The following is a 144179-nucleotide window of genomic DNA, read 5'->3' as shown; positions in this document are numbered from 1 at the left end:
TCATGCTCAGATTTCATCACATAGCGGTTCACCATACGTGCATGCTACATGAATAACTAACTTCAACACAAGTATTTCTAGATCCACCACACCTTACTAGCATGACTTCAAAATTACCATAACCACAACTCAAAACTAATTGAGATGAATCAAACTTCTCTAACTATTCAATGCAGATGAAGGTGGAAGTTTTCGTATCCCTTTGGATAACTACCCCTTTTGAGACTAATTTCAAAGCATAGATCAACTACCAAGCCATGCACCGCTGTGCTCTAAAAGATATAAGTGAAGCACACAGAGCAAAAGTATCTAGCTCAAAAGATATAAGTGAAGCACATGTGAGCTGAATTGTCTACCAAAAGATATAAGTGAAGCTCGACAAAATCACGATGAGTGCTTGTATCTCTCTCTAGGTGTGCAGCAAGGATGATTGTGACACAAAAAAAAAGACTCCTACGATACAAGACGCTCCAATAAAAAACACCTAACATGTGGTGAATTAAAATATAGCCCCAAGTAACGTTACCGATGGATTGAAGACAAGAGAGGGGATGCCTTCCCGGGGCATCCCAAGCTTAGGCTTTTACGTCATCAATGAATCTCTTGGGGTGCCTTGGGCATCCCCAAGCTTGAGATCTTGCCACTCTTTATCTCTTTGTCCATAAGAACTTCACCCCAAACTTGAAAACTTCACAACACGAAACTTAAACAAAAACTCGTGATAACATTAGTACAAGAAAGCAAACCACCACTTCCTTAGGTACTGTAGCAACCTTAAATTCTACTTGTGCTGATGTTGGGTTACTGTACTTTCAATCTTCCATGGCTAATACCCCCCGATACTATCCATAGTTTCATCAAAATAAGCAACCAACACAACGAAAACAGAATCTGTTAACAGCAGACCAGTCTGTAGCAATTTGTATATTTCGTATACCTTTGTTACTTCAACAATTCTGAAAAATTTCGGAAGTCTGAAGAATTTGCGTAGCAATCAGCAGCAAAAGGAGTCAACTAAAAATCTCTTACAAAACAAAAATGAAAATTCTTTTCGTGAGCAGAAAGTTTCTGTCTTTTCCAGCATGACCAAATGATCATCCCCAAGACTAATCATAACGGTTTTGCTTGGCACAAACACAAAAAGAAAACACAAAAAACACAGTCATAAAAGAATTATGAAAGTGTGGAAAACACAAAACAGAAAGAAAAATGATAGATTCGTTGGGTTGCCTCCTCACAAGCGCTTTTGTTTAACGCCCTTAGCTAGGCAAAAAGTGATGGAATCACGTATAGTCATCTTAGTTGCTCAAACCATAGGTAGCCCTCATCATAGATTCATAAGGCAATCTTATTTTCTTTCTAGGAAAGTGCTCCATGCCCTTCTTTAAAGGAAATTGAAATCTAATATTCCCTTCTTCATATCGATGATAGCACCAATAGTCCTTAGGAAAGGTCTACCAAGAATAATGGGACATGAAGGATTGCAATCTATGTCAGGTACAATGAAATCCACGGGTACATAGTTCTTATTTGCAACAATAAGAACATCATCGATCCTCCCCGTGGGTTTCTTGACAGTAGAATCCGCAAGATGCAAATTAAGAAAACACTCTTCAATCTCATGAAAACCAAGAATATCACATAAAGACTTTGGAATCGCGGAAACCCTAGCACCCAAATCACACAAAGCATTGCACTCATAGTTTTCGATCTTGATTTTGATAGTAGGTTCCCACTCATCATGAAGTTTTCTAGGTATAGAGACTTCTAGTTCGAGCTTCTCTTCAAGAGATTTCATCATAGCATCTACGATACGTGCGGTAAAGGCTTTGCTTTGGCAATAAGCATGTGGAGAGTTTGCAATGGATTGCACCAAAGAAATGCATTCAAACAAGGAGCAATTATCATAATTGAATTCCTTGAAATCCAAAGTGGGAGTTTCATTGCTACCCAAAATTTTGACTTCTTCTACTCCACTCTCCACACCTTTATCATCAAGATAGGTGGACTCCGAACCATTGGGGCGTTTTTCAACCAAAGTGGATTCATATCCAGCCCCTCCATAAATAGGTTTGACATGCGAAAACAAAGGTTCAAGAGGAGACACACCAAGCACTTTAAGATCTTCGTGATTTGCATCACTAGAGCGCACCCTTTTAAACCATTCATGTCTAGCGCGAATTTGGGCGGTTCTTTCTTTGCTCTCATTCATGGAGATACACATAGCTTTCAAAGTTTCATCCAAGTTGTCCTTGGGAGGAGCGCATCTAACTTTCAAAGCATCAATATCACAAGACATCCTATCAACGCTCTGAGCCAAATCGTCTATTTTGAGTAGTTTTTCCTCTATGGACGCATTGAAAATCTTTTGAGAGTTGATGAACTCTTTGATATTACTCTCTAGATCAGAGGGTAATTTGTTGTGATTTCCATAAGTGTTGTTGTAGGAATTTCCATAATTGTTAGAGGACTTACTAGAAAAAGGCCTAGGAACATAGTTTCCTCTAAAAGCATTGTTGTTGCCAAAATTGTTCCTACCAACAAAATTTACGTCCAAAATAGCGTTGCTACTCTCGATGAACGAAGATAGTGGCATGTCATTAGGATCTACGGCAGCGTTTCTACTAGCAACCAAATTCATCAACTCGTCCATCTTAGCAATAAGCGAGTTAATCTCTTCTATAGCGTGCACCTTTTTGCTAGCAGGCGACCTTTCAGTGTGCCACTGAGAGTAGTTGGTCATGATATTGTCTAGGAGTTTTGTAGCGTCTCCTAACGTGATATCCATGAATGTTCCACCTGAGGCGGAGTCCAAGATATTGCGAGAAGCGAAATTCAAGCCAGCGTAAAAGATTTCTATAATCATCCACAAACTCAAGCCATGAGCGGGACAATTTCTAATCATAAGCTTCATCCTCTCCCAAGATTGTGCAACGTGTTCATGATCAAGTTGCTTGAAATTCATGATATCGTTACGTAAGGAGATGATCTTAGACGGCGGAAAATACTTGGATATGTAAGCATCTTTGCACTTATCCCAAGAATTGATACTATTTTTAGGCAAAGAAGAAAACCAAGTTTTTGCGCGATCTCGCAACGAGACAGGAAAAAGTTTCAACTTAATCACGTCATTATCCACATCTCTTTTCTTTTGCATATCACAAAGCTCAATGAAGGTATTGAGATGGGATGCGGTATCTTCACTAGGAAGGCCAGAGAATTTATCTTTCATAACAAGATTCAGCAAAGCTGCGTTGATTTCATACGATTCCGCACTAGTGGCGGGAGCAATCGGAGTACTAATAAAATCATTATTATTAGTGCTTGAGAAGTCGCAAAGTTTGGTGTTTTCAGCCATGATGACTTCAACAAACAAACAAGCACACAAAGAAGCGAGAAAACCGGCAAAGGGAAACGACAAAGGCAAAAGAAAACGACAAATGTGAAGTGGGGGAGAGGAAAATGAGAGGCAACTGGCAACAAAAGTAAATGCAAGAGAAGAGTTTGTGAGACCTACTTGGATAGATCTTGAATTATCCTCCCTGACAACGGCGCGAGAAATACTTCTGATGTCAGTTGTGCTTCCCTTGCAACAGCGCCAAGAATAGTCGTGTCGACGGCACCAGGAATCCTTCAGCTGTGGCTACGCCTTAAGGGACTTCCTAGGAAAGTATGCAAAGGATTTCCCCTGTGGCCTTGGAGCCTTGCGTTGGTGTTCCCTCGAAGCGGAAAGGGTGATGTAGCACAGCGGTGGTAAGTATTTCCCTCAGTTTGAGAACCAAGGTATCAATCCGGTGGAGGAGTATCACAAGATCCTGCACAAACACAAAAACTTGCTCCCAACGCTATGAAGGGGTTGTAAATCCCTTATAGATTGTTTGCCAAGTGAGAACTGAAAGCAACAAAGTAACAAAGCAAAGTAAAAGCGAAGGTGTAAACGATGGATGTGAATAGACCCGGGGGCCGTAGTGTTTACTAGTGGCTTCTCTCATGAAAGCAAGTAGACGGTGGGTGAACAAATTACTGTCGAGCAATTGATAGAACCGCGCAAAGTCGTTACGATATCTATGCAATGATTATATCTATAGGCATCACGTCCAAAACAAGTAGACCGATACTTTCTGCATCTACTACTATTACTCCACACGTCGACCGCTATCCAGCATGCATCTAGTGTATTAAGTCCATAAGAACAGAGTAACGCCTTAAGCAAGATGACATGATGTAGAGGGATAATCTCAAACCAATGATAAAAACCCCATCTTTTTACCCTTGATGGCAACTACTTGATGTGTGCCTTGCTTCCCCTACTGTCACTAGGAAAGGTCACCACATGGTAGAACCGAAAACCAAGCACTTCTCCCATTGCAAGAATCACAGATCTAGTTGGCCAAACAAAACCCAAGACTCGGGGAGACTTACAAGGATATCAAATCATGCATATAGGAAATCAGCAAAGACTCAAATATATATCATAGATAATCTGATCACAAATCCACAATTCATCGGATCTCGACAAACACACCGCCAAAGAAGATTACATCGAATCGATCTCCATGAAGATCATGGAGAACTTTGTATTGAAGATCCAAGAGAGAGAAGAAGCCATCTAGCTACTAACTACGGACCCGTAGGTCTGAAGTGAACTACTCACGAGTCATTAGAGGGGCGATGATGATGATGAAGAAGCCCTCCAACTCCAAAGTCCCCTCCGGCAGGGTGCCGGGAAGGGTCTCCAGATGAGATCTCGCGGAAACGGAAGCTTGCGGTGGAGGAAAAGTATTTTCGAGGCTCCCCTGATTTTTTGCTGAATATTTGGGAATATATAGGCCAAGGATCTAGGTCAGGGGGCGGCCAGGGAGGCCACAAGCCCCCACTCCGCCGCCTCGATGATGAAGAAGCCCTCCAACTCCAAAGCCCCCTCCGGCAGGGTGCCGGGAAGGGTCTCCAGATGAGATCTCGCGGAAACGGAAGCTTGCGACGGAGGAAAAGTATTTTCGAGGCTCCCCTGATTTTTTGCTGAATATTTGGGAATATATAGGCCAAGGATCTAGGTCAGAGGGCGGCCAGGGAGGCCACAAGCCCTGACACCGCCGCCTCCCCCTGGTGGCGGAGTGGGGGCTTGTGGGCTCCCTGGGGCCCACCTGGCTTGGCCCAAAGGCCCCCTCATGTTCTTCCGTTCGGGAAAAAATCATTTCAGGGTTTTTATTCCGTTTGGACTCCATTCCAAAATCAGATCTGAAAAGAGTCAAAAACACAGAAAAACAGGAACTGGCACTTGGCACTAAATTACTAAGTTAGTCCCAAAAAAGATATAAAAGGTACATAAAACGTCCAAAGAAGACAAGATAACAACGTGAAACCATCAAAAATTATAGATACGTTTGAGACGTATCAGTGACCTTTCAGTGTGCCACTGAGAATAGTTTGTCATGGTATTGTCTAGGAGTTTTGTGGCTTCTCCTAATGTGATTTCCATGAAAATTCCACCGGCGGTGAAGTCCAAGATATTTCTAGAAGCAAAATTCAAACCAGCGTAGAAGATTTGTATAATCATCCAAAGACTCAAGCCATGAGCGGGACAATTTCTAATCATCAATTTCATTCTCTCCCAAGATTATACAACATGTTCATGATCAAGTTGCTTAAAATTCATGATATCATTACGAAGAGAGATAATCTTAGCCAGCGGAAAATACTTGGATATATAAGCATATTTGCACTTGTTCCAAGAATCAATACTATTTTTGGGCAAAGATGAAAACCAAGTTTTTGCTCGATTTCGCAATGAGAACGGAAATAGCTTCAATTTAATCACATCATTATCCACATCTTTCTTATTTTGCATATCGCAAAGCTCAATGAAGGTATTAAGACGGGATGCGACATCTTCACTAGGAAGGCTGGAGAATTGCTCTTTCATAACAAGATTCAGCAAAGCAGCATTGATTTCATACGATTCCGCACTAGTGGCGGGAGCAATCGGAGTACAAATAAAATCATTATTATTAGTATTCGAGAAGTCACAAAGTTTGGCATTTTCAGTCATGGTGACTTCAACAAGCAGACAAGCACACAAGCGAACAGAAAGCAAGCGAAAGAAAAGAGCGAACGAAGAAGGCAAATATTTTTGTAATTTTTTGTTTTCCAGAAGTGGGGGAGAGGAAAACGAGAGGCAAAAAAAAGTAAATGAAGCAGATGAGTTTGCCACACTTACTTGGATAAGCTTCACTTGATGCTCCCCAGCAACGGCGCCAGAAATTCTTCTTGCTACCTCTTGAGCTTGAGTTGGTTTTTCCCTTGAAGAGGAAAGGGTGATGCAGCACAGTAGCAGTAAGTATTTCCCTCAGTTTTGAGAACCAAGGTATCAATCTAGTAGGAGTATCAAGATGAAGCACCGATGTACCTGTGCAAAAACAGCAAACTTGCACCCAACGCTACAAAGGGGTTGTCAATCCCTTCACGATTGATTGCAAGGTGAGATCTGAAGGCGGAAAGGGCAACAAAGTAAAAGTGTAGGGCTGAAAATATGATGTGAAGTAGACCCGGGGGCCATAGTGTTCACTAGAGGCTTCTCTCAAAATAGCAAATATTACGGTGGGTGAACAAATTACTGTCGAGCAATGGATGGAACCGTGCAAAGTCATGACGATATCTAAGGCAATGATCATACATATAGGCATCACGTCTGAGACAACTAGACCGATACTTTCTGCATCTACTAGTATTACTCCACACATCGACCGCTATCCAGCATGCATCTAGTGTATTGAGTTCATGACAAATAGAGTAACGCCTTAAGGAAGATGACATGATGTAGAGGGATAAACTCATGCAATAGATATAAACCCCATATTTTTACCCTTGATGGAAACCACACGATGCGTGCCTCGCTACCCCTTCTGTCACTAGGTGAGGTCACCACGCGATATGAACGCAAAACCAAGCACTTCTCCCATTGCAAGAATCATAGATCAAGTTGGCCAAACAAAACCCACAACTCAAAGAGAATTACAAGGATATGAAATCATGCATATAAGAGACCAGAAGAAACTCAAATAATATTCATTGATAATCTGATCATAAATCCACAATTCATCGGATCTCAACAAACACACCGCAAAAGAACATTACATCGGATAGATCTCCATGAAGATCATGGAGAACTTTGTATTGAAGATCCAAGAGAGAGAAGAATCCATCTAGCTACTAGCTATGGACCCAAAGGTCTATGGTGAACTACTCACGCATCATCGGAGAGGCAATGGTGTTGATGAAGTAGCCCTCCGTATCCGAATCCCCCCTCCGGCAGGGCACCAGAACATGCCCCAGATGGGATCTTGCGGAGACAGAAGCTTGCGGCGGCGGAAGAGTATTTTCGTGGATCTCTCCCGTGGTTTTGGATTTTTTGGGGATTTATAGGCGGAAGAAGTAGGGCAGAGGAGCCACAGGGGGCCCACAATCCTTCTAGGCACGCCCCGTGGCGGCGCCTAGGGGCTTGTGTCCTCCCCTGGTGCCCTCTGGCTTGGTTCTCAAGCTCCCTACGTATCTTCTATTCCGGAAAAAATATATCTTTTCGGAGGTTTTATTCCGTTTGGACTCCGTTTAATATTCTCCTCTGAAATGGGTCAAAAACACGGAAAAAGCAGGAACTGGCACTTGGCACTGAGTTAATAAGTTAGTCCCAAAAAATATATAAAAGGCATACAAAACATCCAAAGTTTGACAAGATAATAGCATGGAACCATCAAAATTATAGATACGTTGGAGACGTATCAAATTCCACCAACGTGATTTCCTCCTTGACAAGCACTACAAAGTATATCTTTATCAAAAATAACATCTCTAATACCAAGAGTATTATCACCTTTGATAAGCTTGTCAAGGTTACGCATACCTACATGTCCTAACCTTCTATGACATATCCAACCTTTAGAAGATTTTGCAATAAGACATGTATGGGGTTTGGATTTTTTTAGTGAAATCGAAAATGTATAGATCACCCTTGCGATAGCCAGTAAAGACCATGTTATAGTTATCACGGCTAAACACTTGGCACTCAACTTCCGTAAATAGCACATTGAAACCAAAATCAGCTAATCTAAAAATGGAAAGAAGATTGTAGCCAAGGGATTCAACAAGCATGACATTTTTAATGGAACTATCATGAGATATGGTCACCTTACCAAGACCAAGTACCTTACCCTAGGACTTGTCTCCAAAGGTCACATACCTTCGAGGTCCACGGTTTGGTGTAATCTCATGGAACATGTTTTTATCTCCGGTCATGTGATCGGTTCATCCACTATCAAGTATCCACTCTTTTCCTCCGGCCATGTAGTCTCTAAGGTTCGCCATAAGACTTCGGTTCCTCATGGCCTTCTCATACTCGATATCAAACTGCTCATCTTCATCGTAGTACCCATGCTCTACATTGTCATCGTCGGACGAAATATCCTCGTCATCCGAAATAAGAATTTCATAAGAATTTTGACTATGAAAATGTTCATGTTTATGCGTGCGAATGGCTTCAACAATGACATTGTTAATTGTAATGACATCTAGTTTTGCACGCATGAGGTCACAAAGCTCAAATAGGCATTTATAAAATTAGGATCAGCTAGCTTCATTTTGTGAAAGGCAATGCATTTATGGAGAATGATCTCAAGATTTTTTAGTGAATAGCCGGGATATATCTTCTCTATGTTTTTCCACATAGTGTGAACACACTCAAAATTCTGCAATTGATTAAGCACATTTATTGGCAGTCCTCTAATGATTAGATTTACAGTTTTAAGATTACCAAACATATCAAGTTCTTCATCATGAGAAAGATGTAAAGGATAAATGGGAGGCTCATAGGGATATTCAACAAACTTGCACAAATGTAATTCATAAAATATATCAAGTATTTCATCTTTCCAGTGTCTAAAATATTCCCCATCGATAATAGGGACTCTACAACTAATATTCCCCAAACTAGGCACATCCATCTACCTCCAATGGTGATTAAACCAAGGTTATGGAGACCTTGCTTTGATACCAATTGTCGGATCGATGGAAGAGGTGTCAAGATGGGGTGAGTAGACTACTTGCACAAATTAAAATCCTAGCCTTTTCCCATTTTAGTGGTTAGTAATTTTTTATTTTTCTAAGAAGTCTAGTGCACCCTACACCTGCTAGTCAACAAATATGGCAGCAGAAAGTAAAGACTTTGCACATGTAGTAATGAGTAGAGTTTAGGATGATCAAATGCAAAGAAGTTGACACAACGATTTTTGGTATTGTTTCGATAGGTGGCACTATCATACGTCCATGTTAGTGGAGACTTCAACCCATGGAAGTTAACGGCAGCGAGAGTCCATGGAGGGCTCCACCCATAAGGGGTCCATGAAGGAACGACCTTGTCTATTCCACCACGGCTTTCGTCCACACAGGACTAGCCTCACTCACGATAGATCTTCACGAAGTAGGCTATCTCCTTGTCCGTACAAAGTTCTTGGTTCAACTCCACAACACGAAGTAGGAGGATCCCAAGCAACACCAAACCAGCTAGGAGGCACCACCCTCGAAAAGGAAATAGATGCGGTAGAACGATGAACTCCTTGCTCTTGTGCTCCTAAAGATAGTCTCCTCAACACTCAATCACTCTCTCACAGATTTGGCATCGGTAAGAGAGATTGATTTTGTGGAAAGCAATTTGGGGAGGCTAGAAATCAAGGTTTAAATGGTTGGAATGGAATCTCTTGATCTCAACACATGAGTAGGTGGATCTCTCCCAGAAAAATGGATCTGGCAAGTGTAAGTTTGTTGTGAGTGCTTCCTCTACGAATGAGAGGTAGGTGGAGTTGTATATATAGGCATCCCCAAAACTCCAACCATTACAACATTATTACCAAAATCGGAAACACTGAAATGAATCTTGGTGGTACCGAGTTGCACTAAATGTTGCAACTTTTGTATTATCGGTGAGACCGATATAGCAATCTTGGTGGTATCGATACGATGACCTAGACCAGTTTCCAAATCTCGGTGAGAGCAATTTCAAACTTGGAAGTTATGATTCCTGAAATCTTCTCAACAGAAAGTTGGTCACTGAATTTTGGTGGCACCGATGTGAAATTTGGTGGTACTGAGATGGTAGGGTTTGGTATAGGATATGTCAAGTGTAAAATTGGTAGGGACGAATGGTAATAGTTGGTGACACTGATTTTGCAAGTTTATCTTTGGACATAGATATTTTCTCGGAGAATGGCTGAGTATTTCTAGTGGCTCCCTCTAAGCACTTGAGCAAACAATTCATCGCAATACCTCACCCCCTTTTAATAGTATTGTCTTTCCTATGGACTCGAAGTGATTTCTCATAAATGTAAAATGAAGAGTCTTCTTGCTTGAAGTTTGATCCAATCCTATTCCTTTCCTTGCATGAAGGGGCTTATCCTCACAATCATATATCCAAGGCTCTATGTGGACTATACCTGAAATATACTAGGTAAAAGTGTTAGTTCAAGAGACAAAGTATGTTCTCATGAATTATGAAAACCACCAAGGCAGCATATGAGCTTTCACACCACTTTGGAGAGCACTATTGTCATTCTCATGAATTATCTATAGTTAATGTTGTGTCCATCAAGATTGGATCTCTCCTACCATGAATTACAATGTTTAGTCGCTGCTTGAACTTTGGAGGTATTGTGTATTTATGTTTAAAGTCTCAGAAAGGGATAGGGAGATACCATTATCATCATATTATATCATGATCATTTTGACAAATATTGGCATTTGAAATATTTTATTACTGCTCGCTAGTTGATTATGCCATTGATATGAGTGAATACAATTTCTAATAGTTATCGTTTGCATGGTTAGGCACGATCTTTGCTGAAAACCTGGGTATGATTTAAGCATATATATGGACACAAGAACAAAAAAGATCATAACTTTTTTTCTTCACTTTATTTTTGTCAACTGCATTGCTTAAGGAAAAGCAATGGGTTAAGCTTGGGGGAGTTGATACGTCCATGTCGATGTATTTTCCGAGAAGTGACCAACTAACCCAGACTGAATGAAACTAACCCAGACTGACTCATTTTTCAACAGAACTACCATGTTCTTGTTTTAGTGCAGAAATATAAGTTCTCATAATTGGACAAAACTTTTTGGAGAATTATTCTGGAATAAAATAAAAATACTGGAACCAAGACCCATTGGAGGGGGGAAGATGCCCACTACGCACGAGGGCACGCCACCCCCTTTGGCGCGCCCTGCTGGGTAGTGGGGCTCACAACTCTCAGTTGACCCTAATCTAGATACTTTAAATTCCTATTTTCTGAGAAGAAAAATAGGAGAGGAAGTTTCATCATGTTTTATGATATGGAGCCGGTGCCCCCTCCTGTTCTTCATTAGGAGGCGAGATCTGGTGTATGTTCTGGGCTCCAGAGAGGGGGATTCGCCGTCATCGTCATCACCAACCATCCTCCATCACCAATTTCATTATGCTCACCGCCCGGAGTGAGTAATCTCTTCGTGGGCTTGTTGGATGGTGATGTGTTGGATGAGATTCATCATTTATTCGAGTTAGTTTTCTTCGGGCTTGATCCCTATTACCACTATGTTTTGAGATTGATGTTGCTATGACTTTGCTATGCTTAATGCTTGTCACTAGAGCCCGAGTGGCATGATTTAAGATCTGAACCTTTTATGTTTTCAGTAATATATTTGTTTTCTAGATCCTACTATGCAAGTTATATGCACCTATTATGTGTTATGATCCGCATACCCCAAGGTGACAATAATTGGGATTCTTTCCGATGATGACCGTAGTTTGAGGAGTTCATGTATTCACTATGTGTTAATGCTTTGTTTTAGTTCTCTATTAAAAGGAGGCCTTAATATCCCTTAGTTTCCTTGTGGAACCTACTGCCATGGGAATATACGACAAAAGATGTCATTCAAGTTCTTTTCCATCAACACATATGATTATATATGGAATACATGCCTACATTATATTGACGAATTGGAGCTAGTGCTGTGTCGCCGTAGGTTATGACTGTTACATGATGACTATTATCCAACGTCATCACCGATCCAATGCCTACGATATTTTCACATATTTACCTTTGCTAAGTAACTACTGCTGCTTCTACTGTTACAATTGCTGCAAAATTGTTATTGTTACCGTTACTATTACTATTGCTACCATTACTATTGCTATCAAACCATCATACTACTATGCTATTGATCACTGTGCTGCAGATATTTAGTCTCTAGGTGTGGTTTAATTGACAACTCAAATGCTAATAATTACAAATATTCTCTGACTCCCCTTGTGTTGAATCAATAAATTTGGGTTGAATACTCTACCCTTGAAAACTGTTGCGATCCCCTATACTTGTGGGTTATCAGATACCTGTGGTGAAGTTGGGGTGTTCTGTTGATTCACTTGATATATGTTTTGGTACTCAACTTGAGTATTCCCGTGGTGGAAATTGGGTAATCTATGCATATGGGTTTATACACGTTCTTGTCCTACATTCTTCGGTAGAAATCTTAGGGTACTCTTTGAAGTTCTTTGTGTTGGATTGAATATGATGAATCTGAAATTGTTTGATGCATGTCGAACAATTAACCCACGGATACTTGAAGCGACATTGGAGTATCTAGGTGACATTAGGGTTGATTGATAAGTATCATAGGTGTTATTCTAGTAAGAAATCTTGGGTTGTTTGTGACACTTATATGAATAGTTCAATGGATTGATCGGAAATGATAACTTTGAGGTGGTTTGCTGCCTTCAACAATTTCATCTTATGTGCTCCACTACTTATAAACTTCGGAGTGATTCTTTGTCGCACATTGAGGGATGATCATATGATTCTATTATGTTAGCATTGTTGAGAGATTGGACTAGTGAAAGTATGAACCCTAGGCCTTCTTTCCAACCATTTATATAATGTTTTGCTCATTGTTTACTCCTTGTTTCCTTGCTGTTTTTTTACTTATTCACATTACAAAAATCTATTCTAGCCATACTACACTTCATCCTTGTATTTGCTTGTATTGGGTGTGTTGGGGACACAAGAGATTTCTAGTATTTGCTTGCAGGGTTGTTTGAGAGAGACCATCTTCATCCTACACCTCCGAAGGACTGATAAACCTTAGATAATCCACTTGAGGGAAATTTGCTACTATCCTTCATGTTGGAAATATGCCCTAGAGGCAATAATAAAATAGTTATTATTATAATTCTTGTTTCAAGATAATCATTTATTATCCATGCTATAATTGTATTGAATGGAAACACAAATGCATGTGTGGATATATAGACAAAACAGTGTCCCTAGTGAGTCTCTAGTTGACTAGCCTGTTGGTCAAGGATGGTTAAGGTTTCCTGGACATACACAAGTGTTGTCACTTGATAACGAGATCGCATCATTTAGAGAATGATGTGATGGACAAGACCCAAACTATAAACGTAGCATGTGATCGTGTCATTTTGTTGCTATTATTTTCTGCATGTCAAGTATTCATTCCTATGACCATGAGATCATGTAACTCACTGACACTGGAGGAATGCCTTGTGTGTATCAAATGTCATAACGTTATTGGGTGACTATAAAGGTGCTCTACAGGCACCTCCAAAGGTGTCGGTTGAGTTAGCATGGATCACGACTGGGATTTGTCACTCTGTGTGACGGAGAGGTATCTCGGGGCCCACTCGATCATACAACATCACAAACAATCCTTGCAAGAAATGTGACTAAAGAGTTAGTCACGGGATCTTGTATTACGGAACAAGTAAAGAGACTTGTTGGTAACGAGATTGAAATAGGTATGGAGATACAGACGATCGAATCTCGGGCAAGCAACATACTGAAGGACAAAGGGAATGATATACGGGATTGTGTGAATCCTTGACATAGAGGTTCAACCAATATGATCATCGTAGAATATTTAGGATCCAAAATGGACGTCCAGGTCCCGTTATTGGATATTGTCCACAGAGTGTCTCGGTCATGTCTACATAGTTCACGAACCCGCAAGGTCTGCACACTTAAGGTTCGGTGACGTTTTCGGTATAGTTGAATTATTGATGTTGGTAATCAATTGTTGTTCGAGGTCCTGGATGAGATCCCGGAAGTCACGTGTGTATCCGGAATGGTTCGGAAACAAAGATTGATATATAGGGTTGTTGCATTTGGCTTCGGGAAAGATTTCGGGCATTACCAGTAAAGTACCGCGGGAGTGATGAACGGGTTTTGGGGTTTTACCGGGAGGGGCCACCCACCCGGGAGAGAACCTAATAAGCCCATGGGTGGCGCACCAGGCCTTAGTGGGCTGGTGAGGCCAGCCCAATTGGGCTATTTCGGCTAGAGAAACAATAAAGGAAAAAGAAAGGAAAAAAAGAGAGGAGGTGGGCAAGAAGGAAAGGACTCTTCCTCCAAACGAATTGGAGGAGGAAACCTCCCTCCTTGGCTCGGCCGACCCCTCCTACTTGGAGTAGGAGGCAAGGCAGCCACCCCTTGGTTCCTCCTATATATAGTGGAGGTTTGAGAGGGTTTTTGCACCTCAAACCTTTGTGCAAACCTTTGTCCCTCCACTACATCATGATATATCGTAGCTAGATCAGTACGGCACGGCGAATCCTTGTCGGAGTAGCTCCACCATCATCACCTCCACGCCGTCGTGCTACCGGAGAATTCAGCTACCTCTTCGTCTCTCTTGCTAGATCAAGAAGGCGGAGGTCGTCATCGAGCTGTACGTGTGCTGAACGCGGAGGTGCCGTCCATTCGGTGCTAGATCAGGACGGATCATGGGCCGGCGACAATTTGGATCGCGAATACGTTCCACTACATCAACCGTGTTTCTTAACGCTTCCCGCTTAGCAATATACAAGGGTATGTAGATCCGATCTCCCTCTCATAGATGATCATCACCATGATAGGTCTTCGTGTGCGTAGGAATTTTTTTGTTTCCCTTGCAACGTTCTCCAACACTTCAAAACTCTAATCTTGGAGGCCCAACAACGTCTACAAGAATAAAGTTGCATAGTAGACATGAAGCTCTTTTCTTGCGCCGTTGTCGGGGTAGTGAGTGCTTGAAGATATATCTTTAGATCTTGCAATTAATTCTTTTAGTTTCTTGTTTTTCACTAGTTTGGTTTTGTAAAAGAAAATGACATAAAATGGAATTTAGGTTGCTCAATTGATTTGCCTTTTTAATCTCTTTTGTTCAAATGATGGTTTAGAAAATTGTGCTAAATTGTTAGAGGAAGAAATGATAAAAAAATGCTCAATGTGAAAACCTTGAATTACTAGGGTGATTGCAATATTGTTAGTATGAATTGTGTGAACACCCATGATATTAATCACATGCAAAGCCACTAGCTTGGGGATGCTATGTTTGATAAAGATGATATTTTTAGGCCCCCATGTTTTGATGAGCAAATTTAGTATGATAATAGCATGCCTCCGATTTACTATGATTATAATGATGAAAGTGGGTTTTAAAGAGTGTCAAATCTAGGTACTAATAATCCCGCCATTTTGGTGGGTGTACAATCTTATTGGAATTATGAGGAAATTGGATTTTGAGAGGTCGTGACTTTATTTAGTGATGCTTCCACTATTTTGGAAGAGGTTCCAATTGATTATGACAACAAAGTTGCTATCTATGATAATTGTGGTGATGACATGTATGCTACGAAGAGTAATAATAACCATCAAACGTGTGGTCATGATTTTAATATTCAACTGGAGTATGCCAATCAAGTATCACATGATAATTATTTTGTTGAGTTTGCTCCCACCACTGTTACGAATGATAAGAAGTTTGCTTGTGTGGGTAGTAATGAAAATTCTATGTTGATGTATCATGAAAGGAATATTTTATGTCATAGTTATATTTCTGAATTACTTCATGATGCTACTGAAAATTAGTATCACGGAGGAACATATGCTTGTAGGTATTGCAATGATATCAAGTTTCCTCTCTATGTGTTGAAAATTTTGAAGTTATGCTTCTTTTGCCTTCCTATGCAATTTGATTATTGCTACACTAAATTGTTTGCTTGGAAAATCCGTATGCATAGGAAGTGGTTTGGACTTAAGTGTGATTTTCATGTGATTCATGATGCTATCTTGCATAGTTCAAATACTATTCTTATGTGAGCATCATTGAAATCATCATGCGTAGCTAGAAGGAATTAAAGAAAAATGGTTCTTAGGAGACATACCAACACTTTAATTTCCGTTTTTGTGTGTTCACATAATTATAGCAATCATTTTTATGTCTTTTATTTCAATAAGGTGCCAAGTAAAGCCTTTGGGATAGTGTGGATACTTGTTTATTTGATTATGTGCAAAAACTAAAACTCTTATGTCGAGTGCGGAATTTCTATGATTTTACTGGAGCGCCAAATAATTCCAATTTTTTTACATAGTTTGGCTATACAAATTCTCTGTGTTGTCCTAATGTTTCAGAATTTTTAGAGATAGTCAAGTGTGGTTTAAGTTTAGTTCTTTACAGACTGTTCTGTTTTTGACAGATTCTATTTTGCACGCATAATTTGCTTGTTTTAACATTTAGATAGCTTATATTTAGTGATATAAATTAAGGTAATGATAGAATACAGTATTTATTATGTGAGACCAATTATGAATCTTTTCTTGATAGTACCTAAGTAAATGATCTATCTTTATTACACTAATCCATCACACGAAGTTCCGTTACGTTTATGTGATTGAAGTTTTCAAGTTTTGGGTGAGATACCGGTATGAGGATAATAAGGACCAACAATAACCAAATATTGGGGATTGCCAAGGCACCCCAAGTTAATATCCTAGGAATACTCAAGCGTCTAAGCTTGGGGATGCCTTTGGGATGCCCTCGAAGGCATCCCCTCTTTCGTCTCTCACACTATCGATATATCTTACTTAGAGCTATATTTTTATTCGTCACATTATTTGTCCGTTCCTTGGTGTGTCATTTTATTTTTTTAGAATTTTTTTTACTTTTATTTATAATCATGTTTGCCAATAAAAAGTTCCAATAATGCCATGAGGATGCTTGAATTGCTTGTTTGATGTATGTTGTTCAAAAACAGAAACTTTTGTTGTAGTGTTTGAATTTATTTAATTTACTGGATGTGGAAAGTTTTTGAAAATTTGAAAATGTAATATAATATAAATTCTTTATCATCTCCTAAATTTGTATAATTTTTAGAGATAAAAAACTACAATTTTTAAATAGATTTCTAGAGACTATTATGTTTGGACACATTGCTGTCATAATTTTGTTATCTACTTATCCTAGAGTTTTCATGGCTTATATTGATGGATATAAATTGTGGAAATGATTGTATATAGTACCTAATGTTTTATATTTACTATGCAAATTGACTTGGAGTACATGAATTGTTGTTTTTTTCTTATGTGTACTAACCGATCTTACGAGTTCCTTTCAAGTTTTGTGTTGATGATGTTTTTGAGATTTAGATGAAACCGGGATATGAAAGAATTGAACAAGATACGAAAGCTCAATATATAGGATGCGCAAGGAACCCCAAGTGACAATAAATCTCAAACATCTAATATTGGAGATGCTACGCATCCCACCTCACTTTGTCAAGAAATATCGGTTAACCTATGTTGAGACAAAAATATTATTTGTCCACATGATATGTGCTATTATTGAAGTGTATTTTTGTTTATTTTGTTGTCTGAATAAAATTCTCAGATATAAAATTCTTTATTAAGAGAGAGAGTCCTCACATAGCTTCTTTTGTTCAACTACTCATTGCTCTTCACTTATATCTTTTTAGAGTAGTTTGATGTTTACTCTTGTGCTTCACTTATATCCTACCAGTAAATTATGAATGAATTGAATATCATGAATATGAAATCATCAATGTGGTATATTCTAGATAGTAGTATTCCATTTGGTTTAGAAAGTAAAATCTATTGAAGTTTGACAATCACGATATTTGTCATACGAGCAACTCATGAATGATTAGTATAAGAAAGAGAACTTTCACTTACAAATATATGACCACACGTTTTATGATTGTGAATACCCATTAATTATTTTCAACCTAGATCAAATTGTTGAATTTGGACCAGGAAGACAACATAATGGTTATGTTTGGGTATATTTGCATAGAATTTATATTGTATTGGACCCTCCAACATGTGATGCTTGTTTAGAACCTTTTGCTAGCCAAAAGTTCGTACTAAGTAGAGATACTACATGTGCATACAAACATTTGAGACAAGTTTCTTCCATGAGAGTCGACCATACCTACCTATATATGGTATTTCACTGCCATTCCAAGTAAATTTGCATGTGCCATGTAACGCCCAAGATGCGATCCTATTCTTATTTAGGCACGAGGGCCTCGACAGGGATAGAAGCGCATCTCGTCATTTCGCAAGAATGGATATCGTTACAAGTACATGTACTGAAGAGAAGCGTATATGGAATTGGCTTACACTCGCCATGAGCTACATCCAAGTCACATCTGTACAATAAATCAATATCAAGAAGAAGAGCAGGGTCCGACTACGGACGAAAACAAACGAGAAAAGAAAACGACGTCAATCCTTGCTATTCGAGGCTGCCGGCCTGGAACCAATCCTAGATCAATGATGAAGAAGAAGAGGAAACTCCAAATGAACAATCATCGCGCTCACATCTTAATCACCTTACCTGTACCTGCAACTGGTGTTGTAGTAATCTGTGAGCCACGGGGGACTCAGCAATCTCATTTACAAAGGTATCAAGACTAGCAAAGCTTAATGGCTGAGGTATGGTTAAGTGGTGAGGCTGCAGCAAGCGACTAAGCAATATCTGAGGTGGCTAACTTACGAGTATAGGAATAAAGAGTGGGATGATCTACGCATAGCGGACGTGAAGTACTAATGATCAAATGAATGATCCTGAACACCTACTTACGTCAAACATAACCCCACCGTGTCCTCGATCGAAGAAGGAGCTCACGAAAGAGACAATCACGGTTACGCACTCAGTTGGCAAGTTTTTAATTAAGCTTACTTCAAGTTATCTAGAACCAGGGTTAAACAAAGTTTCCATGTTTCCACATAACCACGACCATGGCTTTCCGAAAAGATTTAACCCTGCTGGGGTCCTCCAACTAGTCCATCACAAATTACCACAAGCCGCATAGAAATCCTCGATCACGAAACTCGCGATCTCATCGGACTCCTTAGTGGAAAACCTCAACTCTGAGATTACCCAAAGTTTCACGAGAATCCCGATGCACAAGATATTCGTCAAAGGTAAAACTAATCCAGCAAGGCCGCCCGACATGTCGACGATCCCGATAGGAGCCTCGTATCTCGTTCTCAGGACACGACGGATAAGCGAAGCGTACGGTGGCCTGATAGACATCTCCCGAGTTTCCCCGGGTTGGCCCCGCACGATGCTCTAGTTTGGACCAACGCTCATGAGGAGCACTGGCTCGTGGGTCCCTATGCATTTTTATTAGGTTATTAGGCAATGTAGAACCAAAGTTGGGCCTTGCCAGACCATTTTTTATCTAAGACGAATTATCTAGGGACCCCCATAACAACCCCGATCGCTTTAGGAGCGCTCAATTATGGAATATAACACCGGTAACCGAAACTAAGGGGGCAAAGGTGGAACAAAACACCAGGCTAGAAAGGCCGAGCCTTCCACCTTTTGCCAAGTATATAGGTGCATTAAATTAAATAACATTTAATAGGGTGATATAGAAAGGAACCCATGTCATCACATGGAAGCACATGGTTAAGCAAGCGGTAACAGAGCCAATCAGTGGTTTGCTAGGTTGTGAACAGGTTGAATGTTTTCATGGCAATGTTGAGAGGCTGATATTTAACAGGTGGTAGGCAGAGAGAAATAACAATAGAAACGGTAAACCTAGCATGGCAATGGTAGTAATGGTATCTAGGGAAATAGTCATCTTGCCATAGATCCTTCTTCAAAGAAGAACGACTCCGTGAAGCATGTGAAGCGATGTAGTCGAACGGGTCCTCACTTTCCGACACACTTGCGGAACTCTATCGAGATGAAGCAAACCAGAAACAAGCATCAACACAGATATTCACCATGCCACATGCACGACATGTTGCACAACCCAATATGATGCATGATCATCTTAAATATGCAAGGCATGGCATGGCAATACACATCACGCAAACGCTACACATTAAGTGAAGCTCGATATGCAACGAATTGCACATCGACGAAACTCCATGTTTAATTATTTAATTCGCTCCTGTTTAGGTACACATCAATATTAATTGTGGTTAAACATGGCAATAGGTGAAGAGTGAGTAAACTAACTATCTAGGCATTTTAAATATGGTCGGAAATGACATATAGCATCTCCGAGATGACCCCACACGTTAATTTATAATTCTGTCCAGGTCTGAACTAACACTTTTAAATGTTTGTTAAATAGGAAAAAAATAGGTTCACGTGATTCTACGCGTCGTTCCAATAAAGTTACACGTAGAGAACATCTCGAACGGGGCTACGGTTCAAAAGATATGAGCATCGCAAGATATGATGGCATGAATGCAATATTTATGCAACCACAATCACGAGCATTTCAGAACATACACCCAGCAAACAAATATGAAACTACACGATATTCTAAGCAAGTTTCATATATGACACGATCAAAACGGAGCAACGGTTCAACAACTACAAGCTAAACAAGAAATATTCATAATCTGCCAAAATCAGCCACATAGCATTTTCTACACCCTCGAACAACAAGCTACACAAATCCAAAATTCTCAAATAAGGCATGACACAGTAGAGGGCATGATGCACTAAAACATACTACTAATAACATCTAGCATGGAAGCATGAATCAGTAGAAAAAGAACTCACAAAATGGCATCTCACACACAGTTTCAGACTTAGTGAAAATATGAGTTTTGACAGTGCAGTTTTCGATCTGAAGGCATATTAACAGCAGTAAAACTATATTCTACAGGACACCAAATGGCATGAAAAATCACGGCATTCTAGAGAATCTTAAAGACTACAACTAAATCCATTGCATCAACCTCAAAAGAGCTATAGATCACCAGATAAACTCATGGCAAGACAACAACAAAATATAACAGATTTCAGACTTAGAAATATTTCAGCATATACAAATCAGCACTATTTTCTAGCATGCTGAGAGCAAGCAAACAACACCTCAAGATGGATTTCTATAGCAACCTAAATTACCAGAGGTTAGCATACATGTCCAAGGGCATATCTTATGTTGACAAGTCAATCATATCATGCACGGAATAAATCCCACAAAATAAACAAAAGGGCAACACAGCCAAATATCACGCGCACTAACTTGCTCAAAAGCTAAAACTAAATGCACGGTTAAATTCTATGCATTTTTCTACCCCTAAACGATATATAATATGAGGGGTTGCAACATAAAAATATCGCCACACGTATATGCGAGAATATGTCCTGAACACGATATAACAAACTAGCGATGGTAACTACATGCAAAAATGCAAACAAGTACTCTAAAATACATGGAAAAAGGTCCCTAATAACATGAGTATTTAAGCTATGGGATTTGAGTAATCCGGACACGCACGAAAAATAATACGGGATAATTCCCTATTAGTACAACACGCAAAACTAGGCATACGGCAGTTCAAACCACTCCAAACATGCATGCAAGTTGTAAAATATTAATCTACGCGGAAAACTAATCAAGTTTCATATTTAAATCATCTCGATTCGATACACGGTTTGAAATCTACAAGCGTTTTAATATCTAGCATTTTCCTCAAAATATAAATTTGCTGAAAATCCTAAATACTAAACGGGCCTCATCTGATAGCGCAAATAACTAATTGACGCTCGTGGCGTGGGATAGGGCGCTGGGGAGCTCACCTTGGTGGGCCGGCCCAGGTCGGTGGAGAGGCAGGCCAGAGCGAGGGGAGGATGTTTGGGCCTCGGCACTGCTGGGCCGGGGCGCGCGTGGGCCTGGGGTGACGAGGCCGGCTGGGCCACACCGGGCGCTGGGCAGCAGCCCGCCTGGCGAGCGAGCGAGCGTTGCGCCTTGTCATTCTCCTCCTTCGGCGAGCACGCGACCAGAGGAGGGAGGCGGCGGCGCAGGCAAGCCCTTCGAGGCGAGGATGCGGGGAGGTGGCGGTTCCGACCAGATCCGGCGACAGGAGGGCGCTGGGATCCGGAGGTCGAAATAGGGGCGGCGGCCATGGCGGCACACACGAGCTGCGACAGCGGGAACTGACGAAGAGCGGGGCCGTTCGGCCCTGGTTGGCAGCGGTTGCACCAGCTTGCTCCGGCGACCGGGGTCCGACGCGTGACGGCGGATCTGACGGGAAGGCCGAGGAGTGGCGGTTGCGCTCCAGTGGTCGGCCGATGAGGTCCCATAGGAGGCGAGGCTGCTGGATCGGGGCTCCTCCCGATCTGGCAGCAAGGGGGCGCTGCTGCTCGGGCCTAGATGGGTTTCGGCGGGCTACATGCGGGCTCGGGTTGTCCCTTGCGGCTGGCAGGGGAGGAGGAGAGAGAGGCAGGTGGGAGTGGCGGCTAGGGTTAGGTAGGCATGGATATCGAGGTGGAGAGGGGATGAGATAGAAATGGAAGGGGAGAGTTGTTTAAATAGGGAAGGGGGCTAGGTTAAGCAGTTTTTCGCCCCGGTTTCAACTGCGCAATCAGAATCGAACAGTCTCGCACGCGGGGACGGGTTAAGTGGCCGTATAGAGTAGGCTAGGCGGAGATGAGAGAGAAAACGGGCACCCGGCAAAGCGATTTAAAACACCGAAACACGTCCGACAAATAACCGAACACGGTGCCGCTACGGTCTATCGTTTGGGTTCGAGACGGACTCCGATTGCGACAAAATTTGGCAGGCGGTATACCTACAACTAAATAAGACCGCACGCCAAGTTTCAACCCAATTAGAGGAAGTTTTACACACAATTTTAAAAACAAGGTTTAAACAATGTCGCGGGCGCGTGCAAGTGTGGTTGGGCTTAGAAGGGGCAACGATGAGAACGGAGAGAGCCGACAACTAATACCGGATGCAAGTTTCAAAAACTAGCGCCAACGGGATGCCGACGCAATGCAGATGATGCGCATGATGCGATGATGCATGCAGCAAACAAATAATCACACGACAACCACGGAATAAAAGGGGAATCTTCTGGAGCGTCGGTCTCGGGCTGTCACAACTCTCCTACACTACAAGAGGATCTCGACCCGAGATCCAAGAATGGAAGGGTGAAGAGGATGAGAAAGCAAGAGGTAAAACTTAGTTGCTTCTTTGACAAACGATTGAAAGCAATGGATCTTTGAAGGTTGCAAAGAGATGAAGAATGACATGAGGAACTAGGAAGAATTCAATCAAAATTTCGGCAGCACTTCGGTAGGAAAAGGGGTACAAAAATTCGATAAGATAGGAGAACTGGACACGATTCACAACAAACAACTAAATTGAACAAGGGAACAATATGATCTTGAAAAGACAAAAGATAGATTGAAGAGAGCAACATCACAAGGCCTCCGTTAAAAAGAATAGAAACTAGTTCTTGGCAAGAAAAGAACGAAGAAGAAATGATAACTACTACCAAAAGAATCTTGAAGAACACCTTGAGAATGAAGAGATCTTGAGTCGCCTAACAGAAAACTGAACAAGGCACGAGAGTAAAAGAGAGACAAACGAAGAGACACAATCGTGAAGAATTGAGGATGAAAGCTGAAAGCTGAGAACAAAGAGTCTTCTGAAATGATGGCCTTCGGAGGATCAAGAATGAAAACAACTTCGAAGTGCACCAGATAGCAAGAAAGGGATTCTCATGATTGGTAACAATTAAGATGATGGCACAAAGCTGAAATGATGAATCTTCAAGAGAATGGATCTAAATTTGACAGAAACACTCCTTTAGTCTTCCAAGCTGAAAATGATGAGGAGAACACCACCAAGAATACTGAGACACTCCGGAATAAGAACAAGGAATAGTTGAGCCAATGACAAAAATAAATTTGAAGCGATTTTGAAACAGGAATATAACTGATTAAAATCATTCTTATGTCATATTTGAAAAGAATAAGAGAACTACGAAAAGATTAGAAGAGCCAGGAAAGATCCTGGGAAAAGCATGTGGGTTATGGGCCCACTCAAAGAAACCACCGTTGAAAGGTTGCTTAGAAAGAGAGATATTGCACCGATATAAAAGAAAACTTGATGAGGTTGAGCACCTCGAAATAATTAAGGAATTGAAAACAAGAGACTTCTCAGATAACTTCAACGCTCCGGATAGTACAGAGATGGAATAAACAAGAGAGGCTTGAATAAGAATTTCCAACATGGGAAAGAACTGAAAGATGAAAAAGATATGGTGACACGGATAACTGAATTGAATTCACTGGAAAAGAGAACACGAATGAAAAATGATGAACTCAGAACTCCTGCGAATCTTCACCAAGAATCACCGGATAGGACACGGAAGAAAAGAGAGCGTAAGCAACAATGAAAAGAAAACTCTTGGATGAAATCCAATAACTGAATAAAAGAGAGGGAGGGCGGGAAAAAACAAAGATAACTTGGGACAGATGAGACAACTCCGAAAAGAAAAGAGAGAATGATCTTGCAAAATTTGAGAGGATTGAATTCACTGAAGCGAAACACACCGGTTGGAAAGAATTGACAAGACAGCTTCGGTTGAAAGAATTGATAAGATAATCGATTGAGCAAAAGGCTTATGTACTCCCATAAAACACGAGAACACCTCTTGGAAGGATATGAATTCACCACATGACATCGAAGCAACTCGAATTACCATATTCCAACAAAAACAAAGGTTGCGGCTTACGAAACAAGCCAGAATAAATTCATGAGAGAGATTCTGTCCGATATTTTCGTGGATAGGATCGCAAGGGCTCGATCCTTACAGTAGCCATCCTGTGCAAGGTAGTGCCCAAGACGTAGCAAGCTACAAGGACTCTTGAAGACACAACAAGAACCACTGTAAGTCGACCGTGAACAAACGAATCCACTACATGTCGAACCCCAACCTAACATCATGCATCTGTTGGAAGATTGTCCTATAAGTAACTACTTGAATTCCCACCTAAGAACTCCCGAAATTTCTGGTCATGCAATCTGGTCCACGGATACAAGGAGTAATATATCACTCAACTCCTATGGTAACCCATCCAGTGTATCACATCTGTTACGTCTCCAACGTATCTATAATTTTTCATGGTTCCATGCTATTATCTTGTCAACTTTGGATGTTTTAAATGCATGAATATGCTATTTTATATCTTTTTTGGTACTAACCTATTAACTCAGTGCCAAGTGCCAGTTTCTGTTTTTCTATGTTTTTGGCCCATTTTCAGACGGAGTCCAAATGGAATGAAACTTTACGATGATTTTTTTTGGACCAAAAGAGACCCCCGAAGCTTTGGGAGAAGGCCAGATGGGCCACGAGGGAGTCACAAGCCCTCACGCCCCCCCCCCCCGGTGGTGGCGCACAGGCTTTTGACCTCCTCGTGGGCCCAACTGATGCAATTCCACCGCCATAAATTCCTATAAATTCAGAAACGCCCAAAAAGAAACCTAGATCGGGAGTTTCGCCGCCGCAAGCCTCTGTAGCCACCAAAAACCAATTTGGAGCCTGTTCTGGCACCCTGCCGGAGGGGGAATCCATCTCCGGTGGCCATCTTCATGATCCTGGCAATCTCCATGACCAGGAGGGAGTAGTCCTCCCTCGGGACTGAGGGTATGTACCAGTAGCTATGTGTTTGATCTCTCTCTCTCGTGTTCTTAAGATGTCTTGATCTCGATGTACCATGCCTTTGCTACTATAGTTGGATCTTATGATGTTCTTCCCCCTCTCCCTCTTGTAATGAATTGAGTTTCCCCTTTGGAGTTATCTTATTGGATTGAGTCTTTGAGAACACTTGATGTATGTCTTGCACGTGTCTATCTGCTGTGATCAACTTGCAGGTTTGTGACAATTGGGAACCTATGCATATGGGTTGGCACACGTGAATTCATGTGAGTACTTGATGTATGTTTTGGTGATCAACTTGCGGGTTCGTGACATTGGGAACCTATGCACATGGGTTGACACACGTTTTGACTCTCTGGTAGAAACTTTGGGGCACTCTTTGAAGTTCTATGTGTTGGTTGAATAGATGATTCTGAGATTATGTGATGCATATCGTATAATCATGCCCATCGATACTTGAGGTGACAATGGAGTATCTAGGTGACATTAGGATCTTGGTTGATATGTATCTTAAGGTGTTATTCTAGTACAAACTCTATGATTGATCGATCAGAAAGAATAACTTTGTGGTGGTTTCGTACCCGACAATAATCTCTTCGTTTGTTCCCCGCTATTAGTGACTTTGGAGTGACTCTTTGTTGCATGTTGAGTGCTAGTTAGATGATCCAATTATGTTCTCATTGTTGAGAGAACTTCGCTAGTGAAAGTATGAACCGTAGGCCTTGTTTCCACGCTTTGCAATACCGTTCGTGCTCACTTTTACCATTTCTTACCTTGCTGTTTTTGTAATTTCAGATTACAAAAACCTATATCTACCATCCATATTGCACTTGTATTACCTTCTCTTCGCCGAACTAGTGCACCTATACAACTTACGATTGTATTGGGTGTGTTTTGGACACAAGAGACTCTTTATTATTTGGTTGCAGGGTTGCTTGAGAGAGACCATCTTCATCCTACGCCTCCCGCGGATTGATAAACCTTAGGTCACCCACTTTATGGAAAATTTCTACTGTCCTACAAACCTCTACACTTGGAGGCCCAACAACGTATCCAAGGAGAAGCTTGCGCAGTAGACATCAAGCTCTTTTCTGGCGCCGTTGCCGGGGAGGCTAGGTAAGCGGCACTAACATCCCGTCAACGAAGCTCTTTTCTAGCGCCGCTGTCGGGGAGGTTAGCGCTTGAAGGTATATCTTTAGATCTTGCAATTGAATCTTTTTGTTTCTTGTTCTTCGCTAGAAAACTACAAAAAATGCAATTGAGGATGCCTCATATACTCCATCTTTTCAATGTCTTCCGTGAGCATGATGGGAAGGAAAATTGTGCTCAAGTGCTGAAAGAAGAATTACATAGAATGTTGGGCATAGAATATGTGAATGATGAGCATGATTGTAATGTTCTTAGTAAGAATTCTTTGAATACCCATGATGCTAATGATATGCAAATCCACAAGCTTGGGGATGCTATATTTGATAAAGATGATCTTTTTAGTTCTTCCACTTTGAATGATCAAAATCATTTTGATGAAAGCATGCCCCTATCTATGATGATTATTGTGAGGATACTTATGCTTTAAAGAAGAGGGATGATAAAACTTGTCATACTCTTGAGAACCCTTTTGCTAAACCTTGCTTTTTCATTGTGGACAAAATTTGTAGTGCTCAAGTCTTTTACGATACTCCTACTACTATTCTTGAGAATAGATTTCCTTATGTGGAGAGTAGTAAAATTTCTATGCTTATAAATCATGAAAAGAATGCTTTAGGTGCTGGTTATATTGTTGAATTCATTCATGATGCTACTGAAAATTACTATGAGAGAGGATCATATGCTTCTACTTATTGCAATAGTATTAAGCTTCCTCTCCATATGTTGAAATTCTTGAAGCTATGCTTGTTTTTCCTTCCTATGCAAGTTGATTCTTGCTCCAATAAATTGATTGATCACAAAATACCTATGCATAGGAAGTGGGTTAGACTTAAATGTGCTAGCCATTTGCTCCATGATGCTCTCGTTGTGTTTCAATATTTACCTTTTATGTGAGCATCATTGAAATCAATGCCTAGCTAAGTGCGTTAAACGATAGTGCTTGTTGGGAGGCAACCCAATGAATAAATTTTTCTTTGCTTTTTGCTTCCTGTTTTGTTTTCTCCACACCATCATAATTCTTTTATGATTTTGACTTTTGTGTTTCTTTTTGTGTTTGTGCCAAGCAAATACGTTATGATTAGTCTTCGTGATGATTGTTTGATCATGCTGGAAAAAGACAGAAACTTTATGCTCACGAAAAGAATTTTCATTTTTATTCTGTAAGCGTTTTTGAGTTGATTCTTTCCTGCTGATTTCTATGCAATTTCTTCAGACTGTCGTAATTTTTCGGATTTTTTGAACTACCAGAAGTATACAGATTGCTACACACTGGTCTGTTGTTAACAGATTCTGTTTTTGTTGAGTTGTTTGCTTATTTTGATGAAACTATGGATAGTATCGGAGGGTATTAGCCATGGAAGATTGAAAATACAGTAACCCAACATCAGCATAAGTAGAATTTAAGTTTGCTACAGTACCTAAGGAAGTGGTGATTTGCTTTCTTATACTAATGTTATCACGAGTTTCTGTTTAAGTTTCGTGGTGTGAAGTTTTCAAGTTTTGGGTGAAGTTCTTATGGACAAAGAGATAAAGAGTGGCAAGAGCTCAAGCTTGGGGATGCCCAAGGCACCCCAAGTTGATTCAAGGATGCTGAGAAAGCCTAAGCTTGGGGATGCCTCGGGAAGGCATCCCCTATCTCATCTTCAATCCATCGGTAACGTTACTTGGGGCTATACTTTTATTCACCACATGTTATGTGTTTTGCTTGGAGTGTCTTGTATCGTAGGAGTCTTTTATTTTTTTTGTTGTGTCACAATCATCCTTGCTGCACACCTAGAGAGAGATACATGCACTCACCGTGATTTTGTCGAGCTTCACTTATATCCTTTGGTAGACAATTCAGCGCACATGTGCTTCACTTATATATTTTGAGCTAGATACTTTTGCTCTATGTGCTTCACTTATATGTTTTAGAGCATAGCGCTGCGTGGCTTGGTAATTGATCTATGCTTTGAAAGTAGTCTCAAAAGGGGTAGTTATCCAAAGGGATATGAAAACTTCCACCTTCATGTGCATTGAATAGTTAGATAAGTTTGATTCATCTCAACTAGTTTTCAGTTGTGGTTGTGGTAATATTGAAGTTATGCTAGTAAGGTGTTGTGGATCTAGAAATACTTGTGTTGAAGTTAGTGATTCCCGTAGCATGCATGTATGGTGAACCGCTATGTGATGATGTCTAAGCATGATTAGTCTTTTGATTATCATCCTTTGCGTGGCGGTCGGGATCGCGTGATGGTTTATACCTACCAACCCTTCCCCTAGGAGTATGCGTTGAATGCTTTGTTTTGATTACTAATAAAACTTTTGCAACAAGTATATGAGTTCTTCATGACTAATGTTGAGTCCATGGTTTATATGCACTTTCACCTTCCACCATCACTATCTTCTTAGTGCCGTGCAACTTTCGCCGATGCACAAAACCCACCATTAGCCTCCCTCAAAACAGCCACCATACCTACCTACTATGTCTTTTTCAAAGTCATTCCGAGATATATTGCCATGCAACTACCACCATGACATGTGCCACCACGTCTACATTGCCATTGCATGATCTTAAGATAGCTAGCATGATGTTTCCATTAATGTCTATGCCATGCTAGATCATTGTCACGGTACACTACCGAAGGCATTTCAGATAGAGTCATCGTTGCTCTAAGTTTTGAGTTGAAAGTGTGATGATCATTATTTATGGAGCATTGTCCCATGTGAGGAAATAAAAGAGGCCAAAGATGCCCACGAAAAAAAAAGAGGCCAAAGAGCCCACCAAAAAAAATATGAGAGAAAAACAGAGAAGGGACAATGCTACCATCTTTCCACACTTGTGCATATTAAGCACCATGATCTTCATGATTGAGAGTCTCTAGTTTTGTCACCACCATATAGCTAGTGGGAAATTTTCATTATATAACTTGGCTTGTATATTCCAATGATAGGCTTCCTCAAAATTGCCTTAGGTCTTCGTGAGCAAGCAAGTTGGATGCACACCCACTAGTTTTCTTTAAGAGCTTTCACATACTCTTAGCTCTAGTGCATCATTTGTATGGCAATCCCTACTCATTCACATTGATATCTATTGATGAGCATCTCCATAGCTTGATATGCCTAGTTAATGTGACCATCTTCTCCTTTTTTTGTCTTGAAACCTCCACCACACTCCACACCACTTATAGTGCTAAAACCATGGCTCATGCTCATGTATTGCGTGAGAGTTGAAAAAGTTTGAGAAAGTAAAAGTGTGAAACAATTACTTGGACAATACCGGGGTTGTGCATAATTTAAATTCGTTGTGCAATGATGATAGAGCATAGCCAGACTATATGCTTTTGTAGGGATAACTTTCTTTTGGCCTTGTTATTTTGAAAATTCATGATTACCTTGCTAGTTTGCTTGAATTATTATTGTTTCCACGTCAATAGCAAACTATTGTTTTGAATCTAACAGATCTGAACATTCATGTCACGTGAGAGAAGTTACAAAGGACAACTTTGGTAGGTAGCATGCAACATCAAAAATTCATTCTTTATCACTTCCCTACTCGAGGACAAGGAGGAGTTAATCTTGGGGATGCTTGATACGTCTCCAACGTATCTATAATTTTTGATGGTTCCATGCTATTATCTTGTGAACTTTGGATGTTTTATATGCATGAATATGTTATTTTATATCTTTTTTGGGACTAACCTATTAACTCAGTGCCAAGTGTCAGTTTCTGTTTTTTCCGTGTTTTTGGCCCATTTTCAGACGGAGTCCAAATGGAATGAAATTTTACGATGATTTTTTTCGACCAAAAGAGACCCCCGAATCTTTGGGAGAAGGCCAGATGGGCCATGAGGGAGTCACAAGCACTCACGCCGCCACCACCTCCCCCCCGATGGTGGCGCGTAGGCTTGTGACCTCCTGGTGGGCCCAACTGACGCAATTCCACCGCCATAAATTCCTATAAATTCAGAAACCCCCAAAAAGAAACCTAGATCGGGAGTTCCGCCGCCGCAAGCCTCTGTAGCCACAAAAAACCAATTTGGAGCCTGTTCTAGCACCCTGCCGGAGGGGGAATCCATCTCTGGTGGCCATCTTCATCATCCCGGCGATCTCCATGACGAGGAGGGAGTAGTTCTCCCTCGGGGCTTAGGGTATGTACCAGTAGCTATGTGTTTGATCTCTCTCTCTCTCTCTCTCTCGTGTTCTTGAGATGTCTTGATCTCGATGTACCCTGGTTTTGCTACTATAGTTGGATCTTATGATGTTCTTCCCCCTCTCCTCTTGTAATGAATTGAGTTTCCCCTTTGGAGTTATCTTATCGGATTGAGTCTTTGAGAACACTTGATGTATGTCTTACACGTGTCTATCTGTTGTGATTAACTTGCACGTTTATGACAATTGGGAACCTATGCATATGGGTGGGCACACGTGGATTCATGTGAGTACTTGATGTATGTTTTGGTGATCAACTTGCGGGTTTGTGACATTGGGAACCTATGCACAGGGGTTGGCACACGTTTTGACTCTCTGGTAGAAACTTTGGGGCACTCTTTGAAGTTCTATGTGTTGGTTGAATAGATGATTCTGAGATTATCTGATGCATATCGTATAATCATGCCCACGGATACTTGAGGTGACAATGGAGTATCTAGGTGACATTAGGGTCTTGGTTGATATGTATCTTAAGGTGTTATTCTAGTACGAACTCTATGATAGATCGATCAGAAAGAATAACTTTGTGGAGGTTTCGTACCCGACAATAATCTCTTCGTTTGTTCCCCGCTATTAGTGAGTCTGGAGTGACTCTTTATTGCATGTTGAGGGCTAGTTATATGATCCAATTATGTTATCATTGTTGAGAGAACTTCGCTAGTGAAAGTATGAACCCTAGGCTTTGTTTCCACGCTTTGCAATACTGTTCGTGCTCACTTTTACCATTTGTTACCTTGCTGTTTTTGTAATTTCAGATTACAAAAACCTATATCTACCATCCATATTGCATTGTATCACCTTCTCTTCGCCGAACTAGTGCACCTATAAAACTTACCATTGTATTGGGTGTGTTGGGGACACAAGAGACTCTTTGTTATTTGGTTGCAGGGTTGCTTGAGAGAGACCATCTTCATCCTACGGCTCCCGCGGATTGATAAACCTTAGGTCACCCACTTGAGGGAAAATTGCTACTGTCCTACAAACCTCTGCACTTGGAGGCCCAACAACGTCTACAAGGAGAAGGTTGCGTAGTAGACATCAACAACCGTCAACACATAACCAGAATCTCGGAACTCATCTACCTCAGACACTCGTAATTACAATGATACAAAGTATGGCGATACATCCAGAACTCTCTGCACCAGTACTCGGGAAGCTGGACTCCTCTCGCCACTACTAGTATTGAAGAAATTTTGAAAATCCTTCGTCCTGAGATACTAAGAAATCTGAAGGATATCAATGTGCTCAAGAATTCCCTGTAGCTCAACACCCCGAAAGAAATCAAGTCAGACAGGTGGCACCAAGACAGAACTCCGTCACATCGGCATCATATAGATTCCAAAAATATCCGCATGATCCTAAAATTTTTTTGAGTGAGAAGAGGAGTAGAATTAAAATTCCTAAGTCGTGAACCTCACTAGAGCATAGACGAGGAGAAAAAGAATCCTACTCTCCAATATATAAGTAAACTCAAAGTAGTTTTACTAGACTCGACTCGGCCAAATTCGATCAATCAAGGGGGCTCCTAGGTCGGTACTGCTCTGATACCAACTTGTAACGCCCAAGATGCGATCCTATTATTATTTAGGCACGAGGGCCTCGACAAGGATAGAAGTGCATCTCGTCGTTTCGCAAGAATGGATAACGTTACAAGTACATGTACTGAAGAGAAGAGTATATGGAATTGGCTTACACTCGCCACGAGCTACATCAGAGTCACATCAGTAGCATACATAAATATCATGAAGAAGAGGAGGGTTCGACTACGGACAAAAACAAACGAGAAAAGAAAACGACGTCCATCCTTGCTATCCCAGGTTGCCGGCCTGGAACCCATCCTAGACCGATGAAGAAAAAGAAGAAGAAACTACAAATGAACAATCATCGCACTCACGTCTTAATCACCTTACCTGTACCTGCAACTGGTGTTGTAGTAATCTGTGAGCCACGGGGGACTCAGCAATCTCATTTACAAAGGTATCAAGACTAGCAAAGCTTAATGGCTGAGGTATGGTTAAGTGGTGAGGCTGCAGCAAGCGACTAAGCAATATCTGAGGTGGCTAACTTACGAGTACAGGAATAAAGAGTGGGATGATCTACGCATAGCGGACGTGAAGTACTAATGATCAAATGAATGATCCTGAACACCTACTTACGTCAAACATAACCCCACCGTGTCCTCGATCGAAGAAGGAGCTCACGAAAGAGACAATCACGGTTACGCACTCAGTTGACAAGTTTTTAATTAAGCTTACTTCAAGTTATCTAGAACCAGCGTTAAACAAAGTTTCCACGTTGAAACATAATCGCGGGCACGGCTTTCTGAAAATAATTAACCCTGCTGGGGTGCTCCAACTAGTCCATCACAAATTACCACAAGCCGCATAGAAATCCTCTATCACGAAATTCGCGATCTCATTGGACTCCTTAGTGGAAAACCTCAACTCTGATATTACCCAAAGTTTCACCGGAATCCCGATGCACAAGACATTCGTCAAGTTAAAACTAATCCAACAAGGCCGCCCGACATGTCGACGATCCCGATAGGAGTCGCGTATCTCATTCTCAGGACACGACGGATAAGAGAAGCGTACGTTGGCCTAATAGATATCTCCCGAGTTGCCCCGGGTTGGCCCCACACGATGGTCTAGTTTGGACCAACGCTCGTGAGGAGCACTGGCTCGGGGGTTTATTAATTACTCCGCGAGTGCCGGCGGGTCCCCATGCATTTTTATTAGGTTATTAGGCAATGTAGAACCAAAGTTGGGCCTTGCCAGACCAGTTTTAATCTAAGACGAATTACCAAGGGGGTCCCCATAACAACCCCGATCGTGTTAGGAGCACTCAATTATGGAATATAATACCAGTAACCGAAACTAAGGGGGCAAAGGTGGAACAAAACACCAGGCTACAAAGGTCGAGCCTTCCACCTTTTGCCAAGTATATAGGTGCATTAAATTAAATAAAATTTAATAGGGTGATATAGAAAGGAACCCATGTCATCACATGGAAGCACTGTACCTGCAACTAGCAACACTAACACATGGTTAAGCAAGTGGTAACATATCCAATCAGTGGTTTGCTAGGTTCTCAACAGGTTGAAGGTTTTCATGGCAATGTTGAGAGGTTGATATTTAAAGGTGGTAGGCAGCAAGACATAACGATAGAAACGGTAAAACTGGAATGGAAATGATAGTAATGGTATCTGGGGAAATGGTCATCTTGCCTGAGACCCCGCTTGAAATAAGAACGACTCCGTGAAGCAGACGAAGCGATGTAGTTGTACGTGTCCTCACTTCCCGACACGCTCGTGGAACTCTATCGAGACGAAGCAAACGGAAACAAGCATCAACACAGATATTCACCACGGCACATGCACGACATGTTGCACACCCCAATATGATGCATGATCAGTTTAAATATGCAAGGCATGACATGGCAATACACATCATGCAAACGCTACACATTAAGTGAAGCTCGATATGCAACGAGTTGCATATCGACGAAACTCCACGTTTAACTATTTAGTTCGCTCCCGTTTAGGTACACGGTAATATTAATTGTGGTTAAACATGGCAATAGGTGAAGTGTGATTAACCTAACTATCTAGGCATTTTAAATGAGGTCGGAAACGACATATAGCATCTCCGAGATGACCCCACACGTTACTTTATAATTCTGTCCAGATCTAAACTAACACCTTTAAATGTTTGTTAAATAGAAAAACAAATAGGTTCACGTGATTCTACGCATCATGCCAAGAAAGTTACACATGGAGAACATCTCCAATGGTATGAATGCAATATATGATGCCAAAAGATACGAGCATCGCAAGATATGATGGCATGAATGCAATATGTGTGCAACGAGAGTCACGAGCATTTCAAAACATACACCCAACAAGATAATATGAAACTAAACAAGATTCTAAGCAAGTTTAATATAGGACACGATCAAAACGGAGCAACGGTTCAACAACTACAAGCTAAACAAGAAATAGCCATAATCTGCCAAAATCAGCCACATAGCATTTTCTACACCCTCGAACAACAAGCTACACAAATCCAAAATGCTCAAACAGGGCATGAGACAGTAGAGGGAAAGATGCACTACAACATACTACAAATAACATCTAGCATGGAAGCATGGATCACTAGGAAAAGAACTCACAAAATGGCATATCGCACACAATTTCAGACTTAGTGAAAATATCAGTTTTGACAGTGCATTTTCGATCTGAAGGCATATTAACAGCGGCAAAACTATATTCTACAGCACACCAAATGCCTTGAAAATACATACCATACTAGGTAATCTTAAATTGTACAACTAACTCCATTTCATCAACCTCAAAAGAGCTAAAGATCACGAGATAAAATCATGGCAAGACAGCAACAAAATATAACAGATTTCAGTCTTAGAAATATTTCAGCATCTCCAAATCAGCACTATTTTCTAGCATGTTGAGATCAAGCAAACAACACCTAAACATGGATTTCTATTGCAAACAAAATTACCAGAGGTTAGCATACATATCCAAGGGCATATCTCATGTTGACAAGTCAATCATATCATGCACAGAATAAATCCCACAAAATAAACAAAAGGGCAACACGGCCAAATATCACGCGCACTAACTTGCTCAAAAGCTAAAACTGAATGCACAGTTAAATTCTATGGATTTTTATACCCCTAAAACTTATATAATATGAGGCGTTGCAAAATAAAAATATCGCCACACGTATATGCGAGAATATGTCCTGAACACGATACAACAAACTAGCGATGGTACCTACATGCAAAAATGCAAACTGAATAGGAGATTTGTAGAATTTCATCACTGAGGAAATTCCTTTTGAGGAAATTCCTCACTGATGACTAACTTACAGCGGAAACAGTAAAGGATCAGAAGTGCAAAGCTTCGGAACAACAGTTTTTCAGAGTGAGGAATGTGAAAACAGATTGCACTGTGAGCAGGCACGTAGAATACATATGAGGATTAACTGACGTGAAGAATTTGGGGTTGAGGAAATTCAGAGAAAGTCTTCAGCAAATTCTTCAAACAGTAGCAGTGAAAGTCATCAACACATAATTCGAGGAAAGTAAGGAGTTGAGGAATAAGAACCCGTTTCTCAGTGAAGACAGTCGTTGACGACCCAGTTCCAACTGCTGTGATAGTCGTACATCTGGTTCGTAGCGGCTTGGTATTGAAACCAAAGGACACACAGTCCCGGGACACACGGTCCCTACCGTGTTCTCCTTGGGATAAGAACACACAGTCCTCGCCCAACACTCGTGGTAAGTCTTCAGGGCAGACTTCCAAACCCTCACAAACTTGGTCACCCGGCGATCCACAATTGACTGCTGGAAAGCTCTAGACCATGACGCCTAACCGTCTAGAGGATGCACATTCCTCAAAGGTAAAAGGCTTCATTCCCACACAGGAACAACTTCTTCACTGATGCTCAATCACTAGGTTTGGTTTGTGGTTTCGGTGTATGGGGTATTTCCTCAGTGATGAATTACTCTCAAAGACTCAAAGAATTGGGTTGCTCTTATGACAAGTGCCAGTTTCTAACGGAGCAGCCAACGAGCTAATGGTTGTAGGGGGTGGCTATTTACAGCCTGGGAGCATCCCGACATGATTTGACACTAATGCCCTTAAATAATATGACCGTTGGAGTGGACAAGACCAATGACTTGGCGTGGCTATTGAAACGGTCAGAACCCTCAACTGTGAGAGTCCTCATGTCACTCGTATTCCTCACTTGAGGATTTTGGTCGGATTAGGCTTGGGTTGAGCATCATGAGGAAATTCATTCCAAAGTGTAACTTCGACCCCCTATAACAGTACGGTGTTCCTATTACTCAAATGCGAAGAAAATAAAACAGAAAGAGTAAATCTTCATGCTTCAAAGTCTTCAAAATGATTTTCTTCAGGACACACCGAATTCCTCGATTTCAGTATCTTCATGAGGAATATCAATTTCATCGCAGATTCCTCGCGATTCATTTCTTCAGCTTCAGACCAATTTCTTCAACCGAAGATATTTATTTTAGGGGTCGATATTCTTCAAATATCTCAAACTCCTCAATGACTTATAGATCTTGTGTACACTCATACACACATTAGATACTTAACCTATAAGTCTTCAAACCACCAAAATCACTAAGGGGCACAAGATGCACTTACAATCTCCCCCTTTTTGGTGGTTGATGACAATTAGGTGAAGTCTTCAACAGGGATCAAAAATATGAAGTGTAAATACTCATTTGAGGAATTTGAAATCAAGATTCAGAGAGACTCCCCCTGAAGATGTGCATATCATGAGGATTTTGCTTTTCACAGCAAATGCACATTGATGATTTATATCATGGAGATTTCCCCCTCAGTCTTGTAAATCATGCTTACATGTAACATATCATATGAAGAAAATGAAAATGCATGATGACAAATGGTATCTGACGAATTCCAGCATGCGTGCATTAAAACTTGAGGAATAAGCATGCGAAGAAAAACGTTCAAAAGCGTAAGAGTACCATCGGGCTTAAGTTACAACTCATTACATAAAAACTTCAGAAGCGCCAAGAGTTTGTAACTTAAATATAGTTCATAAGCCCCAAAAATATCTCGTTTGAAGACTAACTCTCAAGTTTCTCCCCCTTTGTCATCAAGTGACAAAAAAGGGACAAACTGAGGACTAACGCCCGTGAAGACTTCACTTCTTGGCGGTTGAGGAAGAGCCGTGACGCTTCTTGGGAGTAGTCTTCTTCCTTGGACCGGTAGCAGTGTCGAGCTGTTCTTCATCAGTTTCAGCAGTGCGAAATGAAGAAAAGGAGCTGTCTTCAAGATCTGGAACTGGAATTGGCCTGAACTTCTTCTTGGGAGGCCACGACCAGTCAAAGTCTCGCTCAAAGTCCATTTCTTCAAGCTTAGTCTGAGTCTTGAGATGTGCAAGCGTAGCCCAGGTGCGATCAAAAACCTCATGCAGATAGTGATGGTTGAGCTTCACAGAGTTCTGTGTTTCAGTGAGGGTTTTCACAATGGCGCCAAACTGGCATTTGACCCACTTGTGATTGCGATCCATCTTCTGGTGAAGACTGAGGAGGAGCTCTCTTGTATTCATCACTCAAGGAGGAATAGGGCTTGCCGGGCGAGTCTCAGTATCATCCCATAAAGAATAAGCTTCTGGCTCTCTGAATTGGCCATCAAGGGGCCTACTGCCTTCTTCAATCACTGATTTTCCTTTTCCTTCAATGTGCTCGAAAGTCTTCTTCTTGACCCGGATAGGAGGCATATAACCAACATGGTTTTGGCACTCAGCGAGAAAGTTGATGCATGTCCTTGTCCTGATGAATCTCATGATCCATGGGGCATATATCTTGTGATCAAAAGGACACATAGCATTGTCGGCCAATGTTCTCAAGAAGAAGTCATGGATGTTGATAGAAATACCGTGAATGATGTTGAATATGATATTCTTCATGAGGCCTACGACATCTTCTTCATCATCATGGCCTTTGATCAGCGCGAGCACACTACAGAGGATTCTGTAGACAGACCTGGGTGTATACTTGAGCTCGTGGATGAGGAATGTTTTTCTCGGTGATTTTCCTTCAGCCAAAGGCTTCATGAGGACTTCCATCATCCCATTGGGCAGCTCACGCTCACCATAAAGCTTCACAGCCTCCTCTGAGGGACTTGGTACAGGCAGTTCACGGAGGAGCTCAGTAGCAGGAGCCTTGTAGTGAGTGTTTTGTGTCATCCAGTCAAACACCACAGTGTTAATGTCTTCAGGGTTTCCACAGATGTGAAGAGTGGCATAGAACTGAAGAATGAGCTCGTTGTTCGAGTCAGAGATGTCGGAGCACATTGGCAATAAACCAACATCATGGAGTACATTGAGGACTGGCTCTAGGCACGGTATAGCTTCAAGTTCAACGTGAGGAATATGCCTGTGCTGGAATATCTTGTTTCTTCCACACGGCACAGAGGCATAGTAATTCATCTTTGTCTTTGTCCAAAACTTCAGATGCCTCATTTGAGGCTTGTCATAGGGGTTCTCTCCAATCAAGTACATGAATTTTTCAATGAAATTCTCCTTTTGAAACTTTGGATGCTTGGAGAATGGCTGACGCTGAACTGGCTGAAGATTTTGCTGAGGAACAGGAGGGGAGACAACAATTGTAGTCTTGTGGTTGAGCATGACGAATGCGTTGTCTTGGTCAGGTGCATTTTCCTCAGGGTGAGGAATTTCAGCAGCTGGGACTTGAGGCTGAGGAGATGGCTCTGGCTGGGCGTCAGGCTGAGGGGCTTGCTCTGGCTGTGCATCAGGCTGAGGAATAGTTTCATCTTGCTCAGGTGGAGGAGTTGGGTCAGCCTGTTCCTCATCTTGAAGATTTTTCTCAATGCTTTGAATTTCATCAGCTTGAGGATTTTCAGTTTGTTCTTCCTCAGCTGGCTTAGTGGCAGAGGCAGTTTCTTCAGCTAGTGCAGCTGATCCTTGAGCAGTGTCTTTCTGAGGAATGAAGGGCTGAGGACTGTCGTCAATACAAATTTCTTCATCGGTGTGTTCCTCAGCGGAAGCATCCTTCATTTCCTCATCTTCCCCTTTCGCTTGATCATCAAGGATGACCATTTCATAAGAAGGAGCGACATTTAGGGGCACAGGGTCTAGAGGGGCAGTTTCTTCAAGCGCTTTGAGGCGCTTGGCCTATGTTTCTTCTTCTGCTGAGGAGGCCTTTCTGTTTTTGGCTTCCTTCTCACCAGCCCTGGTCTTCTTCACGTCTGATGCAGACGGAGTCATCTTCTTCACCTTTGAAGCTTTTGGTGAAGGGGTTCTCTCGATAGATTCTTCAGCTGATTTTGAGGAACCAGCTGGAACAGAGTCATCAGCTCGCTTTGATGAAGCAGCTAGGTCAGGGGCAGTCTCATCAGCTGTAGCAGATTCATCAGCTGGAGCTTCCATGATGATTTCTTCAATAGCCCGTACATCTACACGGCTTTCTTGGTGTATTTCCTCAGCTTGAGGAGTTTCCTCAGCATGAGGAGATTCATCTTCTCGCTCCTCAATCAAGGGCTGGAAAGTTGGTGCTGGAGGTGCAGCCCTCTTGTTGTAGTCGTCAACAACTTTAGTGGCCAGATTGATGAAATTGCTCTTGAGACTCTTACGATCTGACAGCTTGGAGTACTTGTCAGTCAAATTCTTCAGCTCTGCCTGTGTTGACACCAGTGCATCAGGCGTCAAGCTGAGGAGGTTCTGCTTGAGGAATTTCTCCTTTTTAAGCTTTGCAACCTTGGCCTGCTTGGCCTGCTGTTCTTTCCACTTGGCTTCATTGATGAAAGTGGCCACCATGTGGCTGATGCCAGGGGGAAGTTTCAAATCATCAAGCGGAGTGTTTGGGTCCTCATACCAGATGTTGGTGTAGTCTAGGAGGACCTTGGGGTCCACAGCCAGAGGAATGGTGCTACCTGATGCCTGAGCTACTCTCTCCTGCTTGTTTCTGATTATGGCTTGCAGGGTTTGATCATCATACTCATCACTGCCCTCTGATGCAGATGGGACAGTGACGATTTTGCTGGGGCTCGGCAGAGTTTCTCTTTCAACAGACACCTGAGTCTTCACTGGAGGTGGTGAGGACTTTGTCTCTGAGCTGGTTGCAGCCAGGAGTGAGGAGCTGGAGGTGGCGGTCATTGGCTTCATGACTGGCTTCGGTACTGGTGTTTCTTGAGGCTTTGGTGGTTTTGCTGAGGGTTTTGGAGCTGAAGGTTTTGTAACTTATGCCTGAGCAGACTTCTCTTGAGGCTTTGGAGCCCTTGACTTTGATGGCACAGACTGCGGTTGAGGAATTGCTGAACCAGAGGTCTCAGCGGCAGAGGAAGTAGCTGCAGCTGAGGCAGCAGCTGAGGATTCATTGAATTTCCTCACTGCAGCATGTGCCTGCTTCTTGAGCTTAGCCAGATGTTTTTCCTTCTCATATGGATAGTCATCAAGGGTCTTGAGGCTTGAGGGATGTGCTGCTTGATGAGCCTCAAGTGGGGCCCGTTTTCCAGGGGGCTTCAGAGCGAATTTCTTCGCATACTTGGGAGTTACAAACTTGTATTCTTTCCATTCCTTCGCCCATTGGCGTTCTATCTTCTGCAGTCGGATCTTTCTCTTGGCCATTGTCTCATTCTCATCAGGTGTGCAATAGTCCAAGTAAATATCCTCAGGGATATCCGCAGCTGTGTTTTGCTCAAGTTTCTTTCGTCCCTTCTGTTTTCTGTCATCCTCCTTTTTCTTCAGCTGAGGATTTAGCTGATGAGATTGAACTCTTGAGGATTCTGATGAGACTTGAAGATTTTCTTCAAGAAATGTTGTGAATGAGTTAATGTGATGAGAACCGAGAGATTCATCAGCTGACATGTGTGTACCTGTGAACAGAGTATAGTTGCGAGGAATTTGGAGAGGTCATATGCGTTCTCAGATTTGAAGAAAAGGAAAAAGTTTGACAGTTGAGGAATTTAACCAGTGGTTGAGGAATTTTCCTAAGCATGCTGTTCTTGGGTTCCAGAGTTGTACAGATCCAAAAATTCGCACAATTGAGGAATCTCGTGAAAATCTTAGATGCTTAGTATCGTTCATCAATGATGTGGTGATAGACAGTGTTTGAGGAATCAAGTGATGATCGATTCTTGAGGAAAAACAGATTTCACATAGAAGATGGAAAATTGTAGATCTAACTTCCGGTAAAAATGGGATTTTATTTACCCTTGAAGGAGCACACGAAGAACACAGAAAAGTTGTGTAGAGAGGCTCTTCGGTCGCGTGTCCAATGCGCCCTAACCCGGCGACAAAGGACGTCTACTGCGGCGGCGGACGAAGATGGTCCGACTCCGGCATGATTCCGGCGACGGAGAAGTCGAGGGAGTGAAGCTCTTCCTCACCGGTGACGAAACTTCCAGCGGTGGCGCTAGGGTTCTTTGCTTTTTGCTGTAGCAAGAGAGCGATGGGGCGAAGAAGAGTTTCCCGAGGGGGATAGGGACATATTTATAGCCATACAGTTACTGTTGGCGCAAAGATTTCGGACCAAACAGCCCCTGCCTCTACGTCTCCGCAGGACACGTGTAGTTCCCGAGCAAGGCGGTGGAGATAGTGGAGATCGTGGTTATCCGAACGTGGGAAGTGGGTTTCAGTTACTGTGCATTAAAAAACAATTTTTGAATATTTGAGGATTCTCGTTACAAAATCATCAGCTGACAAGGACACAGTGAGGATTTTGAACAAAGTTTCAAGTAGAACGCATATGAAGAATTGAATAGACTGGGTGAGTATAGCATAGAGGGAAAGTAGGGTTTGATCACATTCACTTAGCAGAAATATCAACTTGAAGAAATAGTTGTAAGTGAATGCTGTTGAGGACTTGAAATCACAGTCTATCTAGTCAAATGAAAGTCATCAAGTGTTTTTGAACATTTTGTGATAAATCGTCACAATGAAGAACAACTGTTTTGAAGAAAAACACATTTTGAGGAAATGGAACATTTGAAGAAAATCAACTTGAAGAATTTCACATTGGGCGGTGGCATGACCCACCATATAAGAATGTTGATTACAGACACCACGTACAATTGTCGTAGGGCCCTGAGAATCAATTTCTTCGTTGATTTCTTCCCAATCAGAGTGACATTCTTCATCAGTTGAAAATCGATTCATCATGTGTTGCACATATAAGTCATCAATTTTGCATAAGTGTTAGGATGTGTGCATGTTTTTACAAAACATTTGAAGATTCTAAGATATTTAGCTCACACTGCAACTTGCAAAACCTTTTCTCATCCAAGGGCTTAGTGAAGATATCTGCCAGTTGATCATCAGTCTTCACATGGTCGATGAGGATATTGCCCTTGAGGACATGGTCCCGAAGAAAATGATGACGAATATGGATGTGCTTGGTCTTCGAGTGTTGTACTGGGTTGTATGCAATCTTGATTGCACTCTCATTGTCGGAGTAGAGAGGCACATTCTTCATGTTTATGCCGTAGTCCTTGAGGGTTTGCTTCATCCATAGTAATTGAGCACAGCATGAACCTGCAGTAATGTACTCAGCTTCGGCAGTGGAGAGTGATACGCAGTTCTGCTTCTTTGAGGACCAGCAAACTAGTGATCTTTCAAGGAAATGGCATGTGCCAGAAGTTGACTTGCGATCCACACGGTCACCAGCATATTCTGAATCAGAATACCCTACCAGATGAAGATTTGAGCCCTTGGGATACCATAATCCTAGTGTTGGTGTGTGAGCTAAATATCGAAGAATATGCCTCACAGCCTTATGGTGTGATTCCTTCGGTTTTGCTTGAAAACGTGCGCACATGCAAACACTAAGCATTATATCTAACCTAGATGCACATAGATACAATAAAGAGCCAATCATAGAACGATATACCTGCTGATCGAAATCTTCACCATTTTCATCAGTGCCGAGGTGGCCGTTGGTAGGCATTGGAGTCTTGGCACCTTTGCATTGATGCATGTCTAATTTCCTCAGAACATCCTTGAGGTATTTCTCCTGTGATATGAAGATTACATTGCTTTGTTGACGAATTTGAAGACCTAAAAAGAATTTCAGCTCCCCCATCATGGACATCTGATATTCTTCACTGATCATGTAAGCAAATTCATCACTGTATCGTTTGTCAGTACAACCACATATGATATCGTCGACATATATTTGACACACGAATAGCTCATTATCATAGGATTTAGTGAAAAGAGTTTGATCGAGTGAACCAGGTTTGAAGCCTTTCTTCATGAGTAATTCCTTCAATGCATCATACCATGCCCGAGGGGCTTGCTTGAGACCATAGAGAGCCTTTTTGAGTCTGAAGACTTTGTCTGGATTCTTTGGATCCTCAAAACCTGGGGGCTGAGCAACATATACTTCTTCCTCAAACTTACCATTGAGGAATGCACTTTTCACATCCATTTTATATAAGATGATGTTATGATGATTAGCATAAGCAAGTAGTATTCGAATAGCTTCAAGTCTAGCAACAGGTGCAAAAGTTTCATCGAAATCTATTCCTTCAAACTGGGTGTAGCCTTGGGCTACAAGTCGTGCCTTGTTCCTCACCACTTGACCGTCCTCATCTTGCTTGTTTCGGAAAATCCACTTGGTGCCGATGATGTTGTGCTTGCGAGGATCTGGTCGTTTGACGAGCTCCCATACGTCATTCAACTTGAATTGAAGAAGTTCGTCTTGCATAGCTTGGATCCACTCCGGTTCCAGAAAAGCCTCAGCAACTTTTGAGGGTTCTGTGATGGATACAAAGGAAAAATGCGCACAAAAGTTAACTAAGTGTGAAGCTTTTGAGTGAGTGAGAGGACCTGACGCGTTGATGTCGTTGAGAATTTTGTCAAGTTCTACTTCATTTGCAATCCTCGGCTGAGCTGGTTGAGGATTTCATGTGGGGACCCCGACTTATGAGTCGAGATCGCCGTGCTCAGTGATCCCAGAGATCAATGCTCACCGAACACAGATACCGAATAAAAGAGTCTTACATCCATACATATCGTTTGATACAATAAACGACCACTTCGGTCGAGTCTTACATATATAGGGCCTTAAAGGCCTACACTTGAAACTGAACCAATAGCGGAATTATTGGTTGAAAGCGTGAACCCATGCCATCAGCCTTAACCTACAGGCATTCTGACTGGGAAGCGGCCTAGCTCGCAAGAACGTCACCGAGTTAATCTTCACCATATCATGTTCTTTCATACCTGGTCAATGAAATAACCAGTGGCAAGCCAATGAGTACTTTGAATGTACTCGCACACAACCCACGATATGAACATTGAAAGTGAAGGGGTAACACTATCATGCATCATTAGTGTAACTCAGCTGGGTGGAAGGGTCATGAATATGCATCAGGTTAAAGAATTACTTTTGAAGAACATGTTACAGATATCAACATATGAGCTAAGGGTTGAACCATCCGGGTTCACCCTATATGCCAAGTCATCGGACTTGTCATAACCTCAATGTATCAGCTGAGGGCTAAACCATCCGGGTTTACCCTATATGCCAAGTCATCGGACTTGTCATAACCTCAACGTATCAGCTGAGGGTTAAACCATCCGGGTTCACCCTATATGCCAAGTCACCGAACTTGGTCATATTATTATGCTTATAACAACACCTTTTTAACACCACACACACACTCACACTTGGTTTATGCGGAAATATCAGGACGTAGTTTAAGCAGTATTACCCAACTGTCCTTGACGTGGACACGGCTATTCGAATAGTTTACACTCTACAGAGGTAGTACGCTGGACGCACGAGATCCGGGAAACTTCCATGTCATCCACGACTCGCGGTATATCGCGTATACCCGAGGTAAGTACCCGATCATCATCTTTCCCCTAACGATACTAGACAAAGAGGTCCAGTCGATTGGTACCCAGCCCACATGTTGTACGTCTTACGAGCACCGACTGTGGACAGTATCAACCATGCAGGGACCAACGGTGTGCCTGGAACTCATAATAATGGCATAGTCGTCCTACCTGGCACGACCCCATCACGAGAGTGACGACAATCACTCCCGCAACTAGTAATGTGGCTCTTTGCTAGCACCGACCAGAGTAATCAACAAAGCCCCGTCCCATAAAGGGGTATCGTGGTCGTACTGGTAAGGTCGGGATGGTCGACACATCATAAATCTAATCCCCTTTCTGAAACCATACTGACACAAATCACCGGTGCATCACTTCACCAAAAGTGACCACCAACTCATCATCACCCTCGGGCATTAGTGGCACCCGACGGGGTTTTCATAAACTCTTATTTAACTCATCATTATGCTCATGATAATATGCTCTATCATTACTTGTCAACATGGTATTAGCATGACCCCCAAGGGGTAGGGTCAAGCTCAATGCAATGGTCCTATAACTCTACTAGTCAGCATGACAATAGCATGATCCTCATAGATGGTAGGGTCAAGCTCATCATGCTTGTGCTCCGAGGAGCCATATGTATAATATCACCGTCGTGCAAGTTCTTCGAAGAAGCCTTCGACACCATCACATCAATGATGAACCGGCACTGTGATCTCATGCAACGGAAAAGTACTTGCTATTCTAGCATGCATCAATGTATGTGCTCAAGTCATGGTCAAAGGGCTACTTGCCTTGCTCACGTAAGTTCTCGGGGTCTTCGAGGTCTTCCGCTCCAACTCCGAATACTTCGTCTACCGTCAACTATCATCGGAAACAACTATAGTAAGCCATATAGAAAGCAGAATAAAAGTGTTCTATAAATAGAAGTTTTATTTTTCTTGGACCTTTCTAGTCATAAAAAAATACCTGAAGCTTCTCACAGGAGATTTGAATCATCAAGGATTTTTGAATAGGTGAAAGGAGCAATAGGTGGCCATTGAATAAGCCAACAGAAATCATTCTGTTAAAAATGAGTGGAGGCACCCATTTAACAGAGAATGATTTTAGAAATATTTAGGAAGTGGTTTCACTGGTTTTGGAGATGGTATGAATATTCTAGAGATTTTACAATGAGGAATAAATAGCAATAGGAGCTATTTATTTATTGCAACTGAAGTAAGTCACACAAAAATGTTTACCAGGGTTCTAAAAATAGAGAAGGATTTTAGAAGGCTCTCGGAGTTTGAATCACTCCATTTGGAGTTGATTTGAATCTGCTAGGAATTTTGAAAGGTGGGATATTTTATATCCAGATTGGGATTTTAAATAAAACACCACACAAAGTTGGGAGGGAAAATGTGCAAAGCACTTATTTGGATAGGCCTCATTTTTAGGATCTTGCCGAAATTTGAATCAATGAAATTGGAGTTAGTATGAATTTATGGTGGAATTTGTAAGTTTAGCCAAATCTGAAAAAGGGAAAAGGACTCAGTTGCGGGGTTATCTTACGCCCACGGCGTCAGATAGGCCCTCGGGCTGGCCCAGCAGCTCGGCCGCAAGCGACGGACACGCCGAAAGCGCATAGCCTTAAATACGCTTTCGGAAGGGGGAGGTGAACCATGCTGAGTGTGCCTCCACTTATTCCGCGCGGGCCTGGCCTTGGCTCGCTGACAGGGGGTCCCGCCTGCCAGGTCTTCTCCTTCCTCCTGCTCGCACGCAGGGGAGCAGGGGGGTAGACCGGCCGCGGGAGGAGCTCCCCCAGGTGGCTCTGGCCACCCCCCGGCCGTGCGCCGGCCACCGGCGTGCTCGAGGGAGTTAGCCGCCCCCGTTCCCCTACCTAGCGTCTGCAGGGGAGAGCCGCAAGGTTGCCGAAGATGCGGCTACAGGGAGATAGCCGGCCTGCACTGGTGCCGGTACCAGGGGCGAAGGGAGGGAGATGGAGGAGCTGGGGAGGAGGCCCGGCGACGAGTTGGTCCTCCGTAGGGGGGCCAGGGCGAGGGGAGACCCCTCGCTAGCCGTGCTCGAGCGGCGGCCTCCGGTGGCTTCGACCATGGCTGCCGATGTGGGGACCCCGACTAGCAAGTCGAGTTCGCTGTGCCCAGTGACCCCAAGGATCAATGTTCACTAAACACAGATACTGAATAATAGAGTCTTACATCCAAGTACCGAAATTATTACATCAAACGACCAGAAGGTCGGGTTCAAGAGCGAGGCCTAAAGCCAATTAAACAGATACATCGGGTAGCGGAAACTCGTAAGGGCTAAGCGGTGCCCATGCCATCAAGCCTACACCGACAGGCATTCTGACTTGGAAGCGTCCTAGATCGCAGGTTCGTCTCCGAAGGCGTACTCGTCGCCAAACTCCGGTCCTTCCATGTCTGGTCAATAATATAACCAGTGGCAAGCCAATGAGTACTTTGAATGTACTCGCAAACAGCCCATGATATGAACATTGATAGTGAAGAATAACAGTAACATGTATCTTTGGTGGAATGCAATTTGGTGGAATGATCAGGTATATGCAACAAGTTAAAGAACTACTCTTGAAGAACAGGTTACAGATATCGACATATCTGACAAGGGTTGAACACACCGGGTTCACCCTATATGACAAGTCACCGAACTTGGTCATATCAATTCCTCAAGTAACTCTGGTTATTAACACCATTCACCGAACTCACACACACACACTTGGTTTATGCGGAAACGCTGGACGTAGTTTAAGCAGCACCACCCAACTGTCCTTGACCGTGGACACGGCTATTCGAATAGTTTGACACTCTGCAGAGGTAGTACGCTGAACCCACGAGAAATGGGAAACTTCCGTGTCATCCACGACTCGCGGTATATCACGTATACCCAAGGTAAGTGCCTGATCATCATCTTTCCCCTGACGATACTAGAAAAAGAGGTCCACTCGGTTGGTACCCAGCCCACATGTTGTACGTCTTAGGAGCACCGACTCTGGACAGTATCAACCATGCGGGGACCAACGGTGTGCCTGGAACTCATAATAATGGCATAGTCGTCCTACCTGGCACGACCCCATCACGAGAGTGACATCGATCACTCCCGCCACTAGTAATGTGGCTCTTTGCTAGTACCGACCAAAGTAATCAACAAAGCCCCATCCCATAAAGAGGTAACATGGTCGTACAGGTAAGGTTGGGACGGTCGAGACATCATAAATCTAATCCCATTTCCAAAACCACACACGCAAAATACCCGGTGCACCACTTCTCCAAAAGTGGCCACCAACTCATCATCACCCTCGGGCATTAGTGGCACCCGACGGGGTTTTCATAAACTCTTTATTTTATGACATCAACATGCTCATGATAATATGCTCTATCTTTACTTGTCAACATGGTATTAACATGACCCTCAAGGGGTAGGGTCAAGCTCAATGCAATGATCTAACTTTAGTAACCCGCATGATAGTACCGTGACCCTCAGAGATGGTAAGATCAAGCTCATCGTGCTCATGCTCCGAGGAGCCATGTGAATAACATCATCAACATGCAAGGGCTTTGAAGAAGCCTCCGGTGCCATCACCACAATGATGAACCGGCATCGTGATCACATGCAACGGGAAAATACCAACTATACTAGCATGCAACAATGTTTATGATCAAGTCATGGTCAAAGGGCTGCTTGCCTTGGTCAGCTAGGTATCCGGGGTCTTCGAGGTCTTCCGCTCCGAATCCTCCGTCACTCGGTAACTCTACCGTCGAGAAAGGAATAAATAAATAATAGCTCACACCAAAACAGATAACAAGGTGCTTTTAAAAATGTTGCAAAGCTTGAATAAATTCAGTTTATTGTTTTGGAAAATGTTTCCTATGGTTTTTATTAGCTAAGCATATTTATTTAAAAGCAAACAGGAGCAAACAAATGCTTTTAATATCGTTTTATTATACCAAAACAGGTTCTGTTTTTGAAAAATGTCAAACTCTACCGAATCAATTACTACACATTTTTAGAAAATTGTTGGTGGAAGAATCATATTTTTCTACTGGCTAAATATTTTTATAAATATCATTTAAGCTTGCAGGTTAAAAATAAAAGAAAAGGCCAGCGGGGGACCCAGCCGTCCCAGCCAGCAGACCGGCCACCAGGCACGCGCGTGCCACGTTCAAACCTGACATGCGGGCCCCTGGGGTCAGCGTCAGCGGCTGTGCGCGCTGGCTGCCCCAGGACACCGACAGGTGGGCTCCACCTGTCGGGTCCTTCTCCTACCTCCAGCGAGAGAGGTGGAGACGGACGCCGGCGAGGCTACCGTTGCCGTCACGCCAATCTAGGAGTGGGAATGGGTCCCTCGTTCCTCTGCCTACCTGCTCGTGGTCGGGACGTCACCAGAGGTGGTCTGGGTCGCCGGCGACGAGGTGACTGTGGCGGAAAGGTTTCGGGATGGCATCGAGCTAGTGGCTAGGGGCACGGATTCGCTCGGGGAAGTTGGGGGAAATGATCCTGGCGTCAAGGGAATTGCAATGGGAGGTCGGGCGGCGGAGGAGCCGGCGTGTAGCCGGAGATCGACCGAAGCTCCGAGGCGGAGGGGCCTCGGTCGATCTCGAGCACCGGGGCTCTGCGAGCTCGATTGAGAGGGTAGGAGGAGTCTAGTGGTTGTGCTGAAGCTGCCTGGGGGTGCTGGGGTGCCGGGGAGACCTATTTATAGGCCAGCGACGGTGAGCTGACTCGGGCGTGCCGGTGACTCACCGTGTCGCGCGTGCATGCACAGTGAGGTGCTGGCCGCGAAACCACGGGTTCGGGACATGGTTTAGGACCTTCTGGTGCATCAGCCGCAGAAGGAGAGCGAGTGGGGTCGAGCCGCAGCGTCCGCGTCGAGGAGAGGGGGACCCTGATGGTAGCTTTGCACAGAGTGGTTGTCGGGGGAGCGTTTGGACACTACTAGGGAGGTTGGAACTGGCCGGGGCGACGTCCCCTTGCTGGAGGTTCTCTGTAGCGCGTCCAGAGCGCAGTTTTGGCATGCCACGGCATGCTGGCGCGCTCTGGGGCACTTTGGACGTGTCCTCCATCTCCTGAGTGTTGCTGGGAGTGTGCCTAGCCGTTGTGTACTAGTGGGAGCACGAGCTGGTCAAAGGAGGCAAGGAACACCAGTGTTGCCAGCCCTGGCCTGCGGCTCAAATTGAAGATCTTGTCACTAGTGCTTGGAGTTGGGGAGGGGCTGGTTGACTGAGTGCTCAGGGTGTTCTAGGGCTCTAACTCACTAAGTTTGTGGCTTTGCCATTGGGTAAAACAGTTGCTAGGAGGGTTTTTACCTTCCTGTCAGAAGGTGTTCGACAGTGATTTGGGGTGCTTCCACTCCACCACTGGAACTGACACTTAACAGGTTTGGTCTTGGGGTAAAAACATGGGGTTTCACCAAATTTGAGCTCCATTGAACAAGTTTAGCTTTGTAAACTTGGAAATGCTTCAAAATGACCAGTACTGTCCTTTACAAAGTGTGGCCAATTAGAGTCTCACAAATCCCATCTTTGGTGTGGAGTCCTCATTTGAGGTGTCAAACACCTCTGCAAAGTTTCAGCTCCATTGGAGAAACTTTGCAATGTAGAGTTGTTCCAACTCTTCTGTGGACAGAGAGGGTTTTGGGCTCATTAGGTGCACTTCCCCACCTTGGATCAAGGTGAGATTATATATGAGCACCTAATATGGCTTGGGAGGGCTCCTGTAATTTTATGGGAATTTATTGAGATTATTTCCTTTGGAAATATCTCAAAAAGCTAAAACAGACAGAAATGGTTTTCAGGGTTTTACTCAAATAATATTAATATAAAATAGGGTTGAAAATCTTATATATGGAAAATATATGTCCTTGTGAGCTTCCATGAATTTACTCAGAATTTTCTAAGGCAGGAAAGCAATTTTCCTTGTGGGAATATCATTCCTGGCCTTAGAAACAGACATAAATATATAATAGGAAAATAATATTTTAAATCACCAATTAATGTTTTTAATGAATGAAAATAATATTTGGATCACATCACCAACTTTGGTTGGAAGTGCCACTTGGCTTCATGAGCTAGTAGTATATCCCAACATGATGAAGGTGATCTTGATATAAAGGAAAAAGGGTTTTTGAAGAGAGCAAAATAATAAGTTTTTCATGGGTTTGAGTCATCAAGCAAGCAAGCATTCACTCATACAAGGGCTTACATTGCACTCACAACATTATTTGAAAAAGTTTTAACAAGCTCTGATTTTGCAACATAAAATACTTGTGGTGAAAAACAGGGTGTGACAGCCGAAGGGAAAGGGGAGGAAGAGAAGGCTCGGGAGGAAGAAGGGGGGCTCGAGACGGGTTCCTGGGAGAGAGTAGGAGGGTTTGAGGGAGCCAGAGATGCTCGGGAGGCCCTAAGTGGGGGAGGAGGAGCCGAGAGAACTTGGGAGCTCTCTGGAGCTCTCGGTGCATGGTCGCCACGCATGCCTGAGGGGTCTTGGAGGCTAGTTGATGGTGGGGAATGGCTCAAATGGTCAAGGGGAGCCTCTGAGACACACTGGGGCACGAAGAAACGGCTAGGCACGCCCTGGAGAAAGAAGAGAAGGTGCAGAGCACCATTTCTGCACGCCAGGGAGGTGGTCACCACCCCACCTGGTGTCCTGGGCCACCCCTTGGCCAGGTCAAGGTGTCAAGCATGCAGGGCATGCGTGCGACGAAGCACTGGTGGAGTTTGGAGCCAAGTGAAGAAGGTTTGAATGGGGTTTGACTGTTGTAAACATTTCAGCAGGAAACTAGGGGCTAATACAAATGGTTTTTATAGGCAGGGATGGGAGCTGAAACCATGTCGTGGAGCATCTAGTATGGAAGGACTACACATCTGCAAAAATTCAACTGAAGAAAAGAAGTGTAGCTAGCACTTGTTGTACAAAGCTACTTTTCGGCCAGAAATGAACTTGAGGAGGTGTTGTTCATTTTCTCCACATGAGCATGCCATATCTTGGTTCTAAATGAAGCCTTGGAATATAATGGATGCTCTGGAAAGAGTTGGGGGTGATAGCTTAAGCAGAATAATGGAAAGAAGGGTAAAACAGTGCTGCCAAGGGTGAAAATGAGAGAAACTTACAAAGGGTCCTTCCCCAATAATTGACCAGTGGCCATGGGAAAGTTACTGGAGGTAAAATATGACTATGTGAGGCTGTGGTAGAAAGTTGACCTCAAGGGTAAAAGTGGAAGGGGCAAAAGAAGCCAAATTAGTGAGTGCACACAAGGTGTTCGATATGTGGTTGGGCCACCAGATGAATTCCAATGGCTATGAAACTTAGCAGGGTCAAACATTAGATGAAAATAGGCTTGCACACCAAATTCGGGATTTGCTGGAGGAGTTTTCCAATATAGACTTGAAAAACCCTAGAAATGGGAGAAATGGGTTTCTTCTTAGAACCCTATTCAAATGAATTCCCACAAATCCAATATTTGGTGTAGGGGCATTATTTGAGCATTAAGGCATGCACAAAAAGTTTGAGGATAATTGGAGAAACTTTATAATGTAACATTTACCAAAGTCAGAAATCAACACACAGGGTTTTGAGGTTCTTAGGACAAGTTCCTCTATTCTCCTTGGTGTACCACTTGGTGTGGATGCCTCATTGGAGTACTGGAACATGTCCACGAAATTTGAGCATGGTTGCAGACACTTCACAATGTAGAGTTGCTCAAATTTGATTCTGAACAGATAGGGTCTTAGAGTGATTAGGGGAGTCAAATCAACTTGGATTGAAATGAAACTTGGCAAGATCATCAAGAATATCATGGATGACATGCTAGAATTTTACTGGAATTTATTGAGAATATTTCTTATAGAAATATTCCAAAAGCTTGAAATAGGCAGGAATGGTTTTGGAGGGGTTTGCCCAATATTTTGAACCTGACCATGTGTTGAAACTCATAAATATGGAATAAATATATCAACTGAGTTTCCCTAAATTTTCTGAAATATTTTGAAGGCAATAAAAATAACTTTCCTTCATAGGAGACCATTTCTAGCCTCGCAGAAGGGCTTTTAAATAAAATAATAAAATATCTTTTAAAATAATAATATGGTGGTTTTTGAAATTCATTTTGATAATGGTTTTAAATAAAACAATTGGTGCAAAACAAACTCCCTAATTTGAGGACTTGTAGTACAAACCTCATCTCAGGGGTTTGAAAGTTTAATTCAAAGAAAAGCTTTTTGGTGAAAATAATATTTGGTAAAAATAGATATTTGTCCTAAACACATGGTATGATCATTAGGCAGGAGATCATGGAGTGAGGAGGTGATTAGGAGGATGGCAAGAATTAATGGGGATCAATCACATGCAATTAAACAAACAGGCACACAATAGTCACTCCAAGCATCACAAGCATTCACAAAAAATTTAATTGGTCCTAAATGTTGAAATAAGTTAATTAGTCAAGGAAGCCAAAAACAGGGTGTGACAGACCTTACCCTCTTAAGAAAATCTCGTCCCTCAGATTTCTGGGCTAGGGGTTGGTGAGATACAGAATCTTGATTTGGAGGTAGTCTTCATGTCCCCATGTTGTTGTCGTGGTCTTGAGGTGCTTGATGGTACAAATTCGAATGTTCACAAGTCCTCGACTGATCGTGAGCGGAATCTGGCAATAAGTTATGCTTGACCGAGGTCAAGGGCTTGGTGAGCTAAGTCTATGCAAGGTTCTGACGTGCGAGTGTATTCCAAAGTCAGAATACGTGGCAAGCTGGTGTGTCTGGGATCTGGTCCTGGGGTTTCGCATGCCGGTTAGTGACATCAAGATGTCTCGCGTTAGAACGCACTATCAAGTCTTTGCATGGCTTCCTACTTACGGGGAAGTCTTTGATTTGCTTTCGGCAGTCAAGCTTTGGTCGCAATTAGTCTTCGAAGGCTTCTCTTGAAAGGGTTCGGGCTGGGTCTCACCTATGAGTCTAAGCTCGGAGGCTCAGGTCCCGAACAGGTCCTGCCATCTTGGGAGTTTGCGAGGGTTTCTGGATAATTTAGCTACCCAAGATTATCGACCAGTCATCCATTCCCAAGGTCTGCGACTCGGCAAGCAGGAATCACCTTTAGCAGGTTTCCACCACGACTCACTAGTACTCTCGTCCTTGATTTGGACCAAGGGGAGGTCGTCTGATTCTTTCGCTTGTCCAAGGGCTTCGTCGTCTTGAATCGTCGAGGCTTCTTGACGTTGTTGATGTGGTCGGTGCGCGGTCGGTGGTTGACTTTTGTTGCTTCATTGTCGTTGTCGTGGCTTCCTTGTCATGGCGGTTCTTCGTCTTGACTTGCGTAGGATAGTCTTCCATTGTCTTGGGATTGCTTCAAGAAGTCCATCTTCTCGAGATATCACTGTACCTTCGAGAGGCATAACAATCAGCATTCCTGGGCTCGACCAAACACGACTAAGGTGTTCTTCCTCTTACTGGGTGAGTAATTATGTCATCAGTGAGGATGACAACCTACCTTCCCAAACACGACATAAGCACAGTGCTCAAAAGTCAGGTGAGGAGAACGGGACTTGCTATGGGCGGGTACTGGCCACATTTCAACGACTTAGAGTTGTCTTCTATGGTCGTAGTCCGTCCATGTTGTGGCTCAGCGAAGCTTTAGGGTCTTAAGAAACTTAGGATGTGGGCGAACAGTTATCATCTTATCTCTAAGCACATTCCTTAGATGCCAATAGTTCGACCGCTAACTTGAGACAACATCACCTCATCTCATCAAGGATATCATCCTACGTGGGTCAGCTCCACACTGCTCAAGCTAGTCAACTCCGGGTTGAGGGAAGAACTAAACCCAAACACTTACAAGTATGGCGTAGCCCCAATTGTACATGCATTACTATGCAAGGACCTTGGGGAGACATACAGCTACCACGATTGAATCTGAGGCACAACAAATCCAATTGTCCACCTAAGTCATCCAATGGATAGGGTACTACACTACTATATTAAGGAAACACGTAGTAGACCAATCTAATATTTTGTTTCCTTCCTATGAATCCGATCAAGTGATCCATCAATCTGATCAATCATTACTAGACCTATCACTCTAACAAATCCAACACGGATGGGGTTCTACATAATCTCTTAGTGTCCTCATAACTCACATATTACTGCAAGAATTACGTCGTAGTATGTCCACCAACTTCAATAATCATGCCCATCTAATCTCCAAGGCCAAACTACATAGGTTGTAAATCTATTTGACAACTCCAAGTATACGTACTCTATATCCACCAAGAAACATGGTATCATGATCGAGATTAACGAGCTAAATCCAAATTACTCCGAACCATGTGGTCTTTGTCATCCTCAATACTCTATTAAGATTACCTATTTAAATCCAAGAATCAAATCTAATAAGAAGTCTACTTGATACTCCAAGTCATTATGGTAATTATCTCCAAACCATGCCAACTACTGGCTAAAGTCATGTATACCACCAAGAATAATGTTCGCGATCATAATCATCCTACTAAATCCAATCTTACTCCAGATTATGAAGATTATGCTAATACCAACTTGTTCCACCAAGTTTACCTACCTTTATAAGGGTCTCATGATCCACCAAAATAATCTAGCTATATCCTCAAGACATCTATTATCATCACAACAATCTTAGTCTAATGCCCTCATATCGGAAATCGGTCCTCTTATGGCATCAAGGTTACAGTGCTAGTTTGAGATGGAAGGATACTTGTTCACGGTGATCACTTGTTCCATTGAGAACCCGGTGCTCAGCGGGTTTTATCAGGGACCTACACGAGTTCTGGCAAGTCCATGTACTAGACACATGACCAGAAAAATTGAGCCGGAAAGGCTTGTGGAGGTTAGTCTAGTCTAGTGTGGTTTTCCAATCTCGAGGGGAAAACACACTCCTATGGGTTGTGTGTGGTTAAGCGTAGCATAGTCAGTGTCTTCAACGTCAGCCGTCTTTCGAAGCGGATCCTTGGCACATCTGCCTTGCCGTCTTCAGTTGTCGAGAGGGGTGTGAGAGAGAGAGAGAGCACCAAGGGGAAGGTCTAAGGGTCTTAGTGCAATCAAACAAGCGTTGAAAAATGAACTCAAACAAGTGCAAAAATTATTTTGAACATCAAAATAAGGCAAGTGATATAACTGCATGCTTGTTGCCTAAGAAAAAGCGCGACTCATATCAAAGCACAAACAACAAAAACAAACAACACACAACATGGTCCATCCGACCCATTTCACGGACTCGACTTCGCATAGGGGATTCATGACTTATCCTATCCTAGGTTCAGGGACTCGATAGTCGTGCTTGCTTCTTGCTCCGGAGTGGAGTCCGCTAAGTATTCTGGACCTTCTCAGGGTGTTGTCACGCCTCTTGTTGTCGCTTGCTGAAGCAATTCGCTTGAGTTGTAAGGAACTCTGGTTGTCTTCTCGTCTGGGAAGTTGCTGACGAAGGTGGTTCTTCATAGCTGTCACTGACAGGGTCTTCCTTGTCTTCGTGATCTTGTCGTCGTCTTCTTGTCTTCAGAGGCTTCGAGGGTCTCAAGTGGACACCTACATGCACCGATATTTGCAAGACATGATAGAGTTCTAATCTGTCAATCATACTAATTGCGATATCGACACCTAGAGCGGGGGATGAAGAGAACCGTTTTCCTGCTCACTAAGGTGAGGCGGACCAAATGGCAAGGTTCTCATCCACCGGTGGTGGTCGACACAATTACTTATAACTGACAGGGTCGCTCTACTAGTGATGCAGATCAAGGATTACATATATTATGTCCATATTATCGTAGGCGAAAGTGGCATCACTCTGGAACAGTGCCCAGGGTTTCACCATCTTCTAAGCCTCGATGTCCTCGTTCCTCTTAGAGGTACTTCTGTTGTTGTCGTCTATTCGTAGAGTTGTCTTCTCTGTCCTTTAGCACAGGTGTTTGCGTGGAAAGGTTACTTCCTTCCGGGCTGCCCACGAGGATTTCAATTTACCCCGTGGTCAGAAGGGCATAAGGTTCTAGAGACCATTAGCAAGTTTTGAAAAAGTAGACGAGGAGTGTCAAGAAAATAAGAGTAGAAGGCTAGAGCATAACCTTCAATTTCTTTCAAGTTTTAGGATTTGAGAAAATATATAAGTTCTGTAAGTATTTTGAAGGATCCAGAAAGCAGTTTTATCCTAACTAACATCCATGCTAACTAAGGGCTTCCTACAGTCAAGATGGTTCGGATACCAGCTCTGTGGGGACCCCGACTTACGAGTCGAGATCGCCGTGCTCAGTGATCCCAGAGATCAATGCTCACCGAACACAGATACCGAATAAAAGAGTCTTACATCCATACATATCGTTTGATACAATAAATGACCACTTCGGTCGAGTCTTACATATATAGGGCCTTAAAGGCCTACACTTGAAACTGAACCAATAGCGGAATTATTGGTAGAAAGCGTGAACCCATGCCATCAGCCTTAACCTACAGGCATTCTGACTGGGAAGCGGCCTAGCTCGCAAGAACGTCACCGAGTTAATCTTCACCATATCATGTTCTTTCATACCTGGTCAATGAAATAACCAGTGGCAAGCCAATGAGTAATTTGAATATACTCGCAAACAGCACATGATATGAACATTGAAAGTGAAGGGTAACACTATCATGCATCATTAGTGTAACTCAACTGGGTGGAAGGGTCATGAATATGCATCAGGTTAAAGAATTACTTTTGAAGAACAGGTTACAGATATCAACATATCTGCTAAGGGCTGAACCATCCGGGTTCACCCTATATGCTAAGTCATCGGACTTGTCATAACCTCAATGTATCAGCTGAGGGCTAAACCATCCGGGTTTACCCTATATGCCAAGTCATTGGACTTGTCATAACCTCAATGTATCAGCTGAGGGTTAACCCATCCGGGTTCACCCTATATGCCCAGTCACCGAACTTGGTCATATTATTATGATTATAACAACACCTTTTTACCACCACACACACACTCACACTTGGTTTATGCAGAATTACCAAGACGTAGTTTAAGCAGGATTACCCAACTGTCCTTGATCGTGGACACGGCTATTCGAATAGTTTACACTCTGCAGAGGTAGTACGCTGGACCCACGAGATCCAGGAAACTTCCGTGTCATCCACGACTCGCGGTATATCACGTATAACCGAGGTAAGTACCCGATCATCATCTTTCCCCTGTCGATACTAGACAAAGAGGTCCACTTGATTGGTACCCAGCCCACATGTTTTACGTCTTACGAGCATCGACTCTGGACAGTATCAACCATGCAGGGACCAACGGTGTGCCTGGAACTCATAATAATGGCATAGTCGTCCTACCTGGCACGACCCCATCACGCGAGTGACGACAATCACTCCCGCCACTAGTAATGTGGCTCTTTGCTAGCACCGAACAGAGTAATCAACAAAGCCCCGTCCCATAAAGGGGTATCGTGGTCGTACTGGTAAGGTTGGGACGGTAGACACATCATAAATCTAATCCCCTTTCCGAAACCATACTCACACAAATCACCGGTGCATCACTTCACCAAAAGTGACCACCAACTCATCATCACCCTCGGGCATTAGTAGCACCCGATGGGGTTTTCCTAAACTCTTATTTAACTCATCATTATGCTCATGATAATATGCTCTATCATTACTTGTCCACATGGTATTAGCATGACCCTCAAGGGGTAGGGTCAAGCTCAATGCAATGGTCCTATAACTCTACTAGTCAGCATGACAGTAGCATGATCCTCATAGATGGTAGGGTCAAGCTCATCATGCTTGTGCTCCGAGGAGCCATATGTACAACATCACCGTCGTGCAAGTGCTTTGAAGAAGCCTTCGGTACCATCACATCAATGATGAACCGGCACTGTGATCTCATGCAACGGAAAAGTACTTGCTATTCTAGTATGCATCAATGTATGTGCTCAAGTCATGGTCAAAGGGATGCTTGCCTTGCTCACGTAAGTTCTCGGGGTCTTCGAGGTCTTCCGCTCCAACTCCGAATACTCCATCTACCATCAACTATCGTCGGAAACAATTATAGTAATCCATATAACAAGTAGAATAAAAGTGTTCTATAAATAGAAGTTCTATTTTTCTTGGACATCTCTGGTCATAAGAAAAATACCTGAAGCTTCTCACAGGAGATTTGAATCATCAAGGATTTTTGAATAGGTGAAAGGAGCAATAGGTGGCCATTGAATAAGCCAACATAAATCATTCTGTAAAAAATGAGTGGAGGCACCCATTTAACATAAAATGATTTTAGAAATATTTAGGAAGTGGTTTCACTGGTTTTGGAGATGGTATGAATATTCTAGAGATTTTATAATGAGGAATAAATAGCAATAGGAGCTATTTATTTATTGCAACAGAAGTAAGTCACACAAAAATGTTGACCAGGGTTCTAAAAATAGAGAAGGATTTTAGAAGTCTCTAGGAGTTTGAATCACTCCATTTGGAGTTGATTTGAATCTGCTAGGAATTTTGAAAGGTGGGATATTTTATATCCACATTGTGATTTTAAATAAAACACCACAGCAAGTTGGGAGGGAAAATTGTGCAAAGCACTTATTTGGATAGGCCTCATTTTTAGGATCCTGCAGAAATTTGAATCAATGAAATTGGAGTTAGTATGAATTTATGGCGGAATTTGTAAGTTTAGCCAAATCTAAAAAAGGGAAAAGGACTCAGCACCGGGGTTATCTTACGCCCACGATGTCAGATAGGCCCTCGGGCTGGCCCAGCAGCTCGACCGCAAGCGACGGACACGACGAAAGCGCATAGCCGTAAATACGCTTTCGGAAGGGGGAGGTGAACCGCGCTGAGTGCGCCTCCACTTATTCCGTGCGGGCCTGGCCTTGGCTCGCTGACAGGGGGCCCCGCCTGCCAGGTCTTCTCCTTCCTCCTGCTCGCACGCAGGGGAGGCAGGGGGTAGACCAGCCGCGGGAGGAGCTCCCCCAGGTTGCTCTGGCCACCCCCCGGCGGTGCTCGGGGGAGTTAGCCGCCCCCGTTCCCCTACCTGGCGTCTGCAGGGGAGAGCCGCAAGGTTGCCGGTGATGCGGCTGCAGGGAGATCGGCGACCTGCGCTGGTGCTGGTACCAGGGGCGAAGGGAGGGAGATGGAGGAGCTGGGGAGGAGGCCCGGCGACGAGGTGGTACTTCGGAGTGGGCCCAGGGGCGAGGGGAGACCCCTGGCTAGCTGTGCTCGTGCGGCGGCCTCCGGTGGCTTCGGCCATGGCTGCCGAAGGGAAAGGGAAGGAAGAAGGGGGGCTCGAGAGGGGTTCCAGGGAGAGAGTAGGAGGGTTTGAGGGAGCCAGAGATGCTCGAGAGGCTCTAACTGGGGGAGGAGGAGCCGAGAGAGCTCGGGAGCTCTCTGGAGCTCTTGGTGCATGGTCTCCACGCATGCCTGAGGGGTCTTGGAGGCTAGCTGATGGTGGGGAATGGCTCGAATGGTCAAGGGGAGCCTCTGAGACACACTGGGGCACGAAGAAACGGCTAGGCACGCCTTGGAGAAAGAAGACAAGGTACAGAGCACCGTTTTTGCACGACAGGGAGGTGGTCACCACCCCACCTGGTGTCCTGGGCCACCCCTTGGCCAGGCCAAGGTGTCAAGCATGCAAGGCATGTGTGCCACGAAGCACTGGTGGAGTTTGGAGCCAAGTGAAGAAGGTTTCAATGGGGTTTGACTGCTGTAAACATTTCAGGAGGAAACTAGGGGATGATACAAATGGTTTTTACAGGCAGGGATGGGAGCTGAAACCATGTCCTGGAGCATCTGGTATGGAAGGACTACACATGTGCAAAAATTCAGCTCAAGTAAAGAAGTGTAGCTAGAACTTGCTGTACAAAGCTACTTTTCAGCCAGAAATGAACTTGAGGAGGTGCTGCTCATTTTCTCCACATGAGCATGTCATATCTTGGTTCTAAATGAAGCCTTGGAACATAACGGATGCTCTGGAAAGAGTTGGGGTGATAGCTTAAGCAGAATAATGGAAAGAAGGGTAAAACAGTGCTGCCAAGGGTGAAAATGAGAGAAACTTACAAAGGGTCCTTCCCCAATAATTGACCAGTGGCCATGGGAAAGTTACTGGAGGTAAAATATGACTATGTGAGGCTGTGGTAGAAAGTTGAGCTCAAGGTTAAAAGTGGAAGGCGCAAAAGAAGCCAAATTAGTGAGTGCACACAAGGTGTTCGATATGTGGTTGGGCCACCAGATGAATTCCAATGGCTATGAAACTTAGCAGGGTCAAACAATAGATGAAAATAGGCTTGCACACCAAATTTGGGATTTGCTGGAAGAGTTTTCCAATGTAGACTTGAAAAACCCTAGAAATGGGCAGAAATGGGTTTCTGCTTAGAACCCTATTCAAATGAATTCCCACAAATCCAATATTTGTTGTAGGGGCATTATTTGAGCATTAAGGCATGCACAAAAGGTTTGAGGATAATTGGAGAAACTTTATAATGTAAAGTTTACCAAAGTCAGAAATCAACAGAGAGGGTTTCGAGGATCTTAGGACAAGTTCCTCTATTCTCCTTGTTGTACCACTTGGTGTGGATGCCATATTGGAGTAGTGGAACATGTCCACCAAATTTGAGCACAATTGCAGACACTTCACAATGTAGAGTTGCTCAAATTTGATTCTGGACAGATAGGGTTTTAGAGTGATTAGGGGAGTCAAATCAACTTGGATTGAAATTAAACTTGGCAAGATCATCAAGAATATCATAGATGACATGCTAGAATTTTACTGGAATTTATTGAGAATATTACTTATAGAAATATTCCAAAAGCTTGAAATATTGCTGGCCTCTCAGAAGGGCTTTTAAATAAAATAATAAAATAACTTTTAAAATAATAATATGGTGGTTTTTGAAAGTCATTTTGATAATGGGTTTAAATAAAACAATTGGTGCAAAACAAACTACCTAATTTGAGGACTTGTACTACAAACCTCATCTCAGGGGTTTGAAAGTTTAATTCAAAGAAAAGCTTTTTGGTGAAAATAATATTTGGTAAAAATAGATATTTGTCCTAAACACATGGTATGATCATTAGGCAGGAGATCATGGAGTGAGGAGGTGATTAGGAGGATTGCAAGAATTAATGGGGATCAATCACATGCAATTAAACAAACAGGCAGACAATAGTCACTCCAAGCATCATAAGCATTCACAAAAAATTTAATTGGTCCTAAATTTTTAAATAAGTTAATTAGTCAGTGAAGCCAAAACAGGGTGTGACATTTCGTCTAGGCTGAGGAAGTGGTTCTGGTGCAATTTCCTCAGGAGCATCTTCTTGATTTTCATCAGTGATGGGGATCGTTTCTTCACCAATTTCCTGAGTGGGGACAATGTCTTCAGTTGGTTTGAGCTTTATTGCTTCCTCACGAGACATCTTATCTGGATCAGAAGGCAATTGCTCTCTTTGCGAGCTATTAGTTTCATCGAACCGCACATCTAGAGTCTCAACAACTTTGTTGTGATAGTTGTTGAAGACTCTGTAAGTGTTTGAGTCCTTTCCATAACCGAGCATAAAACCTTCATGTGCCTTAGGTGCAAATTTTGAGCTATGGTGACGACCTCTAATCCAACATTTTGCACGAAGACTTTGAAATAATTTACATTGGGTTTCTTGTCAGTGAGGAGTTCATATGAGGTTTTCTTGAGGAATTTGTGAAGATATACCCTGTTGATGATATGGCATGCAGTGTTGATTGCTTCAGGCCAAAAGCGATGAGGAGTCTGATATTCTTCAAGCATAGTTCTTGCCATTTCAACCAGAGTCCTGTTCTTCCTTTCGACGACACCATTCTGCTGAGGAGTATAAGGAGAAGATAATTCGTGAGTAATACCAAGTTCATCAAGATAATCATCAAGACCAGTGTTTTTGAACTCGGTTCCATTATCACTCCTAATATGTTTGATCTTGATGCCAAAGTTCGTCGAGGCCCTTGAAGAAAACCGTTTGAAGATTTCCTGCACTTCAGTTTTATACACTATGATATGCACCCATGTATATCTGGAATAATCATCAACTATGACGAAGCCATATAAAGATGCTGCATTGGTTAGTGTGGCATAGTGAGTAGGTCCAAATAGATCCATATGAAGCAATTCGAATGGACGTTAGTGGTCATGATAGTCTTCGAGGGACGCTTGGATCTGGTCATTTTCCCAGATTCACAAGCACCGCAGAGATGATCCTTGAGGAATTTGACTGATTCGATGCCGATGACATGCTTCTTCTTCGCGAGCGTGTGCAAATTCCTCATGCCTGCATGACCTAGTCTTCGGTGCCACAACCATCCTTCTGAGGTTTTTGCTAGTAAGCAAGTGGCTGGTTGAGGACCTGTAGAGAAATCAACAATGTACAAATCCCCTCTTCTTACACCTTCGAAGACTTTGGATTTATCAGATTCCATGATGACTACACATCTATATCTACCAAAGATAACAATCATATCAAGATCACAAAGCATTGAGACTGACATGAGGTTAAAACCAAGGGATTCAACAAGTATCACTTTGTCCATATGCGTATCCTTGGAAATAGCCACTTTGCCAAGTCCCAGTACCTTGCTTTTACCTTTGTCAGCATATGTGATTTGCTTCAGAGGTGATGGAGTTAGTGGCATATTCATCAGTAAGCTTTTATCACTAGTCATGTGATGTGTGCAGCCACTATCAAGAACCCACTCAGTATTCTTGGGGTTGTCATCCTGCAGATGAATTAGTACAGCTTACCATCTCATATGCTTCAGATTTGAAGAATATGATATTAATTTCATCAGATAAGAATTTCATCATAACAGAAATATAAGGACGTGTGAAATATTTCTATTTCTTCAATCATTAGCTTGTGTCCTATCAAGCATTTCCTCAGGTCTCCAGCAAATTCTTCAGATGATGATTTTCATCTGGAGACCTGACCTGCAAAAGTGATTAGTTCGATTTCTTCACCACCCACATCTGAAGGGGTGGCAAAGCATTCATCATCCTACGAGCACCATATGAGAAAGGAGGCATTGAAGCTAATGCACTTCTCTTAACAGTAGGGGGGTTAAAGTACTCATATGAATATGCAGAGAACTGGTTTGAGGATTTATGAACATAATGATTTGAAGAGTAGCGCTCATATTCATATTCCTTGTAATTTCCCTGCATGTTAGACGCATTAGGACGGGTACGAGCATAATTTTGACCAGTTGAGGATTTTAATCCTCTTTAAGACTTTGGTCCTCCTGACGAATTTGATCTGGAGTTCAGATTCTTTAGTGGTGGTGTCATGAGGACATTCACCTGAAGATTTTGAAGACAGCTTTTGGGAACCCAGATTTTCCTCAAGGGAGGGCCATTCCTGCAGTTAGTTCCAACATATCGAGCAAATACTTCACCAGATTGATTTTTGAACAGTTTATAGTTGGAGTCAAATGACTCATCTGAGGAATAGGATAATTCACATGAAAAGCCAGTTAGATTAGACGGATCAAAAGGAGGCCCAGTAGCAGCAACCCATGAGGTTTTGGGATATTGCTCAGGTTTCCAATAAGATCCAACAGCATTTAATTTCCTCTCAAAGGAAATTCCTTCTTTCCTCGGGTTCCTGTTCAAGATCTGCTTTTTGAGCACAGCACAAAGGGTTTGATGTCCTTTGAGGCTTTTGTATATGCCTGTCACATACAATTCCTTCAACCCTGCATTTTCATCAGTAACATTTGTGTTTTCCTCAAGTGAGGAAATAGACACAACAGGTGCAGTTGAATAATTTGTAGCAATAGTAGCATTTTATGATTCTGGTGAGGAATTAGCAGTTTCGCGTTCAATGCATTTAAGACATGGAGGAATGAATTCAACTTGACCAGCGCTGATCTGTTGAGCTAGTAATGAATCATTTTCCATACGAAGATCATCATGAGACATCCTCAGCTTCTCAAGATCAAGCTTCCTTTGAAGAAATTCATAGGAAAGCTTCTCATGATCAGTGAGGAGTGTATCATAACGATCCTGAAGATTATCAAATCTAGACTGAAGACTTTTCACATCTTGAGTGAGGATTTGGGTAAGGTTCATTTCATCATTCAACAGATCATCACTTTTATCTAGTAGTTTCTGAAGCTTTTCCACGGAAGTTTGTTGTTTAGTGCAAATGATAGCAAGTTTACTGTAACTGGGTTTTTTATAATCATCAGGTTCATAGTCACTTGAATCAGAGGAGGAGGCATTATTTGGTACCTTTGAACCTTTTGCCATGAAGCAATAGGTTGGAGCGAAGCCATCAGCATAGTCATCAGTGTGGATGCTGCAATCATTTTCTTCAAGATTGAAGATTGACATGCTCACGAAAGTGGTTGCGAGTGCAAGACTAGCCTGTCCGGATTCTGAGTCTTCATCAGAACCCTCTTCTTCATCACCTTCCTCTGATTCTGCCTCTGAGTCCATTTCCTTGCCAATAAGTGCCCGAGCCTTTCTGAAACTAGTCTTCTTGTGCGATGAGGGCTTTGAAGATGAGGATTTTGAAGATTTCTTCTTCTTCTTCGAGTCATCAGAACTGTCATCCTTGTATTTCTTCTTCTTTGATTCCTTTCCCCAACGGGGACAATCAGCAATGTAATGACCCGATTTCTTGCACTTGTGGCAGGTTCGTTTCTTGTAGTCCTCAGATGAAGATTCTGATTTCCTCATGTCTCTTCTTGAAGATTTACCGAACTGGCCACGTCGTGTAAATCTCTGGAATTTCCCCACGAGCATTGCAAGCTCCTGTCCAAATTCTTCAGGGTCACCAATGCTGTTATCTGTGTCTTCTTCTTAAAGATGAGGAAATTGCTCTAGACTTCAGTGCACGTGGTCTAGAATAGCTTGGTCCATATAGATCTTTCTTTTCTTCTAGCTGGAATTCATGAGTATTTAGCCTTTCGAGTATATCAGGTGGATCAAGCATCTTGTAGTCTGGTCTTTCCTGAATCATCAGAACTAAAGTATGAAATGAAGAATCCAAAGATCTCAGCAGTTTCTTCACAACTTCGTGACTAGTGATGTCTCGAGCTCCCAGTGCTTGCAGTTCATTTGATATGTCAGTGAGGCGATCAAAGGTGTCTTGGCAGCTTTCATCGTCATGTCTCTTGAAGCGATTGAAGAGATTGCGAAGAATATCAACATGAGAGTCACGCTGGGTTGATACTCCCTCATTTACTTTGCACGATCTCTCCCAGATCAATGTTGCAGAGCCCAAAGCACTTACTCTTCCAAAATGGCCTGGGCTCAGATAGCCACAGATGATATTCTTCGCTTGAGAATCGAGTTGCTTGAATTTCTTCACATCAGCAGCACAGACACTAGCAGAGATGATGGGGACGCCTTGTTCCACAATATACCAGAGATCATTATCAATATCTTGTAGATGCATTTCAATTTTGTTCTTCCAGAAGGGAAAGTTCTTTCCTTTGAAGGTAGGACATGTTGCAGTCACCTTAAACATGCCTGCAGTCGACATAACTAAATCTCCAGGTGGTTAAACCAAAATCACATAGAACAAGGGAGTACCTTGCTCTGATACCAATTGAAAGTGCGTTACATCGACTAGAGGGGGGTGAATAGGAGATTTTTAGAATTTCATCACTGAAGAAATTCCTTTTGAGGAAATTCCTCACTGATGACTAACTTACAACGGAAACAGTAAAGGATCAGAAGTGCAAAGTTTCACAACAGCACTTTTTCAGAGTGAGGAATGTGAAAACAGATTGCACTGTGAGCAGGCACGCAGAATACACATGAGGATTAACTGACGTGAAGAATTTGGGGTTGAGGAAATTCAGAGAAAGTCTTCGGCAAATTCTTCAAACAGTAGTAGTGAAAGTCATCAACACATAATTCAAGGAAAGTAAGGAGTTGAGGAATAAGAACCCATTTCTCAGTGAAGACAGTCGTTGATGACCCAGTTCCAACTGTTGTGACACTCGTACATCTGGTTTGGAGCGGCTTGGTATTGAAACCAAAGGACACACAGTCCCGAGACACACAGTCCCTACCGTGTTCTCCTTGGGCTAAGAACAGACAGTCCTCGCCCAACACTCGTGGTAAGTCTTCAGGGCAGACTTCCAAACCCTCACAAACTTGGTCACCCGGCGATCCACAATTGACTGCTGGAAAGCTCTAGACCATGACGCCTAACCGTCTGGAGGATGCACAGTCCTCAAAGGTAAAAGGCTTCAGTCCCACGCAGCAACAACTTCTTCAGTGATGCTCAATCACTAGGTTTGGTTTGTGGTTTCGGTGTATGGGGTATTTCCTCACTGATGAATTACTCTCGAAGACTCTGAGGAATTGGGTTGCTCTTATGACAAGTGTTAGTTTCTAACGGAGCAGCCAACGAGCTAATGGTTCTGGGGGTGGCTATTTACAGCCTGGGAGCATCCTGACATGATTTGACACTAATGCCCTTAAATAATATGACCGTTGGAGTGGATAAGACCAATGACTTGGCGTGGCTATCGAAACGGTCGGAACCCTCAACTGTGAGAGTCCTCATGTCACTTGTATTCCTCACTTGAGGCTTTTGGTCGGATTAGGCTTGGGTTGAGCATCATGAGGAAATTAATTCCAAAGTGTAACTTCGACCCCCTTTAACAGTAAGGTGTTCCTATTACTCAAATGCGAAGAAAATAAAATAGAAAGAGTAAATCTTCATGCTTCAAAGTCTTCAAAATGATTTTCTTCAGGACACACCGAATTCCTCGATTTCAGTATCTTCATGAGGAATATCAATTTCATCGAAGATTCCTCGCGATTCATTTCTTCAGCTTCAGACCAATTTCTTCAACCGAAGATATATATTTTTAGGGGTCGATATTCTTCAAATATCTCAAACTCCTCAATGACTTATAGATCATGTGTACACTCATAAACACATTAGATACTTAACCTATAAGTCTTCAAACCACCAAAATCACTAAGGGGCACTAGATGCACTTACACAAACAACTACTCTAAAATACATGGCAAAAGGTCCCTAATAACATGAGCATTTAAGCTACGGGATTTGAGCAATCCGGACACGCACGAAAATAAATACGGGATAATTCCCTATTAGGACAGCACGCAAAACTAGGCATACGGCGGTTCAAACCACTCCAAACATGCATGCAAGTTGTAAAACATTAATCTACGCGGAGAACTAATCAAGTTTCATATTTAAATCGTCTTGATCCGATACACGGTTTGTAATCTACTAGCGTTTTAATATCTAGCATTTTCCTGAAAATATAAATTTGTAGAAAATGCTAAATACTAAACGGGCCTGATCTGATAGCGCAAATAACTAATTGACGCCCGTGGCATGGGATAGGGCGCTCGGGAGCTCACCTTGGTGGGCTGGCCCAGGTCGGTGGAGAGCCAGGCGAGAGCGAGGGGAGGCTGCCTGGGCCTCGGCGCTGCTGGGACGGGGGCGCGCCTGGGTCTGGGGCGACGAGGCCGGCTGGGACACACCGGAGCTGGGCGGCAGCCCATCTGGCGAGCCAGCGAGCGATGCGTCTTGTCGTTCTCCCCCTCGCACGACTAGAGGAGGGAGACAGCGGCGCAGGCAAGCCCCGACGAGCCGAGGACGCGGGGAGGTGGCGGTTCCGGCCAGATCCGGCCACGGGAGGGCACTCGCGAGCCGGAGGTCGAAGCAGGGGCGGCGGCCATGGCGGCACACAGGAGCTGCGGCAGCGGGAACTGATGAAGAGCAGGGCGGTACGACCGTGGTCGGCAGCGGCTGCAGCAGCTTGCTCCAGCGACCGGGGTCCGAGGCGCGATGGCGGATCTGACGGGAAGGGCGAGGGGCGGCGGCTGCGCTCTGGTGGCCGCCTGACGAGGTCCCACGGGAGGCGAGGCTACTGGATCGGGGCTCCTCCCGATCTGGCAGCAAGGGGGAGCGCGGGCTCGGGCAAACCCTCGCGGCTGGCAGGGGAGGAGGAGAGAGAGTCACGTGGGAGTGGCGGCTAGGTTAAGGTGGGCACGGATTTCAAGGTGGAGAGGGGATGAGATAGAAATGGAAGGGGATAGCTGTTTAAATAGGGAAGGGGGGCTAGGTTTAGCAGTTTTTCGCCCCGGTTTCAACCGCGCGATCAGAATCGAACGGTCTCGCACGCGGGGACTGGTTAAGTGGCCGTGTAGAGTAGGCTAGCCGGAGATTAGAGGGAAAACGGGCACCCGGCAATGCGATTTAAAAGTCCAAAACACGCCCGACGAATAACCGAAGACGGTGCCACTACGGTCGACCGTTCCGGTTCCAGATGGACTCCGAGTGTGAAGAAATTTGCCAGGTGGCCTACCTACAACTAAATAAGACCGCACGCCAAGTTTAAACCCAATCAGAGGAATTTTTACGCACACTTTTAAAAAACAAGGTTTAAACGATGTCGCGGGCACGTGCGAGTGTGGTTTGGCTTAGAACGGGCAACGACGAGAACGGAGAGAGCCAGCAACTAATAACGGATGCAAGTTTCAAAAACTGGCGGCAATGGGATGCCGATGCAATGCATATGATGCGCATCATGCGATGATGCATGCATCAAACAAATAATCACACGACAACCACAGACTAAAAGGGGAATCTTCTGGAGCGTCGGTCTCGGGCTGTCACATGCCACCTCTAGATCATTCAAATAAACATCAGTTTTGTGTGCCCGTACCGCACATGGAGCGATCGGGGCGGTCAATATCTTCCATGTTAAGTGGGTTATTCTCATGATGAGTGTTTGTTCACTTGTCATTTTACGAGAGGCGCTGGTAAAAAGGATTCCCAGTCATGCATAATACAAAAATAAATAAACAAGAACTCCCCCAAGAAAGTTGGTTGTTTGGAGGGCACGCGTGGATACGACAAGCCAAGGAATGTGTTTGAATGGTTGAGGGGGGAGGGTAAAATTTCAATTATGTTTGGTAACCGCCAATAATGTGACTAGCATGGAAGATATTGAAATCCCTTGTTGTAATGTTGACAGGAATGGCAAAGCACCCGAAATATATTCATCTATGTTTTAAGCATTGAGCTTTGGCACCTCTGCAACTCCCTGCTTCCCTCTATGAAGGGAAAATCTATTTAATTTCATCTTATTTACATTCATGTTATTTACTTTTCATGTTGAGTCAACTTCCTATTCAACCTTAACCTATTAGTTGGCAAGCATTATGTGATGGGGAAAGATCCAAACACATATATCTAGTCAAATATATTTGATCATGATTCATTATTGTTGAAAAATTTCTTCATGATAGGTATGTTAGGAGGCGAAACATTAATCCCCTAACTTCTATGTGTTCGATGGATGTTGTTTGTTCTAAAAATATGATTTTCGTATTAGCACTAATAAAAGACTATATGATAATTGAGTATGGAGCTATTACTTAGACTTTGCTGAAAATAAAATGCATTAAAATTGTTTGATGACTCAGAATATAGGTTGTTAAGTTTCAAGAGAATACATTGTTTGAACCATAACATTTGAATTGATTGCTACTTGATCATGAGAAGTTTTGTGAGAAAAAGTTGTTGGTTATGATGTGTCGCGCCCAAGATGCGACCCTATCCTCAATTTGGCACGAAGGGCTCGTCAGGGATAGAAGCGCATCTCGTCGTGCCGCAAGAATGGATATCGTTACAAGTACATGTACTGAAAATAAGAGGTATATAAAAGAATTGGCTTACACTCGCGACAAGCTACATCACAGTCACATCAGTACGGTACATTATCATCAAGAGTAAGAACAGGGTCCGACTACGGACGAAAACAAACAAAAAAATAAGAACGATGTCCATCCTTGCTATCCCAGGCTGCCGGCCTAGAACCCATCCTAGATCGATGAAGAAGAAGAAGAGGGAGCAACTCCAAATGAGCAATCAATGCACTTGCGTCAAGTAACCTTTACATGTACCTGCAACTGGTGTTGTAGTAATCTGTGAGCCACAGGGGACTCAGCAATCTCATTTGCAAAGGTATCAAGACTAGCAAAGCTTAATGGGTGTGGTATGGTTAAGTGGTGAGGTTGCAGCAGCGACTAAGCATATATTTGGTGGCTAACTTACGAGTACCAGAAATAAGAGGGGGAAGAATTACGCATAGCGGACGTGAACTACAGATGACCAAATGAATGATCCTGAACACCTACCTACGTGAGTAATAGCCCCACCGTGTCCTCGATCGGAGAAGGAACTCACGAAGGAGACAGTCACGGTTACGCACACAGTTGGCATATTTTAATGAAGTTAACTTCAAGTTATCTAGAACCAGTGTTAAACAAAGTATCCACGTTGCCACATAACCGCGGGCACGGCTTTCCGGAAGATTTAACCCTGTAGGGGTGCTCCAACTAGTCCATCACAAATTACCACAAGCCGGATAGAAATCCTCAATCATGAAGCTCGCGATCTTGTCGGATTCCCTAGTGGAAAACCTCAACTCTGAGATTACCCAAAGCATCGCCGGAATCCCAATGCACAATATATCTTGTCAAAGGTAAAACTAATCTAGCATGGCCGCCCGGCGTGTCGATGATCCCGATAGGAGCCGCGTATCTCGTTCTCAGGACACGACGGATAAGCGACGCGTACAAGTGCCAAACCTCGAGTTTCCTCGCGGTGGCCCCGCACAGTGCTCTGTTTTGGACCAACACTCATGAGGAGCACTGGCCCGGGGGTTGATTAAATTATCCTCGGGGTCCGGAAAGTCCCTATGCAAGTTTATTAGGTGATTAGGCAAATGTAGTACCAATGTTGGGCCTTGCCAAACCAGCTTTAATCTAAAACGAATTATCAAGGGGGTCCCCATAACAACCCCGATCGTGTTAGGAGCTCTCATTTATGGAACATAACACCGGGAGCCGAAACTAAGGGGGGCAAAGGTGGAACAAAACACCAGGCTAGAAAGGCCGAGCCTTCCACCTTTTACCAAGTATATAGGTGCATTAAATTAAATAGCATTTAATATGGTGATATAACAAGGAACCCATGCTTTCACATGGAAGCATCTGCACCTGCAACTAGCAACGCTATCAACAGGGTTAAGCAAGCAGTAACATAGCCAATCAGTGGTTTGCTAGGTTGAACAGGTTGAAGGTTATCATGGCATTGTTCAGAGGGTGAATTTAACAGGTGGTAGGCAACGAGACATAAACGATAGAAGCGATAAACTAGCATGGCAATGATAGTAATGGTATCTGGGGAAATGGTCATCTTGCCTGAGATCCCGCTTGGAAGAAGAATGCCTCCGTGAAGCAGACAAACCGACGTAGTCGAACGGGTCCTCACAATCCGGCACGCGTGCGGAGCTCTATCGAGACATAGCAAACCGGAAACACGAATCAGCACACGGAATTCACCACGCGATGCACAACACAAATGATGCATGAGCAGCTGAAAACATGCAAGTCACGGCATGACAAATCACACAATCAAACACTACACATTAAGTGAAGTTCAATATGCAACGAGTTGCATATTGACGAAACTCCACGTTTAATTGTTTAGTTCACTCCTGATTAGGTACACGACAATATTAAATGTTTTCAAACATGCAAAAGGTGAAGCCAAAATTAAACTACCTATCTAGGCATTTTAAATGAGGTCGGAAATGACATATAGCACCTCCGAGACGACCTCAGATGTTATTTTTCAATTCTGTCCAGATCTGAACTAATGCATTTAATTAGTTGTTAAACAGCAAAACAAATAGGTCCACGTGATTCTACGCGTCAAGGCAAGCAATCTACACATAAAGAACATCTCCAACGGAGCTACGGATCAAAAGTTACAAGCATCACAAGATATGATGGCATGAATGCAATATGTGTGCAACGACGGTCACGAGCACTTCAAAACATACAAACAGCAAGATAACATGAAACTACACAGGATTCTAAGCAATTTTCATGTAGGACACGATCAAAACGGAGCTACGGTTCGAAAACTACAAGCAAAACAATAAATCACTACAATCTGCCAAAATCAGCCACATCATTTTCTACGCCCCACAACTACGAGCTACACAACTCCGATAAACTCAAGCAAGGCATGGCACGAAAGAGGGCAAGAAGCACTACTACAGACAACTAACAACAGCTATCATGGCAGCAAGGAACACTAGGGAAAGAAGTCACAAAATGGCTTCCCACACACTATTTCAGACTTAGTGAAAATTGCACCTCATGAAAGTGCAGTTTTCGATCTGAAACAATATTGACAGCAGCAAAACCTATAGATACAGGACTCTAAATGGCATGAAAATTTACAACATGCTAGAGAAACACAAGGGGTACAACTAACTCCATTGGACGAACCTCAAAAGAGCTACAGATCAAAAGGCACAAGCAAGACAAGACAGCGACAAAATATTACAGATTCCAGACTTAGAAATATTTCAGCTCCTCCAAATCAGCACTATTTCTAGCAACTTTAGAGCAAGCAAACAGCATCTAAACATGCATTTCTATTGCAACCAAAAATACCAGGGGCTAAACAAAACATCCAAGATCAACTCTCTAGTTGACAAGTCCGTCAAACGACGCACGGAATAAATCCTACGAATTAAACAAAAGGGCAACATAGCAAAATATCTCGCGAACTAACTTCCTCAAAAATTAAAACTAATTGCACAGAAAAATCCATGGGATTTTTCTACCCCGGAAACATATAAAATATGTGGGGTTTGCAACACAAAATAATGCCGCACATAAATGCGAGAAAAATAACCTATACACGGAAAAATAAATTACCGACAATTCCCTACACGCAAAAATACAAATGACCGCTCTAAAATGCATGTGAAAATGGACCCTAAAACATTGGCATTTATCCTACGGCATACGAACAACCCGGACTTGCGCAAAAAATTATTACGGGCACTATTCTAATGGGACAGCACGCTAATCTATATATTTTACACGTTAAACTACGTCAAATAAACATGCAAGTTGCACCAACGTATTCTACGCGCAAATCTACGCGAAATCCATATTTAAAACGTTCCGATCCGATGCACGGTTTAGAAACTACACGCGTTGTAAAATGTGGCAATTTTTTGGAATTTATATTAATTCCGAAAATTCCTAAAAAGAAATTAAACTATTGGGCCTACTGGGCGCAAAATATTTAACTCGCACCTAGGCAAGGATTAGAGGCGGCAGGGAGTTCTCACCTCGGTGGGCCGGATCTGGAGGAGAGGGCGGCATGGCTTGGGCTCCTGGGCCAAGGCGAGACGCTGGGGAAGCCGGCCCACATCGCCAGCGTGGGGAGCGGCCCAGGCGGCGCTGGAGCGGGGCGATGGCTCGGTCAACGGGCTCCCGACCTGGATCCCCGATCCAGATCGCGAGGAGGAAGCAGGCGCAACCGAGGGCGGGTGGCCAGCGACGGACGCAGCGAGCGCCAGCAGGGGGCTGCGGCCGGTCCGGGCGGCGAAGGGGCGACGTCGGCTCGCGTCTCTGGCGAGGTCCTGCCGGGATCCGGCGAGGCGGCGAGCTCCGGCATGCACTCGGAGTTGGGCGGTGGGAGGAACGGGCTAACGGCGGGGAACCCAGGCACGTCGTCGCGCAGAGGTGCTCCAGCCTACGGCGGCGGGGTAGAGATCCGGCGGGATGAGCTCCGGCGGCCGGCGACCAGCGAGGGGCGACACCAGGAGGAGAGCTCGGGCGGTGCAGCGCACGGGAGGTGCTCGCTCGGGCAGGGAGCTGGATCGCGGCGGTTGCCGATCCGGGCCCCGGAGGGCCGGATCTGGGCCTCGGGCGGGCCGCGACGGCTGAGGGGAGAGAGGGCATTGGGTGGCTGCGGGAGAGAGGTGGGAGGCGGCTGGAGGTGGCACAGATCCCTAGGCGGCTAGGGTTTTCCCTAAAATGGCAGGGAGGGCGTCTATTTATAGGATGGGGCTAGGTTAGGGTGGGTATTTGGGGGTTTTTCGACCCTCCGATCGCGATCGTACGGTCCGATCGGAGAGGCGGGCTAGCGTTTGCTGTGAAGAGTAGTTATCCGGAGACGAGAGGAAAAACGGGCGACGCGGCAATGATTTTTAAAACACCGAGAGACGTGCAACGGTAGACTGAATACGGTGCCGCTACGATCGACCGTTCGGGTAACAGACGGACTCCGATAGCAACGAAATTCGACAGGCGGCCTAGCTATAACTAATGACTAACGCATGCCAAGTTTCACCCTAATCAGTGAAAGTTTTACGCACACTTCCAAAAACAGGGATTTGACGATGCTGCGGGCGCGTGCGTGTGCGGCCGGACTCAGAATGAACAACGACGATAACCGGCAAATAACAACAGATGCAACGTTTGAAAACTGGCAGCAACGGAGATGCCGATGCAATGCAGATGATGCGAATGATGCAATGATGATGCGACAAATAAAAATAGACACACGACTAAAACGGAAAGAAGGGGGAATCTTCTGGAACATCGGCAACGGGCTGTCACAACCCTCCTACACTACAAGAGGATCTCGCCCCGAGATCCAAGAATGAAAGGGGAAGAAGATGAGAAAGAACAAGAGGTAAAATCATAGTCGCTTCTTTGACAAACGAGTGAAACCAACGATCCTTGAAGGTTGCAAAGAGATGAGGAATGATATGAGAAAGAAGCAAGAATTCACGGAAAAATTCGATAAGAAGAGAGAATTGGACAATATTCATAACAAACAAGTAAATAGAACGAGGGAACACCTTGATCTTGATAGAACAACAAGATTGACCCAAATGAGCAACATCACAATGTCTCCGGAACAATAAAATATGAACTAGATCAAGCGGAAGAAGAGAATGACAACTACTAACTCCAATGAACTTGACAAGCATACTTGCAAGAAGAATTGGATGGAGTTGTTGGAAAAAACAACATCGAAAAGAACAAGATAGTAGTGGGCTTATGAAAATCATCTCAACATATATGAGGTGACAACCAACCACTAAAAGAAACAAGGATTGATTGGGAGAAACAAGATATGAACAAATTCTTACACCAAGAGGATACATTGAGAACTTGGATAAATGATAAATACCATGATAGCAACAATCCATAGGAAAAGCTTTAGGTGAAATCCAAACCAAGATAGCTCAATGAAGGAATCATGGGTTGAAAATAACTCAACACCATAGAATCGGTGGGTTTAATTATCTCATTCTTGAAAGGAAAACTCTTCGAGGCTCCTACACTAACAAGAATGCTATAATACCACCTCAAAGGATAAAGGAAGAACAATTGCACATATAAATGCAAGAGAAAGAATACTTGAGGTACTCCAACAAGAATCTTGAAGAACATTTGATAAAGGATTAAAACCTTGATGCACCACCAAGAAGGACCTCCGTATACAAATGAACGATGCAAGATAACAAGGTAGAAAAGAATAAGATTAAGACCTTGCCAAGATTTAGAAGAAGCTTCACAAAGAGATACTTGATAAACTTAGAACTCTGGAAAAGAAAGATAAGAACACTAGAGAAAATAATTGATATCATGAACCACTCCGGAAGAAGAATTCAGATTACTATGAACAAGAATAAGAATTATGTTATGCTCATCCTTCATCAAGTTAAATTGATGACAAGCAACAGATTTAGCATATCACTTATTCTACTAGAAATGAATCTTGAAGAGGCAGAGAGATAAGCACCACTTGAGGCAAAATTAAGGAAGCACCAGTAAGAATTCACAATTGAATGGAAACACCATGAATTATTGGAGATACATGAGAATGAAGAGATCATAAGCCACCTGAGAGAAAACCTAAACAAGGCATCAGATAATCGAGAGACAGACGAAGAGACAACAATGGAGAATAATTGAGGATGAAAGCTGAAAGCTGGGAACGAAGAATCTTCTAAAATGATGGCCTTCGGAGGATCGAGAATGAAAACAACTCAGAAGTGCACCGGATAGCAAGAAAGGGATTACTCATGATTGACAACAAATGAGAGGATAGCACGAATCTGAGATGACAATCTTCACAAGAATGGAAAAAGACTGAGATAAACACTCCTTCGAATTTGCAAGGTGAGAATGATGACAAGGAACAACACCAAGAATAGCTGAGACACTTCGGAATAATGAAGAATGAAAGGTTGAGCCAAATATGAGATTTAATTCAAATAGGCCTTGGAGAAGGGGTATGACTGATGAAATTCATACTTATGTCACAGTTGAAAAGAATTAGAGATCTTCGGGAGAAAATTAGAAGAGCTAGGAAAGATCCTGGGAAAAACCTGTGGGTTATGGGCCCACTCAAAGAAACCACCGTTGAAAAGATTTCTTAGAAAGAGAGATATTGCACCGGTACAAATGAAAACTAGACGAGGTTGAGAACCTCGAAATAATGAAATATCTGAAACAAGAAACTCTGAGATGTCTTCAACACACCGGATAGAATAGAGATAATTGAATAAACAAGATAGACTGATAAGAATCTTCAACATAGGAAAGAATTACAATGATGAAAAGGATATGATGAACACGGACAATTGAATTAAATTCACCGGTAAGGATGACAAGAATGAATAAAGATGAACACGAAGCTCCTGAGAATCTTCACAATGAATCACCGGATAAGAGAGAGAAAACAGACAACGGAAGCTATAAAGAAATGAAATGCACTTCGATGAAATCAAATTACTGAAGAAAAGGGAGGGGGCGGGGAAAAACAAAGACAACTTGGGACATATGAGATGAACTCCGGAATAAAATGAGAGAAAGATTTTGCAAAATTGGAAAGGATTGAATTCAGTTGGAGAGAAACACACCGGTTGAAAATGAATTGATATGGCGACTCCGGTTGACAAAAATTAACAAGAGAATTGATTTGAGCAAAAGAATTAGCATTCACATAAAAATATGAGAACACCACTAGAAAGATCTGAAATCACCACTTGACATCGAAGCAACTTGAATTACCATATTCAACAAAACAAAGGATGAGGCTTATGAAACAAGCCAGAACAAACTCATGAGAAAGATTTCGTCCGATATTTTCATGGACAGGATCGCACGGGCTCGATTTTACAGTAGCCATCAAGTGCAAGGCACTGCACCCGACATACGAAGCGTCCCCGATTCATAGCAAGCTACAAGGACTCTTTAAGACACAACGTGTACCGCTGTAAGTCGACCGTGAACAAACGAATCCACTAGATGTAGAACCCCAACCTAACATCATGCATTTGTTGGAAGATTGTCCTATAAGCAACTACTTGAATTCCCACCTATGAATTCCCGAAATATCTGGTCATGCAATCTGGTACAAGGATACAAGGAGTATTTCACACAACTCCTATACTAACCCGTCACCTGTATTACATCCATCAACACACAACCAGAATCTCGGACCTTCATCTACAACAGACCCTCGTGATCACAACGATACAAAGTATGGCAGTACTCCCGAACAATCTGCACCAGTACTAGGGACATCGGGGTTATCTCGATACTACTAGTATTGAAGCAATTACATACATCCTTCATTCTGAGATACTAAGAAATCTGAATCATAACGATGTGCTCGAGAATCCCCTGGAGCACAACTCCCCGGAAGAAAATCAAGTCAGACAGGAGGCACCAAGACAGAACCCCGTCACATTGGCATCATATAGATCCCAAGAATATCCGCGTGATCCTAAAAAAAAATTGAGTGGGAAGAGGAGTAGAATAAATTATTACGTCAAGATTCCTCACCAGAGCATAGAAGAGGAGAAAAAAGAATCCTACTCTCCGATATATAACTAGACTCAAAGCAGTTTTTCACTAGACTCGACTCGGCCAAGTTCGATCAATCAAGGGGGCTCGTAGGTCGGTACTGCTCTGATACCAACTTGTCACGCCCAAGATGCGACCCTATCCTCAATTTGGCACGAAGGCCTCGTCAGGGATAGAAGCGCATCTCGTCGTGTCGCAAGAATGGATATCGTTACAAGTACATGTACTGAAAAGAAGAGGTATATAAAACAATTGGCTTACACTCGCCACAAGCTACATCAGAGTCACATCAGTCCATTACATTATCATCAAGAGTAAGAGGAGGGTCCGACTACGGACGAAAACAAACGAGAAAAATAAGAACGACATCCATCCTTGCTATCCCAGGCTGCCGGCCTGGAACCCATCCTAGATCGATGAAGAAGAAGAAGAAGAGGGAGCAACTCCAAATGAACAATCAACGCGCTCACGTCAAGTAACCATTACCTGTACCTGCAACTGGTGTTGTAGTAATCTGTGAGCCACAGGGGACTCAGCAATCTCATTTCCAAAGGTATCAAGACTAGCAAAGCTTAATGGGTGAGGTATGGTTAAGTGGTGAGGTTGCAGCAGCAACTAAGCATATATTTGGTGGCTAACTTACGAGTACCAGAAATAAGAGGGGGAAGAACTACGCATAGCAGACGTGAACTACAGATGACCAAATGAATGATCCTGAACACCTACCTACGTCAGTCATAACCCCACCGTGTCCTCGATCAGAGAAGGAACTCACGAAAGAGACAGTCACAGTTACGCACACAGTTGGCATATTTTAATTAAGTTAACTTCAAGTTATCTAGAACCAGTGTTAAACAAAGTATCCACGTTGCCACATAACCGCGGGCACGGTTTTCCGAAAGATTTAACCCTGCAGGGGTGCTCCAACTAGTCCATCACAAATTACCACAAGCCGCATAGAAATCCTCAATCACGAAGCTCACGATCTCGTCGGATTCTCTAGTGGAAAACCTCAACTCTAAGATTACCCAAAGCATCATCGGAATCCCGATGCACAAGATATCTTGTCAAAGGTAAAACTAATCCACCAAGGCCGCCCGGCGTGTCGACGATCCCGATAGGAGCCGCGTATCTCGTTCTCAGGACACGACGGATAAGCGACGCGTACAAGTGCCAAACCTCGAGTTTCCTCGTGGTGGCCCCGCACAGTGCTCTGTTTTGGACCAACACTCATGAGGAGCACTGGCCCGGGGGTTGATTAAATTGTCCTCGGGGTCCGAAAAGTCCCTATGCAAGTTTATTAAGTGATTAGGCAAATGTAGTACCAATGTTGGGCCTTGCCAGACTAGCTTTAATCTAAAACGAATTATCAAGGGGGTCCCCATAACAACCCCGATCGTGTTAGGAGTGCTCATTTATGGAACATAACACCGGTAGCCGAAACTAAGGGGGGCAAAGGTGGAACAGAACACCAGGCTAGAAAGGCCGAGCCTTCCACATTTTACCAAGTATATAGGTGCATTAAATTAAATAGCATTTAATATGGTGATATAACAAGGAACCCATGCTTTCACATGGAATCATCTGCACCTGCAACTAGCAACGCTATCAATAGGTTAAGGAAGCAATAACATAGCCAATCAGTGGTTTGCTAGGTTGAACAGGTTGAAGGTTATCATGGCATTGTTCAGAGGGTGAATTTAACAGGTGGTAGGCAACGAGACATAAACGATAGAAGCGATAAACTAGCATGGAAATGATAGTAATGGTATCTGGGAAATGGTCATCTTGCCTGAGATCCCGCTTGGAAGAAGAATGCCTCTGTGAAGCAGACGAACCGACGTAGTCGAACGGGTCCTTACAATCCGGCACGTGTGCGGAGCTCTATCGAGACGAAGCAAACCGGAAACATGAATCATCACACGGAATTCACCACACGATGCACAAGAAAAATGATGCATGAGCAGCTGAAAACATGCAAGTCACGGCATGACAAATCACACAATCAAACACTACACATTAAGTGAGGTTCAATATGCAACGAGTTGAATATTGACGAAACTCCACGTTTAATTGTTTAGTTCACTCCCAATTAGGTACACGGCAATATTAAATGTTGTCAAACATGCAAGAGGTGAAGCGGAAATTAAACTACCTATCTAGGCATTTTAAATGAGGTCGGAAATGACATATAGCACCTCCGAGACGACCTCACATGTTATTTTACAATTCTATCCAGATCTGAACTAATGCATTTAGTTAGTTGTTAAACATTAAAACAAATAGGTTCACGTGATTCTACGTGTCAAGGCAAGCAATCTACACATAAAGAACATCTCCAACGGAGCTACGGATCAAAAGTTACAAGCATCACAAGATATGATGGCATGAATGCAATATGTGTGCAACGACGGTCACGAGCACTTCAAAACATACAAACAGCAAGATAACATGAAACTACACGGGATTCTAAGCAATTTTCATGTAGGACACGATCAAAACGGAGCTACGGTTCGAAAACTACGAGCAAAACAATAAATCACTACAATCTGCCAAAATCAGCCACATCATTTTCTACGCCCCACAACTACGAGATCAACAACTCCGATAAACTCAAGCAAGGCATGGCACGAAAGAGGGCAAGAAGCACTACTACAAACAACTAACAACAACTAGCATGGCAGCAAGGAACACTAGGGAAAGAAGTCACAAAATGGCTTCCCACACACTATTTCAGAATTAGTGAAAATTGCACCTCATGAAACTGCAGTTTTCGATCTGAAGCAATATTGACAGCAGAAAAACCTATAGCTACAGGACTCTAAATGGCATGACAATTTACAACATGCTAGAGAAACACAAGGGGTACAACTAACTCCATTGGACCAACCTCAAAAGAGCTACAGATCAAAAGGCACAAGCAAGACAAGACAGCAACAAAATATTACAGATTCCAGACTTAGAAATATTTCAGCTCCTCCAAATCAGCACTATTTCTAGCAACTTGAGAGCAAGCAAACAACATCTAAACATGCATTTCTATTGCAAACAAAAATACCAGGGGCTAAACAAAACATCCAAGATCAACTCTCTAGTTGACAAGTCTGTCAAACGACGTACGGAATAAATCCTACGAGTTAAACAAAAGGGCAACGTAGCAAAATATCTCGCAAACTAACTTCCTCAAAAACTAAAACTAATTGCACAGAAAAATCCATGGGATTTTTCTACCCCGGAAACATATAAAATATGTGGGGTTTGCAACACAAAATAATGCCGCACATAAATGCGAGAAAAATAACCTATACACGGAAAAATAAATTACCGACAATTCCCTACACGCAAAAATACAAATGACAGCTCTAAAATGCATGTGAAAATGGTCCCTAAAACATTGGCATTTATCCTACGGCATACGAACAACCCGGACTTGCGCGAAAAATTATTACGGGCACTATTCTAATGGGACAGCACGCTAATCTATATATTTGACACGTTAAACTGCGTCAAATAAACATGCAAGTTGCACCAACGTATTCTACACGCAAATCTACGCGAAATCCATATTTAAAACGTTTCGATCCGATGCACGGTTTAGAAACTACACGCGTTTTAAAATCTAGCAATTTTTTTGGAATTTATATTAATTCCGAAAATTCCTAAAAATAAATTAAACTACTGGGCCTACTAGGCGCAAAATATCTAACTCGCACCTAGGCAAGGATTAGAGGCGGCAGGGAGTTCTCACCTCGGTGGGCCGGATCTGGAGGAGAGGGCGGCATGGCTTGAGCTCCTGGGCCAAGGCGAGACGTTGGGGAAGCCGGCCCACATCGCCAGCGTGGGTAGCGGCCCAGGCGGCGCTGGAGCGGGGCGCTGGCTCGGTCAACGGGCTCCCGATCTGGATCCCCGATCCAGATCGCGAGGAGGAAGTAGGCGCAACCGAGGGCGGGTGGCCAGCGACGGACGCAGCGAGCGCCAGCAGGGGGCTGCGACCGGTCCAGGCGGTGAAGGGGCGACGTCGGCTCGCGTCTCCGGCGAGGTCCTGCCGGGATCCGGCGAGGCGGCGAGCTCCGGCATGCACTGGGAGCTCGGGCTAACGGCGGGGAACCCAGGCACGTCGTCGCGCAGAGGTACTCCGGCCTACGGCGGCGGGGTAGAGATCCGGCTTGCCGGCGGGATGAGCTCCGGCGGCCGGCGACCAGCGAGGGGCGACACCAGGAGGAGAGCTCGGGCGATGCAGCGCACGGGAGGTGCTCGCTCGGGCAGGGAGCTGGCTCGCGGCGGTTGCCGATCCGGGCCCGGGAGGGCCGGATCTGGGCCTCGGGCGGCCCGCGATGGCTGAGGGGAGAGAGGGCGCTGGGTGGCTGCGGGATAGAGGTGGGAGGCGGCTGGCGGTGGCACAGATCCCTAGGTGGCTAGGGTTTTGCCTAAAATGGCAGGGAGGGCGTCTATTTATAGGATGGGGCTAGGTTAGGAGGGTATTTGGGGGTTTTCGACCCTCCGATCGTGATCGTACGGTCCGATCGGAGAGGCGGGCTAGCGTTTGCTGTGAAGAGTAGTTATCCGGAGACGAGAGGAAAAACGGGCGATGCGGCAACGATTTTTCAAATACCGACAAACGTCCGACGGTAGACCGAATACGGTGCCGCTATGGTCGACCGTTCGGGTAACACACGGACTCCGATCGCAACGGAATTCGACAGGCGGCCTAGCTATAATAATTACTGCCGCATGCCAAGTTTCACCCTGACCAGAGAAAGTTTTACGCACACTTTTAAAAACAGGGATTTGACGATGCAGCGGGCGCGTGCGTGTGCGGCCGGACTCAGAACGAACAACGACGATAACCGGCAACTAACAACGGATGTAACGTTTGAAAACTGGCGGCAACGGAGATGTCGATGCAATGCAGATGATGCGAATGATGCAATGATGATACGACAAATAAAAATAGACACACGACAAAAACGGAAAGAAGGGGGAATCTTCTGGAACGTCGGCAACAGGCTGTCACATGATGCTAGAAAAGTGACTGGATATGTCATTGCTCAAAATTATTTGCTATGCTAGCATTCACACTTCATAAATTACTTCTTTTATCATTTACCTACTCGAGGACGAGTAGGAATTAAGCTTGGGGATGCTGATACGTCTCCAACGTATCAAGAATTTATGAAGTATTCATGACATATTTGCCTATCTTTACAATATTTTTATATGGTTTTGATGCATTTTATATGATTTAATTAGAATTAACCTCGACTCACCCTTTTTCAGCAGAATTACCTTGGTGTTGTTTTTTATGCAAAAAATAAAAGTTCTCGAAATCGCCCTAAAGTTATTTGACATTTTTTGGAGAAAATAAGAAATACTGGAGCGAAGAACCAACGGAGGGGGGCCAAGTGTTGGTTCCAAGCCAACAGGGCGCACCCACTCCCGTGGGTGCCCCCTGATGGCTTGGGACCACCTCGTGGCTCTGTTTGACGTGATTCCAATGATGACAAATCCTATATATACAGAAACCCTCAGAAACAAACCTAGAACTTCCGCTTTGCTGCCGCAAGCCTCTGTACCAAACAAAACTCATTTGGAGTCCTGTTCAGGCAACCTAGCGGAGGGGGCAATCATCACCGAAGGCCATCTTCATCTTCCCGACAGTGTCCATGACGAGGAGGGAGTAGTTCACCGTTGGGGTTGAGGGTATGTACCAGTTGCTACATGTTTGATATCTCTCTCTCCTATTCTTGAGATGTCATGATCTTGATGTATCACGGGCTTTGGTAATGTAGTTGGATCATATGGTGTTTGTCCCTTGCTATCTTGATGTGATGAATCGAATCTTCCCCTTTCAGATTTTGTTATGTCAGATTGAATATTGGATTTGAGATCACTTGATGTATAACTTGCATGTGGATACTCGTGGTGACATTGGAGCATTCTATTGATTCACTTGATATGTGTATTGGTACTTGATACTTGTGATCCGCGATGGGTTTTCCGTGACGAGGAACGGTAATTGTAGCATAATATTGGTAAGTATTTCCCTTAGTTAAGAAATCAAGGTTTATCGAACCAATAGGAATATCAATTCCCAACCGTCTTCAGCGGCTGCCCACAAAAGAGAAAACAACTTGCACCCAACGCGGGAAGGAGGGTTGTCAATCCCTTGATCTCACTATTTGCAAGCAAATGAGGTGTGTAGATAATTGTAAATTGCAAAATAAAATAAAAGACAAATAAGAACAATAAGGAAAAATATAAGTATTATGAATATATAAGTGAATAGACCCTAGGGCCATAGTCTTCTCTAGTGGCATCTCTCATTAAAGCAACATATGGTGGGTAAACAATTTATTGTTGGGCAATTGACAGAAAAGCAGATAGTTATGCGACTCTCACGGCAATGATCATGTGTATATAGGCATAATCTCCATAAGAAAATAGGGTGACTCTTGTCTGGACCTACTACTATTACTCCACTTCAAGAGCGCTTCTATGCTTGCATCTCTAAGTATTAAGTTCATGACTGTCGGTGTACTAAAGACTGGGGTCTCCAGTGCCTCGGACTAGTACGCGAACATTGCCAGCCCCTCTGCAGCGGCAAGGTGCATCGCTGGAGCTTAGGGTGGAAGCAAGACTCAGAAGCCCCCAAGTACAGATTGCAAGCCCCCGGGAAGCACTTGCTTGTTGGGAAAGAAGAAGAGACCCCAGCAGGAGCGCCCTGCCAGGGAGAAAGACAATGCCACGGCGAGACCCTCCCGCCAAGGAAGAAGGAATGGGCCCCGGCAAGCCATTCTTGCCGGGAAGATTGACAAGGCCTCGGCCGGCCATCGCCTCTCCGCCGAGAGGAAAAAGAAGAGCCCAGGCAAGGTAACCCTACCGGGAAGGAAGAGAAGGCCCGAGGAGAGGCGCGGGCCGAGGGCACCTTCGAGACCTGTGAACGCCTCCACCGATGAACACGCCACCGCTGATGCATGGACCATGCGTCCAACCTCACGCCAGCGCAACACACCGAAGTTGCCACGTGTGGATACGTGCCTAAACCCCCCTCACGAGGTCAGGGAAGTCTGTTGAAGCATTTAATGCACTGCAGTAACGCTGTAACTGTCGGTCGGCGCTGTTCCACTCGTGAACCCACCGTTCACCCACTCAGCCACTGTGGTGACCCCTTCGCCTATAAAAGGAGGCCCGAGGCTTAGTAGTAAGGGCTTTTTGCCTTTTTGAACAATCAAAAGGCTGTAAGAGGGACAGATCTACAATAACCTAAAACGAATAACTAAACACATGCAGGAGTAGCGTTTTATGCACCACGCGGCCTGAACCTGGGTAAGAAAGACCTTGTCGGGCCCTGTCTGTTGGTTCTGCTCTTGTCGCGACCTCTCTCCCTGCTAAACTAGCAAAAGGGGACTGTTGAGGTCCCCATAGGTGTCGATCCTTTCACCGACATCTTTGGCACGCCAGGTAGGGGGATCGCCGGAAGCAGGCCGGCGTCAGCGCCGCCCTGATCCGAGGAGTCACTCGTCGGCTCCACAGATCTCAGTTCGCCGCACCATCTTCCCTGAGTGAGAGGAGGCAGTGGCTGCTCTGCCCGCACGAGAGCTCGTAGCACCTCCATAGGTGCTATGCGAGCGCGGGTGGAAGGAGCGTAAGCCCCGAGCTCTACATCGCCTGGCCAACACACCTCCTTGGAATGCCGCTCTATTGCCGAGGGCGTGACAGGGGGCTTTGGCCAGGCCTCCGATGCTTACTCCGACCGTCGCACATCTCCGGAGTGCTGCATGGTCGTCGAGGGCGCGTCCAAGGCCCTGAACCGCCCCTTTACGCACCCTCCGGCTCGCATTTCTCCTTGGAGCGCTGCGACGCCAGACAGATGTGGTCGGGGGCTCCGCCAGCAAATCTCTTGCAAAAGAGATGAGAAAGTGATAAGCCCCAGCGTGCCTCTTTCCTTGAGAGTGTCAAAGGGGCACCGGCGAGAACCTCGTCGGCAAGGAGGACGCTGGAGGGAACATCAGCTTGCCGGGGGTACGGATATTCCTCCCCGGCAGCACCTTCAGACGCTGCGGCGAGGAATCTCGCGACGCGCGAGATAAGTACAGAGGCAAACTTCTTGCCTGACTCTTGGTCGATTAGTTGTGTCCTTTTGAAGCATCGACTTTTGTATGAGAATACTGCGCGCAGATGGACCTTCCTAGGATCAGTGCATTCCGACTTTGTTTCGAGCCTGTTCAACGACTTGAGCGGCCATAGAGCACCTTATTTCGCCTCGACCAGGCTCAAAGATTTATATGGTTGCACTGAGTGCGGCAAGGAGTCTTGCCGGTGACGAACTCCTTTGTTGAGTTTTCTGAGGATACGCTCCTCTAAGTACTCGCGGCAGGATAAGTCAAGCCGGCAAGCATCCGGAAAGTGCAAAGGAATAATCATACAAAATGAGAGTCGAATAAAGGATGCATCTATTCATTCATTTGTCTGGATACATTTGATACCACTTACAAATCATTGTTGTCCTAACCTAAATACTGTGTCTTTTGACGAGGAACGACCTATGCGGAGGAGTGAAGTCCAAAAAGACAAAAAGTGGGCAAGCCTCCCGACGCAACCCAGGATGGTCCCTCCTGGACCAACATAGCGAGTGGAGAACAGTGCCGGTGGACAGGGAAACCGGAGGAGACGAAGGGGTCGGAGCCAATGGTCGCGCCTCCTCAAAGATGAGGCGTCAATGCGGGCTCTGGCAAGATACCCCCACTAGGCGGGGGTAGGGCGCGAGCGGGCCTCGGCGGCTGGGCCAGCAGTCAGTCGAAACTCGGGTAGTCGTACTCCGACTTGACCCCCCGAGATCCCGACCTGCCAAGAGCGCCACTGCCGCCGTTGTCCCCCTCTTTGCTATCGCTCAAGGAGGGACACTCGGCACCGCTCGAACCCTCTTCGCAACAGCCGAGACGCACACCTGTGCGCCCGTAAAACTTGACGGATAGCATATTTTCCTCCGCTAGCTTAAAGCAGAGGATATGCCCATCCTCAAGGCTGTGGGCGCGGGCGAAGGCTTTCCATTCCCGCCCAAGCAGCATGGAATGGGGCTTCGGATACTTCGCGTGCACCTGTGTGGCGCCGTGAGATCATCCGTGCGCTTGCAGCTAGAAGACGGGAGGCCGCTCGACCCCCATCACCATGGCAAAGCCGCGAGGGAGATGCAAGTGACCCCGAAGGCAGCCACGAAGCTCCATGATGAACTCGAATGGCGTCGCCTCCGATTGGCCACCCGAAGAAGAAGGCACGAGGAGGGAGATCGAGGCAGCACTCCGGCACCCTCGGCCACGGTCGACAGGGCTGCCGCTGGCTGCGGCCCCTGAAGCTATGGCATGATTCGAGCGGGATCCGCTTGCCGCACTGGCGGCCGACAGAGGCCGACCCCGTCCCCTAACCATGGTTAGAGGCAGGTGCCACCGGCAAAGCTGAAAGAAACAAGACAAGACAAGGTGGTAGGCGCGGAAGGCTTCGAGAGTGAGATGGGTGGGCAAAACCTCCACACAAACACCCTAATTTATAGGGCAAAGCTCGGAGGCCACCCTCCTTGCCCCAGAAGCCACCGCCCTTCTAGCCCAATCGCCCTCAAGTCACGAGCGGAACACGGAACCGCCCTGATATGCCAATGCATGCACGGGCAGGGCCATCCATGCTCGCGGCTTTTGAGGCCATGATCGCCACTTTCCCGACCGCCGTTGCGCATGTCCTACACATGGCAGAGGCGTTTTCAGGGAATAAAGAGGCCATCATGCGCACGTCGCGCTCCCTCCCACTTCGCGCGTTCAATGCCCAACGTGGGGAAAGAAAGCGTGTAACAGCTCGATTCTGATAAGCCCGGCGCCTACGAGTCCGCACACCGCTTTGGGCCTCGCCCAACAACGCCACGCATGCGTGTGTGGCCTAGGCCCGGGGGCTCCTATCGGTACACTAAAGACTGGGGTCTCTAGAGCCCCGGACTAGTGCGCGGACACCGGCAACCCCTCTGCAGCGGCAAGGCGCGTCGCTGGAGCTTAGGGAGGAAGCAAGACTCAGAAGCCCCCAAGTACATATTGCAAGCCCGCGGCAAGCACTCGCTTGCTAGGAAAGAAGAAGAGACCCGGCACTAGCGCCCTGCCGGGGAGAAAGACAATGCCACGGCGAGACCCTGCCGCCAAGGAAGATGGACTAAGCCCTGGCAAGCCATCCTTGTCGGGAATATTGACAAGGCCTCGGCAGGCCATCGCCTCCCCGCCGAGAGGAACGAGAATAGCCCCGGCAAGGTAACCCTACCGGGAAGGAAGAGAAGGCCCCAGGAGAGGCGCGGGCCCAGGGCGCCTTCGCGACCTGTGAACGCCTCAACCTACGAACATGCCACCGCCGATGCATGGACCACGCGTCCACCCGCATGCCAGCGCAACAACCTAAAGTTGCCTCGTGTGGATACGTGTCCGAACCCCCCTGACGTGGTCAGGGAAGTTTGTCTAAGCATTTAATGCACTGTAGTAACACTGTAACTGTCGGTCGGCGCTGTTCCACTTGTGAACCCACCGTTCACCCACTGAGCCACTGTGGTGACTCCTTCGCCTATAAAAGGAGGCCCGAGGCTTAGTAGTAAGGGCTTTTTGGCTTTTCGAACAATCAACATGCTGCAAGAGGGATAGATCTGCAGTAACCTAAAACGAATAATTAAACACATGCAGGAGTAGGGTTTTACGCACCACGCAGCCCGAACCTGGGTAAAAAAGACCTTGCCGAGCCCTGAGTGTTGGTTCTACTCTTGCCGCGACCCCTCTCCCCGCCAAACTAGCAAAAGGGGACCGTTGAGGCCCCCGTAGGTGTCGATCCTTTCGCTGACAATGACAAATAGAGTAATGCTTGGAGAACGATGACATGATGTAGACAAAGTAAACTCAACCAATATGAATAAACCCCATCGTTTTGTCCTTAATGGCAACAACACTAAGACGTAACTTGTCTGCTTCTATCATTGGGATATAGAAACTCGTCAGGTTGAACCCACTACAACCCAACACTCTCACTGAAGAATTACCAAACTACTTGGCCAAAGCCATACAATACATCGAAGAGAATTACAAAGCTAAGATGATCATGAAAATAAGAATCATTATAATTTCGAAGAAGACACAAATACTTTTCATTAATAATCTGAACATAAACCCACAATTCACCGAATCCCAACAAACACACCATATAGAAGAGTTACATCGAATAGATCAAAGCGAAGATGTGATGATCATTGTATTGAAGACGGAGAGAGAGAGAGAGAGAGAGAGATAACCATCTAGGTACTAACTACGGACCCGTAGTTCTATAGTGAACTATTCACACATCATCACTAGGGCAGCAAGGTTGATGAATAGGCCCTCCATGGTCGATTCCCCCTATGGCAGGGTGCCGGAAGATGGGATCGCCATGGAACAGAGACTTGCGGCGGCGGAAAAAGTGGAACAGAGCTAAGTGGGGTGTGCATCCAATTTACTTGCTCATGAGATAACATGCATTTGAGGAAGCCCGTCAACATAATATGCAAGCAAAATTATAATAATGAAAAAAGTGATTACCACTAGCATATGAAAATGACATATCATGAGACTCTCTATATTAAGAACAAAGTGCCACTTTGAGGCACAAGTGTGGTAAAGGATAGTAACAAAGTCCCTTCTCTTTTTTTTACTCTTTCTTTTTTCTTTTTTTTATTATGGTGGGCTCATTTGGCTCCGCCATTTTTATTTCCTCACTGGGACAATGCTCCAATAAAGATGATCATCACACTTTTATTTACTTACAACTCATGAAAGCTCGATATGAAGAACTATGAAGAAATATGACCCAATATGAATGCCTCTGGCAGTGTACCAGGATGTGCAATGATCTAGAATGACATATATCAGCAATATAATGAATGATGGCTTTGCCACAAATTCTACGTCAGCTCTATATGATCATGCAAAGCAATATGATGATGAATGAACTAGTCATATGATGTAACGGTGAATTTTGCATGGCAATATATCCCGGAATGGCTATGGAAATGCCATGTTAGGTACGTATGGTGGCTGTTTTGAGGAAGATATAGGAAGGCTTATGTCTGATAGAGTGTATCATGCCACGGGGTTTGGATGCACCGGCGAAGTTTGCACCGATCCTCGAGGTGAGAATGGGTAATGCATAGTACCGAAGAAGCTAGCAAAATATGAGGATGTGATATTGAATTTGTCCATGGTTTCACATTAGTCATGAAAAACTCATATACTTATTGCAAACTTTTATTACTTTTATCACAAATCAAAGCACTACTCACATGCCCTGAGGGAGGGGATTGGAGGAGTTAACCATCGCGCTCCTCCAACCCGAAAGAACACTAGGATTTCAACGAGGAATAGAATTGCTCACACATCCCAACCATGCCTTTTTAATATTTAGACAAACAAGAAATTAAGACCTCCTATTATTGGTACTTCTATGAATCAACAATGATGCACTCACACCTTTTTCATATTACCACATCATAGCATTAACCCACAATTTCTCTTTATGTGCTACATGATGGTTTTGATTATCATTCATTGAATGCCTATTATTTTTGGACTAGATTTATGACCCACACAAATTACCATTATTGTTCATTAAATCTAAAACAAATATATGTGAAGAACAAGAGTGCAAATATTTCTATAAAATCTATACTCCACCATGCTCAGAAAGATATAAGTGAAGTACTAGAGCAACTGCTAAGCTCAAAAGATATAAGTGAAGCACATAGAGGATTCTAACAAACCATGATGAATGTGTGTCTCAATAAAGTTGGTGTGTCTAACAAATGATGAGTGTGGAAAAATAAAAATAAAAAGCAAACGATGCTCCAAGGAAAACTCATATCATGTGACAAATAAAAATGTAGCTCCAAGTGACATAATGATGGGGATGAAAGAGGGGATGCCTTCCGGGGCATCCCCGAGATTAGATGCTTGAGTATTCCTAGAATATTATCTTGGGGTTCCTTGGAAATCCCCAAGCTTAAGCTCGTGTCTCTCCTTATTCCTTTTCCATCACGGTAACACCCAAAACTTGAAAAGTTCAATCACACAAAACTCAACAAAACTTCGTGAGATCCGTTAGTATAACCAACATATCAAATACTTAGGTACTGTTGTAAATTGATTAATACTTAATTATTCCATAATAGGTACTGTATTCTAACTTCTTGATGGCTTATACCCACGATACAATCCATAGCATCATCAAAACAAGCAAATTATCCAAGCAAAAAACAGAATCTGTCTAAAACAGAAGAAGATGTATTGATCTGTACAGGACCTATACTTCTGTAACTCAAACAATCATAAAAAAATTAGTACGTCTTGAGGAATTTATACATAAATATTATGTAAAACTTCAGCTTAAAAATACGTTTCCGTAAAATCAGAGAAATTCTGCACTGGACGTTAAAGTTATTGTTTTTGCATCGTATCAATTATACTAATCATACAAGTCATCCCGAAGGCTTTGCTTGGTACAAACAATAATTTAAAAATCAAAACACAATTATTATAGAGGAAATAATCATTTCATCACACCAACCACAAAGTAAAGAAGCAAAAATAAGATAACTATTAGGTTGCCTCCCAACAAGCGTTATTATTTTATGCCCCTAGCTAGGCATAATGCATATGATCAAGTGTAGTCATCATTGACACTCATACCATAAGTAGACTTGATGGTGGATTCATAAGGTGGTTTGGTTTTATTTATAGGGAAGTTTTCCATCCCTTTATTTAATGGAAATTGTAACCTTGTGTTTCTTCCCTCTTTCATCTTAATAATAACACATATATATAGTTCGTAGGAAAGGTCTTCCATATCTTATTGGACAAGTAGGATTGCAATCAATATCTAGCACAATGAAATATATAGGCACATAATTTTTATTTTCAATAATGAGAACGTCATTAATTATACCTAAGGGTTTCTGGATGGTAGAATCCGTGAGATGCAAGTCTAGGGAACACTCTAGAATATTAGTGAGACCAAGCACTTCACAAAGGGATTTAGGTATTGTCGAAACACTAGCACCAAGGTCATACAAAGCATTGAATTCATATTTATCTATATTTATTTTCATAGTAGGTTCTCACTCATCTTGCAATTTTTTAGGAATAGAAACTTTAAGTTCAATTTTCTCATCATAAGCTTTTATCATTGTTCCACTATATGATTAGTGAAAGCCTTATTTTTTCATAAGCATAAGGTGATCTAATAATGGTTTGTAACAAGGAAAAACATTCTACTAAAGATAAAATTTCATAATTAAAATCCTTGTAATCCAAGATAGTGGGCACATCACTAGTTAATGTTTTGACCTCCCCAAACCCACTTTTTCAGTTTTAGCATTAGAATCATCACCCTCCAAGCAAATGGGATGGTCTCTAGCTAACGTTGACTCATATGGAATCTCTTTATCATTTGTATTCAGATAACTCAATAAGTATTCAATAGGATAAGTGCCAATCATTTTAAGATCTTCATCATGATTTTGGAAAAAAAAACGAGTGGGGAGCTTTTTCTAGGAATCGCCGCTTAGCTTTCAACTTAGCAGTCCTCTCCTTGCTTTCATTCATAGATATTTGGATAGATTTAATAGTCCCATTAAAGTAATTCTTGTGTGGCAAAGCTTTACTTTGAAGAGTTTCTACATCAAGATCAATTATATCCATGTTTTAGAAAAGGTATCGATCGTATGGAGATTTTCCTATACCATAGTATTGCATTTTTTTAGAATTAATAGATTCTTGAATGGTGTTTTAAATATTAGAGGAGAACTTATTATTATTGGTAGAAGGATTTCCGTAAGAACTTCCAGAAGAGTTTCCATAACCACTAAAAGGATTACTCGGATATGCCATAGCATTGAAACTACCCCTATAGGCATTGTTCTTAAAATTATTTCACGAGACAAAGTTCACATCAATTTCATTATAATTTTGGTCAATCAAAGTAGACAAGGGCATGTCATTAGGGTCAACATTAGCATTTTTATTTGCAACCAAATTCATAAGAGCATCCACTTTTTGAATCAAAGTAGCGATTTCCTCAACAGAATTTACCTTCTTACCAGTTGGAGCTCTTTCGGTATGCCATTGAGAATAGTTGGCCATGATGTTGTCCAGAAGTTTCGTGAACTCTCCTAAGGTCACCTCCATGAAGGTACCACCTGCAGAAGAATCAAGAAGATTTCTAGACACAAAGTTTAGTCCACCATAGAGGTTTTAGATAATCATCCACATATTTAAACCATGCGTAGGGCAATTTCTAATCATTAATTTCAGCCTCTCCCAAGCTTGTGCAACATTTTCGTGATCATTTTGTTTAATATTCATTATTTTATTTCTAAGGGAGATGATCTTAGCAGGAGGAAAATACTTGGCAATAAAAGCATCTTTACACTTATCCCATGTTACAATACTATTACGTGGTAAAGATAAAAACCAAACCTTAGCTTTATATCTTAGTGGAAAAAAATAATTTCACAATATCATTATCCATGTCATTTTTATTTTGCATATCCCAAAGTTCAACAAAGGTATTAAGATCAGCAGCGGGATGCTCATTAGGACTTCCCAAAAATTATGTTTTCATGACAAGATTCGATAATGCAAAAATAATATCAAAATCCTCCGCACTAGTGGAGGGTTGTATAGGAGTACTAATAAAATCAGTATTTTTCATATTTGAGAAGTCACACAACTTAGTAGTACCTTGTGACATGGTAACCGAGCAAGCAAAGTGACAAGTAGGACATCTAAACTAGAGTGCAAACAAGCAAACTAGTGACAAGCAAAGGTAATTTTTTTTATTTCTGATATTTTTGAAGCAAGCAAAATATAACATAAAATAAAACGAAGAACTAGTGAATGATAATTTGTGTGAAGTTACTTGATAGTTGGTGATGATACTCCCCGGCAATAGCGCCGAAAATCCTTTCTGATACTAGTGATTTGTGTTGGGTTTTCCGTAAAGAGGAACAGGTAATTGTAGCACAATACGGGTAAGTATTTCTTAGGAAATCAATGTTTATCGCACCAATAGAAATATCATTTCTCAACCGTCTTCACTGGCTGCACACAAAAGAGAAAACAACTTGCACCCAACGTGGCCAAGAGGGTTGTCAATACCCTTGATCTCATTATTTACAAGGAAATGAGGCGTTTAGATAATTGTAGAGAATTGTAAATTGTAAAATAAAATAAAATAAAAATAATAACAGCAAGGAAAATATAAGTTTTGTGAATATATAAGTGAATAGACCCCGAGCCATAGTGTTCTCCTGTGGCATCTCTCATGAAAGCAACATATGGTGGGTAAAAAAATTACTGTTGGGCAATTGACACAAAAGCGGATAGTTATGCGATTTTCATGGCAATGACCATGTGTATATGGGCATCAAGTCCATAAGCAAATAGGCCATCTCCTGCATGTGCCTACTACTATTACTCCACTTCAAGAGCGCTTCTATGTTTGCCTCTCTACCTATTAAGTACTTAACAAACAAACTAATACTTGGAGAACAATGACATGATGTAGACAAAGTAAACTGAAGCAATATGAATAAACCCCATCGTTTATCCTTAGTGGAAACAACACAAAGATGCAACTTATCCCCTTCCATCCGTGGGATATAGAAACTCGTGAGGTTGAACCAACTACAACGCACCCCTCTCATTGAAGAAATACCAAACTACTTGGCCAAATCAATTCAATAGATCAGAGAGAATTACGAAGATATGATGATCATGCAAATAAGAATCATAATAATTTCAAAGAAGACTCAAATACTTTTCATGAATAATCTGAACATAAACCCACAATTCATCAGATGCCAACAAGCACGCCATACAAAGAATTACATCGGATATATCAAAGCGAAGATGGATGATGATTGTATTGAACATAAACAAGGAGAGATATTCATCTAGGTACTAACTACGGACCCGTAGGTCTATGGTGAACTACTCACACACCATCACGATGATGGTAAGTTTGATGAAGAGGCCCTCCATGATCGATCCCCCCTCCGACAGGGTGCGGGAATAGAGCTCTAGATAGGATCTCCATGGAACAGAGACTTATGGCGGCGGAAAAAGTGTTTGTCTCTCGTATCTAGGGTTTTTGAAATATATGTGAATTTATAGGCCACAAAACGAAAGTAGTGGGGCCACCAGGGAGGAACAACCCATCAGGGTGCGTCGACCCCCCTGGCCATGCCTTGTTGGCTTGTGCCTCCCTCGTATGGGTTCTGGCCTTCTCCCCAAGCTTCAAGGTCTTCTTTTGGTCCAGAAAAAATCATAAAAAAGTTTTGGGGCAATTGGACTTAGTTTGGTACAGTAAACCTGAAAAGTAAAAAAACACGCACTCGGCACTAGGTCAATATGTTAGTGCTAAAAATAATATAAATTGGTAAATTATGATCCAAAAACTATCCTAGAATGATAATATATCGGCATGGAACAATCAAAAATTATAGATACGTTGGAGATGTATGAGTAGTCTACTAGCGGATTCTTGTGGTGACAATGGGGTAATCTATGCATATGGGTTGATACACGTCCTTGTCCTACTTTCTCTGATAGAAATCTTGGGGTAATCTTTGAAGTTCTTTGTGTTGGATTGAAAATGATGAATCTCAAATTGTTTGATGAATGTCGAACGATTAACCCACGAATACTTGAGGTGAGATTGGAGTATCTAGGTAACATTAGGGTTGATTGATATGTATTGTCGGTGTTATTCTAGTACAAACTCTAGGGTTTTTTGTGACACTTGTAGGAATAGCTCAATGGATTCATCGAAAAGGATAACTTTTGTAACACCCCAAAAATCGGATATCAAGTTTTGTGCTGTTATTCCTTCCTAGCTTTTCTCTCCCGGATTTTTCCTCTGGAATTTGGAAAATGACCAGGTGAACCCAGTCTATCCCCAACCTATTAGTGCTTTTCCATGTCCTTGTGCCAGTTTGTCCCTGCTGAGAAAACTCCGAACCTATTGGAAACCCTAGCTCTGAAATATTGGAACCGGGAATCTTGTCTTCGTGTTTTCAAAGGAGCCATCATTTCCCTTGCTCTATTGATCCTCCAAATCTTCCCACAGATCATTATTCCCACATAGACCCCAGAAGTGCAAAAATATTGCAAAGTCATATGCAATATTTCCCCTCTAGAATTAATTCCTGCTTCTGCTTGTCTGAGGAAATTAAATCTTGGAAAATAGCTATCCATCTCCAATGCTCATGAAGTCTTGTAGAGATGTTCCTTGTGATCCTATTGAGCTCTCATGAAATATTGGCCATCATAGAATAAAGGAAAATTGCATTTTTCCTATTTTATGCCAATATAGCATTTTGGGGCCTTTCCAAAGTAACTACATTTTGGTAGCTAGGAAAAATCCCAACCAATTTGTGGAGCTTCTCATATCCATATGATCATCATTTCGAACAAAAGATCAAGCTCCCCTGTTCAAAAATTGAGCACAATGTCCCTTTGCAAATTCTGTCCAGATCTTCTGTTTGGAAAGGAAGATCTTGATTCCTTGTTCCCCTTGAGTTGAAATTTTGCAGAGTGGTTCATCATGTTAAATCATTTTTGTCCACCAAAATTTAGCCCATTTAATCATCATATTCTTCCGCAGCAAATTATTTTAGATTCTGACCAGATTGAAGCATTGTGAAGGAAGTACCATTTATAATTGTGCAAATGGTATGAATCTTTTCCAGTACCTTCATATGCCTAAATCATGAGTCTCCTCCAAATTTCAGCCATTTCCATTTAGCCATTTCACCCCAGCAATATCTTTTCATTTCTCGTAAGTATGCCAAGTTACAAAGGAAGTGCCCCATAGACTTATTGGATTGTGCGGCATTTTGGCCAGTATAGTGACCTTAGTGAGTTGTCAACCTCAGCCAAATATCATGCCAAGAGGTGCAGTGTGGTGGTGACACCACAGCACAAACACCTTGTTGTTGGAGACTATTTGACTTTGGTGTGGTCACCTCATTGCTCCCCAGTGGTGTGTGTTGTGTCATTTCACCTTAGAACAGTGTGTAGATAAGCTTAGACAAGGTTTGACAGCTTGAGGGGCAAGGCAAGGCCATGGCCAGGTTGTGACCATGGGCAGAGCATGCCAAAACAGAGCTCTCTACGTTCGAGTTGATGTAAGCTTGATCACAGTGGATTCTATCTTGTCTTGAGGTGTCGGCAAGATCCCCACTGCTCTCCCGCACACTCTAGAGCTCTTTCCCCCTCGATTCCTTGCCAAGGAAGACGCTGCCATGGTCCCGAAGTTTCGGCCGTCGTCGTAAAGCTTCGGCCACCTCCGTGAATCTTCCTTCCGAGTTTTATTTAAGCGTGCCCCGAGCCCCTCCTGTCGAGCAGCAAGCTCCCGAAGTCCCTTTCCCCCTCCTAATTGAGCTTCTGGAGCTCTCCATCTACTCAATGCCGGAAACCTCCCATCAAACCCCCATGACGATGTTAGCTCCACAGAGCTCCCCCCCCCCTCTCCCCTCTCTTCGGTCAGAGCTCCTCCTAGCAGTTGGGAAGCCGTTGTCACCCTCCATTGCTCCGGGGAAGCCCCAAGGCACCGGCACCACGGGCGCCCGTTGGCCACCGCGTCCCCTTCCACCGCGGTGGTGCTGTGGGTCGCCTCCGCCCCCCCCCCCCTAAAACAACCCTCGGGCGCGGCGAGGGGTGCCCGACCCCCTCGGCCCTTCGGCCGGCACTCCCACGGCCGATCTCCTCTGCCCCAGCGGCGAGAGGAAGAAGAAGAAGTCGGGAAGGAGGGGAGAGGAGAGAGAGAATGGGGCGGGCCCCATTCGTCAGAGAGAGAGAGAGGAGAGACCCACCGGCCAGAGAGAGAGAGTCAACCCCCATGGGCCCGCGCGTTTTAAGTGAAAGCGTAAATGGTGAAGTGCGCTTTTGGTTTAACGAAAGCGTATTTTCCAAAATACGCTTTCTGTTTCAGCCCAACCGGCCGAACCGCCTAGGTTGTGGACGTTCACTCGTTTAGACCGAAAATGCATAAATTCTTATTTCTTTTTTGCCTAAACAACGAACGGCCATAACTTTGCGCCCGTAGCTCCGATTGAGGTAAAACCAGCGCCCACGTCTTCGTCTCGTCGAGCCCATCCCGATTATATTATTTTCATGATCTATTTGCACAGTAGAAATGATGATTTCTCCCTTGCCTTTGTTTGAGCATCTCGAGAGGGAAACCTCTCCAGGAAATCTTTCCAGTGTGTTATCGCGCTTCTTCCCGGAGTATTCGTCGACCCCCAAGCAAGCCAACCTCTTACTATGAGCTCTGGACATGCGTGATAACTTTGCTTGCACTCTGTGTGTTTGTCTGTACCCCCTGTTAGCCTGCATTTGCATATAACTGTGACGACATTAGTAATAGCTACTAGCATTACTTTTCATCCAACATACACCCTCAGATGTTGCTCTTGCATATTTAATAATGCTTATATCCTAGTACATAGTGAGGTGTCGTGTGTGATGCTGACGAACCCTTGCTCGCATTTCCTTTAATAATGGCACCATGCCTGAGTCTGTGTTGTTTCCGGCCATCCGGGGTGGATGCCAATTTTATATTTCTTTTGTCAGCAGCTGTCCCGTGTTCTGAGCTGCATTTCGGCCATCGCGGGCAACTATTGAATTTCTTTCCATAGCGGTGACCCTATGCTTTGAGCTGTGCTTTGGCCGTCTTAGGGAGCTGCTACTTTCTTCCTATCAACACCTCTCATGCTCTGAGCTGCTTTCCAGCCGTCTTGAGCCGGAGTTGAGGTATTCCGGTAACGCCCCAGATCTGTGTTGTAAAGACCGTTCTGGTGGCTACCGATTTATTTGCTGATTTTATGCGAGGGTTCCGAAGGTCCTACCTACATTTATAATCGTTAAAGTAATAGTTTGCTATTTATGTTATACTGTTGAGATTACTGTCTATGATTATTTTGTGTTTTATCCGACAGTTTATGAATGTAGTTTAACAGTAGTGGGTTAATCCTATTAATTATCTGATTGTGGTGACATCGGAGTGTCAGCTATGACAGACATATTATTCGGAGATAAGACACCTAGTTGGTTGATCATAGTCACCTGTCCGGGCCCATCCGCACAACCACCTCTTGCCGATATGGGACGGCCGTGACTTGAACTGATCGCGTGATCTCTCACCGGTACCTCCAAAGAGGGAGGATTATGCACGCGCGCTAACCCTGATCAGGTAGGCGGTGATAATCCTGTGAACCCAGTTAAGTTGAGTTGGGTACCCATCCCCGATTGGGATAGTTTTCTTTGGCCACGATGGTGGCAGATGTCATGAGGACACACGTGTCATGAGGACACAGGGCCACCCAGGGCAGGACTCCAGAAGGGAGTGGTTGCCGGTGGTACATTGAGAGAGTCACGGGTCAGGAAAGTCTTGTTGGAGGAATGCTGGTCCACCCGAATGGGATCGCGAGGTCAGTGTTCCAGAGTGTGGGTAAAGTGTGCAACCTCTGCAGAGTGTCGAAACTATTCGAATAGCTGAGTCCATGGTATTGGACAGCCCGATCAGACCTCGGTAGATGGTCAACCATATCAGTGTTAGTAATGATGGAAGAACTCCTCCCGTGTGCACATCAGAGGAGGTTAATAACATGATGTGGTAGCCAAGAGAAGGCTACGTGATGAGCGGTCAGATGACCGTGTGATGTGATCCATTCAGGTTGGATTACGAGTATGTCAAGGGTTGTGGTACAACCCATAGGAGAGTAAGTTGATCTTCGGTGACAGTAAGCTGGTTAAGCACTTGTGTGATCTTTGCCATGCTAGTGAGGTAGATTACATGTTTAGTCCATGTCATGTTATGCTAGATTTATATTTTTCCTGTTAATGCCATGCCATACTTAGAATAGTTATTATATAATTGTTATGCTTGCTTTGTTATCTGCTTGTTTGGATGCCATGTATTTGGTTGTCTTGTGAGTACATTCAAAGTACTCGCATGGCCTTGCACGTGGCGAGTTGCAGGAGAAGACTCGTCGTGCTAGATCGTAACCAAGCCAGTCCTGCGAGTTAGCTAGCCTTGGAGTCATGTAGTATTGTTGTAAGCAACAGTATTGTATCACTCCATCATATTAATAAAGCCATATTTGCGTGGAATTTCTGTATTATGCTCTTGACATGCGTTTGGTCTTATCCTGGGGACGGACGTGTGTCGGCCCTCTATCGGGGTGCCACAAGACGTGCTATCACAGCTAGGCTGGCTATAGGTTACCCTAGCACCTAGACCACCTTAGGATCGACTAGTAGTGAGCCTGATAGATTTGACCTGTCTCTGGCATCCGACATGGCCACTATTGACAAATAGATGGCGCAGTCGGAATGGACATATCCCTACCCAGTTGTCCGCCCACCCAGCCACCCTAGATTGGACCGTGACCCTACCCAGTTGTCGGCCGTGCTAGTGTATCTTCTACCCGGCACGAGAAGGATCCACACCATCTTGGTGTGTTCCAGCCCGACTACCTATTTAAACCATTCGCACTTTTGAGCCGTAGCTCTCCCCACCCAGTAAGCCAGAGCCTTGCATGAGAACCCAGACCAGTACCCCCAAACCAGCAGCCATGGCCAGTTCCTCCAAGACACCCACTTTCCACAACCGAACCCTAGCCAAAGGTTATGCTGGCTTCCCGCCCATCCTTTCCAGTATGCTCTCCCGAGCCTTTGGCCTTAGTAAGCCCCCAGTGTATTTGGTGTTCCAGTCGGAACCCGTCCCCCATCTTTGCCGGTTCTATGCAAAGGTGCATATCAACCTAGGGCCAGCGGCAGATGGGAAACCCACAAATATCCGTGGCCATCCCATGCCCACTCTTGAGTTGGCTGTCCAGATAGCCGTCGCGGAAGCTATAACCCGTCTTCGGCTTCAGTTTCCGCAAGTGGCGGAGATGCAGGAGCTTCGCTATTGTCCCCCTGCATCGGACACAGGCTGCAATCCCTCCAGCACAGTCAAAGATGTAGACCCAGCAATAGCTTGGCTGATCCAGTTTGCTGGTGCCCAGGGATTATTGCTCTTCAGCATTCTCAAAGAGCTCAAGGCCGTGGATCTGGATGCCACGCGGGTTGTTGCGGAAGCATACCGTGCGGCTCGTCAAGTTGAGCCCGAGCCAACCCAGTCCCTATTTCCAGGCTCAGTGCCGCCTTCACAGCTGGTACTGCCCTCGCAACCCGTGGACCCATATCAGCCCGGAGACATCCATCGTAACTCCATTCTGGGAGCCATCAGGCAACTTCGTCGTCGGGATATGTTCCGTCAAGCTCCCTTTGCAGCTCCAGTAGTTGAGTCCGAGCCCATAGAAGTGCCCGAAGACCTAGACAAGAGTTGGCTCAGCCTTCGTCCCCCAGGAAAGCCCAACAGGAGTAAGCCCATTGGTGGCTTTGACAGTGAGCGAAGCCAGAAGATGTCGCGCGTAGGTGTGCTGCGAAGATTGTTTCTTCGCCCGCACCTAGGATTAGGACGATGTTGTTTGGAGTGCGTTGTTGGTAGCCGCCCAGTAGTGTCGTGTGTTGTTGTACTGCTTGCATTGCTTGTACTTGCGTGATGTTGTAATGATATGTGTGCATGTTTGCCGTGTGTGCTTGTAATCATTTGTCACCCTTTAAGCATAAATGTTTAACAGAGCTGGCATTGGATTTCCTAAAAAGATTTTGATCGATAGAGCACTTACACCTAATAAACTTGGACTCGCCCAGAGTCCCTAATAAAATGTGAGCTGGTGTAGGTGTATGTATGCCAGGAGTACATACACCCACTAGCATTAAAACACCTTAGTGTGATTGGCTTGTTATGATTCTTTCTTTGCCTGCATTTTGCCATCATGTGCATTCAGCGTCTGCTTGCATATAAGTCTAAATAGATTGCTTGTGCATCGTGTGAGCAGTGTTGCAATCTCGGAGAGATTCCGAGTAATTTTATTGCAGCATAGACCGTTACAACCCTTTCTAGACCAAGACCTAGATCGTAGTTCTACCACTAGTGCCCACTAGTGGTGGATGTCGTTTAGCCACGAGCAACCAGCAACGTGGTCTCCACCCTAATAGAGCTTCGTTGACTGCACCCCCCAGACCCAGCAGCGCCTCTGTCATCATCTGGTGCGATGTTGACAAGCTGCCATTGCCGCCCTGCCAGTGCTTATTTCGCCTGCTTGAGACGGCGTGGTTGACCCTTAGCTATCTCTTTAGCCATGGCATCGTGATGATCATCAAGGTTCATCGCGCACAGTAGCACCGAGCCGCCGACCAGCGCCGCCAGTAGACCAACCAGGAGGATTGTGAGCAGCTTCGACCCCACGCCCGCCATTTGCACCGTGACTCGCGCTCCTGCAATCGGGAAGAGTAGGAGAAGAGGAGGAAGTAGTGAGGCAGGATGCGAGGTAGAAGAGAGAGAGACCAAGGTCGCTTTTATAGCCCCGGTCCAGCGTACGGTGAGTGAGGTCTAAGAGGCTGCGCGCTGCTCGATCACCGGCTCCAGGAGGGAATCTGAGAGCAGTGCCAACCGGCGTTGGCCCGCGATGGGAGTGATCTCTGCGTTGGCGTTGTGCATGCCGCACACTACCGTCGTAGGGTGCTTTATGCCCTAGGAGCTAGGCGTGTGCAGTGCCTAGCTGCACTCCAAGCGGCGCAGGAGCGACAGCGAGTGAGAGCCGTTGGCTGGAGAAGAAGAAGAAGGCTGCCAGTGGACCCTGGCCCCACTCGCCAGCGAGAGCAGGCCACTGTTCATCAGGGTACCCCAAGAATTTTTAGAAAAAGGAAATTTTGCTTTTTCTATAAATGATAGGGCTACCCAGTGATCCCCGCGTATAGAGTAGACCTCGCGATAGTTGTGTGTTGATCAAGGTGTACCAGCTTTGGTGCTCTTAGCCCGATTGTTTTCAGCCACAAGGTTAAGACCGAGCCCAGAAGTTTTCTAGGAGACATAGTAGCAATAGTTGTAGTGGTAAGCTAACCCTGGGAATCTCGAGGACGAGATTCTTCTAAGGGGGGAAGGTTTCTAACACCCCAAAAATCGGGTTATCGATTTTTGTGTTGTTATTCCTTCCTAGATTTCTCTCCCGGATTTTTCCTCTGGAATTTGGCAAATGACCAGGTAAACCCAATCTATCCCCAACCTATCAGTGCTTTTCCATGTCCTTGTGCCAGTTTGTCCCTGCTGAGAAAACTCCGAACCTATTGGAAACCCTAGCTCCGAAATATTGGAACTGGGAATCCTGTCTTTGTGTTTTCAAACACTACAAGAAATATGCTCATACTTGACGTTTTTGAAAATGTCGTTGATGAATTCGTCATAAATGTACAACGATTTCATCCGAGATCATCGTAAACCGTTTGAGGGGATCAAATCTACATATAAATTACGACGATGTGAGTCAAAAACGTCGTAACCGCATAAGATGAGATCGTCATAACTTTTATGACCATTATAAAAACATCGTAACACGATGTAACATAATGTTTACGATGATTATAAAAGCATCGTAAAATGTATTGATTTTTTTTCATCTTACTTTTCTGTTGGCTATTTTTTTCATCTTACTTTTATATTGGGCTTGCATTAGCTTGTCCACATCGTGTGCACCACTGCGCCATTTTCAAACTCTGTTGGCAAAAATTCAACGCTGCTGGGACTCGAACCCGAGAGCTCTGTGCCAACCGCCACTACGCTAGCCACTGCGCTAGCCACTAACTTCTGTTAGTTGGATACAACTCAACCAATATATAGTAAGTTTGGAAAGATATCCTTCCCTAATTCAGATAGATACAAGAGCGCAGAGGGATGTTCTCAGATATGTTGCGGCGGCGGATCTGGTGACCGTAGCGGTGGCTGATGCGGAGGTGGCCGGCGGCGGGGGCTGATGCCAAGGTGACCGGCGGCGGTGGCTGGTGTGGTCGTGCCCAACAGAGGGGGCTGGTGCGGCCGTGCCCAACGGAGGGGGCTTGTGCGGGGGTGCTGAGCGGCGGAGGCAGCTGGTGCGGGGGCGCGTGCTGAGCGGCGGAGGGAGCTGGTGTGGGGCTCTCAGCGGCGGAGGTCTGGTCCGGCGGCGGCGGAGGTCTGGTCCGGCGGCGGCTTATTCCCTTGCTTCTTCGAGGTATGTTCCTGAACATGGATGAAAGGATGTTGTTTCTTCATATTTTATGGATGAATGTTTAATCAAATGAATGGATGCTGCTTCTTCATATTTTATGTTGTGTGTGTAATCTATGCATACTTAAGCAAATGAATGGATGCTGCTTCTTCCTAAACATGGATGAATGAATGTTACTTCTTCCCCTGCTTCTTCCTGAACATGGATGAATGTTGCTTCATCCTGAACATGGCCAAATTAATTTTCTTAAGTATTTTGTTTCATGGACGAATGTTGCAGTAGTGGGTTCTAGCATTGCTCTTAATTATCCATTGTTTAAATCAGCCTAAATCACTTTGCTTGCTCCTAGAGTATATGATATATCCCAAATAAATTTTTTCTGATTTAAAAATCCTTTTACTGCTAGCTTTGAATGCAAACAATATTGATAATATTGCTCACTCCTGGAGTATATGATATATCACTTTGCTTGCTCCTGGAGTATATGATATGTGCTTGTTGTCTCAGATGAACAAATTCTCTCGTGAATCCATTGTAGTAAATTTGTGCCTTTTATTGCTAGCTTTGAATGCAAACAATATTGATAATATTGCTCACTGATGATTTATCTAGGTTTGGTTTGCTTTTTGCTAGCTACTGTTGGTCTCTGAGCTTTGATTGATGCTAAGTTGCAACATTTCTTGGTCTTTGGCAGATGGACAGGAGCTGGATTAAAGGAGTTAGAAGGCTTTCCGCTGAACATACAAAAGGAGTCGAAGAACTTATGCAATTTCTTCGCAGAAGTGCTGCCGAGGATGCTCATGTTCTTTGCCCATGTCGGAGCTGTCTCAACCGTGCACAACAACCTCTAGGAACTGTAGAGGCTCATCTATTGATTTATGGGATGACAAGCACATATGATCGGTGGGTCTATCATGGAGAACCTTTACATGTTGAACCTGAACCTGAACCTGAACCTGATGCAGACCCACACCATGTTGATGAAGGCAATGATTTTGTACAAGATGATCGGCCAGCGGGTGCCGGTTTGAGGAGGGTGGAAATGAAGATGACAGAATTCCTAAGTTGTTAAAGGATTTCTACAATTCAGATCCGCAAGGTGATCGACAGAAGACAATCTTTGCCGAGCTGTTAGAGGAGGCGAAGTGCCCAGCTAGTGATGGTGGTAAATTGTCCAAAATTTCCTTCACCGTGAAGTTACTTCACGCCAAGTCTTTCTACCGGATGACCAATGTTCAATTCAACGGATTTCTCCGTATCATGACCTTGCATTATCTAGATAGTGAAATTCCCAAATCTTATGATGAAGCATTGAGTATAATTAGCACACTGGGACTTGGCTATGTTTCAATCCATGTCTACCCGAATAACTGTGTCTTGTTTCGGAAGCAGTTTGCCCACTACGACGAGTGTCCAAAATGTAATGCCTCCAGGTGGAAAAATGCTGATGGGAAGAAGCGGATACCGGTGAAGGTATTGAGGCACTTTCCTTTGATTTGAAGGCTGCAGAGGATGTTTATTTTGAAGAAACAATCGGAGGAGGTACAATGGCACCAGCTAAATCGGAAAGCCGTGGAGGGTGAACTCAGCCATGCAGCTGACGGGGAGGCATGGAAAGAGTTGGACAAATTAGATAAAGAATTTGCCGCTGATCCAAGGAACTTTAGACTCGGCATTGCCGGTGATGGTTTTAATCCATTTGGAAAGATGAGCACATCCTATAGTATGTGGCCAGTATTTGTGATTCCATACAACCTTCCGCCATGGGCATGTATGGATCAGTCCAACGTCATGATGGTGTTGCTGATTCCGAGTCCAAATTCTCCCGGCAAGGATTTTGATGTCTTTATGGAGCCCCTCGTAGATGAACTGCTCCTGCTATGGAAGGGTGTACTTACATATGATGCCGGAAGTCCCGAAAAGTTCAATCTACGTGCTGCGATCTTATGGTGCATCCATGATTACCCGGCGTTGCACACTTTATCAGGGAGGACCACAGGGGGGTATCAAGCATGCGTTCGTTGTGACAAGGACCCTTGCTCAAAGAGAATAAGGAGCAAGATATGCTTTACTGGGCACCGCTGTTTTCTTAGTCACAGCCATCCTTGGCGGAAAAGCAAGGATTTTAACGGCGAGACTGGAACTCGCGACAAGCCAGCACAATTCACTCAAGAAGAGCTTGAGCAGCAACTTGACAAGGTTAAAGATGTGAGACCAGGAAAGCATGGAAAGAAAAGAAAGCGTCAGCAGGGTCAATGTTGGGACCGGAGGTCTATTCTGTGGGATCTCCCATACTGGAAACACCTGAAGCTCAGGCATAATCTCGATGTTATGCACATCGAGAAAAACATATGTGAGAATCTGCTAGGGACATTTCTGAATATTGAAGGAAAGACAAAGGACACGGTTAACTCCAGGCTAGATTTGGAAGACATGGGCATAAGAGAAGATTTGCACCTACAGCCTTCTAAAGACGGAGAGTCATTCGAAATGCCAGAAGCATGGTATACGATGACTAAAGAAGAAAAGCTTGCATTCTGTGAATATATAATGAATGTGAGATTTCCAGATGGGTACGCCGCGAACCTAGCAAAATGTGTTTCTCCTGATGGATGCAAGCTTCAAGGCCTAAAAACACATGATTATCACATCCTTCTCCAAAGGATTTTACCGGCGGGACTCCGAGGTTTGATGGATAAGGAAATATATGAAGCGGTTGCTGAGCTAGGGAATTTCTTTAAAGAGTTGTGCTGCAAAACACTGAAGTTAGATGTTCTGAGAAGACTTGAAAAAGAAATCCCAATTATCCTTTGCAAGCTAGAGAAGATTTTCCCTCCATATTTCTTCACTGTTATGGTTCATTTGGCCATCCATTTACCTGAAGAGGCAATGCTTAGAGGTCCTGTACAATATGGCTGGATGTACCCGATCGAAAGAAGGCTGCTTACACTGAAGCGGTATGTGTGAAACACGGCCAGACCGGAGGGATCCATTGCCGAAGCATATATTGTCGATGAGTGCTTGACATTTTGCTCGAGGTACTTTGACGATGTGGAAACGAGATTTAATCGACCGGGTAGAAACAGAGAGCGGGATGATTCGCAAGGTGGTGATCTCTCGGTTTTCAAGCATGGTGTGAGCTTTCTTGGAGCTTCAGATTACGTGCCTGCTGGTGATGACTATGACAAGATGGTTTGGTATGTCCTCAGAAGTTGCCTTGAGGTTCAACCCTATGTCGAGTATGGCATCTCTTGTGCACTTAATTGTATCATTTTGTTGGCCTGATGCTTTAATTTATTATTTAGGCCTGATGCTTTAATTTATTATTTTGTTGGCATTACAGCTTGTGCAAGGAAGAGCTGAACCAGCAAGGTATCATCAATGTTGATAAATGGCTTGCGAAGGGATTTTCTCAATGGTTTAAGACTCATGTGAGATATTTAGCATTTGATCAATTGACACGTAATTTTCCATGTGTGTTATTCACCCTGGTTTTATTTGTGCAGATTGGAAAATTACATGAGAAGAACAATGTTAGTGATGATCTCTTTGCCTTGGCATGTGAACCAGATAAGCGAGTGAGATTGTATTCTGCGTGTATTGTTGATGGTGTCCGGTACCACACTGTTGACCGCGAGAAAGACCGAAAGTCACAGAATAGTGGAATTTCTACCGAGGGAGAACATGAAGGCGCTGACATTGAGTTCTATGGTCAGCTCAAAAGCATCATAAAGCTGCAGTACAACACTATGAGAGGTGTCCGTCGTTCGGTCGTCTTATTCTGTTGTGACTGGTTTGATCTTAGCTGCAAGAAAACCTACACAGGATTCAATGATGATGGACACTTCATAAGCATTAAGACTGGTAAGTGTTGGTACAAGAATGATCCTTTTATTCTAACAACACAAGCAACAATGGTATTCTATGTGCCAGACACTCGTTTGCATGGAAATTGGCGAGTTGTGCAAAAGTTCCAGCATAGGCATTTGTGGAGTGTGACTGAAAATGAAATAGGAGATGGTCCCGGTGGTATCGGGCTATCATACCAAGATGATGACACCCCAGAAGTTCCAGTGCAAGCTCAAGAAGCCTATGTGCAAACCAGATTGCGAAGGGACAGGGAAGGCGTGTTTATTGAGGCTGCAGTGGTAGAAAGAATGAAGAAAAGGAGGAAGGAGGTAGTGGATGGTCATGAAAGCGAGGATGATGAAGAGATTGGGACTGACGATACAATCCTCCAATATTGTAGCGACGGCGAGAATGATATGGACGATGACGAGTAGCAGTTCCGCTCATGCATCTTTTGCCACAATCAGTTCGGTTCCTTAGACATGTAGTGACTCTCTTGCCAGTATTATGCATATATTGAATTCTCTAGAGAGATTGTAGTCTGTCTGTTTCGCTTTTGTTTCGTCATGTAATGTGCCTATATGTTGAATCAGACAAATCTGACATATGGCATACTGTCTCCTCATGGAATGGATGGTCTGTAAATTCAGGAGCAATGAAGCAATGTTTCTCTGCGCATTAATCGTATCTTATATTGTTTGCTGCCTGCCTTCCCTGTCATGTTAAAATTATTTTCCAGGGGTTATCAAGAACAACATGTAAATCTTGATCCAGTAGGCACCTTCTCCTGGGTGTTGATGGTCTGTAAATTGTTTTCCAGTTGTTATCAAGGAAAACATGTAAATCTTGCTCTAGTTCCCAGGAACCTTCTCAGGTGGGCAGAAAGAATTTAATAGCAGCACAAATGACAAGATAGCAGCAACAAGTGCAACTACCAGAAACTGATTTAATAACAGGGTACAAAATAACAGTGTACTGATTTAATAACCAGAATATTTTCACAAAGTATTCATGCATTTAGAGAAATAAAAGGGTACTGATTTAATAACCAGAATAGCCAAGATATTCATGCATTTAGCAGCAAGTGCAACTGCCAGAAACTGATTTAATTACTAGAATAGCAGCAGCACAAAATAACCAGAAACTGAAACAGGAGCAACACAAAATAACCAGAAACTGAAACAGCAGCAGCACAAAATAACCAGAAACTGATTTAGGATCTAGAATAGCAGCAGCACAAAATAACAGGGTACTGATTTAATAACCAGAAACTGATTTAAGAACAGGGTACTTGTCAAACTTGATTCTGATCAAACTGGGTACCATAACATAACAAGTGCCATCAGTTTACATAGCCATAACACCTACATAACCAGGGTACCATTAGTTTACATAGCCATAACACCTAGATAGTCGTACACTAGTTTAACTATTAATTTGAGTCCACCAAAGTGATGGCGGAACCAAAACACGAAGATATCTCCCCTCTTCATCTTGGTCTTGTCTACGACATCCTTCCAGTTGGTTGTTATGCTAGCACCCTTCTTCTTTGCCTTGCTGAAGATCAGCCTAACTTGAGCAATGTACTTTGCCTTGTAATAGACCTCGAGGGAATGTTCTTCTTCCAAGGCAAGACGCTTTTTGATGTGTTGAGTGGTGTAGGGCTTGTTGAAGTACTACACATAAAAAAACATGGGCAACTTGTAAAAAACATGGGCAACATGGACAACTTTTTAAAAAGATGGGCAACTTCTTACCATTTTTGCCTTCTTGGGTATCACGTGAGCTTCTTGAATGCTGTGTAATAAGGTATGGTTGGCTTTCGATCACGAATTCGGCGCTTTAATTTTTCAACCTGTGAGGGCTTAAAGGCGACTTTGTTAGCATACACGCAATGCTTATCAAAATAAGCATTCCCTGTTTTGTTGGGACCTCGTGTTGTCATCTTGACAGCAGCCTCATCATCAGAGCTAAGTACAATGACCTCCGTCAGCCTACGAATGCAAACAAAGCATGTTATGTTATCTATTTGTTCAGTACACTAAATTGGACCGCACTAAAATTTGATATAAACCTTGTCACAAAACCACTAACTTGCACACTTATTAGATGATGATTCGGACAGGGCCTGGTTGTGAATATTAGAGCCAATATTAGATTGTGAATACATGTAAAAGTGCACACATCAGTTTCAAATAGGGCCTGCTTCATGCTCAATGGGAAGTGTGTTCCGCAATTTAGTGCATCATGCAGCAAGACAAATGAAACTAGCATCTGCAACAAAAGTATTTGTGCATCTGATAAGAAACCAGAAATAAAGTTTAACGAGAAGAGCATCTAGTCAGTCTAGCTGAACAAAATGTGGACAGTACCATCATCAGTATTTAAGCAGACATGTAGCAGGCAATCAAATGAATATATGGAGAAGATGAATAAAATGAGGCAATCAACAGCGTAGTAGGCAACCATTTTTTCACTAGAAAAACAACCTTACTAGCTAAACAAGCCAGAACAAATATTGGCATGTGGTATCTTACACTGGCAATAAACAAACAAGCCAATACATGATGATAAGACAAGCACATTCAACAGTGACGAACAGAGGACACTAGGACTCTCCATGCTTGAGCCTTTAAATCTCACAAACATCAAACTGATTATCAATCACATTTAAGTATATTACACCTACCTAGTCAAACTGATTATCAATACTACAGATATTCAACATGGAGATTTCTTAATTTTGTTCAAGAAAGCATACATAAATCTGAAACAGCATGTAACTTTTCAAACCGCCTCGATGAGAAAAACAAGAAACACAGTCGATGTTCAACTAAATATTTCATATTTTGGTAAACTTCAGAGAACAGGGGATGCCCATGATATTGGCTATCCCATGTGATGGTGATACATACAGATGTGAAACATTTGAGTACATGGTTACAAAACAAGCACATTCAACTGTATTGAACAGAGGCTACTAGGATTCTTCATGCTTGAGCCCTTTCTCAAACAAAAAAGTGATCATCCATCACATTTCGGTATTTTACCAGAAGATGGGCATTATTCAGTATCTACATGCTCCTTACAGTACTACTACAGAAAAACAAGAAACATTGTTAATGTTCAACTAAATATTTGTTGTTTTGGCAAACTTCTGAGAACAGGGCACTCCCATAATAGTGACTATCATGTGTAGTATAGATGAAAGGCCACATGCCAGTATTGTTTGCCAGAATAAGCTTGCTGGAGTGGAGTGGCATGAAGAAAGAACGCAGTAAACCACCCAGCCCAGCCTAACTAGTTTGGTTTCAAAACCATGACACTACGGGCAGCAAAAACTGAATATATATACTCATATAAGAACTCAGTTTTGGTTAAACAGAATCAATCTATTTGATCGTCTCGTAGCAGGAGCCGGTACCCTAACCCTAGCCGCCCCGGTTCCTCCTCTCTCGCGCGCGTAGGCGCAACCGCGGCGCCTCTACACCGTCAGCCGCGCCCATCGCCACGCCAACCACCCTTCTATCCATACAACTTGCGATATAGGCCTGGTAGGGATCCTATTCCAATTACTTTCACTTGGGTTTGACCGACATGTTTGGTCAGGCCAACCCGAAGATTTGAATTTTTATCCCTGTAAATGTTGTGGCAGTTTGAATAAAGCCGAGCAAGAATGTCTCGAAAACAAGATGGTATAATTTCGCCGTAATATATAGGATTTCTACATAACTAATCTAGTGTGCAGAATACCACGGTAAGCCTTGGTACTGCTACGACAGATATTAAATCTCTGCAAATTAGGTATTCAGGTTTTAATCCAACAACGGGCCAATCTGGCCTTCTTTTCCAAAACCTTAAGATCAGAGGAGAATGAATAGTGCCAAATATTTAACTAGAAAACACACAGACTTTCTTCATTTCATTTCATTAGACTATTATTACACAAGGTACAAAACACAAGTAACTGAATTTTAGGTCTCATGCTGCCAAACACAAGATAGTTTCAGAGATACAACTGACATGACGCAGGATGGCCCGCACACAATCACAAAAACAGAGTCCTAAAGCAGAAGTAAAGGCTCACCTCGCTTGGCGGGAGGGGAGGAGCCCAAGCACGGCGAGCCCGAGCGGCCGCGGCGGGGCGAGGAGCCCGAGGACGGCGAGCCCGAGCGGCCGCGGCGGGGGGAGGAGCCCGAGGACGGCGAGCCCGAGCGGCCGCGGCGAAGGGAGGAGCCCGAGGACGGCGAGCCCGAGCGGCCGCGGCGGGGGGAGGAGCCCGAGGACGGCGAGCCCGAGCGGCCGCGGCGTGGGGAGGAGCCCGAGGACGGCGAGCCCGAGCGGCCGCGGAGGGGGGAGGAGCCCGAGGACGGCGAGCTCGAAGAGGCGAGCCCGAGGACGCGGACGCGGAGCGGGAGGAGGAGCCGAAGGACGAGGACGCGGAGCGGCCGCGGCGAGGCTTCGCCATTGTGTGTGTCTCCCCGCGGCGGCGGCGGGCGTTCCAGATTGGCGGGCTAGGGTTTCTCTCCGGGCGAGGCTTCGCCATCGTGTGCGTGCGGGCTAGGGTTTCTCTCCGGGCGAGGGTAACTGGCCACCGAACAGTGAAGGAGCCCACCCGCAGGGACCCTATGCGATGCGCCCATGCCTCTGCTTCTCGGGGGCCCGCGTGTCAGCCGGACCAAGTGTGATCTTGCGTTGCGTTGCGTTACGTTGTTGCCTCAGTGTTCTGACAAATAGTTTTGCCTAACTTTCCAAATTTCTGGTGCCAATGCAAAAAATGACCAAGCAGGCCTATATTTCTGGTGTGAAATATGCTCTAACAAGAACGTGAAGAACTATTATGAACACTAATGATAAAAACTAGTCTTCCAGAGGAGATCATCTGCACTACCATGGCGGTGGCCTTCCACAGGAGATCATCATCTCGGAGATCCTCGTCCGTCTACCCCCGAAATCCCTCCTCCGCTGCCGCACCGTCTGCCGCGCCTGGCGACGCGTCACCACCTCCCGTGACTTCCTCCTTGCCCACCACGCCCACCAGCCCTCACTTCCAATTGTCAACAGCCATAAATACCCTAGGGGGGCATACGATCACATACACACCTTCGATCACCGGGCCGTCGCGGATGCCCAGATCTAACCCATTCCCCGGCTTGACGAGTCCTTCCGTCTCACGGCCTCTTGCGACGGCCTAGTCATCCAGGTAACAACCACAACGATAACGACAACGACAACGACAATGACAACGACAACGACAACGACAACGACAACAACAACGACAACCACAACAACCACAACCATAACAACAACAACAACAACAACAACAACAACAACAACAACAACAACAACAACAACAACAACAACAACAACAACCACAATAACAACAACAACCACGACCACAACCACGACCACGACCACGACCACCACCACAACCACAACCACAACCACGACCACGACAACGACAACGACAACGACAACGACAACAACAACGACAACGACAACGACAACGACAATGACAACGACAACGACAACGACAACGACGACAACAACAACAACAACAACAACAACGACAACAACCACCACCACCACCACCACAACAACAACAACCATAATAACAACAACAACCACGACCACAACCACGACCACGACCACGACCACCACCACAACCACAACCACAACCACGACCACGACAACGACAACGACAACGACAACAACAACGACAACGTTAACAACAACCACAACAACAACAACAACAACAACAACGACAACAACAACCCCAACAACCACAACCACCACCACCACCACAACAACAACAACAACAACAACCACACCACCACCACCACCACAACAACAACAACAACCATAATAACAACAACAACCACGACCACGACCATGACCACGACCACAACCACAACCACAACCACGACCACGACAATGACAACGACAACGACAACGACAACGACAACAACAACAACAACAACAACAACAACAATGACAACAACAACCACAACCACAACAACAACAACAACAACAACAACAACCACAACAACAACCACAACCACAACCACGACCACGACAATGACAACAACAAAAACCACAATAACCACAACCACAACAACAACAACAACAACAACAACAACAACAACCACAACCACAACCACAACCACAACCACAACCACGACCACGACCACGACCACAACCACAACCACACGACCACGACCACGACCACGACAACGACCACGACCACACCAATAACCACCACCACCACAACAACAACAACAACCACAACAACCACAACCACAACAACAACAATAACAACAACAACAACAACCACAACCACAACCACAACCACGACCACGACCACAACCACAACCACACGACCACGACCACGACCACGACAACAACCACGACCACAACCAGAACCAACACCACTACAACAACAACAACAACCACAACAACCACAACAACCACCACCACCACAACAACAACAACAACAACAACCACGACCACGACCACGACCACGACCACGACAACGACAACGACAACGACAACGACAACGACAGCCGCAACCAACAAAAACGACAACAACAACAACAACAACAACAACAACAACAACAACAACAACAACAACAACAACAACAACAACAACAACAACAACAACAATGACGACGACGACAACAACAACAACAACAACTTGTAGACACAAAAATCATTGCTTCTAGCCCCTATTTCAATATAATGTATGCACTCGAAGGCGATAATGGAATTATCAGAGATAAATCTTCAACTGTGGTGTCGAGTAGGCAACGAACCCCGCGAGCAACTTGCTCGTGAATCAGGACGTTTATTAGCACCTACGGGCAATGAGTCGTATGCTGAATGCCATGGTCTCTGGCGTCTAGCATGTGGCCGCGTGACCTGCTGACGTGGCAAAGGGCCAGACGCCAGGCACCATGATATTTGATCTTGGTAAGTGACCAAATGCTAGTGAGTTTGGTGTCTGGCCCCAGCAAATCACACAAACATTGCATAATGAGATAGGTCGGAAATCCTTCAGGGAGGAGGGGTGCTGGGCTTTGGGAATCAACACGATGGAGGTGTCATTAACCCCTTCCGGCATCAACCCCGTTGTAAAGAAGTTGCACCACCTTCACGGGGGACTTCATCGGTCCAATTTGAAAAAGGGCATCCGAGATATCTTTCTCTAAGTAGGGAGCGAGCAAGCTATCATTCATAGCATTCGTAACCTTGGGCATTCATAGCAAACTATGAATTTCTTAATACAATGGTTTCTTTGAATAAATACCACAATTTTAAAAATACCACGTCTAAAATTACTATGGATTTAAATTACTAAGGTTTTAAATTACTATGGATTTGAAAATACTACATTGCCAAACTAGCACTAAACCTTTTTTCACATTATTTAAGATTGTAATATTTTACATAAAAACTATCTAAAAAATAACACGGAAAAATTCCCTCCAATTCTTGTCAAAAAAGGGAAAATTTCCCTTCCCACCAATTCTTCCCTCCAATTCCACGCGCCAAACCCCATTCCACACGCCAAACCCCTCCCGGCCAAACCCCGCACCCGAAAAAAACACCAAATCAAAACCCCGCACCCCGGGTCGGCTGTCTGCTTCTCCCCCCTCCCACCCCCGTCTCCCCCAAATCGAAAGCCTAGGGTTTCCCCCGCCGCTGGCCGCCTCCTCGCCCTCCCTCCAAGCCCTCTCCCATCGCCCGCCGTATCAACCACTCGCCCTCTCCCCTCCCCCGCTGCGGCAACCGGCCGACCGACCCCATCACCGCGGCCAAACCCGCGGCCAAACCCCATTCCCCTCTCCACCGGTAGCCAAACCCTTTCCCCAAGCGGCTCGCAACGTCGCCCGACGACGGCGACCACGCGCGGAGGGGCTACTGACGACGGCGACGGCTTGCAACTTTGCGGGGAGACGACGCGGGGCGGCTACTGACGACGGCGACGACGCGCCGAGTGGCTCTCGTCGACGGCGACGACGCGCGGAGCGGCTCTTGTCTGGGACTGTCCTTCTCCTTCCTCGGTGGTGAGCATCCCGATCCGTTCCACCTTCCCTGCTTCGATTCGTTGTCCATGGTCTCGAATAGCTTCAGATCTGCGTGCTTGCTTGCGTGTAGTACCCATGCTCTGCTAGTAGATCGAGTTTTAGGCTCTTTTTGCGGTAAATCTGCGAATAGATCGAGTTTTAGGCTCTTTTGTGGGCCGTAGGTTCATATATGCGCGGATGCATGTCTTTTTTTCGTCTTTAATTTTGATTAGTAGAGGAGTTACCCTGATAGCAGTCCCTATTCAGTCAAGTGCTCGAGCAGTAGCACGGTGGCATGCTGTTGTGTGTAGTTTCCAGGTGGTCTTGGGATCGATTCCCCCCAAGCCTTTTATTTTTTTGCCTAATTCCTTTGATGTTTGTATTTTATTGCTATGTTAGTTGATGTAGGTGATGCTAGTGTTTGTGTGAGAAAGCCACTAGGTGCATGTGTGCTTGTGTGGTGCAAACACCCCCAAGCCTTTTATTTTTTTGCCTAATTCCTTTGTTGTTTGTATTTTATTGCTATGTTAGTTGATGTAGGTGATGCTAGTGTTTGTGTGAGCAAGCCATTAGGTGCATGTGTGCTTGTGTGGTGCAAACACCCCCAAGGCTTGAGTAGAGGCATATCACCATGTGTGAGTGTGTGTGAGAGTGTGTGCAATGTGTGTGAATCACTCACACATGCTTGTGCAATTGCACAAGCACATGAGAGCCATGAGAGTGCTCATGCTAGTAGGCATGTTGGTGTGTGTGAGTTTGTGTGTGTGTGTTTAGTTAGCTATTAGCTATAGCATATAAGGGGTACTACTACTGAACGTGAGAATAGTGTTACTAGGAGTAGTAAGTTGGCCTGGTTAGTGTCCTACCCAGTGCTACCTTCAGGCCCTTTAGTAGTTTGCTGGAAAGCTGTTGTAATTATGCTTATGTGACGTGACATCATACATATCGTGTTCTTGCAGAATTTCGATTGTTTTGTGTCGTCAATATGGATGTTCGTTTGTTGGAAAGCTGTTGTAATTATGGCACGCATTCAACTTTGCCAAAAGTACTGCACCATCCATTTTGCATGTTTATGCATAAAACACTTTGATCAATTAGATTAAAAGGTCAACAATATTAGGTCATGTGGAAACAGGGTGCAATTCGATGTATCTTAACACAGGAACGTGATCATTAAACATATTGCGCGATCTTCTTTCACATGCTTTTGTCAGGTAGCTCATTGTATATGCTAAGTAATATTTCTTATTCCATTGCATGTGCCAAGTTTTGGAGTCAAGCTGCCGTGACCGTGTGATTTTGTGGTTATCTCGCTTCCCTAATTTCTGTTAGTTGTGATTCTGTAAAATTTATGGTGTGGAACACTTATGTAAAGTTGTGAACTTATAAGGTAGTCTATGCTGTATACGGTAGTGCTCATTGCCAATGCTCATCACCTTGTAAATAAAATCCTGGGAGTAATTTGTTTGTGAAGGTTTTGATTTGTGCATCTACTAATTCTTGTCGATCTGAACACAATTGTGGATCTGAAGCAAGTGGTCATGTGGCTGGTAGGCTGGTAGTTTTAGTTAATCTAAAGAAAGTGTATATGGTTGTTGGTTTGTTATTAACTATTAATGTAAATAGTCTATTGTTAGTAACTCATCTTTTACTTTAATCATTCTACTTTATCCCCATTGTATCTCATTTGTGTTCATTCTGTTTTGCAAGCTATTAGGGCAACTTGATACCATCAGCACAATCAGCACATATACAGCCCCTTGAGATCAGCCTACAGCCCCTCGAGATCAGCCATGACAAGGACGAAGCAGCCGTCGCCTGGTATACAACTTGCTACTTATTGTACCGCTTGTTTTATCAGCCATGTTAAGCTACCAGGATGCATGGGACATTAGGTGCAATACTGTTTGTTTGTAAGTTTCACACAAAATATATTATGTGGCGCCTGGGTGTGTCTATGTACTAACTATAGAAATGTGCCTAGCTCATGCTTGTAATCTGGTAATTGAAATATATTGTTTTAGTCCAAACAATTGGTTTATATTTTGCTTGTGCCATTAATGTACTAGGATTAAATAAAACTAAGATCTTATAGGATACCTTAGTTGTTTGAGTTGTCTTGCTTCCCTATGCATTTCAACCATTCATCTAATGGCTATGTTTTCTTATTCATGTAAAGAAGAACCCCTGACTGAGATCGAGAAGATTAGGGCTAGAACTATGATGAGGAACAACCGCATGTTCCAATCGCTAGGTCTTGGTGCGATAGTATCAATGATTAGGAAGTCAAATGCACGTGAAGACGGTAGTGCAGCTACTTGTAATGAATCGGCATCTGCCATAACACAAGATGGAAGCTCAGACTACAACCCTAAATATGATGAAGTTATTGATGGAGAGGAAGTTGATGACAAATTAGTGAAGAAGAAAGGAAAGGTGCAAACTCTATCTTGTTTGGGGTGGGATTTGTATGTTGTGTGCTTTCTTTTTTCGTACATTGTAGAATTTTCTTGTGATCTAATTCTACCATCCTTGCCTTTTATACGACACCCTGCAGGTTTCTAGGAAGAAGAAGTGTGCTAACAGAAATAGGAGGAAAGTTTGAGAAACATCTACTCTAATGGCTCCAGGAAGGGTGTTAGCTCTATCTCCAGAAGGATGAAAGAGGCTTCTAACACTTGATGATGAACCAGATGCGGCTAGACTCACAGAAGGATCAAAGAGGCTTCTGACACCTGATGATGAACCAGTTGTGGCTAGACTCACTAGGCAGAAAGTAAGGGAGGATGTTGACAAGATCCTGCTGCACAAGGGTCAAGGACCACTGCGAACTGATGATGAGTTGGCCTCCATGGAAGAAGGAAGCAGGATGTGCATGGACCTCAGCCCCGTTGCACCTTCTGTGGTCAGCAATCATGGCCATGAGTTGAACTTGACAGTCCTTTCTACAGAACCTGAGCAGCCAATGGGTGATGAAGTCATATTCATCTAGTTTTCTTTTCTTACTAGTTCATTTTCTAAATGTAAGCAATGCATGTATGGGTGACTACTAGTCTTGACTAATGTTTGAATGTATCCTTTTCAGGCGCTGTTGATGTGGTCAAGAGTTCTAGGAATGGCAAAGGGCTAGAATAGTTGACACGTTTAATGGGAGCAAAGGTGAGAATTAAAATAGCTGAAGGGATGAGGCGTCCGGAGAAGCCCGTGCAGGCTGCAAAGCTAGCATCTGAGGGTGGCCTCATTGCGAGAGCTCATATGTCGTTGCTTCCTCACTTCAAGGAGTATAAAAAGAACCCAAGTCTTGTGCAGAATTATATAGGAAAAGTATCTGTAAGCTAACTATCTTGTTGCTGAATGTGGTCTTTATTCCCTGTTATTATACATCTCATATGATGGTTAATCTTGGTACTCATCTTGTTTGCTGCCTTTGTAGGCAAATTTTGAGATGGACACGGAATCAAGTGTCATTGAGTATGCATGCACTGATATCTTGAAGAATTTGTTGAGGAACAGACACCATCATGTCAAGAAGCAGTACTTTGACAATGTCGAAGCAAGCAAAGTTAGCATCAAGTCCCCTGTTTCTGACATAACGAATACTGAATGGCAAAGGCTGGTCGAGCTGTGGTCGACTCCAAGACACAAGGTATGTAAATGCATGACTACTGCTTTACCTTGCCCATGCAAACTATGTGATTTGCTTTATTGTATGGAAGTGATGATCTGATGTGCACACATGTAGGAGACATGTGCCAATAACAAGGTTAATCGAACAAAAGTCAAGTTTGCGCAGAAAACTCGTTCAAGATGCTATGTTAATCATGTGCATGCAACTCTAAGATCCAACACTGTTGTTCCTTTAGTTTTTTTCCTTTAGACATAAGCATCAATTTGTTGCAAAAGCTAATGGTTGGGTTGTTGTTGAAAAACATTTCAGCAAGAGCAAAGAAAGGGTGAAGTGTTATCTGCATTGGACATTTTCAAGGCGACACACAACAGCACCAAACATGGATTCTCAAAGGATGTTCAAGTTGCTATAGTAAGTAATCTTCCTTGGATTCGTTTCTAGCCTCATGTGCTATACCGTTGTATGCTCTAGGAGTGAAAAACATGGATTTGTTTCTGGATGAGCCACTATAAGTAGTATATGCATCGGCTCCTTTTGTTTCCAGCATTTTATTGTAGCAACCAGTAAAATGCCTGTTTGACTTTGTATTATTATCCTGCTATGTGCTGATACATGCTTATACATGTAGTTTGCTGAGTCTAAAATAACAACCAGTAAAATAGTAGTTTCTGTATGTAGTTTATGTATAAGTAGTTTCTGTATTAATTTCTGTATAAGTAGTTTATGTATGTCGTTTCTGTATTCTTCATTATTCTTCATTAATTTCTGTATAAGTAGTTCCTGTATGTAGTTTATGTATGTAGTTTCATTATTTCATTAGTTTCTGGTTTTATGTAGTTTCTGGTTTCATTAGTTTCTGTATGCAATTTCTGGATAAGTAGTTTCCACTCCCTAGTTCTATTAACATGAAACCAGAAACTTATTCCTATCTTATTGGGAGATGGTATTGCCAAACTCTACTGGTTCTATTAACATGAAACAGAAATCTGGTTTCATTATGTGTGCTTTCCTCATTATTGGGCGCTTATTTTGCTTTCTTTCTCATGGATTTAAACTGTTTCTCAATGCATTCATTATCTTTTAGTCTGAGATGGAAGAGAAGATGACTGCTCCTGTTGTCGGGACCCCGATCCTAAGTCATAGGAATCCAGCCTCTAACACATCGCATCTCTTTGCGGTGTCACGCACGGTTAACTCCACGGCTGCAGCCTTACCTTAGCCGGGACCGTTTGCGTCTTTTGACTCACGTATGTAATAATGTCGCTAGCATTCCAATGTCAAAGAACCCGGATCGACAAGTCTAGTCACAAACCAAAGTGGCAGTACCGCACAAGGACACGCATACATGACCCAACAAAGCAGGTGTCGGTCACCAGCGAGTGTAGACGAGTCGTAGCAAGCTACAAGGACTCCATTACATCGCGTGACATTTCCCCAAAGGGGACAGACACAGCAGCTAAGAAGGACACATGCCGGTCAACAAATGTGTCCGGAGCAGTAGCGAACTACCAAGGCTCGTTGCATCACAAAGGGGCATTTCCTTGTAAGGAGTGCTACTAAAGTTCACGACTAGGTAATCGAACCCCATACATATCAAGTACGACACACGTACGCATGGCATACCGATATGTATAGATACACTGATGGCATCACAACATAACCATAAACATACAAGCTTTATTTAAGAGGCTCGGAAGAGCCACACACATAATATTACACATTAAGGGTCTCACGACCCATAATAGCAGTCATTCAGTTACAACCCAGTGGAAGAGTTTAAAGCTGTCTGAGTACAGACAGGTGCAACTAGAAGGCACATGGCCTGACTATACTATAGACCCAACGTAGGGCCAGACCGTAGCTGGGACACCAGCTACTCGTCGTCATCGATGTCTACGGAGAACCCTCCATTAGGGTCATTAGCAACCTCTACAACATTTATTAAGCAAACATGAGTACGAAGGTACTCAGCAAGACTTTAGAATAACTAACTACTCATGCAATGTATCAACAAGGTATGGTGGGGTTTCATGCGGAAAGCCAGCATTTGACTCGTGGCTAGACAACTTGCATTTTTAAATAATTTTGACAACTTGATTTCTCGCACACGAGTCCACTAACACCACAACAATACACCATCGTGGAATCATTCCGTCTCCATTCGGAATTTCCGTCCACGACACTCACGCTTATCTTGACAATTTTATGAGTAGCCATTGAAGTTATCTATGAACAACATATGTCTCCAAGTAGTCCATATCCGCGGACGCGGCTATTCGAATAGATCATAACCCTGCAGGGGTGTACTTTGTCACACACGCTCTCGCCACTTATCGCCATGTGCACGTCATGCACCTCGGCAACCTTCAAGCGGAAGCCTAGCGAGGGAGTCGGCCACGACTGTTAACCACACTAGTACCTAGTCCAGGTTTATCGCCTATCTGAGAGTAACCCGTACGGAAGTCCGGCCGAGGTTTCCGCCACGGCCTCAAACGATGTGCGCAGGGTTCCCAAGCCCACCATCCGGGTGCCACTTGGTACACCGTGCCACTGCTTACCGCATCATAGCCCACCTCTCAGGTCAGCACTATGCACAGCCTCCAGCATGACTATAAACACCAGAAACTACTTGCAACTCCTCGACCGAGTACTAAGCGATTAATAGGCCGAGCGGAGTCATATTTCAGGGCCCAGCATGTGGTAGTATCAATTCTTGGATTACATACACGGAACTCAGTTCCTAAGGACGGTTCCAATGAAACAACCCGCCATGTACTCCTACACAGCCTTCCACCGGTACCTTTACCAAATCAGGTTCAACACACAACCTTTGCTTACCGAACACATTCTCACAATTCTGTTCATCTCCCAGATGACAGACCATACACAACTCCAAGCATAGCATGCATAGTAGGATAAGGCACATCATGGCTCAAGCAACTACCAGGTATGCTAGGTTGCAAGGTTCGGCTATTTACTGTGACAAGGATAGGTCATGCAAAGGAAGTGGGTTCAACTAACGTGGCAAAAGCAGTTGAAACATTTGATCCTAATGCAATAAGTAAGTGCAGGAGCAAGAACATGGGATTTATCGGGATGATCAAAATGGTTGCTTGCCTTGTTGCTCAGAGGAGTGACAATATCCGTCAGACAGATATTCGGCGGATTCCGGGGGAGCGGAGCCTACCGAAAGGAATGACAACAATTAATAACAAACATATGCAATCAAGATGATGCATGAGCATGGCATGAGAATGAAAGGTGATAGACTATTATAACCAACATGTATTATGTTTGAAGTTGATTTGAATCACATTCAAATAACACTTCAAACGAGGTATTCTCGGATACTATTTTAATTGATTCGACTTGATGCTCAGATCAACTTGATGTTAACATGCATGGGATGACGTGTTAACTTGCTGGTTTGTAATTAGAACAATGTGTGATCATGTCATTCATAAAGAAATTTAAATATTTTCCATATTCCATTGATAAAGTATTTATAAGAATTGACATATTCATAAACTACATGTTTGGGTTCTGTAACTTTTTCAAACATGATTGAAAATAGCATATTCAGATTCCTTGAATTTTTCTGATACTTTTTCATATATAAATTATTTTCATTGGAGTTACAGATTAATTTTTATGAATTTTTGAAGTTTTAAACATTACTGGAATTATTTTTATACTGGAAAATACTTTTACTGCATCAGCATGACATCAGCAGGTCCAACTGGCCGTTGAAAGTCAAACCTGACCAGTGGGACCCACTGGTCAGTGTCTCTGGTCAGTTTTCGATTAAGACTAAACTTAATTAGCTGATTAATCTTACTGGACCCACATGTCAGTGACTTATTAATTTATCTGATTTATTTTTATTATTTCTAAACTGTCGAGAGGCTGGCCCCACACGTCAGTGGCTCAGGCCAGCTGAGATCCACCGGCGGCGAGGTCGTCCTCGCCGACGGGGAGCCTCCAGCGACCACCAGTACGGTGGAGGGCATCGGAAACTCACCTCCGACGGCCAAACTCACGGCAGAGACCACGGGGAGAACGACCACTCAACGGCGCGCACGATGGGACAAACCCCAGGGGCTGGGGTGGCCGGAATCAACGCCGGCGACGAGCTTGGCGGTGACCAAGTTCGGCCATTGTCGAAGCCATCGAATACGGGGTCAAAACGCGTGGGGCTGGGCACCTAAAGCATCTACGTGATGTCCTGAGGCTGCTGGTGGTCTCAGACGGACCAACCCTTCACCGAAGGGCTACCGGCGACGAGCTGCAACGGCGGTCCTCGTCGGGCTCCGATGGAACTAAGCCTAGAGGAGGGGATCGACGGGGAGAGCTTAGGGAAAAATGATCGCATGCTCACGGGGAGTGCAGAGCAGGGCTTAGACGGCTCGGGGAAGGGCTGAGGGCGACGAATCGAGCAGAGCTCGCCGGCGGCCGTAGGTTGAAGACGACGGTGCCGTGGCGTTGCAAGGCTCGGGGAGGCTTCAACTTCTGCAGGGAGGACCAGATCGACGAGGCGGAGCTATCAGCACACTCAGAAGGAAGGAGGGGAGGCTAGAACGACGGCGAGCTCGAGCTCTGCTCGGGCTCCAATGGCGGCAGAGGGGATCGGGAGAAACGAGAGGAGAGGGGGAGGAATGAGCACAGGAATGGATAGGGACGGGCTCGGGGAGCTTATCCCCGTGCTTGCCAGCACGAAGCGGCGGCCAGGCAGGCGCACAGGTGCGTGGAGGCACGCGGCGATGCGGCGGCCACCTCCTGCTCCTACTAGCGAGGAGGAAGACGACAGGGGGAGCTGGGCTGGGCCAGGTGAGTGACAGGTAAGGGTTTTCCCATTTTTTTCTGATTTGTTTCTCTTTTGGCTATTTCAATAACTTGCTATTTATTTCAGCTCCCAAATAGTTTGTAAAAATTATTTTAAACACACCAGAATAATTGTTGGAATATTTCCAACCATTCCCAAAGTTTTCAATATTTTTGAAAGTTTAAAGTTTCTGATTTCAAATTTAAAACTTGAAACCAGTAGCTTTTGCATTTATTTAAAATTCTTAAAAAGCTAAGAAAATGGTTTCTTCATTGCTCATTTACTTTCATGATTTATCAGAAAGATTGAACTTTTCTTGAGGCCATTTTGGGTTCATTGATTTTGACTAGTTTGAATTTTCCCTCCCTTTAAGAAGTGGCTAGGGTTTTATCATTTTCCTTCATCATTTGCTTTGTTCTTGTTGAGAATTTCCTAGATGCAATGCAAAGAAAACATGAGCACAAGCTATCTTGCTTAAGGGGTCAGGGATGTGACAACTCACCCCCACTCAAAAGAATCTCGTCCCGAGATTTAGAAGTCGCCGGGAATAACGCAGGATACTCAAGTCGGAGACGATCCTCTCTTTCCCAAGTTGCCTCCTTTTCAGAATGATTTGACCATTGAACTTTAAGAAACTTGAGGTTTCGACGTCGAGTGGTACGCTTAGCTTGATCAAGAATACGCACGGGGTATTCTCGGTATGAAAGTTTATCTTGGAGATCAAGCGTTTCGTGGTCCACTTCACGGATAGGATCCGAAAAGCAACGCCTGAGTTGCGAGACGTGGAAGACATCATGAACCTTGGAAAGATGCGGAGGAAGTTCCAACTGGTAGGCAACTTCTCCTCGTTTGGCAAGAATGCGAAACGTACCAATGTAACGAGGAGCCAACTTGCCCTTGATACCGAATCGATGGGTACCCTTCAAAGGTGTAACCCGAAGGTAAGACTTCTCGTCAACTTCAAAGGTCACAGCCTTATGATGACGATCATATTGGCTCTTTTGACGAGACTGGGCTGTTTTCAACTTTTCACTAATAATGCGAACCTGCTCTTTTGCATCCTGGATCATATCCGGGCCAAAGAGTTGCCTCTCTCCGGTTTCTGACCAATTAAGAGGTGTTCGACATCTTCGTCCATAGAGAACTTCAAAAGGGGCTTTGCCCAAGCTTGATTGATAACTATTGTTATAAGCGAATTCGGCGAATGGAAGGCACTTCTCCCAATTCATACCGAACGATATAACACAAGCTCGGAGCATATCTTCTAGGATTTGATTCACTCTTTCTACTTGACCACTTGATTGAGGATGGAAAGCAGTGCTAAAAGATAAGTGAGTCCCCATGGCATTCTGAAAACTTTCCCAGAACCGAGAAGTAAAGATACTTCCACGGTCCGAGTTAATCTCCAGGGGAACACCATGAAGAGACACTATTCGGGAGATATATAATTCTGCTAGCTAGCTAGCTGTTATACTCTCACGAACAGGAAGAAAATGAGCCACTTTGGAAAGACGGTCAATGACCACAAAGATACATTATTTCCTTTCTTGGTCTTGGGAAATCCGGTAATGAAATCCATGCTAACTTTATCCCATTTCCATTCAGGAATAGCTAGAGGTTGAAGGGTGCCAGCAGGCCTTTGATATTCTGCCTTAAATCGACGACAAACGTCGCAGTTAGCAACGAACTCAGCAATTTCTCTCTTCATCCTAGTCCACCAGAACCTCTGGCGTAGGTCCTGATACATCTTAGTACTACCGGGATGAATGGTGAGAGGAGAGTCATGGGCCTCCTTAAGGATTAACTGCCTTAGATGTGGGTTCTTAGGAACCACTAGACGATTCTGGAAGAACACAACACCTTGATCGTTCATGGAAAATTCTTTAGCGTTTCCGCTAAAGATATTCTCCTTGATCCGTGATATACCCTTGTCACACTTCTGGCCAGCTATTATTTGATCCTTAAGGAATCCTTGAGGAACAATATGAAGATTCAACTTCCGAAAGTCCTCATAGAGATGTGGTTGACCTTGTTGTAGCATCAAATTGTTACAATAAGATTTATCACTTAGTGCATCGGCCATAATATTGGCCTTCGCCAGGGTGTAAGTTATCCCTAAGTCGTAATCCGAGATCAACTCAACCCACCGTCTTTGCCTGAGATTCAAATCCGGCTGGGTGAAGATATATTTCAGACTTTGGTGATCAGTGAATATTTCGCAACGATTACCCAGAAGGTAATGTCGCCAGGTTTTTAGTGCATGGACCACAGCTGCAAGCTCAAGGTCATGTGTGGGATAACTATCCTCATGTGGACGCAACTGTCGAGATGCGTATGCGATCACATGACGATCTTGCATGAGAATGCAACCTAATCCTTGTCGCGAGGCGTCGCAATAGATAACAAAGTCCTTAGAAAAATCTGGTGGTAGCAACACAGGTGCGGAAGTCAGGCATCTTTTCAGTTCCTGGAAACTATGCTCACACTGTGGTGTCCACTCAAACTTTTTATCCTTCTTGAGGAGTTCAGTTAGAGGCTTTGGAACCTTGGAGAAATTCTCGACAAAGCGGCGACAATAGCGCGCTAGACCAAGAAAACTCCTAACTTGCTTAACCGATTCATGTTGAGTCCAATCAAGGACAGCTTGAACTCTCTCGGGATTGACAGCAATACCCTTACCAGAGATTACGTGACCTAGATAGGTCACTTCTGGTAACCAGAATTCACATTTTGAAAACTTGGCATAAAGGCGATGCTCTCGAAGTTTCATCAATACCAGCCTTAAATGCTCGGCATGTTCTTGTTCGTTCTTCGAGTAGATGAGAATATCATCGTGGTATACCACGACGAATTTATCCAAATACTCCATGAAGATTGAATTCATCAGACGAGAGAAGGTGGTTGGGGCATTGGTTAAACCAAAGGACATGTCGGTGTACTCGTATTGGCCATAACGTGTAACAAAAGCCGTTTTTGGAATGTCCCCGTTCTTGATCTTGATTTGATGGTATCCCAACCTCAAATCCATTTTGGAGAAGACTGAGGATCCAGCGAGCTGATCGTACAGGTCATTGATCCTGGGGAGCGGATACTTGTTCTTTATGGTGACCAGATTAACCAGTCGGTAATCTACAACCATCCGATCCGTTCCGTCTTTCTTCTTGACGAAGAGGACGGGGCAAGCCCAAGGAGAAGAGCTAGGACGAATGAAACCTTTGTTCAAGGCCTCATCTAATTGCTTCTTAAGTTCGGCTAGCTCCAGGGGTGCCATCTTATATGGTCTTCTGGCTATTGGGACAGTTCCCGGAACAAGATCTATCACGAACTCTACATCTCTGTCAGGTGGAATTCCTAGCAGTTCCTCTGGAAAGACATCCGGAAAGTCACAGTACCGGAATGTCTTCAAGTTCCGGAAGAGGGTTGGCATTTAAGGAATAGAGTTGGAATTTGGCAACTCGATTAGAGACATTTACTATCTCACCCGAGGGATGGGTAAGCTGGACATTTCTGGAATGAGTATCAATCTTGGCATAGTGAGCTGACATCCAGTCCATGCCCAAGATGATATTAATATCCGAAGATTTCAGGGCTATCAATGAGGCTAGAAAAACTAGCATGTCTACTAGAATTTCATTGTCATAGGTTATCCTAGAGGTTTGCCATTTACTACCAGGAGTTTGGACAACCAATGGAATTGGCATATCACAAAAAGACATGTTATGCAACTGTGCATAACTTTCTGAAATGAAGGAATGAGAAGACCCAGTGTCAAATAGAATGGACGCTGGGTGATGATTAACAAGTAGCGTACCCAGCATGACGTCGGGATCCTGTGCAACTTCTTCTGCTGACACATAGTTCACACGGCCACGTGCAGGAGTTGGCTTCACATAGTAAGCTTTGCCCGACTTGGCTTGCCCGGCGGACTTTCGGGGTTGCTTGGCACCCACATTTTGAGGACACTCACGGGAATAGTGCCCTGGTTCTCCACACTTGTAGCATATCACTTGGTTGGCACGTGGTGCAGTATTGTTAGCTGGACCACTATAAGCTTTTGCTGGAGGGTTGGCCTGATTCGTCTGAGGCGCCACGTAGGATGGTCTCGGAGTGTATCTTGGCGGCATAGAATTGTTCGGAACCCACAGCCTGCATTTTGGAAACGCGGAACCAGAAGATGAGCCAAAGTCACGGGAGTGCTTCCTTGTGGCTTCAAAGTCAGTATGACCAGTCTCGGCACTGATCACCTTGTTCACCAGGGCTTGAAAGCTTGCACACTCATGGAGGCGCAGATCACGACGGAGCTCAGGGCTCAGACCCTTACGGAACCTTGCTTGCTTCTTGGCGTCACTAGACACCTCCTCTGTTGCATAGCAGGCGAGGTTACCGAACTCGCGGCTATAAGCATCCACGGTCAACTTGCCCTGAGTGAAGGCACAAAACTCCTCTCTCTTTCTGTCCATTAGGCCCTCTGGAATATGGTGCAGACGAAAGGCTGCACTGAAGTCTGCCCATGTGGCTACTGGTTCAGCAGGACGCATAGCTTCAAAGTTCTCCCACCACAGATTGGCGGGTCCTTCCAGGAAATACGCCGCAAAGGTCACCTTGTCGGCCTCAGACACATTTGCATAGCGAATCTTGCGTGAGATGCTGCACAGCCAGTCATCAGCGTCGAGGGGATCGACGGAATGATGAAACTTTGGAGGATTCAGCTTCACAAAGTCGTTGAGGGACACTGCAGCATTCCTAGGCTGACGAGCCGTATTCTGCTCAATACGCTCTAACAGTCAGTTGGTCTCCCTTTTGTTTCTCTGTGCCTCAAGCATCACTTCCGCCAGAGAGGGCGGGTGAGGCAGGTCTTCCTGCGACGCTTGACTACCCTCGCCTTGCTCATGACCAGGGGCACGGTTCAACCTGGTGAACACCATCCTGACAAACAAACTCACAACTTAGACCAATATCATATCAATACTAGCTATGGATTAAGAATGTACTGAACACACGGAATGCGGAAATGAATATACGAACAACATGGTAACAAGCAACTGCTATATATACACCATGGTTCATACACACCCTTACATAGTTCAGTACAACCTTAACCGAAGAGCAAACTACTGAAATTATGAAACTACTCATCAGAGGCTTACAAGCTTCCTATACATTATTTATCTAGGCCTTCGGAATTCATTTCACATTACACGCATACTTCACAAGTCACGCAGGACTGTGAACGTACGGCTACTACCATACTATCCTTCCGCTCACACCTCAGGCATCCGCATAGAACATCTCATAGAGATTACCTCCATGACCTGGAAGCTCAACCTGTGGATCAGGAAACACTCTAGCCTGAGATCCCTGGGATCCATAAGGACACAGATGTGGCCTTGGTCCCCTGACTGGTGGTAAGAGGGGTCCCCGAAGAGGTGTGACTCCTCCTATAGCTGGCCAGTCAACGTGGGCCGGAAGATGGGTCCTAACAGGGTTCAGCATCTCCATATCTCCGTACCCTGTCTGGACTACCGGTGCCAGCTGCGTCAAGGCCGTCCACAGACGGGCACGGGTAGCATAAAGCTCCATGCGAAGAGCACGAGCATCCATGTCTCTGTTCTCTAGCATCTCAACAGTGGACTGCAGTAGTGGATCCTCCATGGAAGAATCAAAATAGACTCCACTGAGGTATCCCTCTTCACCAAGCTGAGAGGCCGGAACATAGCAGAACTCTGGATTCTGCAGCAGTGCATGCCTCGCTCTCATAATGGTCAACATTGAATAGGCAGCATCTTGTACTGCCATGTCAACAGTGACTCCCAACCCATAGGACAAATGGATTGGCTCCTCAGCTCCAGGGTAGTCTGGAAATACCCTAACAGTGCAGATATACTGGCTCTGGTTGAAGTCTCGGTACTGTTCCTCCACTCTGTACTCGGGGTACCAGCGGTAACCGCACACCGACATCACCCTGACCAGCATGGCCGTATGACCCAGTACATCAATGCACCTGGTCAGACGTACCACCTGACGAGAAAGACGGCCACGCATTTGTAAATAGAGAGTAATGCAAAAGCATTAGAGATCTGAATGCAAAATTGGGCAACATAACGGCTGTAAATGCTCAAAAACAAATTTTGAGACAACCCAAAATGGAATAGCGTAACCACTCAACTATCAAGTTCAACTCTTTGATCATCAAACTTACTTCCTTTTTCCTAGGAATGAAAGAAACCCAAATATCTCTTGACCCGTAGTCCTATAATCTACCGATCGGAAACACGAGACTAGAAGAAGATGAGTAACCTAGTCCTTAATTCCCGCAGAAAAGATGAGGATTACCAGAATAGAATAACTTGAGAAGAGAACAAGATTCTTACGTTCCCTTCCACAAACAATTCCCTTATATATAACTAAATCAATCCTAGACTCAACTTCGACCAGTTTGGCTTAGTAATCCTACAGTCAGTCAGGCTCTGATACCAACGCTGTCGGGACCCCGATCCTAAGTCATAGGAATCCAGCCTGTAACACATCGCATCTCTTTGCGGTCTCACGCACGGTTAACTCCACGGCTGCAACCTTACCTTAGCCGGGACCGTTTGCATCTTTTGACTCACGTATGCAATAATGTCGCTAGCATTCCAATGTCAAAGAACCCGGATCGACAAGTCTAGTCACAAACCAAAGTGGAAGTACCGGACAAGGACACGCATACATGACCCAACAAAGCAGGTGTCGGTCACCAGCGAGTGTAGACGAGTCGTAGCAAGCTACAAGGACTCCATTAGATCGCGTGACATTTCCCCAAAGGGGACAGACACAACAGCTAAGAAGGACACATGCCGGTCAACCAATGTGCCCGGAGCATTAGCGAACTACCAAGGCTCGTTGGATCACAAAGGGGTATTTCCTTGTAAGGAGTGCTACTAAAGTTCACGACTAGGTAATCGAACCCCACACATATCAAGTACGACACACGTACGCATGGCATACCGATATGTATAGATACATCGATGGCATCACAACATAACCATAAACATACAAGCTTTATTTAAGAGGCTCGGAAGAGCCACACACATAATATTACACATTAAGGGTCTCACGACCCATCATAGCAGTCATTCAGTTACAACCCAGCGGAAGAGTTTAAAGTTGTCTGAGTACAGACAGGTGCAACTAGAAGGCACATGGCCTGACTATACTACAGACCCAACGTAGGGCCAGATCGTAGCTGGGACACCAGCTACTCGTCGTCGTCGATGTCTACGCAGAACCCTCCATTAGGGTCATTAGCAACCTCTGCAACATTTATTAAGAAAACATGAGTACGAAGGTACTCAGCAAGACTTTAGAATAACTAACAACTCATGCAATGTATCAACAAGATATGGTGGGGTTTGATGTGGAAAGCCAGCATTTGACTCGTGGCTAGACTACTTGCATTTTTAAATAATTTTGACAACTTGATTTCTCGCACATGAGTCCACTAACACCACAACAATACACCATCGTGGAATCATTCCGTCTCCATTCGGAATTGCCGTCAACGACACTCACGCTTATCTTGACAATTTTGTGAGTAGCCATTGAAGTTATCTATGAACAACATATGTCTCCAAGTAGTCCATATCCGCGGACGCGGCTATTCGAATAGATCATAACCCTGCAGGGGTGTACTTCGTCACACACGCTCTCGCCACTTATCGCCATGTGCACGTCATGCACCTCGGCAACCTTCAAGCGGAAGCCTAGCGAGGGAGTCGGCCACGACCGTTAACCACAATAGTACCTAGTCCAGGTTTATCGCCTATCTGAGAGTAACCCGTACGAAAGTCCGGCCGAGGTTTCCGCCACGGCCTCAAACGATGTGCGCAGGGTTCCCAAGCCCACCATCCGGGTGCCACTTGGTACACCGTGCCACTGCCTACCGCATCATAGCCCACCTCTCAGGTCAGCACTATGCACGGCCTCCAGCATGACTATAAACACCAGAAACTAGTTGCAACTCCTGGACCGAGTACTAAGCGATTAATAGGCGGAGCGGGGTCATATTTCAGGGCCCAGCATGTGGTAGTATCTAGTCTTGGATTACATACACGGAACTCAGTTCCTAAGGACGGTTCCAATGAAACAACCCGCCATGTACACCTACACAGCCTTTCACCGGTACCTTTACCAAATTAGGTTCAACACACAACCTTTGCTTACCGAACACATTCTCACAATTCTGTTCATCTCCCAGATGACAGACCATACACAACTCTAAGCATAGCATGCATAGCAGGATAAGGCACATCATGGCTCAAGCAACTACCAGGTATGCTAGGTTGCAAGGTTCGGCTATTTACTGTGACAAGGATAGGTCATGCAAAGGAAGTGGGTTCAACTAACGTGGCAAAAGCAGTTGAAACATTTGATCCTAATGCAATAAGTAAGTGCAGGAGCAAGAACATGGGATTTATCGGGATGATCAAAATGGTTGCTTGCCTTGTTGCTCAGAGGAGTGACAATATCCGTCAGACGGATATTCGGTGGAATCCGGGGGAGCGGAGCCTACCGAAAGGAATGACAACAATCAATAACAAACATATGCAATCAAGATGATGCATCAGCATGGCATGAGAATGCAACGTGATATACTATTATAACCAACATGTATTAGGATTGAAGTTGATTTGAATCACATTCAAATAACACTTCAAACGAGGTATTCTCGGATACTGTTTTAATTGATTCGACCTGATGCTCAGATCAACTTGATGTTAACATGCATGGGATGACATGTTAACTTGCTGGTTTGTAATTAGAACAGTGTGTGATCATGTCATTCATAAAGAAATTTAAATATTTTCCATATTCAATTTATAAAGTATTTATAAGAATTGACATATTCATAAACTACATGTTTGTGTTCTGTAACTTTTTCAAACATGATTGAAAATAGCATATTCAGATTCCTTGAATTTTTCTGATACTTTTTCATATATAAATTATTTTCATTGGAGTTACAGATTAATTTCTCTGAATTTTTGAAGTTTTAAACATTACTGAAATTATTTTTATAGTGGAAAATACTTTTACTGCATCAGCATGACATCAGCAGGTCCAACTGGCCGTTGAAAGTCAAACCTGACCAGTGGGACCCATTGGTCAGTGTCTCTGGTCAGTTTTAGATTAAGATTAAACTTAATTAGTTGATTAATCTTACTGGACCCACATGTCAGTGACTTATTAGTTTATCTGATTTATTTTTATTATTTCTAAACTGTCCAGAGGCTGGCCCCACACGTCAGTGGCTCAGGCCAGCTGAGATCCACCGGCGGCGAGGTCGTCCTCGCCAGCGGGGAGCCTCCAGCGACCACCAGTACGGTGGAGGGCATCGGAAACTCACCTTCGACGGCCAAACTCACGGCAGAGACCACGGGGAGAACGGCCACTCGACGGCGCGCACGATGGGACAAACCCCAGGGGTTGGGGTGGCCGGAATCAACGCCAGCGACGAGCTTGGCGGCGACCAAGTTCGGCCATCATCGAAGCCATCGAATACGGGGTCAAAACACGCGGGGCTGGGCACCTAAAGCATCTACGTGATGTCCTGAGGCTGCTGGTGGTCTCAGACGGACCAACCCTTCACCGGAGGGCTACCGGCGACGAGCTGTAGCGGCGGTCCTCATCGGGGTCCGATGGAACTAAGCCTAGAGGAGGGGATCGACGGGGAGAGCTTAGGGAAAAATGACCGCATGCTCACGGGGAGTGCAGAGCAGGGCTTAGACGGCTCGGGGAAGGGCTGAGGGCGACGAATCGAGCAGAGCTCGCCGGCGGCCGAAGATTGAACACGACGGTGCCGTGGCGTTGCAGGGCTCGGGGAGGCTTCGGCTTCTGCAGGGACGACCAGATCGACGAGGCGAAGCTATCAGCACACTCAGAAGGAAGGAGGGGAGTCTAGAACGACGGTGAGCTCGAGCTCTGCTCGGGCTCCAATGGCGGCAGAGGGGATCGGGAGAACCGAGAGGAGAGGGGGAGGAATGAGCACGGGAATGGATGGGGACAGGCTCGGGGAGCTTATCCCCGTGCTTGCCAGTGCGAAGCGGCTGCCAGGCAGGCGCACAGGTGCGTGGAGGCGCGCGGCGACGCAGCGGCCACCTCCTGCTCCTACTGGCGAGGAGGAAGATGACAGGGGGAGCTGGGCTGGGCCAGGTGAGCGACAGGTAAGGGTTTTCCCATTTTTCTGATTTGTTTCTGTTTTACTATTTCAATAACTTGCTATTTATTTTAGCTCCCAAATAGTTTGTAAAAATTATTTTAAACACACCAGAATAATTGTTGGAATATTTCCAACCATTCCCAAAGTTTTCAATATTTTTGAAAGTTTAAAGTTTCTGATTTCAAATTTAAAACTTGTAACCAGTAGCTTTTGCATTTATTTAAAATGCTTCAAATGTTAAGAAAATGGTTTTCTTCATTGCTCATTTACTTTCGTGATTTATCAGAAAGATTGAACTTTTCTTGAGGCCATTTTGGGTTCATTGATTTTGACTAGTTTGAATTTTCCCTCCCTTTAAGAAGTGGCTAGGGTTTTAGCATTTTCCTTCATCATTTGCTTTGTTCTTGTTGAGAATTTCCTAGATGCAATGCAAAGAAAACATGAGCACAAGCTATCTTGCTTAAGGGGTCAGGGATGTGACACCTGTACAAGAAGGCGAAGAGCGAAAGTCTTCTGTTTCAGTTGTTGTGGAAGTTCTGACCAAGCATCGCCCATCAAGCAAATTCTTGAAGAATGTTGGTCTGCAGCCAAACTCTACTGGCAAGTCCAGCAAGTCAAATGCTGCTGTCAATGCTCGTGTGCTGGATCTACAAGAGCAGCTCGAGATGCCGCGTCAAAGAAGTGAAGTTATGCGTGAAGAGATGGATGCTATGAAGAGGAAGGCAGCTGAAGCTGAAGCTGCATAAGCTGAACGTGACAAGTCCTATGAGCTGCTGCTCAAGAAGGCGGAAGAAAATGATGCGAAGTATGCTCAGCTGATGGCGTTGCTTGGAGCCAAAACAGGAAACTAGTTGGTTTTAGAACTAGATTTTCATAGCAGTTCTTGTGCACTTGATAACTATGGTGTGGGCTGAAATTTATTTTGGTTGTGCTCAAATTTTGGTAGCAGTTCTTGTGCTACAGATTTAGGATCTGTATGGGCTCAGATTTAGGATCTGTATGTGCTATGCTATTTTTGGTGTGGGCTGAAATTTTTGGTTGTGCTACATACTTTGTGATGTGGGCTATATAATATCAGATTTTGGTTGTGCTTCATACTTTGTGATGTGGGCTGACTTTGTGATGTGGGCTGACTTTGTGATGTGGGCTGAGATGTTTTAGAATCTGTGTACGGGCTTCAAAGTTCCATGGGCTCAGATTTATGTGTATGATCTTCGAATCTGTGTGGGCTTAGATTTATTTGGACATAAAATAAAAAAAAAGTTGTTGAATTTAAAAATGAAAAAAGGCCAAAACTGAAAATGGATCAAATATATTTGGGCATGAAAAGGCCAAGGCCCAAAAGAAGCCCAAATTAGAATGATAAAAAAATTCGAACAAAAAACTAAAGTGGCTGAAAATAGGCCAAGGCCCAAAAGAAGCCCAATAAGAAAAGCCCAAAAAAAATAAAACGAGCCCATGTGATCAATTGAAATGGATTGGGCTGATTTCAGCCATGACGTTTTGATTTCGTCGTAATTTTGCCACGTAGGACTGCCACGTAGGACTGGGTTTGATTGTCAGCGATGATTTAGGATCGTCGTAAAGGTTACGACAATCCAGGAATCGTCGTAAAGTTACGACGATTTTGACCAAAACGTCGTTGATGTTTATTTCTGATGCTCCGTTTTCGACACTTGGTTTTTCGTCGTGCGATTGTCGTAAATGAAAAACCGTGACGATGTAGCGACGAAAAAATAGCGTCGTGTACTAGCATATCCCTTGTAGTGAAAGGAGCCATCATTTACCTTGCTCTGTTGATCCTCCAAATCTTCCTAGAGATCATTATTCCCTCATAGACCCCAGATGTGCAAAAATATTGCAAAGTCATATGCAATATTTCCCCTCTAGAATTAAATCCTGCTTGTGCTTGTTTGAGGAAATTAAATCTTGGAAAATAGCTATCCATCTCCAATGCTCATGAGATATTGTAGAGATGTTCTTTGTGATTCTATTGATCTCTCATGAAATATTGGCCATCATAGAATAAAGGAAAATTGCATTTTCCTATTTTATGCCAATATAGCATTTTGGGGCCTTTCCAAAGTAACTACATTTTGGTAGCTAGGAAAAATCCCAAATAATTTGTGGAGCTTCTCGTATCCACATGATCATCATTTCCATCAAAAGATCAAGTTCCCCAGTTCAAAAATTGAGCACAATGTCCCTTTGCAAATTCTGTCCAGATCTTCTATTTGCAAAGGAAGTGCTTGATTCCTTGTTCCCCTTGAGTTGAAATTTTGCAGAGTGGTTCATCATGTTAAATCATATTTGTCCACCAAAATTTAGCCCATTTCATCATCCCATTCTTCCCCAGCAAATTATTTTAGATTATGTCCAGATTGAAGCATTGTGAAGGAAGTACCATTTATATTTATGCAAATGGTACGAATCTTTGCCAGTACCTTCATATTCCTAAATCATGAGTCTCCTCCAAATTTATCCATTTCCATTTAGCCATTTGACCCCGACAACATCTTTTTCATTTTTGGTTAGTATGCCAAGTTACAAAGGAAGTGCCCCACAGACTTATTGGATTGTGCTGCATTTTGGCCAGTATAGTGACCTTAGTGAGTGGTCAACCTCAGCCAAATATCATGCCAAGAGGTGCACTGTGGTGGTGACACCACAGCACAAACACCTTGCTGTTGGATACTATTTGACTTTGGTGTGGTCACCTCATTGCTCCCCAGTGGTGTGTGTTGTGCCATTTCACCTTAGAACAGTGTGTAGATAAGCTTAGACAAGGTTTGACAGCTTGAGGGGCAAGGTAAGGCCATGGCCACGTGGTGACCATGGGCAGAGCATGCCAGAACAGAGCTCTGTGCGTTCGAGTTGATGTAAGCTTGATCATAGTGGATTATATCTTGTCTTGAGGTGTCGGCAAGATCCCCACTGCTCTCCCGCACACTCTAGAGCTCTCTCCCCCTCGATTCCTTTCCAAGGAAGACGCCGCCATGGTCCCGAAGTTTCGGCCGTCGTCGTAAAGCTTCGGCCACCTCCGTGAATCTTCCTTCCGAGGGTATTTAAGCGTGCCCCGAGCCCCTCCTGTCGAGCAGCAAGCTCCCGCAGTCCCTTTCCCCCTCCTAATTGAGCTTCTGGAGCTCTCCATCTCCTCAATGGAGAAAACCTCCCGTCGGACCCCCATGGCGATGTTAGCTCCAGAGTGCTCCCCTCTCCCCTCTCTTTGGTCAGAGCTCCTCCTAGAAGTGGGGAAGCCGTCGCCGTCCTCCATTGCTCCAGGGAAGCCCCGAGCCACCGGCGCCATGGGCATCCGTTGGCCACCGCGTCCCCTTCCGCCGCGGTGGTGTTGTGGGTCGCCTCTGGCCCCCCTGAGACCACCCTCGAGCGCGGGGAGGGGTGCCCGACCCCCTCGGCCCGCCCGCCGGCGCTCTCGCGGCCGATCTCCTCTACCCGAGCGGCGAGAGGAAGAAGAAGAAGTTGGGAGGAGGGGAGAGGAGAGAGGGAGAATGGGGTGGGCCCCATTTGTCAGAGAGAGAGAGAGAGGAGAGACCCACTGGCCAAAGAGAGAGAGTCAAGCCCCATGCGCCCGTGCGTTTCAAGTGAAAGCGTAAATGGTGAAGTGCGCTTTCGGTTTAACGAAAGCGTATTTTCCAAAATACGCTTTCTGTTAGCCGGCCGAACCGCCTAGGTTGTGGACGTTCATTGGTTTAGACCGAAAATGAATAAATTCTTATTTGTTTTCTGCCTAAACAACGAACGGCCATAACTTTGCGCCGGTAGCTCCGATTGAGGTAAAATCAGCGCCCATGTCTTTTTCTCATCGAGCCCGTCCCGATTATATTATTTTCATGACGTGTTTGCACAGTAGAAATGACCATTTTTCCCTTGCCTTTGTTTGAGCCTCCCGGGAGGGAAACCTCTCCGGAAATCTTTCCGGTGTGTTATCGCGCTTCTTCCCGGAGTATTCGTCGACCCCCAAGCAAGCCAGGCTCTTACTATGAGCTCCGGACCTGCGTAATAACTTTGCTTGCACTCTGTGTGTTTTACTGTACCCCCTGTTAGCCTGCATTTGCATATAACTGTGACGACATTAGTAATAGCTACTATCATTACTTTTCATCCAACCTACGCCCTGAGATGTTGCTCTTGCATATTTAATAATGCTTATATCCTAGTACATAGTGAGGTGTCGTGTGTGACGCTGACAAACCCTTGCTCGCATTTCCTTTAATAATGGCACCATGCCTGAGTCTGTGTTGTTTCCGGTCGTCTAGGGTGGATGCCAATTTTATATTTCTTTTGTCAGCAGTTGTCCCGTGTTCTGAGCTGCTTTTCGGACGTCGCGGGCAACTGTTGAATTTCTTTCCATAGCGGTGCTCCTATGCTCTCAGCTGTGCTTCGGCCGTCTTAGGGAGATGCTACTTTCTTCTTATCAACACCGTCTCATGCTCTGAGCTGCTTTACAACCGTCTTGAGCCGGAGTTGAGTTATTCCGGTAACGCCCCAGATCTATGTTGTAAAGACCGTTCTCGTGCCTACCGATTTATTTGCTGATTTTATGCCAGGGTTCCAAAGGTCCTACCTACATTTATAATCGTTAAAGTAATAGTTTGCTATTTATGTTATACTGTTGAGATTACTGTCTATGATTACTTTGTGTTTTATCCGACAGTTTATGAATGTAGTTTAACAGTATTGGCTTAATCCTGTTAATTATCAGATTGTGGTGACATAGGAGTGTTAGCTATGACAGACATATTATTCGGAGATAAGATACCTAGTTGGTTGATCAGAGTCACCTGTCCGGGCCCATCCGCACAACCACCTCTTGCCGATATGGGACGGCCGTCATTTGAGCTGATCGCGTGATCTCTCACTGGTACCTCCAAAGAGGGAGGATTATGCATGCGCGCTGACCCTGATCAGGTAGGCGGTGATAATCCTATGAGCCCTGTTAAGTTGAGTTGGGTACCCGTCCCCGATTGGGATAGTTTTGTTTGGCCACGATGGTGGCAGGTGTCATGAGGACACAGCTCCACCCAGGGTAGGACTCCGGAAGGGAGTGGTTGTCGGTGTTACATTGAGAGAGTCACGGGTCAGGAAAGTCTCGTTGGAGCAATGCTGGTCCACCCGAATGGGATCGCGAGGTCAGTGTTCCAGAGTGTGGGTAAAGTGTGCAACCTCTGCAGAGTGTCAAAACTATTCTAATAGCCGAGTCCATGGTATTGGACAGCCCGATGAGACCTCAGTAGATGCTCAACCATATGAGTGTTAGTAATGATGGAAGAACTCGTCCCGTGTGGACATCAGAGGAGGTTGATAACATGATGTGGTAGCCAAGAGAAGGCTACATGAGGAGCGGTCAGATGACCGTGTGATGTGATCCATTCAGTTCGGATTACGAGTATGTCAAGGGTTATGGTACAACCCAGAGGAGAGTAAGTTGATCTCGGTGACAGTAAGCCAGTTAAGCACTTGTGTGATCTTTGCCATGCTAGTGAGGTAGATTACATGTTTAGTCCATGTCATGCTATGCTTGATTTATATTTTTCCTGTTAATGCCATGCCATGCTTAGAATAGTTATTATATAATTGTTATGCTTGCTTTGTTATCTGCTTGTTTGGATGCCATGTATTTGGTTGTCTTGCGAGTACATTCAAAGTACTCACCTGGCCTTGCACGTGGCTAGTTGCAGGAGAAGACTCGTCGTGCTAGATCGTAACCAAGCCAGTCGTGCGAGTTATGGAGCCCAGCCAGGGACGTCGATGTCGCTGTATCAAGACCTCTGCTTCCATTTAGCTAGCCTTGGAGTCATGTAATATTGTTGTAAGCAACAGTATTGTATCACTCCATCATATTAATAAAGCCATATTTGCGTGGAATTTCTGTATCATGCTCTTGACGTGCGTTCGGTCTTATCCTGGGGACGAACGTGTGTCGGCCCTCTATCGGGGTGCCACAACTTTAAGGTGGTTCCCTGCCTACAACAACTTCATCTGATGTTTTCCGCTACTTATGAACTTTGGAGTGATTCTTTGTCGCACGTTGAGGGGTGATCATATGATTCTATTATGTTAGCATTGTTGACAGATTGCACTAGTGAAAGTATGAACCCTAGGCCTTATTTCCAAGCATTTATATAATGTTTGATCATTGTTTCCTCATTGTTTTTTATTTATTTAGATTATAAAAATCTATTTCTACTATCCGTACTATACTTGTATCACCATCTCTTTGTCGAACTATTGCACCTATACAATTTTCCATTGTATTGGGTGTGTTGGGGACGCAAGAGATTTCTTGTATCTGATTGGAGGATTGTTTGAGAGACACCATATTCATCCTACACCTCCCATAGATTGATAAACCTTAGGTCATCCACTTGCGGGAAATTTGTCGTTGTCCTAGAAAACTCTACACTTGGAGGCCCAAAAACGTCTACAAGAATAAATTTGATAGTAGACATCACTCGGGCATGCGCAGGGATGGCTGTTCGCGAGTGTGATAGGGCAGCGTCCGCTGCGACATGCGGCTCTTCCACGGCCATGTTCATGGCGTCACATTCATCTTCATGTTATATCTCCTTTGACTCGGTGTCGACTTCATCAAACCTAAAGACTAGTGGCATATGATCCTTGTGCACCATAGTGTAGGTGAGTGAAGGTGTGACTGATAGAGGGGAATGTGAGGCGAAGATAAAGGATTTTGATTGTGTGGGCAGTAAGGCCACCTATTAAATAGCGGCTTGGGTGCTATTGATGGACGGGTTGAAAGCGAGGCATGCGGATATGGAGGTCAAAGGGCTGACTTCCCGTTGAGCCTGCAACGTACTGCTTGCACGCCTCCTGGTGATGCTGTGAAGCAGAGGCTTTCTCGCACGCCTCCCGTCAACTCAAATAGCTTCTCGCACGTGACCTCCTAGCCAATAAATAGTGTGACATGTGGCAGCACGTAACGGGATTGGAACACCCATGGTTTATAAATAATGCAACCTTTTGCGTGGGAACTTGACAGTTTTTTGTTCCAAAAGTTTTTTTGTTGACTATTAATGTGTGCGCCTTTTCCCAAAGTGGACACAAAAAATACCACAACATATTTGTGCTATATCATGACGCCATGCCTAATTCTCGAATTTTCTGTAAGTTTTAGATTCACTAAAATTTAAAGGAATATTATCAAGGTTGTCTCTAGAATAAAAAAATATATTAAAACATTACTCATATAGGAAAACAAAATCCTATGATGCCTTTATGTGTCATGGCATGAAATTAAGCCAAGTTTCATGAATTTCTGACGAGTTTTGGATTTGCATGAATTTAAAACCCAAGTTTCTCAATGTTTTTGGCCGAGCCAAAAATATGAGACATTTGTAATTCATTCCATTTCTTGCATGGGACATAAAGATGCAACCATGCACGCTTATATGATTTTTGAACCCATTTTGATGCACGGGACCTTGTGATTGCAGTTTAAATTTGAACTATGCTCATTAAATTCCTAAGAAATTAAACTAATGTATAAGAAGGGCCAAACGAACCGTGGATAATTCCATATTTTAGCATGAGACTCCTACTGGTCTATGTTGCCTCTAGAAAAGTTGAAGGCGGGAAGAGGCAGTGAATGTCATTTTGCCCACATAAGCTGACGTGTTCCATTTTGGAACCACAAGGCTTCCCGTGAGAAGCTGCGGTTTGTAAGGGACTTGTGCCAATACTTGCCCCAAATTGGTAATTTTTTTACCATGGAAGATATGTGACATGTCATGACACCATGCCAAGTTTCATGAATTTTCTGACGAGTTTTTCATTTACATGAATTTAAAACCCGAGTTTCACAATGTTTGTGTGGCCGAGCCAAGACCTCGAGATGCATGAAATTCATTACCTTTTCTTGCATGTGACCTAAAAATGCAGCCATGTACACTTATATGATTTTCCAACCATTTTTATGCACCGGACCTTGTGATTGTAGCTCAAAAGTGAATTATGCACATAAATGTATAAAAAAGTCAATTAATGTATAAAAAAGCCAAACGAACCCTGTATAATTACATATTTTAGCACGACACTCATGTTGGTCTATGTTGCCTCTAGAGTAGTTCAAGACGAGAAGAGCTAATAGATTTCATTTCGCCCACGTGAGGAGACGCGATCCATATGGGAACTGCAAA

Source organism: Hordeum vulgare, chromosome 1H, assembly GCF_904849725.1.
Source record: "Hordeum vulgare subsp. vulgare chromosome 1H, MorexV3_pseudomolecules_assembly, whole genome shotgun sequence".
Lineage (NCBI taxonomy): Eukaryota > Viridiplantae > Streptophyta > Magnoliopsida > Poales > Poaceae > Hordeum > Hordeum vulgare.
This window is presented reverse-complemented; position numbering follows the sequence as displayed.